Consider the following 120,805-nt stretch of genomic DNA (forward strand, 5'->3'; position numbering starts at 1 on the left):
ATATAGTCTGTAGTCAATCAGGAAGTAAGGGGGGGGGGGAAATGGGAACAGGAAATGCAGGTGTGGAATTGGAATTGTGTTTTGCTAACCAGGGGGGAATGGGACAGGGACAGAGTCAAGGCTCTGTGGCATTAGAGCTGGGAAGGGGGACGCTGAGGAAGAAAATTTGAATCATTGCTTGCTGGAAGTTCACGCCAATAAACATTTAATAGTTCACACCTTTAGTCTTCAGGTATTGTTGCTCTCTGTTCATGTGAGAATGAGGAGGGAAGTAAGTGGGTGAAGGAATAAGCACTAACAGTCTTATAGAAATGTGTTTTATTAAGATTTGATCTCATTTGCAATCAAATTCTGTCTGCATTTAGCTTCTTCCATTACATGTAAATGGATACATGGACATTTGTCTTCACAAGTTATTTCATGTGATGCAAGCACATTTGGAAATTCTCCATACATATTTCAGGCTAATACTTAAGCTACTATATTGGATTTGAACGTCTGTTTCTTAAAGAGCTCCTTCAGCTGTTGTTCAGTTGTTGCTTCTTTCTGCTGCATCAGCTCTGCAGCGCCTTTAGTCACTCCCCAGTTATCTGGTTTTGACATTGAAGGACAGTATGGCCTGCCTGAAGCAGGCAACAGATTCTCCCAGTACTCTTTTCTTGCCCTAAAGAAAGAAAAATGTTTAATATTTTTAATGAATGAGGCTGAGGAAATGTTACAACAGTCTAAAATATTTTAACAACTAGATCAAAATGGTCAGTGGATTTAATTCATTTGCATAAGTTTTAGCTCAATGTGAGGTCTGGATACAGGAAGAAATTTATGAAGATTGGCGGTGTTAAAAGAAGTGTTTTCTATTCTTTTAAAGCAACATTTTAAGCCACTTACCAAATAGGTATTAGCATGGTAGTCTATATTAATTCTATATCTTAGAAGTTGCTATGAATAACTTTCATGTTAATCCAAACCAAAACATTACAATTCTTTCATTTTAAGGGGCCTCTAGTTATATGTTCCCAAAACCAATACAGATGCACTGAATTGTATTAACCAACAACAAATGGGGGAGGGGAGGGTGGGCACAAATGTCAAGACCAATCTTCAAAGTAGTCTGAGAAGACCCATTGGGCAAACAAATTAAAGTGTAAGAATTTAATTGTTTTAACATGCTATAAGGCATTTGTGACATTTCACACCATATTCTTTATGAAAATATGCTTACGATATGACATAACTGAGATGTACTTTATGGAAGATGGGTCTTAAGATATAATTGGAAAGGTTATAATTTACTGAAATGACAGGTTTCAGAGTAGCAGCCATGTTAGTCTGTATCCGCAAAAAGAAAAGGAGTACTTGTGGCACCTTAGAAGCTAAACAAAGCTCATGAAAGCTTATGCTCAAATAAATTTGTTAGTCTAAGGTACTACAAGTACTCCTTTTCAATTTACTGAATGTGATTATCCAATGTGTATGCCTGTATTATTTCTGTATCTGAAGTTAGGAATATTGACTCTGTATCTGTATTTCAACTGTGCTACTATGGGGGGGGACTCCCACTACTAACATTTCAGGTACAACAATTGAAAAGCCAGACAAGGGGGATAGTCCATCAGCAAGGACAATGGACTGTGAAAAGACTTGGCCTTCCTGCAGACGCTCCATACTGCCACTGACTCATGGATGCTGTGATACTACTGAGTCAGGTGGTCTTGTCACCTGATACTAAACAGTATCTGGGACTTCTTGTAACTTTCCACTGGAAGGGAAAGGGGGTGGGTCACGTTTGGGAAACAAAGGATTCCCACCTTATGTAAATCCTATTTAAGGGTGGGAAGGAAGGCAAATGGGATTTCTCCTCTCCATGGCCAGTCTGCCCAAGAAGAAAGACTGCTAAAGCCACCTGAAGGGAGCATATTTAATGTGCCATTTAAGCGAAGTACTATAGTTATTATACATACCTTGCTCTGACCCAGGGTTTGGTATGCATGCTCAAGTTATTACCCCAGCTACCATGTTTCTCAGAAGCCGGTGGCAAAAATCCTCTTTCAGTGGCCAGCTCCTCAGCTATTGCTCTGATGTGATAAGGCTCAAATCCACAGCAGCCTCCAATGTATCGAATCCCTAAGTTATAGGCCTCTCTTGCATATTTTTGCACATCCCATCTCGTGAGAATTCTTGGCTCCAGAGCTACAATGATATGTGTTAGCTTTAACTGTAATACTTAGTTTTAGCAGATATTTAGTAAAATCGCTTTACATTTTCAGCTACAGTTAATTTCGCAAACGTGCAAAGTACAATGTCACAGGCATAATTGGGCTATTGCAGTAAAGATTTAAACACTGTTAATCAGTCTGGACGCTACTGATACAATATTTCATTACATTTCAGCTTTTAGGTGTTGGAATGCTCCTCTGTTGCATACTTGCCAGAAGTTTCCTTGTTCCAGAGGGATAAAGCCTGCCAAATTCTAATCTGACAAAGCCCTAAATCGAGTGCCAGCTACTAGGTGGGTATTTAAGTGTAAATCAGAGGTCACACTTAAAATACAGGCTTTATTCATATTTAATTTCTTATTGATCTTTACTGAAAAATGCCAGTACCTCTTAAAATAGTATGAGTGTTTAACTCTACTCAGCTTCTATGTATGTGGAGTAATAGCATCTCAGTGCTTTAAGAAACCCATTGTTAATGCCTGCACTTCAGAAAAAAAAAAAATATCCAATCACCCAACCACTTTGTGCCTGGGGAAACAGACTTCAATAATTTTAATCTGCTATATCAAAATGCTATCAACTCACCTGCAACTGGGTGAAACACACCAATAGCCCCTTGCACTTCTCACCTTCTTTTTGAGTGTGAGCTAGGGAACAGCAGATGTGGCCAGCTGCTGTCAGTCACATACCAGGCTCAATAGACATTCAATTCCACCTACCACGTGGCAGATGGCCTCTATCCTACCCTTTGTTCCCTCTGCTGCTGCCTGGAGTCGAAGAGAAGACAGCTATGCTTCCCTTCTCCCCAAACCGTAAGTTACTTGCATGGGATCAGAAGTGCTGCATTGAACCAATGTAGATCTAGCTACTGCCTCTTGGGGAGGTGGATTACCTATGCTGATGTGAGAACCCTACCCGTCGGTGTAAGTAGTGCCTACATTGAAGCATTAGTACATAAGATAAATTATGACTTGGTGGGATAAATCTCATGACTGGGATATTGGCATAGAGAGGCATAGCTTGTTCAGGAAGGACAGGCAGGATAAAAAGGGACGAGGTGTTGCATTATACATCAAGAATATATACACTTGTTCTGAGATCCAGGTGGAGGTGTGAGGCAGACCAGTTGAGAGACTCTGGGTAAATACAAAGGGGGTAAAAAAAAAAAAATAATAATTAGGGGGTGATATCATGATAAGGGTCAGCCATAGGCCACCAAATCAGGAAGAGAAGGTGGATGAGGCATTTCTAGAGCAAACATCAAATATCCAAAAAACACAAGACGTTGTAGTAATGGGGGAGGCAGGGGAGAAACTAACTATCCAGACATCTGTTGGGAAAGTAATACAGCAAAAAACACACAAAAATTTCCAATACATGATTGGAATGTACTGGGGACAACTTTTTGTTTCATGAAGTGGAGAAAGTAGCTGGGGCACAGCTATTTTTGACTTGATTCTGTCCAACAGGGAGGAATTGATAATGAATCTGAAGGTGGAGGCAAATTGGATGAAAATCATGAAAATGTTAGATTTAATGATTAAGAAAAAAGGAAGGAGTGAGAGCAGCAGAATAAGGACAACGAACAAAAAAAAAAAAAAAAAAAAAAAAAAGACTGTCAACTCAGAAGACAGGTAAGGCTCCATGGGAAGAATTCTAAGGGAAACAGGAGTTCAGGAGAGCTGGCAGTTTCTCAAGGAGACAATATTAAAACGGCACAACTGCAAACTATCGCTATACAAAGGGGAAAAAACCCGACTAGTTAAAAGCCATTAAGGAGCTTTTTAATGGTCTGAAAAAAAAAAAATCAAGAAGGAATCCTACAAAAAGTGGAAACATGCATAAATTAGTAATGAGGAATACAAAAGAATAGCACAAGCATGTAGATACAAAATCAGAAAGACTGAGGCACAAAAGGAGTTACACCTAGCAAGTGACATAAAAGAATCTCTTCATATTACCTTTTAATACTTTAGGAGCAGGAGAGACAGGAAAGTGCAGGTCCCTTTACTTAGCAGTGAAGGAGAGCTAATAGCTGAGGACATCAAGAAGGCTGAAGTGTTTAATGTCTATTCTGCTTCAGCCTTCACTAAAAAGGTGACCAGGTACTCAACACAATTAGTATTAATAAAGAGGAAGGAACGCAAGCCAAGATAAGGAAAGAATAGATTAAAGTCTACTTAGACGTGTTAGATGTATTCAAGTCAGAAGGGCCTAATGAAATTCATCCTAGGAACCTTCAGGAACTAGCTGAAGCAATCTGGAAACCATTAGTGATGGTCTTTGAGAATTCATGGAGGACAGGTGAGGTCCCAGAGGCCTGGAGAAGGGCAAACATAGTACCTATCTTTAAAAGGGGGAACAAAGAGGACCCAGGGCATTATATATCTATCTATCAGATAGTCTAACTTCAGTGCCTGGAAAGATACTGGAATAAATTATCAACAAACTTGTAATAACCTAGAAAATAAGAGGGTTAGGAAAAATAGCCAGCAAGATCTGGCATAATTTTTTTCTTGACACAACCTACCTAATTTCCTTCTTTGACAAAGTTACTGGTCTAATGGATGGAGTTAAGCAGTCAATGTGATATCTTGATTTTGGTAAGGGTTTTGACATAAGAAAACTAGGGAAATGTGGTCTAGATGAGATTATTGTAAGGTGAGTGCACAACAAGTTGAAAAACTGTCCCCAAAGACTTGTTACGAATGGTTTGCTGTCAAACTGGGAGGATGTATCTAATGGGTTCCAATTGCGTTAGTCCTCCGTCTGATACTATTCAATATTTTTGATAAATTGAGTGAGTATGTTTATAAAATTTGCAGATGACACTAAGCTGGGAGGGGTTGCAAGCACTTTGGAGGACAGGACTAGAATTCAAGATGACCTTGATAAATTGGAGAGACTGGTCTTAATTCAAGAAGATGAAATGTACTAAAGATAAATGCGAAGTATTTCTCTTCTTAGGAAGAAAAATATTAGATGTGCAGCTACAAATTGGGGAATAAGTGACTAGGTGGCAGTATTGTGAAAGAGGATCTGGGGGTTATAGTAGATCACAAATTGAATTTGAGTTAGTTTGATGCAGTGGCTAAAAAGGCTAATATTCTTGGGGGTATTAACAGAAATATTGTATGTAAGACACAGGAGGTAACTGTCCCGCTCTACTCAGTACTTGTGCGGCCTCAACTGGAGTAGTATGTCCAATTCTGGGCACCACAGATTAGGAAGGCTGTAGACAAATTGGAGAGAGTCCAGAGGAGAGCAGCAAAGTGAGAAAAGATTTTGAAAACCTTAAAAATGAAGATGGGCGGGGGAGGGGAGAGGAAAGAGACTTGATAGGTCAAATAAGTTAAGGGCTGTTATAAATAGAAAAAAAAAAAAAAAAAAAGAAGAGGACTCTGATCAATTGTTCTCCATGTCCACTAGAAGTAGGACAAAAAGTAGTGGGTTAGTCTGCAGCAAGGGAGATTTAGGTTAGACATTAGGAAAAACTTTAACTATAAAGGGCAGTTAAGCTCTAAAACAGGCTTCCAAAGGAGACTGAAATCTTCATCATTGGAGGTTAAGAACAGGTTGGACAAACGTCTGCCAGGGATGGTCTAGGATTACTTGGTCCTGCCTCAGTACAGGGCGCTGGATTTGAGGACTTTGAGATCCCTCCAGCCCAACAGTTCTATAATTCTAAAATTCATTTTGGTTAATATCAACTGCTCTGACTTTCCTTAATTTGAAATTCTGCACAATAGTGTATGGATTGATGCCACTGCATGCACGGATACCACTGCAGCTTTTTCTTTACTAAGCATCACTAATTTAAAAAAAAAATAAATAAAAAAAATGGACTAGGTCTTACCAAAAGGAAATTCTGGAAGATCAATAAAGCCCTGCTTCCCACAGTCAGGGGTATGGAAAGCAAGAGGCTGAGACATCAGATGTGCTTTCAGTTTAGCAGCCTCCAAGCCCTCTTTCATGAGCTTCACAGTTCTCAGGCAAGTCTCTGGATCAAAATGGCAGTTTACTCCAATAATAGAAGCACCTGTGAAGAAGACAACTTTCCAGTTACATGGCTTTCCAGGAACTGGGCAATGATGTAATAGCAATTAAAATTCGTAGCCAGAGTGCTTTGGAAGTAAAGCATTCAACCTCTACGCTACCAGTACGACCACAAGCCAATCAGAGCAAAATCAAGTGGCAGGACAGGAGATAGAGAATCTCTTAAGATCCTGCATGGTCCCCCCCACAGTAGAAGTACACACACACACACACACACACACACACCCTTACTTTTCCAGGGAAAAAATTTTCACCGGACAGAAGACTATATTTTTATTTTTATATCGCCTTTACACTAATTCTTATGGGGAAATTAGATTTGCTTAAAGTTGCATTTTTCAGGCACATAATTACAATGTTATGTTACTGTACTCCTAAAAAAAAATATTTTTTTTTTACAGATTATATGGAGGAGGAAATTTCTTACCAGCCTTTACCAGTTGGACAGCACATTCTCCAGGTGTTACACCATGCAAGTCTCCCTCTGGACCAATGCACAAGGTAGCTGCGACTGGCTTCCCAGATTCTTTTAAGGTTTCAACAGCCCATGCAGCTTCTTCAACATGTTCAAAATACTGAAAGAAAGTAAATCTAATCTATTTTCTTATGCATGAGGACCCAGCCTAAGTGTTACACACTCCTTAATCTCTACCCCTCCCACCCAGGTAGATTTCAGGGCCTGAGTCTCCTCATTTACATTGGTGTAACTATTGACTCCAATAGTTACTCCTGACTTACACTGCTGTAAAGATTAATAGAATCAGACCCTCCGCCTCCGTTACTGGGATTTAGATCATGTTTGTACAATTTGTTCTGTGTAAATGGCTGCACAAAGCACCCCAGAGAAGGATCACCCTCCCCTTTCATTTCTGCACAGACCAGAACAGAGATTTGGGGTTAGGGTCTCGGTTGCACTCTACACTGCAATGTCTGCCAGTATTGTATTTGGAAAAATATATCTGCTACTATTTGAATAAGAGCACAGTAGCAAATTTTAAAGGAGGCATCAACATATATGTGAATTCCCAAAAAACTGACTAGAGACTTCAATTCTAAGGAAATTTGATCAGCTGGTAAATTGCATCAACTGAAGGCACTTTGTTTCTTTACAGTTGGATTTACCTCTGCAATTAAGAAGTCCACATTTTTTTTGGCAAAGACATCCAGCTGCTGTCGAAAGATTGCTTTAACCTCAGCTTCATCTTTGCCACTCAGGTATGATGGTGTCTGACTGACTCCTCCAGCTACCAAAGCATCTCCTTCTTTAGCCACTTCCTTTGCAATGTCACAAGCAGCTTCATTCACTGTCTGGCCCTAAAATATGAGAACAGACTACATCAGTACTGATTTACTACAGAAATGCCTGCATTTCAGAAGAAAAATGAGTCTTAGGAACCATAATTAGTTTCATGTTTATTTCTAAAACTAATATAAAATTTTAGACTTTGTTTCATTAAAACATTTTAAAGTACCAACTAATGCAGGGCCATCCTTACCCATACACGAAGTATGCAGTGGCATAGGGCACCAGGAAATTTGGGGCACCTACGCAGCTGCATGCTGCTCCAGCCCCTGCTCCTCCCCCAGGCCCCTGAGCTCCGCAGAAGGGCCGGGGCTGCAGTCACCCATGGTGGGAAGTGCAGAGACCTGGCCGCAGCCGCACCGCAGGTGAGTGCTTGGGGGTGGTTCCCCCCTTCCGCCCAAGCCAGCCCCCCTACAAAGGCCTGGGGCCCCCCCACAGAGGAGCTGCTTAGGGCCCTGGAATAAAGAGTACCAAGTCTATCTGGTTTCTCACACCTCACAATGGATCATTAAGAAGTCTGTTGGTTAACCTGTTGTACTGAGTACCTGACTGGTACTCACCAGTCATCACAGTACGGATATTTAAAAGGTTGGTTGGGCTTTTTGGTAAGTTAACTATATCTAAAAAGACAACATATTTCCAAGAGATTTTCATCATACTAAGATGTTTTGGATCCCTCATAGTCAAGCCATAATTAAACGTAGTTAGTATGCAGACAACACCTCCATCAAGATATTTTATATAGCCACATATAAAAGAACCTCCTATGAATTTTCTGCTTCTAAAATAATGCTTATTATAAGCAACTGTTTGGTTTTAAACAGATTCATTTTTACAGTTCAAAAGACCACCTATAGAGCCTAATATGGATATGTTTATATATATTTTTATAAATTGAGAAGTGTTGCTTGTCTGTGGTTGGTATATTATAATTTGGAAACTCAAATTACTAAGCTGGACCTTGTACATACATCTGTGAGAATCAAAATAAATTTTAACTAGTGTAGCATTAATTATCCCATTGTAAAAATAATAAATCAACAAATTTAAATATATGGTGTGGCAGAGCTCTGACCTTGTCCTCGTGGGTCCTGCGCTTCTAGGTGGTTTATGCTAGCCTCAGAGGCTCACTGTGACCCTCTAGGTAGCCCATCTCTCTCTGGGGCCAGGTACAGTCTACTGAGCCCTTTTCATCATAAGCCAGCAAGGAGGTTGGTGAGATAACTTGCACAGTCTGTTGTCCCTATGGGCTTATTCCAGAACAGTTTAGCCTCCTGTCCTAACAGGGGCCTGTCTTCCCCTCCCAGGAGGCGTTTCTGTAGTGGCAGGTTGGGAGGAACCTGGGCCCACCCTCTACTCCGGGTTCCGGCTCAGGGACCTGAATAGCAACAGCTGTTGGGAGCAGACCTTCCACTGCCAGAGTTGCTACATTTCCCTAGGCCACTTCCCCACAGCTCTCCTGTTTCCCTCTCAATGCCTTCTTCACCTTTACCTTAGGGCTCCTGTTCCAATGGCTTGAGGATGTCTTCTTTACCCAGCCCTTCAACCACGCTTCCGCTCCCTGGCTCTCCTCAGCCAGACTGGAGTGAGCCCTTTTATAGTATCAGAGGGGGCCTTAGAGTCAGATGTTCACATTAGTTTAACAGCCTCACCTGACTCTTTGCAGGCTAATTGGAGTCATGTGTCCACCCTAGCCTGGAGCAGCCCCTGCTCCTGTCAGTCAGGGAACAGAAAACTGCTTATCCAGTGGCCATTGTATCTCCCTTCAACTACTCTGCTGTACGATCACAATAGGTGTATAAAAGAAAACAGATATCAGTACTTATGATTGATTAATCAATGTAGACTGAAAGCCAAGTACCCCATACACCCAAGTTAGCAGTGCAAAGAGAATTTGTGAAAACAGATTAAACTGGGCAGAAAAACAACAATTTGTTTAAAAAGTCATGATCTGGGATTGACTGAACAAACAGCAAGGTTCTCCTTATAGGTATGGAAGCATGTCCAACCAACAGAAACAGGGATTTAAGTTAAAAAAAAAAAAATAGACTAAAGCATTCATCCTCTTTATGCAAACTCAATCACTTCAATCTGAATGACTTAATAAAAACATAGGTAAATATGGGTCCAATGTTAATGGGGATAGAAGAATTTAAGAAAAAATGTTTATAGCAATGTTAGAAAAAGTCATTTGAAGGCATTCTAATCATAGAGTAATGTATAGCCACTCTGTTTTGAGAGGGAGTACTTGTGGCACCTTAGAGACTAACCAAATTTATTTGAGCATAAGCTGCTACTCTGAAATCTGTTTTGAGACACTCCCACATTGGGATCTTCTTGTCAAAACAATGCACAGTGCCACAACATGAGTAATGACTCAGGGCTCAATGCTCCCCCCCTTTTGGGATATAAGCAACTCTTTTACATCCCACTGGAAATTATTTGTATCTTCTGGGTAGAATCAGGCTCAGCATATTTATCATTAACTGGATGGAAGTATGAAGTCAGGCTGAATGTAAGTTATGACAGTCTAAGTGGGCAAGACCTGATGATGTGGTATAAGAGCAGAACTAAGTATCTCATTCTGATACATGCAGAGGCTTTAGGATAACCTTGATTTGTTAATTAGGCCCCAAATGCTGCCCCAGCACTTAACCTGTTGTTAACGTATTGTTCCTTGACTTTAGCAAAGCTCTTGACACAGTCTCCCACAGTATTCTTGCCAGCAAGTTAAAGAAGTATGGGCTGGATGAATGGACTATAAGGTGGATAGAAAGTTGGCTAGATTGTCAGGCTCAACAGGTAGTAATCAATGGCTCCATGTCTAGTTGGCAGCCGGTATCAAGCGGAGTGCCCCAAGGGTCAGTCCTTGGGCCGGTTTTGTTCAATATCTTCATAAATGATCTGGAGGATGGTGTGGATTGCACCCTCAGCAAGTTTGCAGAGGACGCTAAACTGGGAGGAGAGGTAGATACGCTGGAGGGTAGGGATAGGATACAGAGGGACCTAGACAAATTCGAGGATTGGGCCAAAAGAAATCTGATGAGGTTCAACAAGGACAAGTGCAGAGTCCTACACTTAGGACGGAAGAATCCCACGCACCGCTACAGACTAGGGACCAAATGGCTCGGCAGCAGTTCTGCAGAAAAGGACCTAGGGGTTATAGTGGACGAGAAGCTGGATAGGAGTCAACAGTGTGCTCTTGTTGCCAAGAAGGCTATTTTGGGATGTATAAGTAGGGGCATTGCCAGCAGATCGAGGGACGTGATCGTTCCCCTCTATTTGACATTGGTGAGGCCTCATCTGGAGTACTGTGTCCAGTTTTGGGCCCCACACTACAAGAAGGATATGGAAAAATTGGAAAACGTCCAGCGGAGGGCAACAAAAATGATTAGGAGACTGGAACACATGACTTATGAGGAGAGGCTGAGGGAACCGGATTGTTTAGAAGAGAAAAATGAGGGGGGATTTGATAGCTGCTTTCAACTACCTGAAAGGGGGTTCCAAAGAGGATGGATCTAGACTGTTCTCAGTGGTAGCTGATGATAGAACAAGGAGTAGTGGTCTCAAGTTGCAGTGGGGGAGGTTTAGGTTGGATATTAGGAAAAACTTTTTCACTAGGAGGGTGGTGAAACACTGGAATGTGTTACCTAGGCAGGTGGTGGAATCTCCTTCCTTAGATATTTTTAAGGTCAGGCTTGACCAAGCCCTAGCTGGGATGATTTAGTTGGGGATTGGTCCTGCTTTGAGCAGGGGGTTGGACTAGATGACCTCCTGAGGTCCCTTCCAACCCTGATATTCTATGATTCTAACCTGAGTAATTTCTCAGGGCATGGAGATCTCCACAGGGATGAGGGGAGGAATTTGTTCCCCTCATAGAATCCTTTCCACGTACCAAAGGCTTGAGCAGGCAATGTGACCCCCTTCACAGGGAGAAGAATGAGAGGCACCACACAGTGGCAAACTCTCCATTCCCAAAAGACTTGCTATACAGGGCTCTTGCAGAGCCCTGAGCTAGAGTCCACACCCACTCCTATACCCTGGGGGCTCACAATATCTTTCTCCTCCCCTGTGCAGCACAATCACAGTAGTTCTGCTGTCAGGGCCCCTCTTCACCTAAAGAGGGGGTAAGATTTACGACCAAAATCAATATTTTGGATCTACTGGTTATTGCTGTGTTGTAGAGGATATGCTCTTAGCACACATTCATTTGTTATCCACATATTTTCTCTGGGATTCGTCATAATTTCTAGGATTGGGTCCTTTCTCCAGATGCTGAAGGATCCCCTGTTACCACTTATCTTGCTGTTTGTGGATTCAGTCCTTAATGTACCCCCATGTAAGATAATTCCAGATAAACTAAGTTCTTTAAGTTGAATAAAAATATGACTCAGTATTCTTTCCCCCCTCTTCTCACTACTACCCATGTTTTGATTTTTTTCCCTTTGCCATTGTAAGCCGAAGGTCCTTCCTACCACTTCAGACTATGAAATCACAAGCCACACACCCCCCCATTTGATTTGAATTTTTATTTCCATGCCCTTGAATATCACTAAATTAACTCTGACAAGCTGTAAAAAGAAACCTGTGTTCAAACCAAAGAAGAGTATCCATTTTCCATAGATCACCATTAAAACCAGTGTTTTACTCACAGATATTTTCTCAGCTACGTAGTTGCCCCTATTCTCTAATTTATCTTCACTGGCATAAAAGGTGAATGTCTGTAAAACATTTGATCCAGCTCTGAGGAATTCCCGATGAAGTTGACGAACTGCAAGATATTAAAAAAGGCAAAATAAAGTTTGATATGGTTGCTATCATTTTAGCACCTGCTTGCACAGTTACATGTTTATTGGTTAGGTTATGTTAACTTAGGAAAGGTTCTGAATTAATGGTATTGTAAAAAGACATCTACTTAGTTTTGGAGCAAGTACAGCATCTGCAGCAAACACTGCCACCTTCTCTGTTGATTTACCTCTAAACCTGGAGGGACAATTTATAGGGGAAAGCAGATAATTCAGTCTCCTTAGCCAGTCAAACAGCCTCTGCTGAGACTGTCAGTGATCTGTCTAGTCAACCATTGAGGATCTTTTACCCTACAGTTACCCTGCCAGTAAGCTCACTCACTGAATCTTTGGCACCTTGCCTATCTTTTGCTGTACTGCAGACCTCCCAATCTGTAGCCCTCAAATTGACATTTCTGCATGTACCCCAGCACTTGACAGCACTGCAGTCAGCCATTTTGTATGTTCAACCACTGGCAGCTGAAACCCAAACATCACATAACTGGAAATAGTTTTAGGGCCCTGAGAGGCAAAGCCATGCAGCTGCACGTTTGCAGTTTTGCCATCAGAATGGGAGTTTGGGACAGGAAGTTAAGGTTCCCTGAAAACAGAAGGAATATTTGGACAGCTAACCTCAGTTTTAGGCACTTCTGACATGTAAGTTTTATTGTTTTTCTAATTAGAAATACTTTTCTGATAAGGAGAATAATGAATTGTTATTGGCTGTTTCTAGGGAAATTGTTAGCCTACCAGGGACTATTTTGAGATATAGGCTTTGTCTGGAGAAAATTTATAAAAAGTTTAATTAGAAAGTGTGCTTTGGAGCAGTCTGAGGAAGTTTTCTTTGGGCAAGGATCTGATAACTAAGTTCTCCAGCAGCTAAACAGAAGGAGGGGCCCCCCAGAAGCCTAGCTGTTGATTCCTCAAGGCCATCTTAACTTTTGTAAATATAAAGTTTAAAGATGCTCTGAACCTACTGTGACAATATTTGTGTGTGCTTAAGATCTAATAAAAAAAAAAAAGTACTTTTAGGTAAAAGCACTCCGGTTTGTATCATATCAGACAGAGGAACTGTGTCCCCATTGATTTATTCCTGACACCGCCTGGAGAGAAACAGTTACGTTACCGTTGCTTTGGGTTCTGAAAATCCTGGGTAACAAAGTGTCACTTAGCAGGATTGCTGTAAGGTAGTAAAGTGAATGGGAAAGGAAAGCAGATGTCAGCAAAAGGAAGAGGAAGTACGGAAAGAGATCAGACTAAGGGCATGTCTACACTTCTGGCTAAATCAGCACTGCTGTGATTGATGCAGTGGTGTCAATTTAGTAGGTCTGGTGAAGACACACCAAGTTGATGGCAGAGTGCTCTCCCATCGACTTATGTACTCCACCTCCTTGAGAAACATAAGATAAGTTGGCGGGAGAGTGTCTCCCATCAACACAGTGTTGTTTAGACACCACTGTAAGTCAACCTAAGTAAAGTAACTTAGATTGACTTACAGCTTTAGTGTAGACCAGCCCTTAGATCGGTGTGAGAAAGGGAACACAGCAACTGCCCAGGAAATTAGTCAATACTGAAGATAAGAGAACTGCTCTAGCCTGTGAAAAACAAAATAGTAGTTGTAGCACTGTGGCCACTTATTGCTGCCTGAGTGCCCCTTTTCCCTCTTTCACAGGGCTCCTTAAACTCCACACAGGCTAAAGAAAAATTAGAATATTCTCCACCTGTGGTCCAATTTACTCAGTCCCCAGGCACATATGGGCACTCCAGGTCCCAAGCCCAGTTTAGTGTCTCTTTCCTTAGTTGGGGGGTTCCTAGCCCTCTTTCCCAGAGCTGGGTCCAAGTTCAATGTCTCTGTAGGTACCAGTCTTGCTCCCTACAGAGGCGTCTTCAAGCCAACTATAGCTTCTCTGGTTTTTGTTTCCTGAGCATTTCTCAGCTTACCAACAGCCTTCCTGCGTAAAACAGCCTCTACCACTCTTTCTCTACAGCTCCCTGCCGGCTTTTATATCAGAATCACCTGATTCCTCTCAGGTGGGGCTCATCTTGTAATCAGGGCTGGCTTAGCCCCAAACTCTCCAGCACACAGGCAAGCCAGCCTGTCACAGGAATAACTATCAATCTTGGAAATTAAAAAGCACAAAAGCAATAAAAAAAAAAGCACAAAAGCAATATTTTATGTGAAAATGTTAGTGTACTGCCAAGCACCATCCTCTTACAGTCAGCAATTGCTATTCCCCCTTTTCTATCCAAACTTAATATTTATTATTTGTACAGTGGTAGCACTCCTGCCCTCAGGAGAGTAGAGTATCTATGTACATGGTCAAGTTTGATTCCACTCAGTAGAGGACAGTGCTGAGCACAAAAACCAGACCACTCTTATTAAAAACAAAATCCTTCACTCATACTCTGGAATAACCCAGGAGGCTGCTCTAACAGAACACCGCTTATACCAGCTATTACACAAGAACCAGTCAGGAACATAGCTTGTTGCTCAGCTTCAGAGTTCTAAAAGTTCTTCAAATCCTGCATCAACTAGCAGTATCAAGTTTCAATCTCACATCCTTTGAACAGAGGCAGTCAAAACACTCTGGTGTGAGCAGCATTTATTTTTAATTATAATTTTAAAAATAGGTCATTCATTCTTTCCAAACAAAGGGCTACTTGAGAAAACTTCTATGATCCACTAGTTTGTTTTTCTATCAGACGTTTTCCATAAAGGGTCAGAAAATTGAAAATGCTTTTTACAATTTTCACAATTTTTGTCTAATTTTAAACAATTTCTGGCTAGCTCTCCTTATGGATCCTGTTTCTGCTGTGTGACACTACAGCACACCCTCTTCTAGTGCAGTAATACCCATCATTGTAGTATAGTATGCTGGTGCCTGTGTTACAGGGTAAAATTAGTGCTGTTCCCCTGTGAGCCAGCGGAAATCGTACCCTACTCTAAAACAGTCAAAACATGTTCAAGACTCACCCCCTTCTGAGGGGTTTGTGTGTGTGAGCATGCGCACATATGTGTTAACTTTATTTAAAAAAAAAAAAAAAAATGTATCACAAGAATACAGCCAACCATTCTCTGGCCTTAAAAACTTTAGTTGCAGCTATCTTAGTACAGCTGAGCATTTTGGGATGTATAAGTAGGGCCACTGCCAGCAGATCGAGGGACGTGATCATTCCCCTCTATTCGACATTGGTGAGGCCTCAGCTGGAGTACTGTGTCCAGTTTTGGGCTCCACCCTACAAGAAGGATGTGGAAAAATTGGAGAGAGTCCAGCGGAGGGCAACAAAAATGATTAGGGGACTGGAACACATGACTTATGAGGAGAGGCTGAGGAAACCGGATTGTTTAGTCTACAGAAGAGAAGAATGAGGGGGGATTTGATAGCTGTTTTCAGCTACCTGAAAGAGGGTTCCAAAGAGGATGGATCTAGACTATTCTCAGTGCTAGCAGATGACAGGACAAGGAGTAATGGTCTCAAGTTGCAGTGGGGGAGATTTAGGTTGGATATTAGGAAAAACTTTTTCACTAGGAGGGTGGTGAAACACTGGAATGCGTTACCTAGGGAGGTGGTGGAATCTCCTTCCTTAGAAGTTTTTAAGGTCAGGCTTGACAAAGCCCTGGCTGGGATGATTTAACTGGGGATCGGTCCTGCTTTGAGCAGGGGGTTGGACTAGATGACCTCCTGAGGTCCCTTCCAACCCTGATATTCTAGGATTCTATGAGCTCCAGAACCTAGATTGTGCTAACCACAGGAGCCTTTCCCACATCTTTTGTATCCTCCATGGGTCAATGGACTGTCAGCAAGGCTGAAATAGAATCTCCCTGAAGGGTTCCAACTTCTGCTAAGAGTCTGGGTCAATAAGAGAGACCACACATTCTCTTAGAGCTCCTTAATAATGCTTGACTTGTTTTATCTACCTCTCCCCACAGGCTTCGAGTGCTCTTTGCTTATGATTGTGGCATCCCCAGCAGACTACAGTTCACAAAAAAAAAAAAAAAAAAAAAACCACACACCAAGGAATTGGTGATGCAGGTGAACTAAAAAAAAAAAATTCATAAACATGCAAATTAGATGACTATCCCAAACAACCAGGATCCAAGCAGGATCTTAAATTTGTCAATATTTAGAGAGGAAGGATGGCCTTATGGTTTAGACACTGGCCTGAAACCTCACAATAACTGGGTTTAATCAATCAATTTTAAGGCCAGAAAGGACCATCACGATCATTTAGTCTGACCTCCTGCATAACAAAGGCCAACAAATTTCACCCAATAATTCCCAGCTGGGCTACAGACTTCCTAGGTGACTTCTGGCATGTCACAATCTCACTGTACATTTTTAAATCTTTTTGTAAAAGTGGGATGTTACTTCCTTTGCCTGTCTTGTCTATTTAGATTGTAAATTCTTTAAAGGCAGTGATTGTTTCTTCCTCGGTGTACAGTGACTAGCACAATAGACCCCATCGTGGTTGGGGCCTCTAGCAACTACAGGAATTTTGACAATAATTTAAAAGTTCTTTGCAGTCATAGTTGAGATGTATTAGCTAAAGATGTGCTGTATTTTTAAAGTGTGTCATTATAGAACTCATTCAAATAATTTCTCATTTCAACCCACCAGGTGGACAAAATCTGACCTCACACATGTGACCAAGCAATAGTATTCGAGATCTTGCAAGGGTTTCAGTACCATGATAGCATTTTAAGTTGTTTACACATCTCATTTAGGCATTTAGGGCTCATTTCTGAACTCTCTAATCTCTGCTCAGGTAACATTTCTCGCCCCTACAAAAAATAAAATAAAATAAAACCTTGTCCTCCCTATCTCCTCCCTCCCATGTTCTCCTTTTCTTAGTCCTCATCTTCTCCTTCTCTTCCTAGGCTCCCACTTTCTTCCTCAGTTCTTTTTTCTTTCCTCCCCCCTGTCCAGGGCTTCCATCTTTTATGTGCTTTCCTTACAAGGTAGGAGGGATTTGATAGCTCTGTAGCAGTTCTCATACCAACCGGCCCAGCCAGCTGCTTCCTCCATTTTCCACACCTACTTTCTGTGTAACATGACCATTTAGGGTGGAGGAGCAAAAGTCAACAGTGCAGAGGAGGCACCACACTGCACAGAAGAGGAAATGTTCACACTTCATATCAAGAAAATATATTTATAGGTAGCATATAAAGTGTTAATAAATGTTATAAGCATCTTATAGACATGAGAAATAGGTTATCAGCACATTAGTAGCAAGTGTCAGATTGTTTTAAGCCCTGGTTAAAAGACATTGTGAGAAGGCTTCCATACAAAGAAAGAGACTCAAAGAAGACTGGAAGGATTAGAGTGAGGAAATAGGTCTATAAAATAACTAATGTTATAAAGAAGGCTATTCTGGCACTCCTATTTCCTGTATTCAATTTAAGGACACCACATTTTAAATGTCTCAAAGGAAATACTTTTCTACCCATTGTAAACTGGCTTGTGGAACATGCTGCCACAGGATGTTATAAGGACTATTAAGTTTTTAAGAAAAGATTGTGTACATAAATAGCATCTACATTACACTTGTTATGCTATAATTTTCAATCCTCATGCTTTGAGGCAGAAGACTGACCTGCTTCTGGGTGTTCTACTGTAGCTTCTGGGGTCCAAGGTCCAGCTTTTACATAACCTCTCTTTTCAAGAGCTATCACAAATCCTCCATCTCCAATCACAATTTCTCCAGCATCTAGACGTTCTAGAATACCCTGAATAATAAAGAAGGAAAGGTTGATGTACTGTAGTTTTGTAGGCTACACACTTTTCAAGATAGGGACTTGGTCATTCTTTGTTTTTTGGGAACAGCCGAGCATAATTTGGGGGCTACTGCAAACAGCAGCAGCGTCATGTTATTCTGTTTCTTTAAAGCATCTTTCAGGCTTAAACAATGGCAGAAAGCCAGTTGTCAAAAAAAGTAGGATTTTATTATAATAAGCATACATATAGTACCTAGGCTCCCGACTATTATCACAATTTTATTAAAAACTGAAAAATGCACTGTTCCCAAAAATCACAAGTGAAGGGCCCTGTCATGCTCCTGTGAAAGTAAATAGTTAAAATCCCACCCATTATAGGCCCTAAGTGCTCCCAAAAGATTTGTTAACTTTTGGAAGAGAAACACTAGTGCATCAGACTTTTTTAGTAACTCATTTACTCTTCAGCTGAGATAAAAGGTCACCTAGGAAATGCTACAACACAAGTCGCTTGTGATACAAAATGATACAATGAAGGTATCATGCCACAGTTAAAAAAGCATGCATGCAAGTAACATTTTACTGACACACATCTGGCATTTTAAAATGTAATCTTATTTTAGCTTTCTGTGCAAGCTGTTTTCACTTGGTTGGATTTGTTCACACACATTTGTAAAAATCAAAGAGAATCTTGCCCATTTTGCATAGCCCAGAAGTTTAAAAAAGATGCCAGGTTACAAAAAAATTCAGCTTTTGCATGTTTTGCCCTGCCTCTTGTCTTGAATTGTAAGCTAGTGCAAAGAAAATGTGTATAGTTTTCTTTTTATAATATGAACAATATTGGAGCAAGATAATGTTATATTGGTTGTATCTGAAAATATTAGATGTCTCATATTCCTCTCATTGGTTTATGTACCCAAAAACTTCTAATAAGTGTACCACAATTGCACAATACCCCTACATATTAGATTCTGCCTTTGGATCTCATATTTGTTTGTATTTTATTGAAAAAAAAAATAATCAGGTGTCCCCAGACATTTTCACAGTGACTACACAGTCATGGGCGTGTTAAGGCTAGCCACATTACCCTCCATATCTACCCTTTCCAGATGGCATAATACAGTTTGTTATTTTATGCAGTAGTATCTGAGCTCAGGAGGAAAATGAAAGCTTTGTGCAAGTACAGGTGTGTGTGGCTTGAAAGCCCTTGGTAGAAGACTTTTTCCACTTTTTAGTCTCCATCCTTTGATAGATTTTCTCTTTGAGAGGTGTAAAGTAAAACCTCTGTAATTAGCACTTCACTAATCCACACACCTCATAAACTGAGGTGTACAAAGAAGAGGACCAATTATTTCTCAGCACAGCTTTGACAGAGATCTGAGTAAGCTCTCACATTAACTTTGTTCTACAAATTATACTGTAAGAACATTGATTTACATACTATTAGCATAAATATTTCAGACTAAAATGACATTTTCCAAATAAATGAACAAAGTAAATTGAATAATCCAGCGTCCCTGCTATTTAAAAAAAAAAAAAAAAAAAAGAGAGATTTGCTTTTGCACTGTGAGCCCGATACTGCTCCAGCTAAAATCAGCAATGGAAGTTTTGACATTGATTTCAACGTGAGCAGGAACATGCCTCAACTTGCAAAATTCAGCAACTCAGAAGGTGTTTCCCAGTCATTAATGTGCATTAGTGAATTTCTGTTGTAACTATGAAAGTTCAGAGCCTTTATTAAGATTATTGTTTGCAAATGAATAACTGAGTGCCTAGAATGGGCCTGGCCAAGCAAAGAGTAAATCTGCCATGTAGAACAGGGGTGGGCAAACTTTTTGGACTGAAGGCCACACCTCGGTATGGAAATTGTATGAAGGGCCAGCTGGGGCAGGGGATTGGGGAGAATGGGGGCACACAGGGGGGAATGAGAGCTCCGGCTGGGGGTGCAGACTTTAGGTGGGGCTAGGGATGAGGGGTTTGGGGTGCAGGAGGGTGCTCTGGGCTGGGATGGAGGGGACTCTTGGCTGGGGAAGGGGTGCACAAGGGCAGGGGTCCGACTGGGAGTGCAGATTCTGGGGTAGGGCTGGGGATGAGGGGTTTGGCATGCAGGAGGGTGCACTGGGCTGGGATGAAAGATTTGGAGGGCAATCAGGGCTGGGGCACAGGGGGGGAGGTGGCTCAGGGGTGCAGGATCCAGGCAGAACTTACCTGAAGCAGCTCCTGGAAACAGTGGCCTCTTCCCACTCTGGAGGCAGGGCCATACTGCTCTGCCCTACCCACAGGCACCACCCTGCCCCGGCCAATGGGAGCTGCAGAGCTGGTGCTTGAGGCGGGGGCAGCATGCGGAACCCCCTGGCTGCTCCTGCTTCCGGGAGCCATGCGGAGCTGCTGCACTTGCGGAGTGGAGCAAGGCAAGCCCCTGACCCCGCTCCAATTCCGCTTCCCAGCGGGAGCTCAAGGGCCGGATTAAAAGGTCTGATGGGCAGGATGTGGCCCATTTTTTGCCCACCCCTGATGTAGAAGATCATAATCTGGGTCTCTGTTTCCATGGTCTGCCAAGGAAGCTTTCACCGGGGGAGTTCACTTCAAAAGTTTAAAGTTTCAGCCCGCTGCTTCTTCATTAAAGGGGAGGAAACAGTGAATGTACGTATCACCTCATGCATTAGTTACGAGCTACTACAAAGTACCATGTACATGTTAATACGAAATATGGACACTATGTTTTAATGTGATAAATTAAATCAAATCATACTCTTTAATGTGAACTTGTAAGCCATTATTCTGTTAAAAATGAATTCAAGGCAGTTTTTCCTGAGGCCAATTGCAGAGGTCCAAACCCCAGTCCCCCAAAACCCATATTTTTATTTAAAAAAATTTTTTTTTCCAATCTCTGTGTGGGGCTTTCAGCCAGCCAAATCATCATGGAAAACTAAGGCTTTTTAAATTTCCTACCCATGCTACTGTGAGTGGGGGGTCTGCAGACACTGCTAAGATTTCCAAAGGGGTGCAACCCACGTTTGAAATTTTTTAGAGGTCTCCAAATGAAAAAAAGTTGAAGAACACGGTCCTCGGAAAGAGAAGGCCTGCAAATTTTGTTACTAAAGGTGACAATGCCTGTTGAACCTGCCAACTACAGAAACTGCTTCTCAGCCTCAAATTCTGGGGCTCTCCTCCCATACCCCGGGAGGAAAGGGTCTGTGCCTAGAAGGAGGTGGCGGTGTCAGAGCGGTGACTCGTGCTGCTGCTCTCAGAGCAGGATTTAGCCCCACTCAGTTGCATGACGGTTCTATTTCCCACCCCCTCCCCCAGCCATGCACTAGCAGCAGCCCCGAGTGGGAGCAGGGGATGGTGCCCGCCCAGGGTAGATCAGCGAAGCGATCTTGTTTGTTCTAACACCGCTGCCTCTCCAGACTTTGCAAGTGAGGGGGCTCAAACCCTTAGCGGCAGCGTGAGCTTTGGCGGCCTCTTCTCCTTGGGGCATATCACAGGACAGCTAGAGGTGCCATACGCTGCTACCCCCAAGGGAGCTGCCGGGCCGACCGCTCCAGTCCCCGCAGCGCCTACAGGGCGCCTGCACGTGGCACAGACTGGGGACTTCCTGCGCTTTCAGCGGCTCCTAGGCCGGCGCGAGTCCCGGGGCCTTTACCTTGTTCTTGGCGTGCTGGGGGCTCTTTCCGCCAAGCGGCGCCTGCATCTTTCCGGGGCGTTAGGAGCGCTGCCTTTGCACCCAGCTACTGACTGCCGGCGGCGCTGCGAGACTCTCAGGGCGCCTCGTCCCGCCCGCCTCTTTATAGCCCCGGCAGAGAGGCGGAATGGGGGGTGGGTCCTGGGTGGCCGGGGCTGCGCCCAACACCCATTGCGGAATAGGCAACACCCTCCCACCCTAGCCCCACCGCGCGCTGCCAATGCCGTGTGAGCCCCGGGCGCGGCGCTTTGGCCCCTTTCTCCCTCCGACGTGATGTAACTTCACACTCGCTGACAGGGAAGGCAGCAGGGACATTCTTCGCTGGGGGTAGCTCTGTGCCGCCCCGCCGCAAGGCAGCTCTCACCCCCTCCCGCTCGGTGCGGGGCGGACCCGGCTCCCTCCACTAAGGAGACTGGCCACTGGGGAGGGAGACCGTTTCCATCCCTGCCGAGCGAGCCAGCCCAGCCCAGCGCCTGCGAGGGTCCGACACGCGCCATGCTGCGAGGAGCCCGGAGGCTGCTCCCACCCCAGCTGCGAGGTCGAGAGCTCGCCTTACCCCGCTGGGCGCACCCCCTTAGCAGCGGCTCCTGCACTGCGGGGCGGTGAGTCCTGCCTGCAGGCTACAGCCTGTGGTGGGGGTGGTTCGCGACGCGCGCTCTCCTCGGGTTTTTCTGGAGGGAAAATGTTAGTGTGGATGGAAGTACTTCGCGAGGCGAGGGCTTCCCTGTGCACAGGCGCTATTCCCCCCGCAGTTGTTGTATGACCCCGAGTGACAGAGGCGAGGGCGGGCGAGCTGACCGAATATAGGTCTTCCCTATCCCTAAACTCTGCCCGAGCCATTCCCTTCATGGTTTTAACAGCTGAACAGCAAGTTAAGTGCTGCAATTGTCAGAAAAGAGGCACCCTCGAATCACACTAGTCTGTGGGGTTTGACAGCGAGGAAGCCTTTAAAATACGAGTGAAAAGGCGTCGGACCGTTTTGGCTTCATTACAGGTGAAGAGGGGAATCCATATTAGCAGCTAGTGCTAAAATTAAACCTATTCCTAGCAGCGCTGCATAACTTACACCCCAGAGTCTTAAAGGAGCTAACCAAGGAGCTCTCTGAGCCACTTACTTTTAATTTTTAACAAATCTTAGAAACCTAGGGAAATTCCAAAGGATTGGTGGAATGCTAGGGCATTTCCAATGCTTTGAAAGGGAATAACAGACCATTTTAGCCTGAGATCAATCGTAGGCAAAATAATGGACTGGTTAATCTGGGACTCTAGAATTAGAGGCTAAAAATATAATTAATGCCAGTTTAGCATGTTTTTTATGGAAGGTAGGTCTTGTCAAGAGCTACCTTTTTTAAAAGAACAAGATTACAGCAACTATGTTGATTTACAAAAAGAAAAGGAGTACTTGTGGCACCTTAGAGACTAACCAATTTATTTGATCATAAGCTTTCGTGAGCTACAGCTCACTTCATCGGATGAATAAATAATAAATTGGTTAATCTCTAAGGTGCTACAAGTACTCCTTTTCTTTTTGCGAATGCAGACTAACACGGCTGTTACTCTGAAATATGTTGATTTAGTGTACCTGGATTTCTCTGTGGCATTTGGTTTAGTACCAAATGACATTCTGATTTTTAAAACTGCATTAAGTGGAACCATCAGGGTACACCTTAGATGGACAAAAACGATCTCACTAACAGCTCTCACCCCCTCCCGGTCCGTGCGGGGCGGACCCGGCTCCCTCCACTAAGGAGACAGGCCACTGGGGAGGGAGACCGGTGTTTAGTTAATGGAGAGATGTTTCTAGAGGGGTCCACCAGGAACTGATTCTTGATTCAACATTATTGAATATTTTTACCGATGATTTAGAGTAGACCATGATATATATATCTTTGCTGATACAGTTTGCAGATTGGTGGGGTAATAAATAACAAGGAGGACAGGCTACTGTTACAGAGTGCTTTGAATTACTTGGTTAGATGGTCACAATCCAACCAAATGGATTTAACAAAGCTGAATTAAAGGTAATACATCTGGGAACAAAGAATTCAGGTTATACCTACAGGGATACTTGGTTTTGGAAAGCAATGACTCAGAACAGGATTTAGGGGTCATCATAGGTAACCACCTCAACATGAGCTCTCATTTCAAAGCTGTGGTAAAAGGTCTAATGCAATCCTAGGATACATAAAAAGGTGACAGGTTTCAGAGTAGCAGCCGTGTTAGTCTGTATCTGCAAAAAGAAAAGTACTTGTGGCACCTTAGAGACTAAACAAATTTATTTGAGCATAAGCTTTCATGAGCTACAAAAGGTGAATATCAGGTAGAAGTAGGGAAGTGATTTTGCTTTTGTACACAGCTTTGGTAACGCTGTTACTAATACTGTGCCCAGTATTAATGTCTGCATTTCAAGAAAGATGTAGAAATACTAAAGAAAATTCAAAGGAGGGCCACAAAAATGATCCAGAAGCTGGGTTTTTTGTTTTGTTTTGTTTTTTGCCTTCCTCTGAAACATCAGAGGGTGGCCACTGTTGTAGATGGGGCACTGGACAGAGTGAACCAGTGTCATACAGACATAGAGTGTGAGGCCAGAAAGGACCACCAGATCATCTAGTGTTATGAGAGGGTAAAGAGCGGTGGTGGGCAACCTGTGGTCGCCCCACTGCCCATCAGGGTAATCCGCTGGTGGACCATGAGTCAGTTTGTTTACATTGACCATCCGCAGGCACGGCTGCCCGCAGCTCCCAGTGGCCACGGTTTGCCGTTCCAGGCCAATGGGAGCTGTTGGAAGCGGCGCAGGCCGCACAGACTTGCTGGTTGCTGTTTCCCACAGCTCCCATTGGCCGGGTATGGCAAATCGCAGCCACTGGGAGCTGCAGGCGGCCGTGCCTGAGGACGGTCATTGTAAACAAACTGTCTTGCAGCCTGCCAGCGGATTACCCAGTCTGGCCGCATGCGGGCTGCAGGTTGCCCACCACTGGTATAGAGGGTCCTCTGCCTTAGATGCCTAGCTGGTGGTCTTGCTCAAATGCTCGGGGTCTTACTGATCTCCAGATCTGGATTCAGGAAGAATTTTTCCCCCAGTTCAGATTGGCAGGGACCTTAGGGTTCTTTCACCTTTCTCTGCATCATAGAGCATGGATTACCAGCTGGTATCATCTGGCATATCGAACCTAATCAGTTACCTGCCATTGCAAGGGCACTGGGCATTGGTAACACCTCAGTCTCTTCTGTTCTCTGCCTGTGTCATACAACTGTTTAGTCTCCTGAGGACTGCAATGCTTAGTCTAAACCAATTTACTGGGCTCAATACAGGGGTGACTGGGTGAAATTTAATGGCATGTGAGATACAGGAGACGAGACTAGATAAAGGTCAATTTTTAAAGGTAACTTTTAACTACTAGCTTAGATGAGAAGATGAAAGATCAATTTTGTGTCCTGTTTGTGACTTTCTTTTTCCAGGGAAGAAAAGCCATCTTCTTTCTTGGGAACTAAATGGAAAGATACAGCAGAGACAGTGATTATTGGAGGTGGTTGCATTGGTGTAAGTCTTGCTTACCACCTGGCCAAGGCTGGCATGAAGGATGTCATTCTGCTCGAAAAATCTGAACTGACAGCTGGATCTACTTGGCATGCAGTAAGAAAAATCTTGTTAATCACTAAGATCTCAAATACGAAAAGAGATTTCAGATGACTTGTAAAACCTGACAGTAGAGCAAAGATTTTATTTCCCCCACCCCATGGCCTTCCAGAAAATCAGTTTCTCTATTATTTATCTAGATACAAAGGATAGCACTGGATTCTGTTCCTAGATCTATGGTAGACTCACTATCTGACCTTTGAAGAGCCACTTAGGGTATATCTAGACTGCAGTCACTTCTGTGATTGCAGTTTGAGCCAAGACACTTGAGCTACCTTTAATTAAGCTAGATGGGCAGTGCAACAGTGCAGCTCTGGTAGCGTGAGCTTCTGTGTGGGCTAGCCCAGCGAGAAATAACCGAGGGTTCTGGGAGGATTTTTACAGCCTGCGCTGAAGCTCGTACTGGCATGGCTTTACTGTTCTGGCTCCCAAGATAGCTAGATTAAAGCTTTCTTGAGTATGTTGACTGTGATTGCATCCTGTGATTGCAGTGTAGACGTACCCTTAAACTACCCATGCTCCCTATCTGTAAAGTAGGATAAGTGTCGGTAAAGTGTTTTAAATCCAGGATATGCCCACACCTTGAATACTGCATGCAGTTCTGGTTGCCCCATTTCAAAAACGATGTATTAGACTTGGAAAAAGTACAGAGAAGGAAAACAAAATATATTGGGGTATGGAGCAGCTTGCATATGCAGTCCCCGGATTAAAAAGACTGGGACTGTTCAGTTTAGAAAAAAGATGACTAAGTGGGGATATGATCAAAGTCTATTAAATCGTGAGTGGAGTGGTGAAAGTGACTAAGGAAGAGTTATTTACCACTTCACATAACACAAGAACCAATAAAAGATATTACCTCGCCCACCTTGTCTCACAAGAACCGGGAATCACCCAATGAAATTAATAGGCAGCAGATTTAAAACAAACATAAGAAAGTACTTCTTCACTCAGTGAACAGTCCACTTGTGGAACTCATTGACAAGGGATGTTATAGCCGAAAGTATAACTGGATTCAAAAAAGAATTAGATAAGTTCATGGAGGATAGGTCTATCAACAGCTATTAGTCAAGATGGTCATGGATGTTACTCCTTGCTCTCGGTGTCCCAAAGTCTCTTACTGCCAGAAGCTGGGACTGGACAGCAGGGGATGGATTGCTCCATAATTGCCCTATTCCATTTATTTGCTCTGAAGCATCCAGTACCGGTCACTGTCAGAAGACAGGATACTGGGCTAGATGGACCATTGGTTTGATCCAGCATATTCTTATGAGATTCTTGGAGGGATGATGCCACAGAAGTGAAAATAATTGTTAAAATTTATTATAGAAATGTGGCTATAGTTTGGGTTTTTAAACTTTAATTTTTACTTCTAAAGGAGATTTGTTATACTTAAAACAGCAATGCAAGAGAGCACTATAAATTAGAAGAACAGCTTTTTTCTTAAATTGAACAAAAATATTGTTGTCCTTCCTTCCAAACCTAATGTCCCATTCTGACACCAGCATTGGCCCTCTGTCAAGTGGTAATATAACACATATGCTTGTACTGTAGCAATACTTTATTATACATTTTTTTTTTTTTAGCCTAGGGAGGGGAGAGAAGCAGTGAGGAGGTGACATGGATTTCTTCTTGAATCCTCTGTCTCTGGCATCTGTATATGTGCAGGAACAAAGCAGGACACAGAGGCCTGGTCTGTATTAGAAAATTAAGTAGGCTTAACTGTGTCGCTCAGGAGGTGTGAAAAATCCCTGAGGGGCATAGTTAAGCCAACCTTACCCTCTGTGTAGACAGTGCTAAGCCGACAGAAGACTGCTTTCATCGACCTAGATACTGCCTCTCAGGGAGGGGCTGTAGCATTTCAAGTGTAGACAAGCCCTTAGAGAAGGGCCCAGAGGTATCTCAGGGTGGGATGTGTGGTAGTTACTGGGCATGCTCAGTAAGCGGTCTCTGAAGCTATGCAGAGGGTTTCCATTAAGGGCTAGAAGTCTAACAGATTCCATACAAATCAGTGTCTGAAAGCTGAGTCAGTCAGAGCTCACTGGGGAAAGGTTATAAATAAGAGGATTTGGAGACTGCTCTGTGGACTCAGTGGATGAACAGTACAGGACTAAGATGTGTCTATTGTGAGAGCTGGGTCCCAGAGCCTCTGCCACATTGGATCCAGACTCTCTATCTTGCTGAAAGCGGAGGAGATGACCAACTATGGACACCAGGACTGCAATTACTGCTGGCCATGGGGCTCTTCGGACTGTTGTTGCTGAATTGATTCTGAGTAAATGGTTGAAGAACTAGGTCTGAGGAGTCCAGCTGACACACATACACTTTTGGTGCCACAGTGCAAAACCTTAATTGTTAAATGAGTACCTGGCTTCATGGAAAGCTTATTTGATCTCAATGAGGGTTTTCCCAAGGAGGAGAATCAGTTGAGAATGGTGGTCTCCCTGCAGAGAGTAAAGGCTGTTCCTCTCAACCTAGCTCCAGGGAGGAGAACTGGGGAGTTTCTTTGTATAAGAATAATAGAAGACTAGTGAAAGCTGAGTACCAGCTTCAGGGAGGAGGGTGGGGTGGGGGTTCTTTGCATAATGCTGATGAAAAGACTGCTGTATCACAGCTCCTGGCAGAGAGCTGGGAGTTCCTCACTTTAAAGGAAGTTTCAGAGACTGTTTAGAATAAAGTGTCAACTCGGGAAACGAGAGTGGGACCAGAGCCCTAAGTGAAGGGGTTTCTTTTCTTGCTTGGTGGACTCTTTATTGAATAAAGGGGTGTTCTCTAATATGAAGCCTATGTTGAATTTATTGCTAGTCCCAGAAAGGGAGGGACTAAAATGGAGTGTCTACAATGCCATGACTGACCACTAGGGGCCAGCAGCAAGCAACATGTGAGTCTGTTACTAGGCCTCTCTCCGTGATTTAACTTTTTATAATATTTTTATAAAAAGAAATCATGAGAGGACTGAGCTCTGGCCTATACTTTAGCCTACTTCTCTGCTGAAGTGCAGGGAAAGGGGAGTACATTAATTACATATATTACCTCAGGACCTGCTACCCATTGCAGAATATTGGTGTAAGGCTCTGTGGCAGTAGAACCCTGGTCTGTGGAGCCTAGGTTGGCTGATATTCCCAAATTGCCACTGGGAGGGTGTGACGGTGCCCCCCATAATGTTTTATGGAAATAGGCTTATGAATATATATGACATAACTGGAATATGTTTTATGCTGCATCTGCCATGTCACATATCTCTGTAAAGGTTATGATCTACTGAATCTATTAATCCCATTTGTATGCATGTATCATTGTTGTATTCGAAGTTATGAATATTGGCTATGTACTGGCTTGATTTCTAAGTAGCCTTAGTAGAGCATTTGGTCAGCTTCTTGAGAAAGGAATGTGCAAATTAGGTGCCCAATCAAGAAACACTTAAAGGACAATGAATCTTGTAAGGCTCCAATCCACATAAGAAGTCTACCTGAGGACGTTTAAGGAAGCATGTGAACCATGGCTGCTACCTGTAAGTTCTGAGTCATGCATGGACATGTGACTTGCCCATGTGACTCCAAAACTCCATCTTGGAGCTGGACTTTGCATAGGAGAGAGGAGGGGGTCTCCATCCACAAGAGAGAGTCTATTTAAGCCTGTGGGAGACCCCTCCATTTGGTCTTCAGCTGACTCAAGAGATAGCCTCTCCACCCCCAGGGATACCTGAAAAAAACTGGAACAAAGGACAGTAACTACAGGGGGTGTGAGTGATTGCTGGACCCAGACTAGAAGGAGACTAGTCTGTAAAAGGAAGCTTACTGGGTGAGGTTTTTATCTGTATTCAGTTTTCTTAGACGTAGACTTGCGTGTTCTATTTTATTTTGCTTAGTAATTCACGTTGTTCTATCTGTTACTACTTGGAACCACTTAAATCCTACTTTCTGTATTTAATAAAATCACTTTTTACTTATTAATTACCCAAGAGGATGTATTAATACCTGGGGGGGGGGCAAACAGCTGTGCATATCTCTCTATCAGTGATATAGAGGGCGAATAATTTATGAGTTTACCCTGTATAAGCTTTATATGAGGTAAAACGGATTTATTTGGGGTTTGGACCCCATTGGGAGTTGGGCATCTGAGTGTTAAAGAGAGGAACACTTCTTAAGTTGCTTTCAGTTAAGTCTGCAGCTTTGGGGTATGTGGTTCAGACCCTGGGTCTGTGTTGGAGTAGACTGGCGTGTCTGGCTCCGCAAGACAGGGTGCTGGAGTCCCAAGCTGGCAGGGAAAGCAAGGGCAGAAGTAGTCTTGGCACATCAGTTGGCAGCCCCAAGGGGGTTTCTGTGATCCAACCCCAATGGGAGCTCTGAGGACAGTGCTGGGGGTGGGGGCAGCATGCAGAGCCGCCTCCCTCCCTGCCAGGGGCACGCAGAGACCTGTCAGCAGCCCACTGCTTCTGGGATCTGCGTGGGGCCAGCACAGGCAGGCAGCCTGCCTGAGCCCTCTGCACCGCCCTCCAGGAGTCACCTGTGGTAAGGACCTCCTGGCCAGAGCCTGCACCTTGTACCCCCTCCTGCACCCCAACCCCCTGACCCAGGTCAGAACCCCCTCCTGCACCCAAACTCCCTCCCAGACCCTGCATCCTCTCCTACACCCTAATCCCTTGCCCCAGCCCGGAGCTCCCTCCTGTTTATATTCAAATTCAAATGGCTCATTACCAAGGCAACTGTTGTCTACCAATAAAACTCCTGGAATTTCTTGTTAAAAGGAAGTGGATGTGGTCTGTCTTTACTAGTATGTTCCAACCTCCAACAGTTTGAAAAAGTCTAAAGTCAGAAATAAAACAGATCCGATAAATACCTTCAATCAATAAAATGACAACCACAAAGAGAAAGATAGAAGATGAACATTGAGAATTTAAAAATGATTGGACTGAGTGTTACGCTTTTATCGTGAGTTCAGCCGGACTCCCATTGTCCCTCATTTGCAATGAGAAATTATCCAACAATAAGAAATCAAACCTAGAAAGACATTTTGAAAAGAAACATTTTTAAACCTTTCAGAGTAGCAGCCGTGTTAGTCTGTATTCGCAAAAAGAAAAGGAGTACTTGTGGCACTTTAGAGGCTAACAAAATAACTTATCCAGCTGGTGATGTGAGGAAAAAAGCAGTAGAGGAGCTCCAACACAATGCAGAGCAAACAAGATTTACGTTTGCTAAATGGATGAAGGCGCCAGGTGGAACCACTACTGCTAGTTTCGTAGCAGCTCAAGAAATCGTCAAATGAGGGAAGCCATTCACAGATGGAGAATATGTGAAAGAATGTTTCATTAAAACATCTGAGGACCTCTTCGGCAATTTTAAAAACAAAGATGAAATAGTTAAGAAAATTAGAGAAATGCCATTATCTGCAAGACAGTTAAGGACAGAACTATTAAGATGGCCAGAAACGTAACCAGCCAGCAGGTTAGTGACATTAGATCAGCACCAGGTTTTTCTATTGTCTGCAATGAGACATGCATTGTGGATGACATTTCTCAGGTTGCCTTACTCGGCAGATACGTTAATGATCAAGGTTCTCAAGAAGAGTTGATTGCGTTGTTGCCACTCAAAGAACAAACTCGGGGTGAAGATATTGCATCTGCTGTCACTGAAAGTCTGAAACAAAAAGATATTGACATCAACAGAATAATTTCTGTTGCTTCAGATGGAGCACCGAGCATGAAGGGGGCACACAATGGTTTCTTTTCTTTTCTTTTCTTTTCTTTTCTTTTCTTTTCTTTTCTTTTCTTTGAAAAAGTATGGAGCACGATGTAATTTCATTTTGTTGCATAATCCACCAGGATTATGTGTGCACAATCGTTTCCAGAGGAAATCTCAAAAGTAATGGAAATGGTCATGGTCATGCAGCTTGTTAACAAAATAATGGCAAGCGCTCTCAATCATCGGCAGTTTTGTGAGCGTCCTCGAGAAGTCAACAGCCAATATTCTGATATTCTCTTCTATAACAAGGTAAAATGGCTTTCCAGAGGTGCAGTCCTGGTGAGGTTTGCATCATGTCTTGAGGGAATTAGGGTGTTCCTCCAAGAAAAGGGCATTAAATATGCAGCGCTAACGGATCCTCACTGGTTGCAGAAATTCAATTTCATGGTGGATTTAACTTCTCATTTAAACGTGTTGAGTCGGAAGCTAGAGGGAAAAGGAAATACTGCAATTTTGCTTTTGGAAGAAGTTCTTTCATTTGAACGAAAGCTGTCTTTGTTTGTTAGGGACATTGAGATGGGCATGTTAGTGCATGTCCCAACACTGAAGCAATACAAACAAACAAATGACTATCACATTAATGTTAGGTTCCTTGCGGAAACAGTCATCAAAATGCAAGCTGCATTTGCTGACCGATTTCACGAGTTCAGAAGGGAAAAGGCCACTTTGTCATTTCTGTTGAAACCGCTTGAAGCTGACACTTCTGCACTGAATTTTTCAGCATATGCAGGAATCGATAGAATGCAATTTGAACTTGAATTAGCAGACTTGCAAGACAGGGATTTATGGAATTCAAAATTGAAAGATCTTGTCACTGAACTTGAAAATCTGGAAAGGCAGAAATCCTCCCTGGGGCTACAACACAAATGGTCTGAAATGGGCGACCTTAAACAGCAAGACCAGATTATATTCAACGTTTGGAATTGTCTACCGGATACGTACAGTCAGCTGAAGGGCTTCTCTCAGTGTTCGGTTCAACGTACTTCTGTGAACAAGTGTTTTCCCACTTGAATTTTGTCAAAAACAAACTGAGGAGCCAACTGCAAGATGTTTGTCTTGAGTCCTGCTTGAAAATGAAAATCATGGCATATTCACAAAACATTGAGCAACTCTCTAAAGATGTGCAACAACAGAAGTTGCATTAAAAGTATTGGTGAGTAGTAATAACTTTAATATGTTCAATTATTATTAGTTGATAAATTCTAACTCTACAAGTAGCTTCACATGTGATGCAGCTCTCGAAATATTTTGATCAAAGACACACACAAAAAAAGGCTCTTCTTTGAAAGGTTGCCAACCCCTGCTCTAGCCAATTGAGCCACCGTTGTCAGGTCTCCTCCAAGTTTCTAAATATTTTACATACAATGTACCTGTGACTTATCTTTGTACAACCCTCCATTTGAATTGTTTGTCTCGTAGTCTGGGTCCAGAGTCTCAAACAAAACTTGGGTCAACGATTTGGCCTTGTGTTTCTCCTCCGCATTGTCCTTGTGATCACATTCAACAGCAGCAATCTCTGTTGCCCTGCTCCCAAGACACGTCTCAAATTCTTATGTGTCAACAGTATACTTGTTTCTTTAGTTCCCATAACCTCGCCTGTATGTCTCTTCATGAGCTGCTTGTTCTGGGGCTTTTAGGCACTTCCATCTTTAATCAACAGGTCTGTAACCGCTCATCCTTTTTTATGCTGCAACTGTGTGATACTCTTTTAGCCAATAGTTTAGGACTAATGTTTCAAAAGTCCATTGGTCTGTCTCCCTAAGCATGGAGGAATTTTTGTTTAAGGGCACAGGATGACACGGGCTATTGAACCCTGAGCTTTGTATTACTTTTATATTTTTCCTGAGGTAATTCTCTTACAAAATTTAAAACTCAAGTCAAAACAAGGGATATGATAAATAGGTAGTCTAATTTAAAATGGTTAATGTTTTTTCCTATGATTTAAGTGTGTGAAAATTGAAAAAAAAATTGTAATTAAATCCTAAAAAGCTATAGACTTACTTGGATTGTAATCTGCTTTGGGCTGAACAGGCTAAATCTGGCCTCTCTGGTATTCACTAGACAGCCATAAACAAGGCAAAAGACAACCCTCTGTATTTCCTTGCTAGCCATCGTGTAAATGCTGGGATGCAGCGCAGAATTAGTGACTGCCCAGGCAATGAACCAATCAGCCTTGCATAAAATGGCGCACTCTCCATCTATGAGCAACACTATAAACAACAAGGAGTCCTTGTGGCCATAAGCTTTCGTGGGCTAAAACCCATTTCATCAGATGCACTCCAACACGGCTACCCTTCAGAATAAACAATGGAGCCCATCAGACAATGAATACACTGACTACAATCACAAATGTCCGAAACAGTACTATCAATCTCTTTGAGTTGTTATGCTTAGTGACATTACGACTACTGGACTTTACCAGTGTCTAAATATGCACATAAAGGATGGTTGTCACCAAAACAGTAATAAAGATACTTATGCAAAATACAACCTGTTCCTTGGAATAAAGAGGAAATATTGTTGATCAGTCTGCTGAGTTATTGTTATTATTCCAGTGGAGGGTTGGCAAAGTACCCAAAGAAACCAAGATAAGCCAGCATGTTCTAATAAGTAGGAAAAACCCTGTACTTGCATCATAAGACCTCCTTTTAATCATACCTCTCGATGGCTATGGGTAACAAACTAAAAGTGGAAGCTCCTAGGGCTACAAACGTACTGCCTTCCCTAATAAACCACATCATGTGGAACAGGCTCAAAGTTTTCGTTCCAGACATAAGAATTTTTACTTTGTAAACTATTCCAGTTAACAAATCACAAATTACCAATAAAAAAGTACACCCAGTTGTGAAATTTGTTTTTCCAAGGGTGATCAATACCATCAAGTCCACCAGAACTATGAGATTACATATAATCAACAATGCAACTTTTTAAAGTCCATGCAATCCGTTTCCTTTTCTCGTAGAATAAGTTTTTGTGTATAATTATAAATTAGCAGTATCTGAAAATCAGCCTCTTCATTTCCTTGAGGGGTGAAAATGGGCACTTCCATCTTTAATCAACGGTTCTGTTCAAATGGCTCATCCTCTTTTATGTAATGGTTGTGCAATACTTTCTTAGCCAATAATCTAGGGTGATACTTCAAAATACCATTGGCCTCTCTTCTTAGGTGGAGGAGAAACTTCATAGTATATTGCGGTGAGGGGGTTGTGAAAAGGGAAGTAGGTTGCATCCTTAGTATTGAATTATACTGTTGTTAGTGTAAGCAGTGTCAGGATGAGCTCCACCCTGACATCTGGTGGTGAGGTGTGGCAAGTGTGGAAAAGAACTTCAGGGGCCGATCTCATTTGCATAGGCACACCCACCACGCCTAGAATGAGACCATAGCTGCCCAAATGGTCACTTTGGCTGCTGTGGGATCCCCAGTGTCTCTGTTATTGGGACAGGAAGAATAAATTGTTATTACCCTGATTATGGGAACTGTGCTTGGAACTGTACGTGGCCTTTTGTTATGATGGAGGGATTCACCATCAACTAAGTAGCACTCGCTAGGCAAGGGTCATGGGTTCCAAAACTGTGTGAATGGAGAGAGGCTGGGGACAAGTATTAATACTTGGTGGTATGGGCCCCTTGGTGAGGGCCTTACATGCTAATTGCACTTCCTCCTCTCTCCACTGTGGAATATCAGAGCTAATTTTGATTTCATTAGAAGTCTAGTTATAGGCTGCTGAGCTCACTTTGGGCTGACAGTGCACCAGCACTGGGGCTCCCCCTACTACAAGCTGAATTCACCTAAGAGCTGAAATCACTGAGTGTTGTGTTAAGTAGTGGGGGAGCCTGAAGATACATCGTGGAGCAGTTTGCGGGACGGCTGGTGAAGCAGTTCGACACGGAGCAGCGTGTGGATGGCAGGAGCTGCTTGTGGGCCGTGGAGCTGAGCGAAGGAGTTTGTGGGGTGGCTGGCGGAGTGGAGCGCAGCGGAGCGAAGGAGTTCGTGGGGCGGCTGGCGGGGCGGAGCGGAGCGGAGCGGAGCGAAGGAGTTTGTGGGGCGGCTGGCGGAGCGGAGCGCCGCTATGGAGCTATGGGGCGGTCAGCTTCAGATCATGTAAGGTGCCTCTTACCCCTGTCCCATTTCCACCCAGGTTGGGAGGTAAAGCTCCGCAGATAAACTTTCGAACTCTGGGGCTGCCCTGACCAGGGACAGAGACTTTTGGGGCATTGGACTTTTGGGACTTTGGGTGATTTGGGGTTGCTGGACTCAAGAACCAAAGGGAAAAGGGCATGCCCCAATTTGCCTGGGGTGGGGTTTTTTTTTGCTCATGGGTTGTGTTATGAATCCTGTTGGTGGTGTTTCCCCAACATAATGCCACATTGTTTCTCTCTGTTATTAAAAGGCTTTTGCTACACTCAGACTATGTGCTTGCGAGAGGGGAAGTAATGCCTCTTGGAGGCGCCCAGCGGGGGTGATATATATTTGTCCCAGGTCACCGGGTGGGGGCTCGAGCCGGTTTGCATTGTGTTATTGGAATGGATCCCCTAGATATTGAACCCGGCCCTTGTTGCTGCCAACTCTGACGGGCAGAAGGGTTACATTTTTGGGGGCTCGTCCGGGATCGCCTGGGTCAGTACCCCTCGCAAGCACCTGTTGAGTGATCCACTACATTGGGAAACAATTTATATTTTTTTTTGTTTGTGCTTATATTTTGAGGAAATTACTGTTTGTATAATGGCTAATATGTCAGGTTTGTTGGGCCCTGGCTCAGCAGCTTCTAGCTCAGAGGCTGCAGCCTCGGCTGATGATTGGACAAAAGCTCTGGGGTAAATATTGGAAAAGGTTGTGCTGTCCCATGCTGCATCAGACTCTTGTCGTAAGTTAAGATTATTTGCTGGGGAGGAGGAGTTTGAACCCTGGTTAGAGCATACCACTGAAATGCTGCAAGAGTGGGCCGTACCAGATGCACAAAAGCGAAGATGCCTTATAGAGAGCCTTGGCGGCCCAGCATTAGATGTGATTCGCACCCTGAAGCTCATTGACCCTGGGGTCAGTGTGAAGGACTGCCTAGAGGCCCTTGAACACAACTTTGGGAGCGTAGAGGGCCCTGAAGACAGCTACTGTAAGTTCCTTAATTCCCGACAACAAAAGGGCGAGAAGGCTTCAGCCTACATACAGAGACTGGAGAGACTGCTTCAGAGAGCTGTCATGAGGGGAGCAGTGACTGCTGAGCAGATGGATCAGACCAGACTGGCTCAAATTGTAAGAGGAACTCAGTACCAGAACCCGATTCTACTTCATCTCCAGCTAAGAGAACGACGGGAACATCCCCCAAGTTACTCCCAGCTGATAAAAGAGGTCTGAGAGGAGGAAGAAAGGCAGGCTGCCAGTGAGTTTTGGGAAGCCCAAACATCGGAGCCAGGCAGCACAATACCACTGCAAACGGCCAGTGTACTGATGGTGAGCACCAGAGAGGAACTTGCCCAACAACTGCAGGTCCTGACGGAACGGATAGCTGAGCTGCAAAGTACCATTGACCGAGTTAAGACTTCCAGGAATAAGAAGCCTCAAACTGTGGCGATTGAGAAGCCCGCACTTAGAGCCACCATCCCCCCCAGGCGAAGGGGGAAAGGTCAATTCTTCTGCTACCGATGTGGTCAGGATGGACACAGTGCTGCCAAGTGCCGTAATGAAGAAAACCCCTCCTTAGTGTATGGAAAGCTGAGGATCAGTTGGGAGAGATCCGGTAGCTGCCAGAGGGTCGGGGGACGGGGACCCCACAGGTCTGCAGGATTTGAAGATTCCCCCAGAAAAGACTGTCCAGCTGGGATCCCTGCAGGACTGATAGGGCCTCGAGCAGAGGTCACGGTGAGGATCGAAGGGGTGGAGTGTAAAGCAGTGCTTGACACTGGATCTCAAGTGACTATTATATTTCAGTCATTCTACCAACAGATGCTTAGGCACCTGCCTATACAGCCACTGACTGGCCTTGGCCTGTGTGGCCTCAGCATGGATGAATACCCCTACCAAGGGTATGTCATAGTGCACCTGGAATTCCCAGAGGAGGTTGCTGGGGTAAGAGAAGAGGTAGACACAGCTGCCTTAATATGCCCTGACCCTAAAGGGACTTCTGATGTGTCTGTGCTGATAGGGACCAACTCCAGTCTCTTCAAGGTACTCGCGGATTACTGCAGAAGGCGGGCTGGGGACCAGTACCTGAATACCCTGATGATCCATACGCTTTGTGCTGAAGCCTATAGGAAAATTGAAAGCGCTAAAAGGGACACATCTGAGCTACCGCTTGGGGCACTGAAGTACGTGGGCACAACCCCCTTAGTAGTGCCTGCAAGGACGGAGCAAGAAGTGCTTGTCATGAGTACCTGTCTGAAAGGCAGTAAAGGGACGTTAGCAATGATAGAGCAGCCGATGGGAGGAGAGCTCCCTGAAGGAGTGCTGGTCCCCAGTGGAGTCATAACTCTACCTGCTGAAGCCCAGGAAAGGGTGACTATACTGATTGCTAATGAAACGAGTCGTGATGTTGTTGTGAAGCAAGGACAAAAGATAGCAGACCTCTTTGAGCCTGAGTCGATTGTAAAACCCCAGTGTGAAACTCAAGTTCCGACAATAGACCCAGCAAAGTTTGACTTTGGAGATTCACCAGTGTCCGAGGACTGGAAAGATCGCCTGAGGAAGAAACTTTGTGAAAGATCCAAGGTGTTCTCACTGCATGAGTGGGATGTGGGATGTGCAAAAGGAGTAGAGCACAATATCAGACTACATGACTCTCGACCTTTCAGGGAGAGATCTAGGAAGATTGCTCTCTCTGAGATGGAAGATGTGCGACATCATCTTCAGGAGCTGGCTGCGAATGGCATCATTACAGAGTCCCGCAGCCCATACGCCTCACCCATTGTGGTAGTCCGCAAAAAGAATGGGAAAATCCGGATGTGTATTGACTACCGCACCCTAAACAGCCGTACTGTGGTCGACCAGTACACTATGCCTCGAGTGCAAGATGCCACTGTTTGCTGGGAAGCCAGTGGTTCTCTGTGTTGGATCTTCGAAGTGGATACTACCAGATCCCTCTGGGAGAAGAAGATAAGGAGAAGACAGCCTTCATCTGCCCATTAGGGTTTTATCAGTTCGAACGCATCCCCCAAGGGATTTCTGGAGCACCTGCCACCTTTCAACGTCTCATGGAGAAAGTTGTGGGAGACATGAATTTACTGCAAGTGTTAGTTTATTTGGATGACCTGATTGTGTTTGGAAGAACCTTAGAGGAGCATGAAGAAAGACTTCTTAAAGTGCTTGATAGGTTGGAGGATTATGGTCTGAAGCTTTCAATTGACAAATGCCAGTTCTGCAGAACCTCAGTGAAGTATGTGGGTCACATTGTGTCCCAAGAAGGTGTGAGTACTGATCCTGATAAAATAGAAGCACTCACTACATGGCCGTGTCCAAGTAACTACAGAGAACTCAAGTCCTTTCTTGGATTTAGTGGCTACTACCGCAGATTTGTGAAAAACTATGCTACGATTGTAAAGCCTCTGAATGATCTTACCAGGGGACATCAGTCCAGCAAGAATAAATCTAAGTCCAAGAATAAGGGGAGGTCCCCAAAGCCTCCTGTGCAGAGACACAATGGCCCCTTTGCACCATTTGGGCCACGGTGGGATGAGAGATGTGAAAGGGCTTTTCGAGAAATCATTACTTGCCTAACTCTTGCTCCAGTCCTAGTTTTTGCTGACCCAAGCAAACCATTTATCCTGCATACTGATGCCAGTTTGGAGGGTCTGGGAGCAGTCCTGTACCAGGAAGTGGAAGGCAAATGTAAACCTGTAGCCTTTGCCAGCCGAGGATTGTCTGATAGTGAAACTCGCTATCCCACCCACAAGCTGGAATTTTTGGCCTTGAAATGGGCCATCACTGAGAAATTTCGAGACTACTTGTATGGTGCTCAGTTCCAGGTGTGGACAGACAACAATCCACTGACTTATGTGTTAACAAGTGCTAAGCTGGATGCTACAGGGCAGAGATGGGTGGCCGCCTTGGCTAGCTATGAGTTCAGCATTCAGTACCGATCAGGGAGAAGCAATGTAGATGCAGATGCATTGTCCAGGCGTCCACAGGCTCCAGAAGTTGCTGTGATACCCACAGATGGAGTGAGAGCTATTTGCAGTGTGAGTCGCCGAGAGCCAGAGGCCCGTGAGGGCTTTCAGGGATGTGTTGCAGAAGCTTTGGGCCTGCCCCCTGAATGCATGCCTTCTGCTTCAGTGAACTATATTGCATTAGACCAATCTCCTTTACCCATGCTCAATGCAGCTGACTGGCAAGAAGCCCAGCGGCAAAATATTGACATTCGTGATACACTACTTGCCAAAAGGGAGGGGCGAAGCCCAGCTGCGGTTGTCCCACCTAACCCGGAGGGTAAACTACTATTGAGAGAATGGACCAAACTAAAACTGATTCAGGGAGTGCTACACCGAATGACCACTGACCCTTTACAAAAACAACGAGCACAACTAGTACTGCCAAAAAAGTACAGAGCCCTGGCCATGAGGGCCCTGCATGATGACTTTGGGCATTTAGGGATGGAGAGGACCCTGGAACTTATTCGTAGTAGGTTCTATTGGCCCCGAATGGCTGAAGATGTTTGCAGGAAATGTGAGACTTGCGCTCGATGTGTTCAAAGGAAAACTCTGCCCACGAGGGCTGCATATCTCAAGAACATCACCAGCAACAAACCTTTGGAGTTGGTATGCATTGATTTCTTGTCTGTAGAGGTAGAAAAGAGGAATGTTGGAAACATTCTAGTAGTGACTGACCATTTTACACGGTATGCACAAGCATATCCCACACGTGATCAGAGGGCCACCACCGTTGCTCGAGTATTGTGGGACAAATATTTCTCAGTCTATGGATTCCCGGCTCGGATACACTCTGATCAGGGGCGGGATTTTGAGAGTCACCTTCTGAAGGAGGTGCTGAAGATAGCAGGAATTAAAAAGTCTAGGACAACGCCTTATCACCCCCAAGGTGATCCTCAGCCAGAGAGGTTCAATCGAACCCTATTAGATATGTTGGGAACTTTGCGACCAGAGCAGAAGGCAACCTGGAGCCAGCATGTCGCATTTCTGGTGCATGCCTACAATGCCACAAAGAACGATGCTACGGGAGTCACCCCATATCTCTTGATGTTTGGGCGAGAACCAAGATTACCCATAGACTTGTGCTTTGGTGTATCAGAGGATGGAGATAGCTATGAAACTCATCAGCAATATGTATCCCGACTAAGAGAAAAGCTGCGGGATGCTTATCGCTTAGCTACCGCTGCGGCTCGGAAGAACGCAGACCGCAACAAACATCGATATGATGCTAGAGTGCGTTCGCAGGAGCTCCAGCCGGGGGACAGAGTCCTGCTGCGAAATTTGGGTATTGCTGGCAAACACAAGATAGCTGACAGATGGAAGGCAATACCTTACCTGGTGATGGAAAAGCTGGGAGATCTGCCGGTCTACAAGATCAAACCTGAAGACGGTCCAGGGCAAATAAAGACGGTGCATAGAAACCTTTTGCTCCCTGTGGGGGAATTGATAAGCACCCCTTATGAGATGGGCCACGGCAGGGCCGCCGGGCAGAACAGAGGTGCTAGACCAAAGCCGCCATCCAACACAGACAGTGGGCCCCCTGCAGCTAACTTACCCCTATTCTGCACATCTGAGAGTGAGTCTGAGGAGGAAGACACAACCCTGGTGTATCCTGGGATGGAGACAAGATTTCAGTCTCGATCAGCTGAACCAAACAAGAGTTTTCCCTCTTCCGCCCTAAACCCAATGGCGGAACTATTTAGGCCCCTTTCTGATACCCCGGTGCTGCTGATGAGACCCCCCTGTGATGACACACACAGGTTACTGGACAATGGGGACAGACAGGTAGAGGATGTCCTGGGCACCTTGGACCCTCCTGCTTTAGAACTAGGAGTGCAGGGGCCTACGCCAGTAGCCGAGGGACCCTCCAGGGAAGCCTCTCCATCCGTCACTCAAGAGGATGTTCCCCCTACCTCGGCAACAGAGATTCTCAATAGACGAGACAGGGTGATAAGACCAGTGAAACGGTTAACTTATGATGCACCTGGGGTGACTAGTGAGGAGCCAATACATTTAGCACACAGGCTTGTGGAAGCTAAAGTGGGCTTCCTGAGGCCCTTTGGAGGAAACCAATGAGTTGGTATAAAGGGAGTGTGATTTGTCGGGACGACAAAGTCTCGGCTGTGGGGAGGATGTAAGCAGTGTCAGGATGAGCTCCACCCTGACATCTGGTGGTGAGGTGTGGCAAGTGTGGAAAAGAACTTCAGGGGCCTATCTCATTTGCATAGGCACACCCACCATGCCTAGAATGAGACCATAGCTGCCCAAATGGTCACTTTGGCTGCTGTGGGATCCCCAGTGTCTCTGTTATTGGGACAGGAAGAATAAATTGTTATTACCCTGATTATGGGAACTGTGCTTGGAACTGTACGTGGCCTTTTGTTATGATGGAGGGATTCACCATCAACTAAGTAGCACTCGCTAGGCAAGGGTCATGGGTTCCAAAACTGTGTGACTGGAGAGAGGCTGGGGACAAGTATTAATACTTGGTGGCATGGGCTCCTTGGTGAGGGCCTTACATGCTAATTGCACTTCCTCCTCTCTCCACTGTGGAATATCAGAGCTAATTTTGATTTCATTAGAAGTCTAGTTATAGGCTGCTGAGCTCACTTTGGGCTGACAGTGCACCAGCACTGGGGCTCCCCCTACTACAAGCTGAATTCACCTAAGAGCTGAAATCACTGAGTGTTGTGTTAAGTAGTGGGGGAGCCTGAAAATATATTGTGGAGCAGTTTGTGGGACGGCTGGTGAAGCAGTTCGACACGGAGCAGCGTGTGGATGGCAGGAGCTGCTTGTGGGCCGTGGAGCTGAGCGAAGGAGTTCGTGGGGCGGCTGGCGGAGCAGAGCGGAGCGAAGGAGTTTGTGGGGCGGCTGGCGGAGCGGAGCGCCGCTATGGAGCTATGGGGCGGTCGGCTTCAGATCATGTAAGGTGCCTCTTACCCCTGTCCCATTTCCACCCAGGTTGGGAGGTAAAGCTCCGCAGATAAACTTTCGAACTCTGGGGCTGCCCTGACCAGGGACAGAGACTTTTGGGGCATTGGACTTTTGGGACTTTGGGTGATTTGGGGTTGCTGGACTCAAGAACCAAAGGGAAAAGGGCATGCCCCAATTTGCCTGGGGTGGGGGTTTTTTTTTGCTCATGGGTTGTGTTATGAATCCTGTTGGTGGTGTTTCCCCAACATAATGCCACATTGTTTCTCTCTGTTATTAAAAGGCTTTTGCTACACTCAGACTATGTGCTTGCGAGAGGGGAAGTATTGCCTCTTGGAGGCGCCCAGCGGGGGTGATATATATTTGTCCCAGGTCACTGGGTGGGGGCTCGAGCCGGTTTGCATTGTGTTATTGGAATGGATCCCCTAGATATTGAACCCGGCCCTTGTTGCTGCCAACTCTGACGGGCAGAAGGGTTACATTGGGTTACAGTTTGTCAACAAGAAAAGGCATATGGATGTCCTGTTCCCCTTGTGTTTGTGCATGTGTGTTTAGGAATATAGGCAGTAGCTCATGTGGGCCATCGCAAAGTAGCCCCTGCACCCTTCTTAAATTGTGGCCTCTGCCACTTTGGCTGTGCCTTTTAATTTCCCCCAGGCACTCTGCAATAGGGCTTTAGTTGTCATAACACCTCTATTTTCTCACTATTTAATGCTGTAAAACATCTAGGGTTACAGCTTATATAAAAGTAAAATGTAAAGTGTTATCTGAAAACATAAAAATAATTCTTTACGGCCCTTTGAATGTAATGATAAACAAAAACGAAAAAAATGTAATTGTTGCTTTGATGGTGCTGCTACAAAATATCTCCATGCCTGTAGCCCCTCAAAATGTTTTTGTTAATTTTATTTTATTTATTGTTTCTGATAGTCCATTGTATGGGGGGAAATAATGCCTCATAAAGTTTCTGTATGACAAATGCTTGCTGATGCCAAAGCATGATAGCCAACAAAGAATGGCTACCTACAAAACCATTTCACAAAAAAGGTGTCTGTTATCACTATTCCCTTGAAATCCAGAACAGCTCTCTTATCCTTCTGGTCTGTAGTTCATGGTAAACTTTTAAAAGTTTATTTGATAAGATTAAAAACTGTGTGTTTAGCAAAAGAACGTGACAGTTTTAAATCAAGGTGGGAAAAGTCAGGAAAGGACGAGGAAGTGGGCTTGGAGCTGTTTCTTCAGATTACCATGTTAGAGGCTATGGCCTTATCTGTGAACTTCATGCAATGACAAAGCTATGGCTGTTGTCTTTTAAAAAAATTTTTTTTTAATTGTAAAACCCATACAAATTTTAAAGCTTTCTTTACAGTTTACAAGTAGAACAAGTTTTGTTTGTTTCTTTGTCCTGCACTTTTAAAATTATTTCTGTTCTTTTCCTTTTTCTGCAATTTTAAAACTTTCTTTCTGTCGGCCTTTCTCTCTCAAATCTGCTTTATTTTGTAAATTATTTTAAAAGGGCTTATTCTCTGTCTACTGAACTTTACTTAAAATGTGTAAAAAAACCTGTTTTCTTCTGAATATCTTCCAACTGTAACACATGAAAAAACTCACAAATCGTTCAAATGCACCCAATAAAGAAAAATATTAAAAAATTTCAAAATTGCTACTGGGCCAAAAGTGTACATGTCCAAAAATGGGACAGGAGGGCAGGACATAAATGAAAAAAGGATCATGGAAACTTGTCAAAATGTATATGATGAATAAAGGTGCAACAGTTACACTACTTGCCAGCACTTTGGTCTTAATGGGTTGTAGCAGAGTTTCAAGGTGAAGAATTCTGTAGTAAGGGGGCAGACAAAATGGAAGAAAAAGCTCCCACAACAGGATGATTGTCATATTGTGAAGATTGTGATTGTCATATAGTCAACAGTTCTTGTCATATTGTGAAGATTGTGATTGTCATATAGTCAAAAGTTCTTGCTGCTACAGAATTTGGTGGTATTACAGTAGGACAATAAAATAGTCTGCTTCAGAACATCGTGTTGTGATATAGGTTCAAAAGGGAATGCCCATTATGTAAAACTTCAAAGTGACATAGTTGAAAAAGAGAGGGATCAAAGTTATTGTCAGTAGTTATGGCTCATGTCATCTAGATACTGGCTCATATAACAACTGTTTTGCCTGTAGTAATGCCACACTAGGCAGCACTTAAAATATATTTTTATTTATTTATTTTATTTAGCGTGGTACATGTTCATAACAGTTTTACAGACAATATAGCAATATATGGAGCTATGTAAGCCCAAGGAGCTTACATTTTAATTCAGACAATATACTGCTTCAGATTTTCTCTTTCATAGTCCAGCCAGCATTGCTAGAACTAAGGGTCACAGTTTAAATCCATTGTATTTCTGTTGTTTCTCAGTGCTGAAACTTAGCTTGCAAGTTCTCAGCTCTGGAACAGTGTTACAAAATTTCATATAAATTGTGTTAGCTGTTTTACGCACAGTACTGTGAAAAAGTTGCTTGACTTTCATTTTATTTAAATAAAGACAATACAGAAAGCATGGATTTTACTCTAACGTTAATAGGAGACACAACTATCAGGCCAAATTCTGCTCATATTTACACCCATCTAACCACCTTTGAAACAAGTGGTGGTTGCCTGGGTAGAAATGGGAGCAAAATTGAGCCTTTGACAGGTTCATAGATCTCTTCAAGCCCTATTCTGCCCTGAATCACTGCAATCCCACCGAAGTCATTAGGGCTGCACAAGGAGTAAGTCAGTCTAGACAGAATCTGACCCTTTGTTTTTAATTTGAACAGTTGTTTGCTAAAGCAGTGCTTACCATGTATCATCCCAAAAAACCCTTTATGTAATATTCTTACCATGCAAAATTCAAAGTAGTATGCTGTTTAATTATTACAGAATACCTAATAGATCACAGCACAAAGAAAATAAAGTCATAGTAAGGAGTTCTGGTCAAATCTGTAAGGGGACAGATTGTGTGAATATGTGATGAAAGAAATAATGCCAGTTTCCATCAGAATGCTGCTGTAATAATGGGTGCAGTATAAAATCCAGAATAGAACAGAACTAAAATACAAGAAACTAAACATATAATAGGATTCTTCTGTAATTTTTATAAGGATGGATTTTGACAATATCTGTTTTGATTTTTATATGCAAATGGTCACCACATCTAGATCTGCAAGACAGTTACCTTCTCAAATCAGACATATATAAAGGAACAATCTCCATCTGGCAAAGATAGAGCAAACTCTTCTCGGAATTGTAATCCTAAAGCAGGTTGGTCAGGTTATAATTGGCTCTAAATAGCACTCTTGAAACCAATAACATTCTTTATCTACAGCCAAATAGCACTCCAAAAAGTGTGAAATTCCTTCCTACATTTAAAAAGGTCAAAGATATTACTTCCAACTTGATCCTTGTAACTAAATGCCCATGGGTATGGGTATTATTGTGTGGTGAACACATCAGAGCCACTAGCAAATGGTTTTGGAAAGTAATTTGTGGCCCATATAACTAAATTATTATTACCAACAGTGATCACTACAACTGAATTTTACTGTATATAGAAGATTATTAAATACATCCAGGGGAGGAACAAAAGACTGATCAGGCAATGTTTGTACAAATAAAGGAAGACAGTACAAAGATTATGATATGAATTGAGAGCAAGCGAAATACATGTAAATAGCTAGAGAAAAATGAGTGTTTTAAGAGTTAAGATATAATTTATTTATTTCTTCATTTTATTGAGCAAAACAGTAGATTAGACCTTGAGGACTTAATTTTTAAGAAGTGATCAAGACATAAATTCATTGCAAAAACTGCAATAAAATTGCACTAGGTTCCGGCTCAAAACAATTAAAACAAAGACTTTCAGATTGTGAACAATATGGAAGATACTTATGGATCCAAGCCTTAGTAACAAAAATAATTCACAGTAACCACAACTGTAATATTTATGTTTAGGTGGATGGTTTTCATAGGTTAGATTGTTTTCCACGGGTCTCTTTTTGGGGATAAGGGTTTATACTGTTGTATAAGTTTTAAAATACCAAAAAAGAGAAAATCCTCATAATGAAAATTGGGAAACTACCGTTCCTTCAAAGTCATTGAATCTATCCCTCTGCAAGGGCAGAATAAAGTCCCTGGACAGACCATTTCTAAGATATTGTTGAACTATTACCACTTTTGATCTTAGTGATGCTATATATGCTTCTTATGGCAAAGTATAAATTGTTATAGGAATAACATTAAAATTAAATTCAATACAAACAGAAAGATGTTTTTAAATAAAACCAAACCTGCTAGCCTTATTCATTTGAGTTCCATTGATTTGAAAACTTAAAGGCTTAAGAAAAATATACAATGCAAAGTAACTAGAGATGGCAAACTGAAAAATGTCAAAACTAAAAGTAGTTTTACGTATGTGCTTATTTGGAAAGTGTAAAGTGAAACTGTCCGCATTCTTGAAAAAATTATAAGAGGACTTTTAGGGAGACAGGATGTAATCACTTGTATTAGGATTCAGCCAGGATACCAGTGTTTATATCCCTCCTCTTGAAAACTCCATGATCTTTTTTATTATTTGTTTATATTTTATTGATTTTTTTCCTTCCAAAAATAAGAGAACAGACAAAAGAACAAAAAAGTGAAGGAAGGGAAGCAAGAAAAAGGACAAAAAGTGGTAGGGATAGGAAAGAAGAGCAACATCTCAGTTTCCAGCTAGCAGACATTAATCAAAGGTTTCTAAAAAGTTAGATCAAATCTTATCAAATGTGTCTGACGTCCCTCTTCTCTTAAACATTAGCTGTTTTTTAGCTGCTAGGTCAGCTAGCTTCTTGTGCCAAGCTTCTGTTCCTGGAGGCAGTCTGCTCTTCCACGTAAGCAGTGTAAGTCATTTGGCTGCAAGCTCTGCTCTACAGAACCAAGCTTTCTGTGAGTTGGAAAGTTTCTAAGATGATGGAATATATCCCAAAACACAGTTCTGAGAAGTAATTTTTCAGGAGGGATCCATTATTATATTAATCCTCTTGCCTTATTCTAACCAAAAGGATTTGGGATTGTCCCAAAATATGAGCCAGTGTGGCTCCGGGGGACCCACATCTCCAGCAGCAGTATATTTTGGCAAGGCCCATGTACTGTAGCCTATATGAAAGAACTATAGGAGTTTTAGAAACCACAGCTAGTTGGGAACTCAGTTTTATGTCTCATCCAAAAGATTTATGTAGAAAAATGAATAGTTTAAGCAAGGAATGAAACTATAGTAGAGAACAAGTACCACGGAAATATTGTGACTTGACTGATGAGAGAAGACAGTTGGAAAAACATCTGTGCATGGAAGGAGAGTGCGGGTAAACTATGAAACAATTTTTTTATAAATAAATTAATTAAATAAAAAGAACTGTTGGCTCCAGCCATGTGTTGCTTTTCTTTGTACAGCCATGTGTTGCTTTTCCTGACAGTTCCTTTTGAATAACATCTGGAAAAAAAGCTGCCTAGAAGGGGGAGAGAAAACAATGCATTTCCAGAAATACTCATATGTTGTTTTTTGTTTCTTATTCAAGGCTGGGTTAACAACTTACTTTCATCCTGGAATAAATCTGAAGAAAATCCATTACTACAGCATCAAACTCTATGAAAAATTGGAGGAGGAGACTGGGCAGGTGAATTAAACACTTTAAAAATGTTAATTCAAATCAATATTAGTCATGCTAAAAAAAAACTATGGGAAGATTTAGAATGGATACATTGTGTGCGTGTGTGTGTGCGTGTGTGTGTGTGTGCGCACATGCATATAAAGGGAGCTCTCATACCACAAGGGCTCACTTTATCTGAATGTAGTTTACTATTTGTATGTCTGTCCTACATTCATTTTCTAGCATTTAACTCCAGAGTACTGTAGATGCTCCCCCACAATCCTTCTAACTCTTAAATAGAAAACAGAATTCAAAATTAAAACACTTATAACTGAGAAACCAAGCAGGCAAAGAGACTGCAGTATCATCTTTCTATTTGAGTTAAAACAGCATTCAGGAATGAGCAATCTGACAATTAGGCATTCCTGGTTTTAATTTAAATGATTTAATGCTGTCTGTAATTGAGAAGATTGCTGTAGTTCATCGTATCCATTTCAGAGCTGTGCTTCGCTTTGGTGACTATATCATTTTCTCCAGCCAACATTTTCCCTCCTTCATGTTTGACACTGCAACAAACACAGTGATTCTCTCTCACTTTGCTAATCTGCCAATTTGATAATTCTCACAAAAAACCCTGTGGCCTTACCCTACTTTTCAGCAAGATTAAAGATGTTATCAGAATGCCAGAGTGAATTCTGCTATTACTAGATCTAATGTAGTACGTGCACTCATATACCGGGAGGTATTAAAGCACAAATAGTTTAAACTAAGGCTGTCAGTTAATCATACTTAACTCACGCCATTAACTAAAAAAAATTAATTGTGATTAAAAAATTAATGGTGATGAATCACAGTTTTAATCCACTATTAAACAATAATAGAATACCAATTGACATTTATTAAATATTTTTGGATGTTTTTCTACATTTTCCAATATATTGATTTCAATTACAACACAGAATACAAAGTGTACAGTTCTCACTTTATATTATTATTTTTATTACAAATATTTGCACTGTAAAAATGATAAATAAAAGAAATAGTATTTTTCAATTCACCTCATACAAGTACTGTAGTGCAATAGCTTTATAATGACAGTGAAACTTAGAAATGTAGAATTTTTTTTGTTCTATAACTGCATTCAAAAATAAAACAATTTAATACTTTAGAATCTATGAGTCCACTCATTTCTTCTTCTTGTTTAGCCAATTGCTCAGACAAACAAGTTTTTTTATATTTATAGGAGGTAATGCTGTCTGCTTCTTGTTTACAATGTCACCTGAAAGTGAGGACAGGCCCTTTTGTAGCTGGTGTTGCAAGATATTTATGTGCCGAATATGCTAAACATTTGTATACCCCTTCATGCTTCGATCACTATCACCAGAGGACATGCTTCCTGTTGATGACACTCCTTAAAAACATAATGCGTTAATTAAATTTGTGACTGAACTCCTCAGGGAAGAATTGTATGTCTTCTGCTCTGTTTTACCCACATTCTGCCATATAGCTCACGTTATAGCAGTCTCGGACACAGCAAATGTTCTTCATTTTAAGAACACTTTCACTGCAGATTTAACAAAACACAAAGAAGGTACCAATGTGAGATTTCTAAAGAGAGCTACAGCACTTGACCCAAGGTTTAAGAATTTGAAGTGCCTTCCAAAATCTGAGCGGGATGAGGTGTGGAGCATGCTTTCAGAAGTCTTAAAAGAGCCACACTCCGATACGGAAGCTAAAGAACCCGAACACCCGAAAAAGGAAATCAACCTTGTGCTGGTGGCATCTGAATCAGATGATGAAAATGCACATGCATTGATCCTCACTGCTTTGGATCGTTATTGAGCAAAACCCGTCATCATCCTATGGAATGGTGGTTAAAGCATGAAGGGACCTCTGAATCTTTAGCGCATCTGGCACGTAAATATCTTGCGACGCCAGCTACAACAGTGCCATGCGAATGCCTGTTGTCACTCTCTGGTGACATTGTAAACAAGAAGCGGGCAGCATTATCTCCTGCAAATGTAAACAAACGTGTTTGTCTGAGCGTTTGGCTGAACAAGAAGTAGGACAGAGTAGACTTGTAGACTCTAAAGTTTTACATTGTTTTTTTTTTGGAGTGCAGTTATTTTTTTGTACATAATTCTACATTTGTAAGTTCAACTTTCATGATAAAGAGATTGCATTACAGTACTTGTATTAGGTGAATTGAAAAAAACAATTTATTTTCTTTTTTACAGTGCAAATATTTGTAATAAAAATAATATAAAGTGAGCACTGTACACTTTGTATTCTGTGTTGCAATTGAAATCAATATATTTTAAAATATAGAAATAAAAATAGAAATTTAAAATAGAAAACATCCAAAATATTTAAATACACAGTATTCTATTATTAACAGTGCGATTAATTATTTTAATCATTGACAGCCCTAGTTTAAACTACACTTGACAAAATAAATGACAAAAGCATGTTCCGTCGTATAATAGACTTCCTTTTTATTTCTGTTTCGTTGGTTATTCTCTAATTTTGCAGAAATTGGTAAATGACAGTGAGTCCTTTACACTTACGAGGCCCTATCATGCATCCATAACCTGTGCAAAGTGAGGGTCCTTCACACATGAATCACACCTCTCATGCACAGAAAGAAGGGTCAATCACCTCTGCAACAGCACCCAACCACCTTGCCCTGTATTCTGTGGAAGGCACTCAGTTGATACAGGAGTCATCTATATATGGAGGAGCTGGGCAGTGGGCAGGTTGAGTGTGGGGCAGGAGAGACATGCATTGTGCCTCCACTGGTCCCTCAGAGATTCTTCATGAAAGCTAATATCACTCCAAGTTTTATTAACTTTCTGCAGCCCCTTCTATGCAGTGGAGATACCCCTTAGAGTGGGAGGATTCCTCAGTTAGTCACCAGCTCAGTAATCTTTAGTGGTGCAGCTCCAATGGAGCCTTGCTGCAACAGAATGGAGAGGATAACTATTGCAGGGTCACAGAGTCGCCATGTGGATTGCCATGGCATCCCAGTAGTCGCTCAGCCTGTTTGCAAGGGGGTTAGCTCCATTTCCTAACAGAACAATTAGAAGAAGAAATCTTTGTGATGTGGGGTGGGGGTGATCGGGCCACAGTCAGTAATGTGAACAGGCACTTTCTAACTGGATTTAATTAATTATACTTCATTAAAATATCTTTATTTTTTCAGTAAAGATGTGTGGTCAGTTAACTTTTTATTGTTTATTTTGTAATATTGTCAATGTTTAAAATGCTGATTCTTATCCCTTTTGACTCAACTAGTTAGCCAAATTTAGGGCCCTGTGGGTTGGTTCTGTTAGGAGGAGAAATTGATGATGGAGTCAGGTATCTTTGTACACTGTTAGCAAATAAACAGGACTGCATCAAAGTCCTGTTTCTTTGAAGACTGTAGGAATCAGCCGCAGGAGACAGTTTCTCTGCTCACAGCTCTAGCCAAGCTCTCTTCAGCCAGCACACAGTGCAAAAACTCTTTCTGGGCTTTTCACAATGCCATGTTCCCATTGCTTATTCAAGCAGTCTCTGGTTCTTCCTTGCTGCCTTTTCTCTCATTTTCTCTAATTTTTCTAGTTTCTCTCTGAGACATGCAAACCTTCACAAAACAGAAGCCAGTGAAACCCCTTTGCCCACATTTGCCTTGCACATGCCTTTAATTTGGCTGGTGACATGTGAATTGTTTGATGTGAATTGTTTCATAAAGGAGATTAATGGTTTTCTTACAACTATCTTAAATGAAGGACAGTGGTTACATCCTCTGGTTTCAGAAAAGTTTACCCAGCTCATAATACTGATACTGAGATTATATTCGTATAAGATACTAAACATTTACTTTTAAATTTATCTGATCTATTTTTGAAAATGTATAAATAGGTGGAATAAAGCCCACAAAGTTGGCTCATTAATCCAATCTTAGAGGTTCAAAATTAACAGAGAATAATAAAATACGATACAGAGAATCTTTTTTTTTTCTTTTTTTTTTTTTACAGCTTATTTTGAAGGTAGTGTACATTTAAGTAATATGCTCGCTCAGCTTAGTTAGGCTTTTATGTGGCTACAAATTGTTCCTTACTCCCCCCAGTTCTACATTTGGGGCCTGATCCTTCAAGGGGTTTTAGGGCTTGTGGTCACCAAAGTCAATGGCAAAACTCCCATTGACTTCACTGGTGTAGGATCAGGCATTTAGACAGGGATGAGACAAAGTCCTAATGATAACTCATTCATTTATTTTTGCTATCCGTGTTTTAGGCTGTGGGGTTTCATCAGCCAGGCAGCATCAGAATTGCTTCCACCCCTACTAGAGTGGATGAATTCAAGTACCAAATGACGCGAGCTGGTTGGCATCCAACAGAGCAGTATCTTATTGGGCCTGAGAGAATACAAGAGCTGTTTCCCATATTGAACATGGAGAAGGTAAAGAATAACATTTTTTGAAAACAACTCTCCTTGCAGTTAAATGTTGGACTTTCAAAGACATACTGTAAATCCAGGGCCTGATTCTCTTGTGCACTAAGGCCCTTAGTATAAAGGCTTTCGGCTCAAGCAGTGTAAAGGGGCTTAGTGAAAACGAGAATGAGCCACCTCCCCATATGATTCTATTAAGGCAACATTAACAGGATCCTCTGGGGGAGTTTCTATTGCGTGGGAGAGTAAATTCGGGAAGAAAGAAAAACACAGAGCCTGTTCAGGACACAGAGCCGAGACTCAGATCCAGGTATTCTAGGAGAAAGCTCAGCAAAGGCAAATATGAAGGTTAAGGTTGGCATATTGTTTCTATTCTAAACCCCCTTGTTTAGTAGCTCAGAATTAGGCTTGGCAGAATTTGATTTTTACTTTTTTATAATTTTGCTGGGTAATATAAATGTTTATTTTTAAACAATTTTTATTTTTATCAATTTAAATTTTCACAGTTGCAGGAAATTGGGACGCATCAGACAGTTGGGGGCATCTGACCGTTAGGGGTAGCTGCAACAGACACTGAGATTTAAAAAGTGACAGCTTTATAACTGAAAACACAAATTGTCAACATCACATGTCAAGATATACAAAGTAAATATCCTTAAATCAAATTTTAATAAGTTCTCAAGCAGCACTTTTCTTTCTTTGCCATCTGTACGTTTCTGTTATCATAAGTGGAAATATTTTTTCATTGGTTTGTATGTGTATGGTGAAATCCGTGTTTACTAACATTTACTGATAAAAAATCTAATCCTCCCAAGCCTACTCATAATGAAGCAGTGCTGTCATGGAGTAGGATATGAGATTGATACTGGAGACCAAGAGCCAGAGTGGAGGCATAGGGCTTCTGTGTGGATGGCTCCCTCCAGGTACCTTGGGATTTGCATAGATCCTAGGAATTCACTGGACTTGTGAGCAAGAACTGCAGCCCATTCTGTAGAAGCAAAATCATTTTTCTAGTGGAACAATTCAAGGGAACTCCATGAGGTGAAATCTGAGAAGATTTCCTCCCATTAACTCCCTCCTCGCTGGTTTTCCCATGAGAGGGGGTTATCAGGGCCATTATTTTAATTTTTAAAATGTGGTAAATGTTTTAACAGCTATCATAGATTTTCATAGGATGAGAAATGATCATACTCATTTTAAAATGTGCAAATGATCTAAACCTTCTGAATGTTACTACTTATGTTGAATTGTCTGAAACCCTTTATGAGATTTTTGGAAGACATTTGACACATTCTGTTCATTTGGGTTTCTTTCTGAAATCTTCAGCCTTGGCCTCTATCTCTATGATCACAGATAGATTCTGATGCTGGAGAATCACACTTCCATAGGACAATTAAGTTAGCCCGTTGAAGTCTTGATAATATAATATGCTTTTAAAATTTTTTTCAGTTGACTCAAGAAATTCAGTTTAATATGAGATGCAATGAAAGCAGCAAATTTAATTTGAATTAATCTTGTGTGGTCCACTTAGGTTTTAGCTGGCCTGTATAACCCCGGAGATGGTCATATTGATCCCTATTCTCTCACTATGGCCTTGGCTGCAGGAGCAAGGAAATATGGTGCCCTGTTAAATTACCCAGTCCAAGTGACAAATCTGAGCCCTAGATCAGACGGGACCTGGGAAGTTGAAACGCCAAATGGAATAATTAGAACAAACAGAATTGTGAATACAGCAGGTAAGAATTAAAAAATACTTTGATACCTTTTAAAGTTTAAAAACTAACTGGTATAAGATCAAGAAACTCAGACTAAGCAGTAGTACTCTACTATTTGTCTTGTAGTAACATGTGCAATATGTTTTCTAGTAACTCTCTAGTTCCTGGTGAACCCATAAAACCCATGATTTGGTATCAGGCTGTCCTGATTTTTTTTAATGGGCTCTTGCTTCTCAATAACATTGTGGAAACTGAGTGCTTAGCGGAAGAAATACCTTTCAATTATCCCTGACTAGACATTATTATTATTTATTATTTGTATGGAACAAAAACATTAATAACATTTCTTCTCTCTCTCTTTCTCCTGTGTGTCTCCAACAAAATACTACGGGTCAGACTTTCCCATTAGCTTTTACAAGACAATCTGGTGGTCTGGGTTGGGGTGGGTGGAAGGGATAAAATGCTACCTCTGCAGTATTGTCCCCTCTCCTTAAAATTATGGAACCCCACATGGGTGCTCCTTGGGAAACAAGCTGGAATGATCAGATGGGGGTGTGGCAGGGAGTGAAGGGCTGGCTGCTCTCCATTATATCTTTCCTCAGAGACCTATAGGGGTGCAGCAAATAAGATAATACTGATCCTTTGAGTTTTATCTTACTCTGTGTTGCCCTCAGATGTGAAATTGCACTCCCATATCTTGGAAGGGGAGGATTTTTACTGTTTATTTGACTGGTAGGTTAAATGTCCCCTTTTTAACAATATATTTTTATGCTCCAGAAATATTAAGTTAAAATGATTTGTATTTATTTTCCTCTGTATGTAACTTCTAACCTTCACTGTATTAAGTATTACTTATTCAATATTAAGCAGTATGTAAAAAACTCTCCTTATTATATGTGGGTAGTAACACTGCATTTTTTAGTATGATTGCCCTATACTTGCCATTATAAGAGCCTGTGTTCGGTTGCTTCTAACTTTGCCAAACGTTAATCTTTGGGCTGAAATTTTCCATGCCTGGTGGCTGTTTCAGGTTGATTTTTTTTTTTTTTTAAATTTCTGCCAAAACTGTTCAGCCATTTCAAAGAACGAGGCTAGGAAAAAATAAATTGTTTTGACCATGTTAAATTCTTGAGACCTTTTCTTTGAACAGTTCTAGTGCCCCCATGCTTTGGAGAAGAAACTTTAAATTTGGCAGGGAGTGGCCTCTGTGTCAGGGATGTGCCTTTTGCCTGTGAAAATCCACCCAAATTTGGCCAAGTTATAAGCCTTTGAAAAAGAGACGTAGCAGAGTTTAACAGGTAAAATCTCCAAAGATTTCATCCTCAGAGTGTGCCTGAACCTCTCACAGATCCTAGTGTTGACCAGACTGCATATGCATCAGCCTAAGGCTATGGGGACTCAGAAGGACTGCTTCCAGCTGCTCCAGGCTAGGGTGACCATATGCCCGTTTTGGCCTGGACAGTCCCCTTTTTAAGCCCTGACCCGACCGTCCCAACTCTTTTGGCAAAAGTGGGTATTCGTCCTGTTTGCTCTTGCCCACGTGATCAGTTGACAAGAGCAAACAGACAAATACCCACTTTTGCCAAAAAAGGGGGGTGTGGTTTGGAGGAGGTGAGCAGGGATGCCAGCCTCTTGCAGGGAGGGGAGGCAGGGCTCCAGCACGGGGCAGGTAGGGTTTTAGCAACTAGCAATCCCAGCCCATCGGGGGATGGGCCTCAAGCAAGTGCTCAGTCCGGCAGTGTGCAGGGGGGGAGGGCTTATGCCAGCCCCGTGGGGGGGGCGGGGGGCAGGGATTGGGCCAGCCCTGTGCGGTGACATATGGTCATCCTAGGCCAGGCATCAGCACTGGGAGAAGGGAGTGAGTCCCCACAACCCCCCAGGCCACGTGAAGGAGGAAGCTCTCTGATTCACATACAGAAGGGGACAAAAGCTGAACCAAGAGGGAGGGAGAGAAGTAAATGGGAATAAGGACTCTGGTGAGATTGGGACTGCAGTGAGGGAGAAACTGAGGAGGAGCTAAACAGGAGAGACTGGTACTGGTTGGGCAAGGAGATGGAGACTGGGAGCTGAAGGTGAGGAAGAAGGGAGGCTGCAACTGGGAGTCAGAGGGTGGGAAGGGGAGGCTGGGGCTTTTTGGGCAAAGAGACTGGGCCTGGGTGCTATGTAGTCAGCTGACTGGGTGTGTAAGCCAGTGAGTTGGCTGTGGGGAGCACCGATATTGCAGGAGCAAGTGGCACGGGGCAGGCGGGAGGGGGAGAAGACTGGGACTGTCTGGACAGGAAAACGGACTAGGGGCAATGGGGGGCAAAGGGGCTGGGGGAAGGAGAGAGAGATCTGACATGGAGATGGAGTGTGGATGAAGAACTGGGACTGGCTTGGCAAAGGCACTGGGACAAGGAGAAGGTGGAGTTGGAGACTGAGATTGTATGAGAAACTTGGGATGGAAGACTGGAAGTCAGTGGAGGTCGGGGGAGAGGCAGATAGGATGAGGAGCCAGGAACAGGGGAGTTGGCATTGACTAGGTAAGGAGACTGTGAACAAGGTGTTGGGGCAGGAGGGAGGAAGAGGGACAGGGTGTGGAGAGAGATTGGGAGTGGCAGGGAGATTGAGGCTCAGACAATGAGCCCAGAGGGGAAAAGTAGGACTGGCTGTGCAAGGAGACTGTGACTGAGATGAGAAGCCTGAGGAGTGAAGATTGGGATTGAATGAGCAAGGAGAATGGAACTGGGAGAAGGAGCCAAGGGTGAGAAAGAGACAAGGAACAAGTTAGAGGGGATGGGGCAGGAGGGGTCAAGCTTGATGAAAATAGGCAGCAGTGTCTGTGTCCGCTACAGAGCTTGGAATGGAATTCAAGATTCCTGAGTCCGCTGTCAGCAAATTCCTCTGCTGTCAGCAAATATCTGTGAAGACCAGTGGTAAAGTGTATGTTTCATCCCCCTCTAGTGCTTGTCCGCACAGAGGATGACAAATGATATTGCTATCAATTACTCCCTTTGCTTAAGCAGCAGAGGTTTGTGTGGTGGATCTAAAAGGTTCCATCCCCGCTGATGGCTGAGGTGGATGTCATATGATGCCACATGATGGAATTTCTGTTTTTTCTATTTTTAAAAAATCCTATGCAAGTATATACAAGAAAACTGCATTAAAAGAACATTATTAAGGTTGCAAAGTCAAGCACTCAAAAGTTTGGATATGCCAGAATTAAGGTGGTTCTTCCAGCTGCTGTTAGGCCCCCTTGTGCACATGCACTGTAATAATCTTTAATTCCATTACTGCCTGCTATACTGTAGAGGACTGTGGACCTGCTCTGGGGGTGAATCAGAGTTGTATAGTAAATGGGACTGTTTTTGGTAGGACTACAGCCTCATTTGTTGCAGAAGTTGAAAACTGAAATGAATGAAGCAGGGGATTGCAGGAAAAGAAAGGATAGTCGCATAAATAAGAACACTTAGTGCTGTCCTGGGGAACTGGATTCTATCCCTGCCTCTGCCATAGAATTCCTGTGTGATGCTGAGCAAGTCACTTAAGCCAAACTTCTTAGACCTGGTCACTATTTCTATGTTCCTCATTTTCTGGTAGCCCAGCTTGAGAACCTGGGGCTTGATTTGCAGAAGTGCTGAGCTCCCACATCTGCACTGAAGTAAATGGGAGCTGTGCTTGAATATATGAAGTTCTATACAATGCCAAGTATTCTGCAAAATCAGGTCCTAGATAGCTCAGATTGGACACAAAATTGTTAATTTTTTTGCCTTAGTCAGACTGTGCATCAGATCTCCATCTGTAAAAGGGAGATAATACCATACCTCCTCTTCACAGTGGTGTTGGGAAGATAGGTTAACTAATGTGTGTGAAGCACTCAGATACTATAATGATGACCACAACAGAAAAACCAATGAGGTAATTAATTCTGTATTTAGAGCAGGGTTTGAATTCATGTAGTAAAGAAAGCCAATGGCCACACTTTGAACAATGAGAAAAAATATTGAAGCTGCTCATTAATAGAGCTCCATCCATCTTGTGTGTAGTATCTCACTGATGTGCACACCAGTGCCAAGGCAAACGCTATATTATGAACAGGACTACGCACAGCAAGGAGGTAACAAATTTCCTACTGATCTGCATAGCTGCAGCCTATGACTCTCCTGTCCTGGGAGGCTTTGTTTCTGCCCCAGCAGGAGGTGTGACATAGGAAACCAAAGACTGCATCTACAGCGTACAGGAATTGTGGTATCTCTACACTTCCTGGAGGACTTAGTCTATGCACACTGTGTGCTGAATAAGATGGGACCAGTAAAAAAAAAAGTTTCTGATCATTTAATTAGAGACTGTATCATATTTAAGGTTCCACAGACAACATTGATACTGGTATTTTCTATTTTTTGAGCACTTGACTTTGCAACCGTAATAACGTTCTTTTAACATAGTTTTCAGTGTAATTGTGTATGGAGTGATGGGACTGCCTACAACAGCATGTGGCCCATCAGCAATTGCTAGCAGCAAAAATCCCCAATGGCCGGAGATGGAAACACTAAGTCAGGAGAGCTCTGAGTGTCAGTGAATTTTTTCCCAGGTATCTGCCTGGTGGGTCTAACTCAGTGGTTCTCAGCTCTTCCAGACTACTGTACAGGAGTTGGATTTGCCTTGCATACCCCCAAGTTTCACCTCACTTAAAAACTACTTGCTTACAAAATCAGACATAAAAATACAAAAGTGTCACAGCACACTATTACTGAAAAATTGCTTACTTTCTCATTTTGTCTGTATGAAATTTTAGTTTGCACTAACTTCACTAATGTTTTTTATGTAGCCTGTTGTAAAACTAGGCACATTTTAAAAAAAAGTTGATGTACCCCCTGGAAGACCTCTATGTACCCCCAGGGGTACACGTACCCCTGGTTGAGAACAAGTGGTCTAACTGATCACCATATTTGGGGTCGGGAAGAAATTTTCACCCAAGTCAGATTGGCAGAGACCTTGAGGGTTTTTTTCCTTGCTATGCAGCATGGGGCATGGATCACTTGCAGGTTTAAACTAGTTGTCAAGGTTCCTCCCCCACTCTGAACTCTAGGGTACAGATGTGGGGACCTGCATGAAAAACCTCCTAAGCTTATCTTTACCAGCTTAGGTCAAAACTTCCCCAAGGTACAAAGTATTCCACCCGTGGTCCTTGGAATGGCCGCTACCACCACCAAACTAATACTGGTTACTGGGGAAGAGCTGTTTGGACGCGTCTTTCCCCCCAAAATACTTCCCAAAACCCTGCACCCCACTTCCTGGACAAGGTTTGGTAAAAAGCCTCACCAATTTGCCTAGGTGACTACAGACCCAGACCCTTGGATCTTAAGAACAATGAACAATCCTCCCAACACTTGCACCCCCCCCTTTCCTGGGAAATGTTGGATAAAAAGCCTCACCAATTGGCATAGGTGACCACAGACCCAAACCCTTGGATCTGAGAACAATGAAAAAACATTCAGTTTTTTACAAGAAGACTTTTAATAGAAAATAGAAGTAAATAGAAATGAAGAAATCCCCCCTGTAAAATCAGGATGGTAGATATCTTACAGGGTAATTAGATTCAAAAACATAGAGAACCCCTCTAGGCAAAACCTTAAGTTACAAAAAAGATACACAGACAGAAATAGTTATTCTATTCAGCACAATTCTTTTCTCAGCCATTTAAAGAAATCATAATCTAACACATACCTAGCTAGATTACTTACTAAAAGTTCTAAGACTCCATTCCTGTTCTGTCCCTGGCAAAAGCAGCATACAGACAGACACAGACCCTTTGTTTCTCTCCCTCCTCCCAGCTTTTGAAAGTATCTTGTCTCCTCATTGGTCATTTTGGTCAGGTGCCAGCGAGGTTACCTTTAGCTTCTTAACCCTTTACAGGTGAGAGGAGCTTTCCCCTGGCCAGGAGGAATTTCAAAGGGGTTTACCCTTCCCCTTATTTTTATGACACTAGTATAAATGGTGAATTCTCTGTAACTTGAAGTCTTTAAACCATGATTTGAGGACTTCAGTAACTCAGCCAGAGGTTAGGGGTCTATTTCAGGAGTGGGTGGGTGAGGTTCTGTGGCATGCAGTGTGCAGGAGGTCAGACTAGATGATCACAATGGTCCCTTCTGACCTTAAAGTCGTCTATGAGTAAGTAAACACACATAACTTTATAACCTTGTGCATGTTTTATCTTATGTCAAGTATCAAGAACACTGGGAATGAAGGGTCTTTCAGGCCTCTGTCCCTCCCTGTCATCCTGTTCTTCCTCCCTTTATCTCTCACTGTCTTCCTTAGAGGATACCATGTTTTCTTCCCTTCCATTCTGTGCTTTTCCAGCTCATCCAGTTCTGCTTCAAAATGGTTTTACTCTTTCTTAATCAAACACATGCAGCCTGGCACTAGAACTGGATGAAACATGGGATTTCCAGTTTATGGGAAATACTGCTATTTCAAAATTTGAATATGGTCTGAATTGGGCTAAAACCAAATTTATCAAAATTTCCTGCTAACTGGAACTTCCCCAAAAAATTCATTTCAGAAACACTGACATAGTATTGTATTTCCGAAACTAAATATGCTCCCCTGACCCCAACAGCTGCTGAGCGAGACTGTCATTCTTGGGAAATTGTCATTATTGCCCAGGCAAGTGGCAGGAAACCCTTCTGCTGGAATCCTGCCTTTGATTTGCCAAAAGTTCGCTGGACCCGAGATGTTTCCATGAAACCTGTTGGGTGTTCTACAAATCGTTATTTTCCAGTAGAACTCTGTTTTATCGGAAAACTTCTGACCAGCTCTTCCTGGCACCTTTGGATCTCTGATATGCTCCAGAATCTTTTCCCCTGGCTCTCAAGTTCCAGACTTCCCTTGTCATCATTCTCAGAAGTTTTGAAGGCAGTGGGAGCTGCTGGGTGCTCAGCATTTTGGCAATCAGACCACTTACATGTCAAACTTGAGGCACCCATTTTCTGAAAACTTGGCATTAGAGCATATTGATGAAGTTTGCACATTTAATTACTTTCCTTATATTTTACAGTGTGATTGGCATCCTTTTGGTTGTGTTGTCAATTGTCATTATATACAGCTTTCCTCACAACTGCTTTCCAGAGGTTATCATTATTTGTAAAGCCAATCTGCAGCCTTGTGAAATCTCTTAGGCTTTTTCATTTGCTTTGATAACTTATTAATCCAAAGATATGCTTGGCTAAGCCTAATTCTAATGTACAGCTAAGTGTTCAGCCAAACGCTGAACATTTAAAGTTGATATTGCTTAACATTCTACGTCAGAGTATGCAACCACTACTATGACCGGTATATGCTATTAACTTTCTTTCAGCCACCATTCACTCTTCATTTCAACCCCAGCCCTTCAAATCATTACTGTTAATTTTGATGCCGGCCATGGCTAGACTCATGTTGTTAACTCAAAGCACAGCAGGGTTAATCACAGAGCTATCTGCTCTTTTTTTGGGCACAGTCAACATTTGCTGTGGAACTGGAATGAACAAGTTTAAACCAACTTGAAGCTGTTCCACTTGTGAGTTTTCTATTTTTAAATAAGCAGGCCCCTAATGAATAATCCCTGACATAAACTAACTGGTGTTGAACTTGCTGAGGAGGCTAGCAGTGTATTTATAATAGAGTTATTAATAAAACCTGAAGAAATGGTGATTTTATTTTAGATATGCATACTGCATATACAGATATTTGACCTCACAGCAGTTGTTCCATTTTACAACAGTTTGGGAATGTACTTAGAAATGGAACATTTAGTTTTTTTTAATTGAGTTATTTTTTCTTTTACAATATCTTACCAGACTACCTGCTTGTAAATTTGCCAAACAATACTAACGCTAAATATTTCGCTCTGAGATGTTTTTAATCACTTTGATGTAGAAAAATTCTAAAGGTATAAATTATGCTTTTGCTTTAGCTATCTCTCCCATGAGAGGGGGAGTTTAACATCTGCTTCCAGTTAGAATTTTTTTTCGGAGAGCACACTCTTTCTTTAAGACTTTTTTTTTTTTTTTTTGCACACGGTTGAGAATTTTTAGGCACAGAACCAGTGATGGATCCCAGCTGTTGCCCTGGGCTAATTAAGTAAGCAACAATTCAATACTGCAGTACTGAATCCTGTAGTCAACATAAAAAATAGTTAAGTACAATACCTGGATAAGTGGATTTAAAAAGTGGTGTTGAATAACACTGGAGGTTCTACTTACGATTAACTCCATATCAGTTGTCGTCAAAAATCTAACATGAGATCATATACAGACAGCTGCACTATAGTAATATATTTTTAGGAAATATCTTCAATTTTAAGAAGCTGTTTATGGTGTCTTATAGTGCACATTTTGAAAGGAACACAGTTAAGACTAGTAAACCTAAAATTAAATCTACCAGTTTTGTTTGTTTGCAGAGGAGGATATACATGTTGTGCCATCCATTCGCCCTTCTTATTCTGTTTTTTTGTGAGCAAGTAAAATAATAAAAATTATTATAGTCCTGTTCTTGGAACATCAGTATGTCTTATTCCAGGGTGAGGCCAGACCAATGAGAGGCTATGTCACCACTTTCCCCATAAGCTTGGGTGTTTCACAATGCTATGCTATTGTAGCTCCCAAACTAGGCTGCTCACAAACAGCCGAACAGCAGGCAGATCACACCCTGAGTGTCTTTGTATAGCAGCAGCCCTGGTTCAGCAGCTCTGATCCCCAGCAGCCTTCCAGCAACACACCAGCCACACTCTGGCTTCCACCAGCCTTGGTTACTGTGTGCAGGGTGCCCTAAAACACTCTCAGGCCTGAATTTTCCCAAAACATGTTCTGCACTTACCAACCCTCTCCTGGACAGTTCAGATATTAAGGTTTGTTGCTCCTGTACAGAGTCAATATTCAACAGTTTGCTACCTTACATGGAGTTACCAAACAGTTCAGTTTAAACGCAGCACTGGGTTGGTTTAGATTAAAAAATAAAAAAAGTTTATTAACAAAAGGAGATAGTATTTTAAGTGAATTCAAGTATAGGAGATAAAGTTAGAAATGGTTACAAGCAAATAAAAGTGAAAACGCATCTAAAAGTCTAAAACTTAATTTAGCAAGTGTTGGTTCAAGGCTTTGTTTAAGACAGTCTTTCTGACCTACAGTCTTCCAGGAAGATGACGACTGACTTTTTCCTTCGTCAGGATCACTCCCAGAGTCCCAAAGATGCTGGTGCCTTTGTCTTCTTAGGTGAAAGAGAGAGAAAGCATGGAGTTTTCTGCCCCTTCGATTTATAGTCCAGTGTACCCTTGAAATAGATTCTTCTGAAGATTATCCCTCAAAGCAAAGTTTATTCAATCAGTAAAGAAAGTGACATGGAGTCTGGTGGTAAATGGGGCTCCATGCTCTTTCTTACCACCTGTGTTTGCTAAAATGCAAATTTGCTTGGTCTCCTGCCGTCTCCTCCCTCTGCTGTCTTGAGTACCCTGTTTACTACTTATATTTAAATTGAGGTAAAACACATTTCTTTATTTAGGATAGATATGTTTAACAACCTTTTCCTAGGCTGGGTTGTGTGGTTTTGTATATGTGATAACATCATACAGGGGGATTTCATAACTTTATATGTAATGCTGCTACGTACATATCACCATGGTATTATTGACCAGCACATTATTAGTTTTTAAATGATACATCATAAGGCATATTTTGTACAAAGATTATCACAGTAGTGTAGGGTGACCAGACAGCAAGTGTGAAAAATCAGGACAGTTATATCTCATATAACTGTGTATGTTTTCATTACCCATATAAATGTCTAACCCTCTTTTGGTTCCTATTAAGGTCGGGGCTCAATTATATCTTGTGGCAATGAATTGCAGAGGTCTATTATGTATTCTGTAAAGAAAATATTTCCATTCATGAATTTTAAATTTGTTGCCTTGTTCTTGTATTATAAAGAGGATATAAGTAGGCACAACTGATTTATCTCTTGTACCATTCCTTATTCTGAATATCTTTTTTGTTTCCTCTCTTATTTATGACTTCTCTAAACAGTGGTAGTCTTTTCGAGCTTTTCTCCACAAAAGTATTCTATGCCTCTAACCACTTTTGCTACTTGTCTTTGGATGCCTTTTCTTCCCCCTTTACATTTTTAAAAAAGAGAAGGTGAGTGGAATTGAACAAATTATTCCAAGTGAGGATGTACCGCTGGTCTATATAAAGGCAGTATAATATCCTCTTTATTAATTTCTATCACATCCTTGTGCATACTAACATTACTTTCTCTTTTGACTTTCTGTGTGCACTGTTCAAAGATTTTCATTCCGCTGTCCTCACAAGTGCCCAGGCCTTTTTCTGAAGTGGTTACAGTTAATTTAGAACACTGTATGAATAGTACAGATTATTCTTTCCAATGTGCATTATCTTGCATTTGTCAGCAATGAATTACATCTGTCAATCTGCTGCTCATCCACATACCATGTAGCTTCTCCAGCCCACTGGGAAGATCTGCATGGTCTTCTGTATTAACAAACATAAAAAATGTTGAACTCCAATGATCCCTAACCATCAGAAGGGAAAGGAGTCTTGTGGCTGCTTTAAGTTGTACCAAGGGCCCTAGAAACCCTAAGAATCAAGGGAGTATAAAGATGGCATAGCCACCTTTGATGAATCCCTTGGGTTGTAGGCATATTTGCAGTATTTTGGGGTGCACATTGTTGGGATTCCCTCCAAGACCTTTTCCACTAGGCTTATCCAGAACATCTTGTCCGGTTCTGGGAGAACACTTCATCCAGCCCTCTAGGATCCAAAGCACTCAGTTCGACTCCCCATTTTGTCACTCAGGTTCCTTTATTTGGCATACAGCAATGTAATGCTGAGTTGATCAGACTCAAATGCAGGGGATGGATGAAGGGTACATCACAGCTCCAAAGTTACACAGAAACCCTCTCTCTTTACATACATTTACACATCTCATTGAATTTACTGTACATTACATCACACATTTTTGGATTGCAGGAACCAAATCCCAGCACAGCATGGTTCCTTTGCAGGAACCAATCCCAGCACAGCATGCTCTGTCCGTGCATTGTCCATGTTCGACCTATTCTTTATCTCATGTCTACTGTCATGCTGCCCGGAGTGGCTCATGACTGTGAGGGCCCATCTCAGGGTGGACTGTCAAAAACAGGGCAGACACCCCAAACTAGTGGTATGTTCTATAATTAGATTTCACCAAGCCAGTAACAAATGTGAACTGGATCCCTAATATCAGCCTTACCATGGAGTCACAGACCGTCCCCTTAGACTCTTCAGTCTATCTTGCCACCCAGGCAAGCTGGATTTAGTGATAAATGGTCACCTACACCAAAAACCACAAAATATTCAGGTTGCTTCCAATCCCAAGAGACCAGTCACTTACTCCACATCGGTACCCTAGATCTTACACCATAGACAATGCCTGTAGCCAATCCCTGTAATAAAATATCTAAAGGTTTATTAACAAGGAAAAAGAAATGAGAGTTATTTATAGATTAAAGTAAGCAAACACATCCACATAGATCTAAATCCCAAGAGTGACAGAGTTGTAGTAATCTGTCAATTCAAAATGGCTTTCAGGGCATATGCAGGATTAACCTTTATTTTGAGTCTGATCAGCTCAGCATAGCATTGCTATATGGCAAATAAAGGTTACCCGAGTGACAAAATCCATTCACTGAAATTGTTTGCATATTAGCATAGTTGTTTATTGTGTTTCTTAGGCTTCTGGGCTCGTGAAATAGGCAGAATGATTGGACTGCACCATCCCCTCATACCTGTTCACCATCAGTATGTTGTCACATCAACTATTCCTGAAGTGAAAGTCCTGAAAACGGAATTGCCTGTGCTCCGTGACTTAGAAGGATCATATTATCTAAGACAGGAAAGGGACGGGCTTTTATTTGGTCCATATGAAAGTCAGGAGAAAATGAAACTACAGGAGTCTTGGGTAACAAATGGAGTTCCACCAGGTAATTTAAAAAAATTACATATATCTTCAAAGCTTGATAAACTATAGAAAATAGTTTAATAATATAAAGCACAGCAGCATATTTCCCTTTATAACACTTCCTTGTATGATGAGAAGTGGAAGCTATTGAAAATTTAGTTGCAACATATACTTTTTTTGCGTATCTTTCAAAATATGACTACAGCCTCTGTGAGAGACTGAACAGAAATAACACTCTGAACACGAAGGCAGACTATTGTATATATGAATGAAATAGATCCATAAAAACAAAGGGCTTTGACCAGCATTAGAGAAGTCTCCTGTGCCTGTCCATCTCTTTCCTGCTTCAGTGTTGAGACTTTGTGTCGTTAATGATAATAATCATACCTAGCTCTTACATAGTGCTTCTCATCAGTAGATCTCAAAATGCTTTACCACTGCAGGTAATATCATTATCCCCATTTCACAGATGGGGAAACTGAAACTCAGATAAGTAAATGACTTGCCCAAGGTCATCCAAAAGGTCAGTGACAGAGCCAAGAATAGAGTCCAAGGCCAAGTCTACACTACAGACCTATATTGGTATGTCTGCATCGCTCAGGGGTATGAAAAATCCACACCCTTGAGAGACATACTTATACCGACCTAACCCCTGGGGCGGACAGAGCTATGTCAACAGGAGAAGCTCTGACAGAGGTAGATTAACTACGCCAACAGGAGAAGCTCTCCTGTCAGCATAGTAGTGTCTTTGCTACAGCAGCGCAGCTGCAAGCTGCCCTGTTATAGCGCTGTACTTGAAGACAAGCCCCAAGTCTCCTGAGTCCTAGTGCAGTGCCTGAGCTGCTAGGCCGCACTGCTTCCGCTTAGATTAAGAGAAATAAAATGAAAGCTGACTCAAATCCAGTTGCCTCAGTTTGTGCTCTTCTTATAGGGAAATGGGGTTTTGTGAGGTAAAGATAGAAAAGGTGTGGATATACAGACTGATGAATTACATACTGCTATTGCTTATATATATATATAGTATGCATATATTTAAAACAAATATTTACAGTTTATTACAAATATATAATATGTATCAAATATTTGTGCAGGTTTTGGAAAGGAACTTTTTGAGTCTGATTTAGACAGAATAATGGATCATATTGAGGCTGCAATGACAATGGTCCCAGTCCTGAAACAAGCAGACATCATTAACACAGTTGCTGGTCCAATCACATATTCTCCAGACATTCTTCCTATGGTGGGACCGCATCAAGGTGTCAGGAATTACTGGGTAGCAATTGGCTTTGGGTGAGTAAATTCATCACACCATTAACTTTTGTCCGTCATGTATTAAAGTAAAGCTAATTACAATTGCATTCAATTTCAGCATCACTGACCTTGTTTTTTTAAAGTATACTGCACACTACCCTGTGCCTGCAAGTGGCCTCAACCATCTGATCATATGCATCTCCTTATATTCAGCCATATATTTGTCACTACTCCCACCCATCCTGTGGCTCTTTCTCACCAGCTCTTTTTCTGTTCTTGCTCCTCTTCTTCAGCAGCATGGAACAGTTAACCTCAAGGCCACTATCATGAAATCAGTAGTATTTAAAATTTTGTGTGTACCAAGATAGAATCTTGTCAGCACTGTTTCTTAGAGTACATCTTTCAGTTTATTTGTGCAAATAACTTTGGAACATATTGGGCCACACAGTTAAACACCCACAGCTGACTCGGGTCAACTGATTCGGCCTCCTGGTGCTTGTGCTGTGGGGCTGTAAAATTGTCATGTAGACATTCAGGCTTGGGCTGGAGCCTGAGCTCTGGGACCCCATGAGGGGGGAGTGTCCCAGAGCCAGCTCTAGCCTGATCCCAAACATCTACACAGCAATTTTTAGCCCTGCAGCCCAAGCCCCATAAGCCCAAATCAGCTGACCCAAGCCAGCTGCAGCCATGCCACAGCTCTTTTATTCCAGTGTAGATGTATCCATTGTCTTCTCCATGGGCTATTTTGCAGCTGCAAAGGATTGTGCAATTCCAGTTGTGGCAAGGATGAGTAGAACAAAGGAAGCTTAACATTTGAGGTGCTAAATGGAATGTTGTATGTTTTGTGGAGGGGGGTGAAGAAGTACGAAGCAGAGGGTACTAAAAGGGTATTGAGAGTATTGGCTGTTGTGGAAGGGGTGTGCCAGATGAGAGTACTGGGGGTGCCAGAGGTTGAGAAGATGGATACTGTAGGTGAGTGTTGTTGGATGTTAGAGGTAGGTGGTAAATACTGGGGAAGGTACTGTTTGAGGAGATCAAGTGCTGCTCATTCTGTCTCATTGTGATATTCTTATATTACCATTTTCGTTAATCATGGTCTACAACGTATTCACCCTAAATTCCTTGCCACATTCCGTTACCTCAGCTGATCATTGCTCCAAGATGAATGGATAATTGCCTAATCATCAGATCAGAATCCAGTAAGGCCTTATCCACTTTTTCTTCACTTTACAAACCCTCATATATAAAAGATTAAGATGCTTTCCCAGGCTCCCAAAATAAAATAGTTTGATCATTTTGAATTGAATGATTAAGTACACTTGCTATTTGAATTCAAGAGGTTTTAAAAATTTCACCTTTTAACTACACACTTAATATTCTTATCTAAAGCACTGGGTTCCAGAAAAGACTGCTTTATTACATTAATTGCACTGCCTGTGGGCCCTTTTCTCCTCCCACTGAAGTGACTTCAGTGGGAATAGGATTAAGGTCCATATCGAACTGACTGAAGACAGCAGAGAGGGTTTTATTCCTATTATAAACTTAATTTTTTTAAACAAGTATACATTTGTTTAGCTTCTGAATGTTGGGACCCAAGGTTTAATGGGGATATTGGAGAGACGGGGTATCTGTATTTCAGGGGTCATTTACACTCAGAACTCTATAAAAGCAGATGTTTCCATGTATGTTGTAATTTTGTGTGTACACTGGTAGTCTTTATCTTAGAGTTCCCAGTCAGAACGTTGTGTTTGAAGTCTAAGTGAGAGTGTGTGGTTTTTTTGTAATAATTTATTATTTGTGTGACGCCAACAGCTTGCTGCGCACTTTAGTGTGTAGACAGGTTAATAATTATTATGGGTGGGACTGGTATTGCTACATATTATTAAGGTTGCCAGACACTTCCCATTATAAGACCTAGTTTTCAGTTGTTTATAATTTTGCCAAACTTTAACCAGATAGCCTTGAAATTTTCTGTGATGGGTGTCTGCCTTAGGCCGAATAAGTTTCAGCTAAAACATTTCATCTGTTTCTGAGAATAAGGCTCAGGAAAAATATATTGTTTGGCCCATGTTAAAAAACTTCTGGTGCTCTTTTGTTTGAAAAGATCTAGAGTCTCCATGCTTTGGAATAGGGACTTGAAATATGGTAGAGGGGTGGCCTTTGTGTCAGGGATGGGCCTTTTGTCATCTCTGTGAAAATCCATCTAAACTTGTCCAAGTTATTAGCCTGAGAAAAATCACTGATCGCATATGCTTAGTAGAGAATTGTCGGACCTTCATTACAGAAATCTCTGAAGACTCCATCCATATAGGCATGCTCCTGCCTTAGGCTGAGGTGGACTCTCTCTGCAATTGCAGTTTTGGGAGGCTGCGGGCAGGGTTGAGTCCAGGCGCTGGAAGTGAGAGCAGGGAGCTTGTCTCTCCTGTGTTTTCAACTGTTATCCAGGCAGTGTGATGAGGAAGCTGCCTGATTCAAGTTCAAAGGTGACAAGAGCTGGATGGGGGAGTGGGTTGGGACAAGAGTCTGTGGAAGAGAGGTTAGGGGTATGTGGACTGAGACTGGAGGCTGGGAGGGAAGAGGGAAATTAGAACTGGGAGTTGAGGGAAGAAATGGGACAAGCTGGGCAAGGAAACTGAGACTGGGAACCACCAGACAGAGGAGACTGGAGCTGGTTGGGGAAGCAGACTAAGACTGGAAACCAGTGGGGTGGGAGAAGGGGAACGGAGAGGAGACACCTCTGATAAGGAGCAGAGATTTCAGGGGAGAACTGACACTGGCCGTGCAAAAACACTGGGATAAGGGGACAGGGTGATGGTTTTTCTCTGTCTCTGGGGAGGGCAATAAAACTATCAGAATAGAACTGCTGCCTGTAACCTCAGAGTGCCATCTATTAGAGGCAGCTAACTTGGTTGCTGAAAATGGAAATAACAGTGGCTTTGAGTAATTCCTAGACAAAACATTATCAAACAGTGCAAAGAGAATTTGTAATAATTGATGCCTTGTTGAAAAATTATTTCAAATGACTCAATATTGGAGGATTTGTTTCTGTTTTAAAGATATGGCATTATCCATGCTGGAGGTGTAGGAAAGTATCTCAGTGATTGGATCCTAGGTGGGGAGCCTCCTTTTGACCTAATAGAATTAGATCCCAATCGCTATGGAAAATGGATCACCACCCAATATACAGCAACAAAAGCAAGAGAGTCTTATGGATTTAACAACATTGGTAAGAAGATAATTTATAAAGCATTTTTCATATCCTAAAATATAGGACTTTGCACTTGTGTAAAACATCTCCTTTCTTTTGTTGTGGATTAACAGAAAGATGAAGCCTGATGCCTCACTGCCTTGCAACTAGTGTAGTCACTTAGGCCTAGATGCGCAAAAGGAATTAAGTGCCTAAGTCCTATGGGAACCACTCCAATGCACAAAACTGCAGCCAAACCTGGTAGGCGCCTAAATTTTCCAGGTAAAAGTTTCCTGGGTGCCTAAGTGTCTACCTCTGGGCATGCTCACTGCTGCCTCACTCCAGGCATCTCTCCTGCCTGGGCCTCAGAATGCATCACAAAACAGGGGAAGATAGGCATTTGGCTGGCTAAGTCATATCTGGGGCCCAATCCAGTAGGAGCCTTGTGAGCACATCTACCAAACCCTCCCATCTTACAGGTCATATAGCCTAGGCTCCAGCCCAAGCCAGAACGTTTACATCACAATGAAACAGCCCCTTAGCTCATGTCCTGTGAGCCTGAGTCAGCTGGCATAGGACAGCTGTGGGTTTTTAATTGCAGTGTAGACATACCCTAAGCTGTCTCTCTGTCCCCATTCATTATACAGGGAGGCTAGGCACCTAACTCAGGTGCCTAAAAGTTAGGCACTGTAACATTCAGCATCGCAACGCCTGACTCCCTTTGTTCATGCAGACTTTGCAGTTGTGCAAAGTGAATGGAAAATGAATAGAAAACATTACCCTTCTGATTTGGTAGCATGATACCAAATACCTCTACAGAGGTTCTCAAACTGTGGTCCAGGGACCACCAGCAGTCCACGAGCTCCATTCAGGTGGTCCACAGATAGTTCTCTCTAAGTTGCACACCTGGACAGCCACACACAAGAGAATGAAGGGCCACCCACCTAATTACTGGAGCTGCGCAGGCATGGCTCCACTAATTAGGTGCCTGGACCCTGGAGAAGACGCACATGTAAGGTGAGGTGGTGACCTTGGGGGGAATATAGGGTAGGTGCGAGGGGGCAGTGGGGTGAGAAGAGGGGGTGGGGGGAATTTGGGATGTGCAGGGCTGTGGCAGCCAGAGAAAGAGGTGACTTTCCCCAGCTCCAGGGCTGCGGCTGCCAGGGAGAGATGGCCCTCCTTCCCAGCTCCAGCTTGGGGGCTGCTGCGGCAGGGGAGAGAGGGCATATCCATCACATTAGAAAGGTAAGACTACTGATATTAAAATATGAGTTGTGTGCTTTTATTTGTAGAACAAAAAATGTTAACTATTATTAAGATTTTTTGTATATAGTGGTTTTATCCAAAGCGCTTTACAGTAGTTAGCTAATGGTACACACAACATTTGGAAAGGTCATTAAGTGGTCTGCCGAGACCTTCAGCAATTTTCAAGTGGTCCGCGAAAAAAAAGTTTGAGAACCACTGCTCTAGAAATTTGCTTTGTAGCTATATTAGAAATATTTATTTTAGATATGCAGTTGCTGACTTTTTTTTACCATGTTTTGCTTTCTTGGTGTACGATATCTAGTGTCCCTCTTTTCTTTTTTCCGTTCTAGTTGGTTATCCTAAAGAAGAAAGGTTTGCTGGGAGACCTACAGAGAGAGTCAGTGGACTTTATGAAGTGCTTAAATCTAAATGCTCAATGGGTTTCCATGCAGGATGGGAGCAACCTCATTGGTTCTACAAGCCTGGAGATGAGATTGGATACAAGTAAATGAACGATTACCAATTTTGTATTGGTCTATTGTCCTGAAGGCAAGAGTTGATTGAATTAGGATTGAATTAGGATTTTCAGTCAGTTTAGCCAAAGAAGGTCTCAGAAGCAACTCTTCTGTTATTTTTTTGGTTGGTCTGATTTTGTTATCTATATTTTAAAATCTATTTAATTCTCAAGATACATAAATTCTAAAGCACAGATATAGAATTACACTGTAACCTTACTAACCGCAGCATGCAGCTGCACTGGCCGGGAGCAGACTAGAGAGCAAACTGTAACTATAAAGTCACATTTCCTCCCTTACTCCCCACTTGTTCTGCAGGGAGTAAATTATTTCACCTCTTTTCATGGAACTAACTTACTCCCTCTGTGCAACCGGTGAGTAAAGGTGGCGGGGCCCAGGATCCTCCCCACCTTTTTCTGCTTTCCGCTCCCTGCCTGTTTGCTTCCAGTGGGAGGTATCAGGCAAGAAGCTCTGTTTTCCCATCCTCAGCTGTAGTCACAATTTGTGCAAGGCTCAGCAGGGGAGTAAGGGGAGCCCTACTCTTCCCTGTGCAGCTAGGTGGGTGAAGCCTTCAACAATCTAACCCATAATAAAGGACTCAGCAAATTCAGCAGTAAATTTACCCAGGGTTAATTAATGAAGAAGTAGAAATTTTTTCTTACACTTTAACAATTCAAACTGTTACATAGTTTATTGTTGCCAATTTTGTTTTTGACTCTCATGTTAAATGAATTAATATTTAACCCATTGTTACACTGAGAAAAATAATGGATAAACTACCTAAAATAAGAGAGACTAGGTTCTAATGCTTTTGAATGACTTGCAAAACAAAGAATTTTGGGAATATATTTTGCTGAATAGATCACAAAATGGCTAGACTGTAATAACCAGATGTGTATTCTGTTTTTTATGTGCGTAAATACTCTGTTTCAGACCCAGTTTTTGGCGCACGAACTGGTTTGAACCTGTGGGTCGTGAATATAAGCAGGTTATGGAAAAAGTTGGTGTGATTGACCTGACACCATTTGGCAAGTTTATTGTCAAAGGGAATGATTCGGTTAAACTGTTGGATCACCTGTTTGCAAATGTCATTCCAAAGGTAAACAGAACTATGATAATGTTACTAATTTAGGTCACGCTGGAAGAGTTTCAGAAATGGGAGACAGGGAAGCAGAGGCATAATAATGTGATCATCTCTATATTTCATCTCACAGAAAAAACACTAAAGAGGAATCCTCTGGAAATCCTTTTGTGTCAAATGAGACTTTTTGCTAGATCAAGACTATACACAGCAGAGATTGTATTGGATTAACTCAGAGTTGTAAACACCTCTTAGACACCTTTGGCAGGCTTGTGGAATGCTCATCCTTTTGGTACCAATTCCTGCATGCCTTATTCACATGACTCAAGGGGAACAATTGTGTGAATAAGGCAAGCACAATTTTTGGCTTTGATGAACAGCAAACTTAAGAAAAAAAATTGGGATGTTAGATGGAGTGGGATCTGACTTACTACAGAGAATTCTTTCCTGGGTATCTGGCTGGTGAATCTTGCCCATATGCTCAGGGTTCAGCTGATCGCCATATTTGGCGTCGGGAAGGAATTTTCCTCCAGGGCACATTGGAAGAGGCCCTGGAGGTTTTTCGCCTTCCTCTGTAGCTTGGGTCACTTGCTGGAGGATTCTCTGCACCTTGAAGTCTCTAAACCATGATCTGAGGACTTCAATAGCTCAGACATAGGTGAGAGGTTTATCTCAGGAGTGGGTGGGTGAGATTCTGTGACCTGCGTTGTGCAGGAGGTCAGACTAGATGATCATAATGGTCCCTTCTGACCTTAATATCTATGAATCTATGACTGAATTTGCATTGGAAATCTATTCTTCAATCAGTTTTGGCTTGAGAAATTCTTCTGTAACATACACATAACAAATATTTATAAAGACCTTGACCAAACCTTTATTTCAAGCAATGGATGTTTAATTTCTTTCATATGAAAAATGTGAAATTTCCATTATAAATCATAATCCTGAGCAATAGGACATTAATCTTCTACTAACGAGGTTAAAAACAGAAGAAAGAGAGAGAGAGTCATACTTTCTAATATAAGTGATATGGTTAAAGATTTTTGTATAACTAATGTACACAAGCATTTTGTTTTCACATTTTGCACCAAGGACCTGCAAGAGCTCAAAGGATTTATTTTGCAAATGAAATTATTATATGTTCTACTATGTAGATGGGTGCTACAAATATAAGTCACATGTTAACACCGAGAGGCCAAGTCTATGCTGAGCTAACCGTGTCTCACCTGTCTCCAGGGGAGTTTTTGCTGGTGACTGGTTCTGGGTCAGAGCTCCATGATCTGAGGTAAGCGTGTATATAGGTAAATACAGTACACAGATAGATACATCTGTGAGTGATGCCTTATTCTGTGATTTGTTCCATTGGAATCAATGGGAATACTTGCATATTTAAGTACTAAACTTGAATAAGAGTGGCAGAACTGGCTCAATGTATTTATTTGTAAAGAACTTCAACAGTTTTGTTTGGTCCCCCAAATATGCCTTGGGATTTCTTAAGAAAACTTATCAGACTATATACTATAAGATTTTGAATACTACCTTCTTTATTTATTTTGTGAACTTTATGAGAGACTTGGTTGTTAAGAGTTAAAGCTGAACTTTTCACTAACAATTTAAATAGTCTGAGGAATCTACAGTGTATGATTATGTCAGGAATGTGTATCTGTTTTAAGAGATTTCTTATGCTCACTGTGTTTACTGCTTGCTCTTCTTTGTTGCCTTTGTGGTTATACATATTTTGGATCTAAAGGCATATCCATTTTAAGTCCTATGATCCTTTCGACCCTCTACTCTAGGACTGCTGTTTCCCCTTTTAAAACCTCTCCTCTAACTCTGTACTAAACTGCCTCAATTATTGCACTTATCTATTGCACTTATCCTACATCTAAAAAAACTTATTTTACACCAGTTATTAACCTGCCTTTGTGATGAAGTATACACTGCAGTTGGGTCTCAAGAGGGTTCAGAGGTCCTGGAAAGAAACATACTCATAAATCCCTCCCTTTCCCATGCTCTTCTGCAGACTCAGGGATCAGGGAGGAAAGGGTAGAGGGCCTGCCAGGTCCAGCTGCTTCATATACCAAGGAAGGAAGGGAAGAAGGGGGAAGTACACTGGGGAAGAGACTGCCCTGAAAACAGTAGAATGTGGGTTGTGCTGTTCAAAGCAAATAGGCTTTCTGATTATTTTGGGACTGTTTGTGCCCCAGAAGTGAAGAACTGGGTCTGGAAGAGAGAATCTGGTGAAATGTGGTTCAAGAAGTAGGATCCAGAATCCCCTTTTAGTTGTTGAAGCTGGGGAGTAATAGCAGCACTTGCAAGCCTTACTGCTCCAGCTATTATCATAGCAGTGGAAGCAACAGGAGCAAGAGCAGAAGGCTCTTGTCTGCAAATCAACAGCAGCGGCAGTAGCAGTTTCAGAAGCTCCGCATTTGCATGAACACTTTATTCTTTTTCGGGCCTCCACAGGTCATGATGGTGGTGTGGCTTATCACTATGCCCTCTTTCACACTGCCCTGACTATCCTCAGGCTCAGTCAGGTTGGTGTGGAGCTCCCCTCCCTTGGAATAGGCCTTAGGATTTGGCCCATCATGATTAATAATAAATAAATATTAGTAATTGCCAGATTAATGGGTTAAAGCAGGTAGTTTGGTCAATATGTCTGGCGGCTGCCTCATACCCATGATTTCCATATTGTTTTGTCTTTTCAAGCACTGCTGAATACTTATATGGCAATCTGTTTGAACTCTTCATTATTTGTGTGTGTGTACATCGCCTAGCACAGTAGAGCTCTGATCTTTGGTTGGGGCCTCTAGGCTCTACCACAAATGCACAAGTTTTAATTATCATCATCATACAGAACACTTACTTTGAATGTTACAATAAATCTATGGACTATGGCCCCAGGAACAAATGCTAAAATTGTTACCTTGACTGAGAATGTTAATAAAACTCTTGTCTTTCACATGCAGATGGATAGAAGAGGAGGCACTGAAGGGTGGATACAATGTTGAGATTAAAAATGTTACAGATGAGATGGGAGTACTTGGCATAGCAGGTCCATTTGCCCGAAAGGTTCTCCAGAAACTGACCACTGAGGAGCTTAGTGATTCTGCATTTAAATTTCTTCAGTCCAGACATATTAAACTTTCTGATATTGCTGCTACTGCTATTAGGATATCCTATACAGGTAAGAGGTAGGGAAAACAGACTATCAAAATAATTGGGCAGCCAGGAAAATAACTGGTATGACTAAAATTATGTTGAGAAATGAAACTGATGATGTGTTCGAAAGCATTAGATTAATCAAATTATAAATAGACATAAATGAGAGAGAAACGGTACGTTGGTTGTCAAACATTTTCTGGTTAGGAACTAAGAAGGATTTCCAAGATCTTTCAAACAAAAAAATACACCAAAGTGTATATATATATAATTTTTTTTTTACAGAACTAAAGGTCAGTTTTGAAAACTGTAATCTTTGGTGGGAAATCAGTGTTAAGGAATGATTTTGGATTACTACTAAATTAGTATCTGTAAAGTGTCTTGAAAACAGAAAGCATAAGTGCTAAATTTTTATTATTTCCCCTTTTTTCTGTGCCAGTCACTTTTTATTTTCATTTGTCTCTATGTCCATCTCTACCATACTGAGCCAAATTCAGAGCTCAGTCTGAGGCAGTCCATGTTGGTGTAACTGGCATCTTCCAGTATATATATTATACCAGTGTAGACTTAGACTTGAGTAATTTACCAATTGATAATTTATATGTCCCTTAAACATCATCTCTGACTTTGGCCTTCTTTCCTGTCCTCTTCTTACTGAATTGTTTATTTCCCAGGTTTGGGTCATCAGTTTAAATTATAGGTTTCAGAGTAACAGCCATGTTAGTGTGTATTCGCAAAAAGAAAAGGAGTACTTGTGGCAATTAGAGACTAACCAATTTATTTGAGCATGAGCTTTCGTGAGCTACAGCTCACCTATAGTGCCATTATTTATGTACTGAGGCACAATTCTTTCAGGAGCTCCTGTGGGGAAGGGAAATTTCTGCACTCCCTTACTAATGAGTTCTGTGTAATAGGGAAATTTGGCCCTAATTTTCATAACATTTATCTCTGCAGTAATAATGCTAGCACTAAATATATTGGGATTATTTAATTCTAGATTTGATTAGTCTGTTAACTTTTGTTTTAACAGGTGAACTGGGTTGGGAACTCTACCATAGAAAAGAAGATTCTGCAGCTCTATACAGTGCCATCATGGAAGCAGGTCAGGAAGAAGGAATCGATGACTTTGGAACTTATGCTCTGAATGCCTTAAGGCTGGAAAAAGCTTTCCGGGCCTGGGGGGCAGAGGTTTGAAAACACAGTTATTTTTACAATTCAATTTTTTTTAAATATGGGTTTTAGTCACAACTAGATAGAAAGAGCTACATATTTTTCTGGGTTTCTCAATCTGCAATGGAGAGAAATCAGACGGATTTTATTTTAGTCAGGGGAAACTACTATTATGATGAACTGTGCCTTTCCCACGTAAAAATAACTACTATACTCATTAAATTTCTGGCAGAGAAATATCTATTTTGGATGCACCTCAGTTGTTCATGGTTGTGTTGATTTCATTTTATTTTGACAAGATGTCTCATTTCTTATTGAGTTATAGTTTTATTGTGTATGTTAAAACATGCTTCATTTTGTATTATGGATAGCATTAGGTACTCTGCTTAAAATTACACACGTGCAGCTCTCGGTGAATTGCACCTGGCTAACAGAAGAATTTAACCCACTATACATAAAAAATAAAAAGGATTAAATGGAAAACTAGAAACAAAAGAAGTGAAAACAATGGGGGAACCTGCGGGGCAATCACTTATGGATTAAATATTTATTTTTCTAACAGATGAACTGTGACACTAATCCTCTGGAAGCTGGACTGGACTATTTTATCAAGTTAAACAAGGTATGTCTGTATTATTTTAAAAGTTATGTTATCTGGAAGGTTCTTTCCATAAGTGTTTTAAAAGAAAAAGCAATTTTCTATGCATTGCAAATACAGATATTTGTAAATGGGTGAAGCAAAGTCTTAGTGTTACACTAAAGTAATGCCTTTATTATAAGTAGCTTTTTTGCAAAAAAGGTTTAACATTTTTCTCCACGTTTGTTTTTGCCAAAATTATATATTAGATCAGACAGTTTTAAATGTACCATCAATGTACATATGTACAAATACGAGTATGTACATCTTTTTAACATATTAAAATAATAGCATTTTCAGTAGATTGGATATTTAAAGACCCTCAAGGCAAGTATCATTTTTAAAGCAGACTAATGTACTAATGTACTAATTGCACTGCTACATTTGTTCTATAGCGAACCGGAAATGTTTCAATCTGCCTTCTATTATTTTATGAGTTATTCAATGCAGCAGTATTTTCTCTGATCTCATGTGATATTTATTCTGGTATAGTAAATATTGGCCTGAGCAATAAATATTTCAAAAGAATTGCTCAATGCGAATTTGATGAATTAGACACAATAAGCTAAATCAGTGTTAGCGTAAAACTTAGTTATAAAGCCACTGAAGAGATGGCATCAGCAAAATGGATTGCTGCATAATTCGAAACGTAGGGAGTGGGACTGGGCTCAGGGCATAATATTGGTTGTATTTAAATATAAACTACAGGAATTAACACAAGTTATACTTCTCTTTACTGACATAATTGTTTGGGGATAATTCAGTGGCAAATTTTATACTGCATCAAACTTTATGTTCAAAATAATAGACGTAGTTATTGCTTTTAATGGGCCTTTCAAACTATCTAACAATTAAAATAGTATAGGTTAGACTCTGCTTTGAATTATATCATGTGAGTCACTCCAGCTTTAAATTGGTGCAAATGAAATCAGAATTTGGCACAACTTGCCCATTGTATCTACCCTAGTTATATAGATAATAGATCAATTTTTTTCTTGGGGTTACCCTTTGCAATCTGATTGAAGTCTACAGAATTTCTCCAGATGTACACTGATCCAAATGATCATCCAAGAGCCTGAAATATATATGCAAAGATGTTTAATAATTATTAGAGTCTATTTCTGAAGTAATAGTTAATTTTCTTTTAAGCAGTAACACAGAATTGGCAGTGCATTAAAAGAGCACCACGGTCAAATGTTGCTATCCAAAGGAAAGGTTCAGTGATAGCCATAAAATTATAAAGTCCAGTTTGTACAGAAAAATAAATGTGACAGAACATTGTCTTTATTTAGCAGTGCATATAATGGGCATGACAGTGACATCTGAAGGTTCCAGTTGTATCCAGAGTTTTAAAGCCATTTTATGACAAAGTATATCTCAAGTTTCACAGGGTGTAATATTCAAGTTCACAGATGGTATCAAGAATAACCTAATACTCAGCACCAGGGTTAAAGCCCCTGCCTTACTTTCAGCTGTAAATGTCTTGTCGGTGCTGTCTCCCCTCGGTGCAAACATGATGGGTTCGTGTCAAAGCCCCCCTGGGGACGCGCGTCCTCTGATGTCGGCAGGCATGTCTGCTGTACTTTGTGACAATGCATCCAATTGTATCTGTGATCTCTGACAGTCCACCAAAATTAGGTTGGATATTAGGAAAAACCTTTTCACTAGGAGGGTGGTGAAACACTGGAATGCGTTGCCTAGGGAAGTGGTGGAATCTACTTCCTTAGAAGTTTTTAAGGTCAGGCTTGACAAAGCCCTGGCTGGGATGATTTAATTGGGGATTGGTCCTGCTTTTGAGCAGGGGGTTGGACTAGATGACCTCCTGAGGTCCCTTCCAACCCTGATATTCTATGATTCTATGAATTGCAACTTGGATTGTTGCAACTCTTCACAGGCGTGGTCATCATGTTGCTATCTCACGCGACTGTCTTGGTACATCAATCGCAGGACTAACAGAAGCAAGGCCGATAGATCATGGACATCATGAGGTGGAAGATTCTTTACTTCTGTATTCTGGTGGCCCCAACATTTATATGGGGTAGCACTTCTACTGCAAAGTGAGGCCAAATCCTCCCTGACAACCTGGATACCCATGTCTCCTCGTTTACTTACTGCATGTCTTAAACATTGGCACGGTTACCTCACTGTCATAGCAGTCTACACGCTGACAGAGGAATCTGTTGACTCAGTTAAAGATCATTTCTATGATCAATTGGAACAGCTAGTATGCACAGTCGCTCCACATGATAATCTCATGATCCTGGGTGACATAAATGTAGTTACAGGCTCCCTGCGAACTGGGTTTGAACAGGTCATTATGGTTCAGGCACACTCAGTGATAACTCTCGTCACTTGCTTACATTCTGTGCCTCCCAGAATTTTTCCATTCTTGGGTCATAGTTCAAGCAGTGACACATACACCAGATGTCATGGATCTCTCATGATGGCGTCACTCAGAAGGAATTGGACCACATCATTACATGCGATAGGCGTCTCTTCACCTCCTGTAGAGTATATCGTGGTGCAGAATTCGCGGCGAACGCAGATCACCATCTAGTGGTCACCCGTATGGTGTTGATGCTCCAACGAGCAGGTAAGCCCTCTGCGATGATGAAGAAGTTTGACATCGACACACTGTGTGTGCCAGGTTTAGCCAACAGGTTTTGTATTGATGTCAGCAACAGATTCTCAGGTCTAGCTAATCTGCCAGATGATGTGGAGGTTGCCTGGTCCCTGTTCACTTCTACCCTCAACCAATCTGCTGAGCAGATGATTGGCTACAGGCATTCAGCATGCCAACCATGGCTATCGGAGGAGGCCTTCCAGATCATTAAATTGAAAGCCGCATGGTGATAAGCGCACTCGTAATCCGCTGAAGCAAAAATTTAACACCCTGACACTCCGATATCACAAGGCATATTATAACAAAGTTGCGGATGATGTCAAATTTGGCTTAGCCAGGCCCAACTTGAAGCCAGCATTCCACACCATTCGCAACCTCAGCGGTCAAGAGGTAGTTACTACAAACGGCATCCTGAACGACAGCCAAGGCCATCCATATAAATCGGATAATGATATTCTCTCACGCTGGGTGGAATATTATCAGTGTCCTGAACCATCCTCCAGCTGCTGCTTGTTCAGAGCTGGATGATGTGGCAGTCACTGCAGTTCCGGATCCAGACATTTGTACTAATGAACCAACGTTGAACTGTGCCATCTCTAAACTGAAAAACGTACATGCAGCCGGTGCTGATGGCACCCTCTCAGTGCTGCTAAAATGTGCTGTTGATCTTGTAGCAGAATCACTTCTGGCCATCTTTCGTCTGGTGTGGAACTCTGCCAACCTCCTAGAAAGACGATATTGTGATCTTACTCTATAGGGCAAAGGGACCGTGCAGCAAATGTAAGAGCTACAGGCCCATCACCTTGCTCTCCATTCCACGGAAGGTGTTTGTGCATGTTTTGCTGGCACGCCTGGAGCCTTTGCTACACTGGAAGCACTGTCCCCAACAGTCAGGCTTTACGAGGAACATGTCTACAATAGATGCAATTTTGGCCCTTCGCTTGTTGTCGGAGATACAGCGCGAGTTCAGGAAGCCCCTGCATGTAGCGTAGGTTAATCTTAAGGCTGCATTTGATTCAGTAGACCATGTTGTGTTATGGAAGGCCTTAAAGGGTGTAGGTGTCCCTACCACTCTGCTGAACTTGATTAGAGAGCTGCATAATGGAACCACTGCCCGTGTTCATCAGGGGAGCTGGATGTCAGTGCCTTTTAAATCAATATCTGGTGTTAGGCAGGGTTGCGTTCTGGCCCCTGCACACTTTTGTCAGGCAATGGATTTAATAATGCAGCATTCCGTCAGGTCCATAGGCTTTGAGATTGACCTCTCTCACTCACAGACCTTGACTACGCTGGTGACATTGTTCTTTTAGTACAGAGCCCTGACAAGTTTCATGAGGCACTCCAGCATATGGAAGAGGAGTCAGCTAAGATTGGTCTCCACATTTCATGGTCAAAGATGAAACTGCAAAATCTAGGACCAAGTCCACCTGCGACTCCAATCTCTTTGAACAGCGAAACTGTTGAATCAGTTTCCAGCTTTTGCTGTCTGGGTTCTATACTTACCAGCTCCTCCAATTCTCACACGGAGGTTCTCCATCGGATTGGCACTGCAGCATCTGCCATGGGCCGTTTACAAGGGATATGGAATCAACATCATCTTAGTATGACAACCAAGTTCAGGATTTATTCAAGCTGTATCCTTCCCATACTGTTGTACGGCTGCAAAACATGGACACTATACTGCGAGACTGGACAAAGCTGGAGGCTTTCCGCACAAAAGGTCAACGTCGTATACTGGGCATAAAGTGGAATGACTTCATCTGTAATGCAGATGTTTATGGTCGCTCGGGTCTACAGGCTACTGGATCTATTGTCCACAGGCAGCGCCTTACGCTTTTCAGACATGTCACAAGGATGCCTCAAGACGTTCCACCGAGCGTCGTTCTCCAGGTGGCTTGTAACATCCAGGATAAAATTCCACCAACCGAAGGATGGAGGCCGTCCAGAGGCAGACTCCCTATTATGTGGGTTCATCAAGTCTGTTCCGATGTTGGACTCTCAGGCCATCAAACCTTTGTGGTTGTGCAGGAACAAACCAAATGGCGAATGATCACTACGGCCAACTGTCTGGCTAAGCGTTGAAGAAGAAGAGAAGGAAGCTGGAGGTTTTGGCAGCTGGGTGAGGACCATTGGATTTTTTGAGATTTTACAGTAAGCACATTAGCTGGGTGTTTCTCCTAAACTGATCTGTTGTGAAATAGTTAACAATGTTGTTATTTGTATTGTCATCTTTAGATTTTAGAATTAACACCCCATTCCCATGAATTGGGCAACTACCATCTCTCAAAGGTATTGTTTAAGGCAGTCTGTAGGCCCAGGAAGACACCACTACTTCAGTTTATACTTGGTTCACATTTTCATGGTTATCTTTGGAACATTAAGGGCTAGAAACATTTTTTTTAAACAAAAGCTAAGATTGTGAAGCATAATTCTTTGGCAAGGGGGGGAATTCTAAGGCAAATTTCAGGACTTAGAATTACAGAATACATTGGGCCTTATATATGCAGAGGCATAAAATTTCTATATTCCTGTTGAATATTGTACTTGTATATTATAAATGTGAAGGCATTATACAGGACTGTAAAGCATTCATTCATATGAAATGGTTGATTACGACAAAATAATACAACATTCTCAACGATAATTTATGGTTGTAATGAGCCGATATTCAGTAACCATTTTTGAGCATTTATGGACATTACATTTGCCATGATTAAGAGAAGATACGTTGGGAGGAGGTGGCAGGAGGACCAGTGCTTATTGGTAAAATTTCTAAAAGGGATGAGGCCCCACAAAAGGTCTCAAGGGCAAAGAGCAAAGTACATAGTGTGTTGTAATTAGCAAAAATGCGGTGTACAAAAAAAATAGAAGAATGAAAAATTCATTCCCTGGCTGGGAAGTTATTGGACTTTTAGAATCGGGGGAAAGATCATTTTGAAAGGGAAACTTTCTCTGGCTGCTGCTTCTTCCCCTTTATATAAATCACAGAGACGTCTTCCTAATGGGATAATTATTGAGAAGCTTTGCAAAGTGTTTTCAGTTAAACACTCAAAGATTAAAATGATACTATATCTGTGAAACACTAAGCAAAATCACAGGTCATTTTTACCATTAGGAACACTCAACCAGCCTCACATTATAGTGAAAAACTTCCACATTACTTCAAATAGCTTTCAGAAATGAACTTTCTTCAGAAAGATTTTCCATGTTTCCCAATGGCAAGATGAATGCAATATTGCCACTAGTCAAAAGAATACAACGATACAAAATTACTTACAGAACTGAATTTTCAGTTTTTCTTTTAAGCTACACACAACAGTGCCATCATCTGGACACGAGTTGCAATAACTGGGTAAAAAGAAAAGGAGTACTTGTGGCACCTTAGAGACTAACCAATTTATTTGAGCATAAGCTTTCGTGAGCTACAGCTCACTTCATCAGATAACTGGGTAGTTTAGTTTGTGGGAAGATAATTCTAGATAATGAGACACTTTGTGCTTCTACTGTCAACCTTTTTGACCCGTGTTGTTAGCCAATATTTGAAGTGTTGCAGGTTATTTCTGTTAGTAGGAGAAATTGATGAAGGTGTTAGGTATTTCTTTGATGCAATCCTGTTTATTTACAAAGAATGTATATGTTCCCTGAACATAAACACAGACATAGTATTATTTATGAATAAATATTATTGTTTATTAATATAGCATCTTAGCCTTAGGCCATAGTGTACAAAAATAAATACATATTTAAAAATTAACACATTACAGTAAAACACGCATGTTTAAAATACAAAAACTAAAACCACAAAATCAACCCTTCTCCTAAGTTCAAGTAAACTTTTAAAATCACTCCCCATAAAAACAATATGCAAAAATAAAATAATAAAGGTTAGAAATACATTATTTCATGTACGTCACAAAGAGCCTTTCTTTCACATACTTTTTTCTTGGTTTTGCAGCTGACCAGGCAACTAGGGCAACCACCGTATTAATTGAACTTTTTCATTACATAGCAAGTATTCTAGTTGTCGATCCCATGCAATAACAGGCATTTGAGCCAAGAATGGGGTTAACCATTTGTTTCTCAGGTAACAATTTAAGCTGCAAGAAAGTAAATAATTCAACCTGGCCAGACCAGTATGGACAAAAACAATTTGCTGTCTGTGCCAGCATAACTCCCATCCAGATAGGCTGACAGTGTGGCTTGAAAGCAGAGAGCCATGAAGGCCCTCCCTAACACACTATTGTTAAAAATATTGTATTTCTTGTAACCCTGGATACTCTTTAGATGAGAAAGTCAAGGATATGTATTTATTGCATAGACAACTGCTATATCCAATTGGTTGCGAATATTTTCCAATCTAAACATAAGGATTTCACATTCTTGACTCTAGTTCTAGCCCGAGCCCATGCCCCCAGCCGGAGCCCCCTCCTGCACCCAAATTCCTTCCTGGAGCCCACACCCTGAACCCCCTCCCGCATCCCAAACCCCTGCCCCATTCCTGAGCCCCCTTCTGCACCTAAACTCCCTCTCAGAGCCTGCACCCCCTCCTGCACTCTGAATCCCTTGGCCCCAGCCCAGTGAAAAGGAGCAACTGAGCAAGGGTGTGGGAGAGCAAGCAATGGAGGGAGTCCTACTGCACCATCTGCTGCGAAGGCAAGGAGCTGCTGATGTGTAGCAATGCATTACCACGTCTGCCAGCAGCATCCAGGAGACGTACAGTGATGGTGAGCTGAGCGGCCTCCATGCTTGCCGTGGTATGGCGTTTGCATGGGTAACCCAGGAAAAAAGGCACAAAACGATTGTCTGCCGTTGCCTGATGACATGTACCCAAAACCACCCGCGACAATGTTTTTGCCCCATCAGGCATTGGGAGCTTAACCCAGAATTCCAGTGGGCAGTGGAGACTGCGGGAACTGTGGGATAGCTACCCACAGTGCACCACTTTGTAAGTCGATGCTAGCCACGGTGGTGAGGATGCACTCTGCCGACTTAATGCGCTTAGTGTGGACATACAGAATCGACTGTATAAAATCAGTTTCTAAAAATCGACTTCTATAAAATCAACCTAATTTCGTAGCATAGAAGGCTACACACACTACTCATTGCAAGGTGCCGAAGGTAATGAAATGTGGCAGGAAAGAAAACAAACATAGGATCTGATTCTCTAGTGCCTTACATCATATGTAGTCATTTACAGCTGTGCAAAGTGGGTGTAAAATTCTACTGTTCTGATGTGGTATATTTTACACTCACTCTGCATTTACTTTTGACAGGTATAAGTGGCTACACAAGCGCTACAGCAGTGAAGAGTCAAGCCCATAGAGTGGTTGAGCAGCAATGTTCCCTTTAATTTTTAACAGACCGTGTGCGCAAAAAAAGTCTTCTGTGCCGCTGCTGAAGCAAAAAAAGAAAGAAAGCTGCTGCCGAAGTCGGAGTGCGCGCGGTGTTTCGCCGTGTGTGCGGGGTTTAAGATCTGTGTGCGCGTGCACACACGCACAGCTTAGAGGGAACAGGGTTGAGCAGTAGCTTCACAGCATGCTGCTCCTTGAACCAAAGACACATTGAGAGAGCCTTTTTTACTGGGAAAGGCTCAATAGTTTCACAGACATGGGGTCAGGGTGGGGTGAGAAGAAGCTGCAGAACAACCTGTCTGCAAAAGTAGCTGTGGCCCTTTGTTTACATTTTTCAGTACTTAGATGACTTAGTTTAGTGAGACGAAACATGACCTCATAGTAGAGGAGGTGTTTGCCTAACAATAGCAAATGATTAATGTCCACCTTCCTACCACCAATGTCAACACAGGGGGCAGACCTAAAGGGTGGCATCGTTGGCATTTGCTAATCAGGTCCCCAGGCCCCCTGAGCAGTTCCAGCAGCTCCTTTTCCCCATCTTAGACCCCCTTCTTCACCTTGCTGGCCCCTTCAGAAGGAAGATGGCAGTGCTCACCCTACCTGCCCCCGACCTAGAGTAGGGTGGACAGATTCCTTGTGACACCTCCTTCCTAGCAAGAGCGATAGAATGAAAATCTGGAGGGAGGGCATGAGGCAGCACTAGAGAAGAGCTGATGTAGTTGTGTGGTGTGCAGGTGAGTGAGATAGGGCGAGGAAGAAAGCCGAGGGTCTTGGGTCAGAGGACTGTGAGAGTGATTCTGAATTGGTGGGGGTGTAGCTTTTTGTTTTGTTGGTATTCAAATTAACCTCTGGGTCTTACACCCCTTCGCACCCTGCTCCCAAAGTTGGCACTACCATTGGCACCCCTACCATTTATTTGCCCACTGGGTCTTTTCCCATAATTCACCCATGCTTCAGGCCAGCTTAAAATCTAGGGGCCAAATTCTCCATTGATGTAACTATTAAAGGCAATTGAGTTGTGCTGGCAGAAAATTTGTCTCTAGATACAGACTGCTTGCAAATCACCTGAGAAAACCCAGGATGACTCCAAAACGCTATTGTCTGCCTAGAATTTATGCATGAGTCACATTGACGTTAGGCTGAACTAAAACTACCCATTTGGCTGGGCATTCTGAGCTTCAGTGGGGTAACTGGTCACGACAGTTTTTATCATATGCATATCGTTAGTCTGACTGCTTGTTCCTAGGAGTGGAGTTGGCAGGCAGAACAAAGGAACAGGGCAGTCTGTCCAAATCACAGCTAAGTAGGTCTTGTTTTACACTGACTGGCCTTGACTGTGTCCTCTTTAGATAACTGTCTTATCCAGTGTAACTATAACTTCAGTTTGGTGCAGGAAAGGAAATCTGTCAAATATTCTGCCTAGAGGGAGATATGATCTTCAGTCATCCTGTTGGCAAGAGGGGTATAATTTGGAGGGTAGCCCTGAAATTATTCAAGAGTATCCAACTAAGAATAATTAATGTCAAAATATTGCATGGACTCTGTCTCCAGTGTGCTGTAATGCAATGGTTATAGCAGATTGCAGCAGATGTTGGTGCTGCCTTGCTCAGTTGGGCAGCTATGTATACAAAATTTGGCCTTGTGCCAAATTCCTAAGTAGTCTACCAAATCAATTACAGCATTTCATTATTAAAAGGTATTTGCATATTTCTGCTACCAACTATTTATCTTTGCTGAATGAGGTATACCATTTTTGGTTTTTAGAAGTCCAAACTTTCTCATTAGACTAAGTTACTGATTCTTCTTCTTACTACAGAACTGTAAGAAGACATACGAACTTTGAAAAGTTCAGTTTATGATTTGTTCCCTTTTTCCTTCCTTTAAAGAAGAAAGCATACTTAGAAAAGGTTGGGATTAGGAACTGCCCAAAGAAAGTGTAAGAAACAAATGGCACTGTCCACAAAAACCAAATGTATTCTTGGCAGATACACTGTGAATTAGACTCTGCAAGGCACCCATCCATGCTATACCATGACAATGGTCCATGAATATTCATAGTAATTACATAGAAGAATGATTAAAAAAAAAGTTTGTGCATCTTTCAGTTACTAAAAAATTCAGCCCATTATAAACTCTCTTAGAATCTTAAGCTCATTGAATAGTAAGTAGCTCAGTTGGCAGAACATTTGGACACATTACTTAGAATGGTGATGTCTCATGCAAATCCTTTGGTTTCTTCAAATTGCTCACCCAAGTATTCTAAAACCTGAAAAAACAGCAGCAGAAGTTTGTATTAATAGATAATGATGATAATAAAAATTAATAATAATAATAATAAACTTTGTGCTTACACTATATGTACTGCTTTCCATCCCTAAAGGTTCGTAAAGACCTTGTCTATACTAGAAAAAAGCACCATATTGAAAAACCTGTTAAGACGTTTTAACTAGTATGGTGTTAATCATGATTTTGCCCTTATTGTTAATAAGGACAGTCATGTTTAACAAGATAGCTATTATGTTTAACCCTGGGGTTTTTCTATTTGTCAAAATCACAACTTGGTTATTTTAAGTTAAATTTACCCCTAGTGTGATAAGGACAGTTGTACTGAACAATGTGTTAGCTGGTTGTGGTTAACCCTCAGGGGTAATCTAGGGTTAATTACAACCTGCTAACACATAATTAAGTATGACTCTTTGTGTACATGTGTTTAATACTGTCTTATTTAAAACTTGCTATTTAACAAGCTTTCTGACATGATGCTTTGCCCAGTGCAGACATGGCCAATATGCTTTACAAACTTAAGTTAATTTAGCCACATTTCTCCTCAGAAGCTTTATGTTCCTATTTTACAGTTTAGGAAACTGAGGCAAAGAGCAGGTAAGTGGCTTGCCTTTGCAGAGGAGGCTCCTAGAGCTGGCTCTGAGCCTATTAGAGAAGCCTATGCTACTAAGGATTTTAGATTGGTCGTTACCTTAAAGTCAGGATGTTTGGTTAGCATTATGCCTACCTCACATGCAATGCCTATGGAAGCTCCTGCTGGGGCAGCATATCTTCTACTTTAGATCTAACCAAACTACAATACTCCTGTGATTATAGGTACAGACTGTCATTATCCCATCTTACTAATGGAGACATTGAGAAAGAGAGGTTACGTATGTTGCTCAAGGTCACAGAGGGAATAAGCATCAGAGCTAAACAGCTCCTGTGTCCTCAGCTAAGCTTACCAGGTCACACTTTACTCTGCACAGCTAAAACCTTCATGCTGGCTAAATAGTTAAGCTCCCTAGAAAATAATCTTTTCCAATTCCAACGCCAATTACCTGAAAAGCTTAGAGTGAATATTCTTTTAAAACTGAGAAAAGATAGAACCAGGTTTAAATTTACCATGACCTTAGAATTGTTTATCACCATTCCCCCACATATAATTCAACTTTATTCCATTTTTCCTGTTTTTGTTCTTATTCACTTATATTGAGTTATAATGTACCTTTTAAGTGGAATTTTATGTTACATTATACATTTAGAGTGACAAACTAAATGGAATAGTTGCAATATACTGACTAATTTTCCTAATAAGAATAGGAAGCAGTTACCAAGTATAGCCAGACATGGTTAGACTGAATCAGTTTCCTAAATCTTAATTTTATTTCAGTGGACAATCTAAAACCAAACCAAAGGTTCATAAATGCTGGAAGTTTTTTACCATACAAATCAGGGGCCATTTTAATCCAGCCCTGCAGTTCCCATTGGCCAATGGGAGCTGCAGGGTCGGCGCAGCAGAGCCGCCTAGCTGAACCTCCGGGTAGGAGCTGGAGCGGGGGAACATGCTGCTGCTTCCAGGAGCCACTTAAGGTAAGCGCCGCGCAGAGCCTGCACCCCTGAGCCAGTCCCCCATGCCCCAACCCCCTGCCCCAGCCCTGATCCCCCTCCCACCCTCTGAACCCCTTGGTCCCAGCCCAGAGCCCCCTCCTACACCCCAAACCCCTCATCCCCAGCCCCACCCCGGAGCCTTCACCCCACCCCGCACCCTGCCCCAGCCTGGAACACCCACATCCTGAACTCCTCATTTCTGGCCCCATCCCCGAGCCCACACCCCCTGCTGGTGTTCATACCCCAACCCCAATTTCGTAAGCATTCATGGCCCGCCATACAATTTCTATACCCAGGTGTGGCCCTTAGGCCAAAAAGTTTGCCCACCCCTGATACAAGTGATTTGCATACCCAATTATTTTAGAAATCACAAGTCTGGATTCGTTTTGGTGAGAATTTCTTAAGATATAGTTTGTTGTTTGTTTGTTTTTAAAAAGCATCACAGTGTATTCTTTCAGCAGAGTACAGGAATCCTAGAGTGGATCATTCCTTGTCCACTCTTCCAGTCAAGAACATACAGTATAGCAAGAAGCAGGAATCGTCAGACTGTTATTTCCAGAGGAGTTGCATAGGATATGTCAGTGCAGAATGTCGCTATTGTATGAAAATGCCAAAACCAGGTCCTCCTTGGTACTTGGAATTGGAAGTGTACCTTTTTTAAGCAGGTCTAAGCTTGACCTCATTAAAATTAATGGGAGAAGGATTTAGCCTTATATGTGCAATGAAAATAACAGTGAATGTGCTAGAAACATCTAGAATTTATATCTTGCAAACTGCCTGCTCTAATTGTTTTCGTACATTTCTCAAACTGATTAATTAAAAGGTGGAAGTCAAAAAAATTTAGCAGTCATCCTTAGTGTGCCAGTGATTTGTATACTCAGTAGAGTTAACTGTCATCTATACAGTTAATCTGGAAGTGACCCGTTAAAACAATGCACATCTGTTATCAGGTCATACTCAAGGCTCTGATTAATGCTTACTGCATTAACCTTCATGCAAACTGTTTTTCCATTTATAAATGATTAATTTTTGGGAGTGTAGATTCCTCTGTAATTTTGAGTAGAAAGCACTGTGGAAATGAGAAATATTTAAATGAGTGGGTTTCTTCTTTCTTCATCCCTATTCCACCTACAAGTAACTGAAGGGGAGTAATAGAAGCACCATGATAAATACTCCAGAAAAGAGAAGGGTGAAATGACGTGAGTTGAGTTCACCACAATAGGTACCATTTCAGTGCTATGTGATACTGTATTCCTCTCTGATGGACTGCAACCTTGTCATGGTGGAGAGGCTTGTGTGGGCTAAAGACCCTCAGAGCTACATCATCTGGAGCTTTCATACTCCTGGTAGGGTTCCCCTTGGCAAGCAGATCTGTGGCAGGGCTCCTGACTAACCGCAGTCCAAACTTCACAAGACCCGAACAGTGGATGAGGCGCATACAGAGGACCTTTTAGTACTCTGTGGCTGTGAAGGCGGATGAGGGCTTCAGCAGGAGGCAGGCCCCTGGTTGTCTTGGATCTCCTTACTACTGGATCAGGGTTTTCCTCTTGTCAACTGCCTGTGCACCAGTTTCCCTATGTTAAAAGATTTCACGCGCAGGTCTCTGCCAAAGGGCTTGCACCTGCCCACACAAAGCCCTGTGGCGACGGATGAGTGCGGTGAAGACAGGAGCAGTGATTTCTGGGAATCTTTAGTCTCTGACTGAGCAGGCCTTTTTAGGATCCCCTCTGCTCACCCCTAATGGGGAGGGGGCTAGAAAAGGTGCCTGACACAGGCTGTCCACACTCTTCTGACTGGATGGCCGCATCCAGTGGGATCACTCAATTCCGTGGCCGAAACAAGAGATATAAGGCAATGAATTTCACCACCTGGAATATCCACACCCTTATGGACTCTCAGCACAGTGAATGCCCAGAAAGAAGAACTGCCATAATTGCCAGAGAACTGGCAAGACTCAACATTGACATTGCAGCTGTTAGTGAGACCCTCTGGGCCAATTAAAAGAGGATGGAGGTGGCTACACCTTCTTTTGGAAAGGAAAGTCACCTGAAGAGACATGCAGATTCACGGGATTGGCTTTGCCATAAAAAATAAGATTGTCAGTCAGATTTTGGAGCTTCCCATGGTGATCAGTGAGTATCTCATGACTCTTTGGCTCAAGCTCAGCAACAACCAATCTGCCACAGTCATCAGTGCATACACCCAATACTTGATGATGAGGAAGACGACAAGGAGCAGTTTTATAGCACTCTTGATGCAGTCCTCGCAGACAAACCCATCCTCCTGGGAGATTTCAATGCCAGAGTCGGACCGGACTTCCAACTTTGGAGCAGCACATTAGGCAAAGAAGGGGTGGGAAATGTAAAGCCCAATGGCATTCTCCTCATCAACAAATGTGTGGAGCATGATCTGCTCATCATAAATACCATCTTTAGGCAGAGTAACAAATTTGACATCACCTGGAAACATCTTCAGTCCAAACACTGGCACCTTCTTGACTATGTTATAGTCAGTGCCTGAGATTACGCTGATGTCTGTATAACATAAGCCATGAGAGGTACAGATCACTGTTGGACAGGCCATCGATTAATAAGGTCACTCTTGTATCTGCAGCTTGCTCCACCACACCACAAACACCCAAAGACTAAGCGAAAGCAGTACAACATGAAAGCACTTCAAGACCAAGCCAGCTGCGAGATGTTACAGCAACATCTATCAGAGAAACTCTCTGACTTGCCTGATAACATCATTGACATTCAAGAACACTGGGATCAACTTAAAAATACCATTCACAGTGTATGTGCTTAAACTATAGGATATTCCACTCATTAGCACCAAGACTCGTATGAAAACAACAAGGAAATCCTAGCATTAATTCAACAGAAAAGAACTACATTCTGTAACTGGCAAAATGATTCCTCTAACCAATGAAAACATGAGGCTTATCATCTGCTCAAAGGTGAAGTCCAAAGGAGGCTATGTGACATCAAAAATAAGTGGTGGCAAGAGAAGGTCTCTGAGATCCAGGGTTTCATAGACCAGGATGACATGAGAAGCTTCTTCCAAGCAACAAAAGCTATATATGGGCGAAGCTCCAAAGGTCCAACCCTCTTATGTTCCCAGGATGGTTCCACCCACCTCAAAGACAGCGAGGCCATTAAGCAACACTGGAAGGAGCACTTTGAGAGCCTCTGAAGATACCATTCAGTCTATTTCACAACGCTCAGCGATGGAACGCTTTGCTGATCCCCCATCTTCTGAGGAAGTCCGGTATGCCATCACCTAGACAAAAAATCACAAGGCTCCAGGCCCAGACGGCATCCCAGCTGAGGTTTTTAAAGCTGGTGGAACAATGCTCCACTACAAACTTTGGCAACTCCTCGACAAAATCTGAACCTGCGAAGAAATTCCACCTGACTTTAAGAACACCCACATTGTTACAATATTCAAGAAAGGGGACAAATCTTTGTGTGGGAACTACAAAGGCATTGCCCTTCTTTCCGTCGGAGGAAACCACCTTCTGCCCCTTGCCGAGGAACTCCTCCCCAAATCACAGTGTGGCTTCAGGCCATCCCAAGACACAACTGACATGATCTTTGTGGCATGACAGATTCAGAAGTGCAGAGAGTACTCCTGAGGGCATTCTGCACCAAAAAATTAAAAATTCTGCGCACATTTTAAAATTCTGCAAATTTTTTTATCAAATAAATGTGGAGGCTCCAGCATGGCACTGGGGAGCACAGGCCACTGGCTGCGCAGAGGTGGGAGATCACTGTCCAGCTCCCCGCTCCGGGACACGGACTCAGTGGTTTGGCTGCACCCAACCCTGAGGACCAAGTCAGCCCCAGAAACACCCTGGGGTCCTGCCGCTCTGAACCAGGTGCACCAGGAGTGGGCAGGCAGACTCAGCAAGGCAGGATCCAAGTGTAGAGGGGGTTAGTGTGAGGGGATACAGGTGTGGGGTGAGAGGGTTCTGTGTGGGGTAGTCTGGGTGTAGTGGCTCAGTGGGGGATCCAGGTGCAGGGAGGGTTTTGTTATAGGGTTCTAGATGTAATGGTAATGGGACTCTGCAGGGGGGTCCAAGTGAAGGTGGTTGGGGCTCAGGGGGGAGGGGGTCTGGATGTCAGGGGGGATAGAGCTCAGCAGGGGTGTGTGGGTGGGGAGGCTCAGTGTGGGGTCCAGATGCTGAGGGAGCGGGGCTCAGTGAGGTGGGGATCAGGTGCAGGTGGCTTATCAAGTTGATCTAGGTACAGAGGGAGTGGGGCTCATCAGGGGGTTCTGAGTGCGGAGGGGTGAGGCTCAGTGAGAGGGTCTGGGCATGAGGGGTTCTAGATGCATGGGGTTGGGCAGATGGGGGAGCAGATCCCTGTACTGGGATCCCGCCCCCGGCAGCTGAGGAGCAATGAGAGCAGGAAGCAGTGGGGAGGGAGTTTGCAGAGCTTCCTGCAGCCAGGGGAGAAATTCGGGGGTGGGTCTGACCCAGCCCCGGATGCCATGCAGAGGAAGAGGAAGCCCCGTCCTCCCCAGCCCAGCCAGGACTAGCAGCTGAGCCCAGCGCAGGGTAGGAACCACCATTCAGGTCTTCCCCAGTCCCATTCCCTTCCCCACAGTGATTTACCTCTCTGCCAGCTGCCCTGGGCACCCGAAACATACTGCTGGGGAAGGTTGCATGACCACTCTTGTGGCTTCCCTTTGCTTCCCTGTCAGAAAGTCATTTTTCTGTAGGAAAGCAAAGAAATCTGCAGGGGGACATTAATTCTGTATATGCGCAGAATTCCCCCAGGAGTAGGAGAGCAACACCAGGAACTGTTCATGGCATTCATTGATCTAACCAAGGCCTTTGACTCTATCAATCATGATGCCCTATGGAAGGTGCTGTGTAGGTTTGGCTGTCCACAGAAATTCATTTCCATCATCAGACTACTCCATGATGGGATGACTGCCACCATTCTGTGCACCGGCTCAGAGACCAAACCATTCATCATTCGCACTGGTGTCAAGAAGGGCTGTGTCATTGCTCCAACACTCTTCTACATTTACCTTGCCCTGATCCTGATTCTCATCTGTGACTGCCTTTCTGATGGAATTGGGATTGAGTATCATATGGATGGTCAACTCCTGAATCTCCGATGTTTCCAAACAAAATCTAAGATCATGAGAATTGGCATCACTGATCCTTCAGTATGAAGATGACTGTGTCATTCTTGCACACACAGATGCCAACCTGGAAAGTACCCTAAATCTTTTTGCCGATGCCTATCACAGCCTGGGTCTCTCTCTCAACATTGGGAAAACCAAGGTACTCTATCAGCCCTCACATGCACAAATTATTCTTCATACTCCACACATCACCATCAGCGGAGAACCCCTGGAAAATGTGGACCATTTGCCATACCTCAGCATCCACCTCTACCGAACACCCAGCATTGACACAGAAATTGAATACAGAATCCACTGTGCCAGCGCATCCTTTGGAAGACTACTCAAAGAGGTCTTCCATGATAGGGACCTGCAAACAGGCACCAAGATCTTGGTTTACAAGGCAGTTGTCATCCCCACCCTTCTATATGGGTGTGAGACCTATAGATGACATCTCAAGCAGCTGGAGTGGTTTCAACAAGCTACCTCAGGAGGATTCTCAGGATCATCTGTGAAGACTGACGCACTGACATCAGCCTTCTCTCTGCAGCCAACATCAGCAGTATAGAAGCACAAGTCATGAAACACTAATTCCACTGGTCTGGCCACTGTGTACGTATGCCTGATACTTGCCTCCTGAAGAAGTACTCGTCTCTCTGTTAAGTCAGGGAAGAAGGGCTCTCGGAGGGCAGTGGAAGAGCTTCACACATGTACGGAAAGTACACGTTAAAAAGGGAGGCATTAACCCAACAAACTGGGAGGACGCAGCACAGAACAGAACACAGTGGGACCACACCATACAGCTCACTTTGAGGAGAACAGTTGTGCTCATGAGACAGAAGTGACAAAGGAGGAAAGAAAGGGAACAACAGTCCAGCCAACAACTATGTCTCCTCCAAGATTACGCCTGTCACTTCTGTGGGAAAATCTGCAGGACACGAATTGGGCTCCTCAGCCACTTAAAAACCCACCAATGAGCCCCCTTAACAGACATCATCCCCACATTGAGGGATAGCCAAAGATACTGTATTCCCCCAAACTGTGGGTCACAGTTCTCTCATGGGAAATTTAAAGGTGATTCAGCAAAGAAGATGGTCGCAGTGGGGGTGATTTGGTGTTCACATAGTTTAGTGCTGGCAGATTCCCATCTTTGTGTCATTATTTTATAACATGGAGATCTAAAGATATGAATTTTTGATCTATTTTAATAGAACAGGTGGAACTTTTCTTTGTCAGTTTTCAGTCTGAACATCCAATAATACATCAGCATGGGCAGGAAAGGCTTGATTCTGTAAAGTTATGTTTATTTATTCAGCCACTACATATTTCTGTGTGGTGTATAGGATTTTGGTCAGAGTGTGGCCCCAGCTAACAAGGGAGACAAAGTTGGCACTGAAACTAGTTGGTTTGTGTTAGCTACGGAGCTGTAGCCATTTTCTTTAATAACTGTGTCCCATGTAATTGGGACTGTGATTCCATATAGCATGACATCTTTTATCTACAATAACTTATATAAAACACAAACCCCACCATATTATCCAACCTCTTTCATTATAAAAACATTGTGAACATGTAAATGAAATATGTTGCAGTCTGAATGGAAAGGAGGGGTAGGTTGAATATACAGGCACTTGTTTGAGGAGTTGCGCAGAAATTATTGCAATACTACTGAAACAGTCATTTACTCTGATTTGTCCTCTTGTTTCCTTATTTCCCTGGGAAGGACTCTCCTCTCTACAGAGGTCTTCGAAGCTGGGATTCAATCTGAATCTCTTTTGTTAACATCTCTAACGGCTCCAATTTACCCAGTAACATGGGAAAGTCCCCCCAGTCATATTCAAGGCTCAGTTGTGTGTCTGTGCACCAGCTTACCTGCACCTTCTCTTTCTCACATTGACCCTTCCATTCTCTTCCTAGCTTCAATCACACATGTATTGCCAGAGTGGGACTGCTGGTCTGTCACTCAAGCAGAAAACTGCCTCCTCCAGGAAGCTGCCAGAAGGGCTCCTCCATTCCCACAGGATATTTTCCCTGATCTACTTGTGAGAATCAGGGGAGCTGCTGTTCCTCTTTAGCAAGGCTGAGGAAGAGGGCTTCAGATGATACTGGGTAGGATGTGGCAGTGGAGGTGCTACAGTATCCCATGAAGTATTAGATCCTGTGGGGAGGAGAACACACCCTGACACAGAACACCTTAGTGGGTAGGGAGGAAAATGCCACCTCCACATCTTGGAGCAGAGGGACCAAAGAGGAATGTGGTGAACTACTGTCACTCTTGCAGATGGCTTTTGTGTCCAAGCGGGATACAGGATCCCAGTGAGAGGCAGGGCCACAGAGGTCTGTATAATGATGTGCCAATGGTCTAGATTATTTCATTGCATCCTGAGAGAAATAATGGCATTCTGGCTCAGACTACTGATGGGGCCAGTTTAAACAGCCACTTCTGCAGTATACTGGATTTTATTGCACATGTAATTCTCCTGTCATTGGAATACTGGGTCTTATAGGTCTCAGATCTAGACAAAAAAAGAGGAAAAAATATCTGATTGTTTCATGTTTGTGGACAAGAAATAATATTTGCCAAAAGGTTTGATTTAATCTGTATTTTTATATAATGTTTAATTGACAAGAAAACAAGTGAAGACACATTTAAATACTTGCATCTATAACCTTGTCGCAGAGCTTGTATAATCATTCATCATCATTATCTTTCACTTTTTCAGCCAGCAGACTTCATAGGAAAGCAAGCACTGAAGCAGATTAAAGAAAAGGGGCTTAAACGGCGACTGGTGTATCTCACCTTGGAAACAGCTGATGTTGATCCAGAGGGAAATGAAAGTGTGTGGCATAATGGCAGAGTAAGTACTATACATCACTTAACAAGAAACTAAAATTCATTCTCTAGGACTGGAATCCCACTTTGTGTTTCAGGTTACTTTTACTGGAACAGGACAGTTTGGTACAATAATATAATTTTTGAATTTCCGTGTACCATGGCAGGTTCTAATTATACACAAGATTTTGAAATATAGAATCTCTAAATTAGAAATGGAAAAACCTCCAGTATTAGGTCACCTATTCTGTCCTCTTGCAAGTACAGGATTCTACTTACAGTATATTTCAAAATGATTTGCATAAAAGAAAAGAACAAAACCACAAACCAAAGTTTAGGCCACCAGGCCATCTAAGTACAGAGCAGATGATGAAACAGCCATTAACAGTTAATAAAAATACTCAGCATGAATATAAAATGTAAATAGCATTTGTTTCAGGTGAGATCTTAATCAAATATAATAGGAATTTAGCATCCTGCTGGTAATTTTTCCAGTGGTTCTTTGGGAGTAAGAAATTCCTAACTTACCTGACAGCACCAAAAATGGAGAATGCTATGAACTGTATGACATAAATGAGACTGTGTATATTTGACTGTTGATGTTAGGGACACAAAAATATTTAAAGTATTCAAAATAGTGTAAGGTGTATTTTTAAAAGTAGAAGTTAGTATGGTACAAAACCCATTGAGTGTTGGAAATAAGGATAATTTTTTTTTCTAGGTTGTTGGCAACACCACATCTGGAAATTACAGCTACAGTACCCAGCAGAGTCTGGCTTTTGCATATGTCCCCACAGAACTCAGCAAAGTTGGACAGAAGCTGGAAGTTGAACTGCTAGGAAAAAATTATTCAGCAACTATTGTAGAGGAACCACTGGTTCTGACTGAACAAACAAGAACACGTCTTCAGAAAAAGGGTGGGAGTGTCAAGGTGTAAACCCAGAGGGCAGTTACAGTAAATTCTCCAATATCAATTGGTTTGACTTACAACCATGAAATACAAAGGAGTCAAACTACTCTGGTTCCCAATCATTAAGGGTGAGATTCTCATTTGCCCTATACATCCATGCAGGGGATTAAGGGGATTTAAGATGGCCCCTTGATTCATTGAGTGGACTGCCCACATCACTGCTCTGAGCACAGGGGGAGGAGAGCAGGCTCCTGTGGACACATGCTCCCCCATCCTCCCAATGCTTGTGGACAGGAAGAGGGTAAAGAATCAACGGTCATTACTCAGCTTCTCCACACTCTCGCAAGCAGAACTGAGCTGGTGCAAGGGGGAAGTAGTCTGCAGTTAGTATGAGCCAACAGCAAATTATTTCCCTTCTTTCAGGGTCACTTTTCTTTCCCTGGTATGCTCCTGGGGCAGTGCAGCTACACATTGCCCTTTCCCTGTAGTCTTGGCAAAGTCACAGCCTTGTCCCCAAAGGAATAGTTACTTAGTTCCACATGGACACATTCTGAACAAAACTGAAGTTGCTCTTGAACATTGGCTTTAGAAATTATTTTTTTAAAATTCAAACTGAGTAGATAATATTTTTTCTCCAGCTGTGTTATTCTGGAAGAACTTTTGATGGAAGATAGAAATTCAGTCCTTCCTAATCAAGAAATTCTAGAAAGGACACTCTTCCTATTGATTGAGTATTTTGTCATGGATCAGCTAGTAGACCATATTCAACATTATTCAACATACACAATATTACTGCTCAATTTCTGGACACAATCAAAATGTACAAACTCTTGCACCATTTTTTGTTTAGTTCTTCCTTTCTCGGTTAAAAATTAAGCGATGGTGACAATGTGTTGTCATATACAAATAATAAGTGAACATATGTATTTAATCTGCAGTATTTCATTCAGTGTTGTTTTTGATCATCCCAATAAGCAAGATTTTGGATACTGTAGGAGAATATAAACATTGGAAATGTATTAAATTATTATAATAAACTTGTTAATTCCATAAAATATTCAGCATCTACTGAGACACAACACGACCATAATAATGCCATCCTAAAAAACCTTTTTAAAGGCTAGAATATTTGTTCAGATAGCACTCAACATTAGTCTGTTGATAGTCCTTTTCAAAGATCATTGACACAGAAAAAGGGCCCAAAAGTGCATAGCCTTCCAAAGGAATTGGAACCTTCTAAACCTTCATCAAAGAAGCAGAGGATAAATAGAATATGCCAGTGGAAACACTGTTTGAATAATGAGCACCTACATTTGTCAAAGATTTAATGCAAGTTGACATTACATTTTGCAGTTCAGAATATCCTTTTACAAAGCAGATCAAACTAAAGTATAAGAGCTGACAGGCTTGCACATAGAGCTATCTTGAGTGAAAAATCCATTTGGAAATTATTCTCTGTTATATATTCATAAGTGATTTAGGGTCATTTTGCTGAACGAATCAGAGATTTTTTTTTCCTAAAGGTGACATTATTTGTAACTGAACACTTTGTGTATGTTACTTTGCAACTTTTCCCCCCTCTGGTCTTTAAAGAAAACTAGAATACAAAACAAAGCACTGTGATTTTATTTAGAGCAAAGGAAAAACCCCTAGGAACACAGGGTATTTCTCAAGAACATCCAAATTCACTATTCACTGATATGCTGGAATGCAGAGTACAGTAATTACTTTAAAAAGAAAAGGAGGACTTTGAGGCACCTTAGAGACTAACAAATTTATTTGAGCATAAGCTTTCGTGAGCTACAGCTCACTTCATCGGATGCATTCAGTGGAAAATACAGACTGAATGCATCCGATGAAGTGAACTGTAGCTCACGAAAGCTTATGCTCAAATAAATTTGTTAGTCTCTAAGGTGCCATAAGTCCTCCTTTTCTTTTTGCGGATACAGACTAACACAGCTGCTACTCTGAAACCAGTAATTACTTTGAGGCTCACACTTTTATCTTCCTTATAGGCTACAGTACACAGAAACATTTATCAAACAATTGTGGAAGTCACCTCTGCTTCAGCAGTGACTTCCTCATTTACATGTTGAAGCTACATGCAGGGTTGCAGTTTCCTGGCTGGCTTGGGAAAAGGTGCTCTGAACAATGTGTGGACCAGCCAGTTGGAATGCAGGAGCTGGAGAATGCCACTAGCTTCTTTCACTACCTTGTAAGGCCTGGGCAAGAGCTAACCAATTGCAATCCATGTGCTCAAAGGAGTTCAGAGACTGTTCACTGCATGCATGTCTGGGGATGCATAGTATTCCAACTGGGGTGAGGAGATGAGGCAGGTCTGTAGACCAGCTGCACTGCAGGGATCCATCCTATGATGCAACATTCATGTTCTGCCTTCTGCACTGAGTATTCAACTACACATCTGCACTATTCTGTACTTGGATAAATGGCTAAAAAGCCCCAACTCGGTAAACACTTAAATGTGAGCTTAAGTTTAAGCATGTACTTAAGTCCATCCCTGTTCAGCAAAGAACTTAAATATACACTAAGTGCTTTGCTGAATTGGGAGCCAAGACCCAAAATTTGCCCTTCAGGATCCTGGAGCACAGAAAGATCCAGCAAGCTCTAAAGACTGTGAGGATTTACACTCTAAAGAGGGAACTAGCCCAATACTGCAGAAAGTAAATACTGATCACTTCCCCTTCCTGGATGCTTCCCATTGTCAGCCAACAGGTCTTAAGTTTTGTCTGGATTGTTTCTCAGCCAGTTAACTCTCATCTATTTTTAAGTCTGAGGCAAAGGATGGGGGAACAGAACAACTGTGGGAAAAGATATAAAGTAGAGTATTATCTCAGCATACTGGTGATAGGCCAAAACATCTCAATGTCCCTTATTGGCCTTAACTGTGACAAATGGGATACCGTAGGGAGCTCGCTGCAAGGATAAGTAGCTTACAACACCACTCCTTGGCATCTTCCAGAGGAAAGAGTGGAACTACCATGTTGCGTCCATACTGTAACTCCCACTTGTAAGTCAATGACTCATAATCAATTATGTGAAAGGCTGTTGATAGTAGTGTTTAACATGGAACAAAACAAAAGAGGAACTCACTCATTTTGGTGGCTGTCATCACTTGTCTAGATATGTAGAGTTGTATCATCTTGTGGTCACAGGATGCAGCAAGAGGACGTGAATGGGAACAAAACTGTATCTGAAACACATTTTTGTTCCAAGCAGATTAATTAAACAAGTGTATAGAGATGGAAAGATTGTAATGGCTTTCTGCACCCCTATTTCTAGCAATGCCACCATTTAAACTTAAGTGGGGTAGAAAATTTGTAATAATGTAAAAAGAGACAAGACTTGGAGGGCCAGAGATTCTTTAGAAATACCCAATTAAATATCCTGCATATGAAAAGATTAAAGTGTTTTTGAGAGACAGACTTTGTAATAATATAGTATGTGTTATTTACCTTTTTTTATACCAGTATTAATATCCAGAGAAACTTTTGGACATTACTCGTATACCTGAATTACTGTACTCAGCTCTTATATACCAGGATGAGATGTGCCTTAGAAATACTTTATACAGAATTAGAAAAAATATGGATTCCATAATTTTGTCCATCTCTATAATGATTTCATTACCATGGATCTCAGTGTAGTATTTATTATATGGTATCTATGTCTGAAACCAGCTTGACCAGAAGGACACAGAAAATATATGTTGGCCCAGAGTTGTCTTCAGCACTGCCTTTTCCAGTCCCTGTTGATGTCTGCGGGCTTGTAGAAAATTCTCTGATCTTGATAATATTTTCTCCGGATCTTTCAAGTGGAAATAGAACTAGCAGGTTACTGACAGAAGCACTATCCAGCCCTTGACTGTGCAGAATAAACTGTTTGCTATGTACGTTTGAGTCAATTTAATTTGGTGTTTGAACTTCTGTGTTATCAGAAGATTCAGACAAGAGAGCAGAGACTTTTGGAGGAGTGGGATAAATCATTAACAACTTAAGAAACTCTCCTAATGGAGGATGTTTACTCAGCTACATCTGAGGGAAGGGAAGAGAGTGGTGACCTTTTGAAAAGAGACAGAGGTATTATGAATTCTTTATATCTAAGCTATGTTTTCAACAAAACCACACACAGGTTCAAAATAATTAATTGTAATGAACAAGAGTTCTTTGCAATAGGTAAATCTTGCAAATAATGACATTCAACCCGTTAGTAAAAAGATAGCTAACTCAGCAATGCAATGGTAGTTGCTGCCAAGGTCTGAACTAAAGATGAAGGCAGGCGAAAGTCAAAAGTTCCCAAACTTTTTTTATAATGTGGACTACATGTTAACAAAGAGAAAGTCTTGTGGGTTCCTCCACTCCCATTCATGGTCAAATAACGCTGTGTCAACTACAACATTACAAGGAAAAGGAATATTAAGAAAGTATTGTTGCCCATTTTTCCAACTGTGGTGGTGTAGTCTGACACTAGCATCTCCTTTCTGCTGAGCACTAGTAGATATCCAAGGCTTTGCAGGTCAACTTTCCAGTGGAGGAGAAATCAGCGACATAAAGTCAGGGTAGAGTCTAAGTGTGACTTTTTTATTTTCACATCATACCTGAAACAAAGATGGCCAAACAGCATGCAGTCAATCCCTTCTTCCCAGAATCTCAGCCCAACACCAATGTCTGGTTCCCAGAGAGCACTGCTACCTCAAGAATTGACTCTAACCTGTGACCAAGGCAGAAAACAAACACCCCAGCTGCTTGCCCAGAACCCTCTCCAGCAGCCACTGCTTCCAACAAAACCTGCATAACAAAAACTAATGCAGCACATCTTCCCAAGACCGAACATTTGCTGACATGAGAAGAAAAACCTGTGACTATGTAAAACAGTGCCAACTGCTGCAACAGCATTTATGTATTCTTAATTGTCTTTAATGTCAAACAAGTTTAATCACACTGTCTGATTTTGCTTTTAAATTCATCTCCTCCTCCCTTCTGTTCCATTCCTCTCTCCTCTGAACATTGCTTTTTTGTCTGGACCTCCTCTGCCCCAAACATGATCTGCCAGCCAGCTAGTCCTCTTCTCCCCCTGTCCTGGCCTGGCTAGCTGATTTTCTTTTCTTCTGGACACTTCTCTCCTATGCCTCTTGTTAGCTTGTTTAAAGTTGCTTATACAGGGCTCCAGTTTCTACCAGCTGTATAAGCAGCTAGAAGCAATAAGGACAGTCAGCACCAGGTGCCTAGCTACACATCACAGTCCACCCCTAGTCCACAGACCACGCTTTGAGAACCAGAGAGATAAGTCTGAACATGCTAATAAAGATATATTATTGCCTTATGATGACTTCTTCAAATGACTATAAATCATGGATCTCTCAATTACACAGAAAGATGCTAGCCATGGAAAGAGACTGACAAGGTATTTGACCCTAACAGAGACATCTTTTCCTACAACTTCATGATAACATTTCATTGAACTTTTTGTCTTTCAGTGTCACTGTATTTTTATGCTACTGGGGCTCTACACACACTGCTTATTATCATATATAAATTAATTTAAAATGTGGTGTCAGAAGGCACTATTATAATCTTCAAACCAGAAGGAAATCCCTTGGGATTTGTCTATATACATTCTGGAAACTTTGTGCACCTGGCCAATGGGACCTTATTCACAGGAACAGCAATTTGCCTTTTACAGAGGGTTTCTGGTCAGGGAGGGGGGGAAAAAATCAGGTTAGAGGCTGTCAAACTCAATTTTCTTCTTAGTTTTACTGATTAATTTTATTTTTCAATATGGATTTTCCTCTTTTACCCACTGGCTGTACTGGCTTGGGAGTTTACACGTGCACAGTTTCAGCTAATTGTCGAACACATGACTGTTTGATCCTCAAATGGAAACTGAAATTCTTGAACAAATGATAAATTAAGCAGAGGTTGTAGCTATTTCTGCTCTTTCACAGAACCCACAATGTTGGCTTTTACATCAAGATGATAATTTGGTAAATAAAGTCAGCAGTAGTTTATTATATTTACTCAGGTTGCCTGAGAAGATTTTCCTGCCTGAAAAAATAACTCTGTTGACATAGCTGTTATTTCTGCTGCTGGGTTGCTTCACTTACCACATATTAACAGTCACAAGTAATACGTTATAGCAATGAAACTGGCTGAGCGTCCTTCATTGTGCATGTGGACACAGCATTAAATAATGGCCCAGATACCCCTACCCAGGGATTACATCATGCCATCCATTTAAAGGAGAATTCTGCCATTTACTTGCATGGAGATAAAAAAAGCTCTTTGAAAGGGAACCTTGAAAACAGTTTGTGGGGAATGTAGCTTAAAATAGATGGTATGATTTGGCCCACAATTTTTAATTTTTACTATTGTGTTAAATAAACATTCAAATTGTTAAGTAAAAAGAGATAGTCCACACAAATCAGTAACTTCTTTAAACCTTCCACTGAAAAAATAAAAGGTAAAGAACATATCAAACCAAATATACTTCTCTTTCTTATCCTAATAGCATCATGAGCTTTGTCTGTATATATATCTATCTGCATTGCTAATGTGCCCACCTCTGTAGTGCCAAGGTGTTATCTACACAAATAAAAACATCCCTACAACCAGTTAGATTAAATTCATACAGTTTTAGAATATTAAAACTTGGGGAAAGCGACAAACAACACTGTTACAGTTCCCAGCAAAGAACAGTTGTGAACCCAATGTGGCAGAGGAGAGATTGACATGGAGAGACTCATTCTATGCCAGTGATGAAAATATGAAGTAATCCAAGAAATATATTTCTTTAAATTGTTAGAAATGCTGAAAGGCTTTCCATTAAAGAGTGAAGAAGCAAAATCGTTTGTATATGTTGATTAAAAAGAAAACTTGTGCATAACCCTGTGGGCGAGGAAAGAGTGGTAGAAATAACAGGCTTCAGCCTATAGCAACCTGCTCCCAGATCAGGAATAAACAGCAATAACAAATAGGGGATGAATTTGGACAAATGCATTCTGAAGCACTATTCAAAGCAGATGCTTAATATAGTTTATCTACCTCTGGCAGAGACCTGAGATTTCTATCCAAAATATTTCTGTAGTTCCGAAACTGTGGTCAATGGAGTACTTTCTGGTGGTCCACAGAAAGCAGTTTAGGCCCAGATCCTCCAAAGTATTTAGGCACCTAACTCCTAATTAAATCAACCTTTGAGGATCTGGGTCATAGTGATGGCTCTCTTCCTTGTTTCCAACTTTTGTATCACATTTAAAGAAGCTGAAGTTACCTTAAGTACATTCTTAATATTTTTTTCCATTAGAAGCCACAGGGATGTTATTAGATTGCAAATGGGAGGAGAGGTAGTCCACCCACCCAGTCATGAACGCGAGGGGAAATGATGCTGAGATAATCTCTCTATCAAGATGTAGTAGTCTGCACTATGAAAATGTTTGAGAACCCATGCTTTATTTGTATCATGAGTGTTGTCAAAGTATAACAGGGAACAAAATGCCTCATATATCTCTGTCATATCTCCTTGAAGGGTTATGCACTGTCTCCTCATCACTTTTTAATGGAAAATCTTTTATCATTTCTGGAAATTTGACAAAATACTTGTCTCACACTTTGGGACATTGGAGTAGAAAGTGTCTCTCCATCTCAATCTCTTTTCTGTCACATTGGTTGCACATTGGTTACTCTCTGAGTTTGCACTGTACTCTGTGTCTCTCAATTTCTAACAGTTTATAATCACCCACTTTGTATTTGAAGCGAGACTGCTAACGTGATGGCTCTGTATAGAAATCTGTAGCCATTTGTCTTTTTATTTTTGATTTGTTCTTCCCAGAGATTAGCACATTTGGGGTTTTTTTTAAGTTTTTGAGCTAATTATTTTGCCATCGCTCAGTTTCAAGTGGGATTGTCTGTTGATCTGGAGGGATAGCGTGTTAAGGCCTGGGAATGATATAGTTGAGTGGATTATTGTGAGGGGGTAGTCTACCCTTAAAGGCAGTAGTGCCTAGTGGTTAGCCCACCCTGACACTTGGTATGGCCTTTTAAGAATTTGAAATGTCCAATAGAAATATATGAAGACCTAAAGGGGGATACACATAGAGAGGAAGAGGTCCTAGGAAGGAGTAGAAGAAGTTAGAAGAAATACAGCAACCAGGAGCCTGGCAGAGCAGGTGAGGCTAGGCTCACCTCTTCCCCCAACTAATTGGGTATAACTGTGGGAAGAGGAGCAGCATAAAGGCTGCCTCCTGCCTCAGAATAGGGTAGGGCTAGGGGATTGGCTGGGCTGGGCTGGGGCTGGATGGCGAGGCTGTGCTAGCTGAGCTATACTTTGAGGGGAGATGGAAGATATAATGGAGAATACTGAAACCAGCCTAGAAAATTATGCAGGAAATCGTGGAGAGGAAGACAGGTCACAGGTTAGGAAAAAGAAAAGGGTGGACATGCCAGAGCTAGAAGAAGCAACAGCAGGCAGAAAGACAGAAAAGAAAAAAGAGAAAAATCTGTTACAATAATTAAATCACTAGTCAAGGATGTGAAGATAGGGGATATAAACCCTCTGAAAGTGGCAGAGTGGATTTAAAAAGTGCTGGAGACATAGACAGAGCTAGAAAACTGCCAAGAGGAGGCCTATTAATCAAATGCAAAAACAAGGAACAAGTGGGAAAGATTAAAATGCTAGGGAAACTGAAAGTGAGCTGCCAACTGCCTAAGTATCTGACAGAGACAAGAGAAGTTGTATATCTATCAAAATGACTGAAGAGGAAGTAAAACAAAGCATAGGGGATGATAAGATACTATGTGTTGAGGGGCTAGGAGGGGAAAGAAAGCCATCCACAGCTGTGCTAGTTGCATTTAAAGGAGAAACCCTCCTGGATAGGATATCAGATTTTTTGGACAAATCCATATATCCCACTCCCAGTCAGATGCTACAGATGCCAAAGGTTTGGACATATGGCAAATGTTTGTAAAGGGAAAATTAGATGCAGTAAATGTGGAGGGGTGCACTCCTACAACAATTGTGTGGAAAAGTCAGAATTAAAGCTTAACAACTTGTTGTAGCAACCAGACAAGGTACTAACAAACTTAAACAGCACTTTATTTTTAAAGTGGAAACCTCTTTACCAAGCAGCTGCTGCACCCTCAGTAGCTCTCATTCCGCTTCCTCAACTTCCCCCCGCTTCCTGTTTCCTGTCCTTTCAGACTCCCAACAGCCAGTGCTCCCAGTTCTGATAATTACAAGCAGCATCTAAACACCACATTCCCTCCTCTCTTAAGAAACTCTCCCAATTAAAATAAACATTTTTGTTCTAACCACAGGAACAAATATGAAACAAGACGCTATACTGTTGGCAAAAATATTACACTGAAAACACTGTAGATACTACATAACATAGTCTCTAGTCCAGACAGGTGGTCATCTGGGTCTGACAGGCTGTCTCTCAAGCCCTGGTTCCAGTGTAATGTCTTGTTGTGTTGATACTACGGTGAAGTCATCCAGTGCAGACTGGGTGTTGGCATAATCTCCTCTTGGTGCATAGGCAGGTAGAAGATAAGAAGCATTCCATACCCACTTCTTATCTTGCACCTGCCTATGCACCAAGATAGGTGTAAGGTCCCTTCTTCTCTATGATTTTAGGAGGAGCTGTGAATTTATGGTCCCCTTTGCGTAAAATTCCAGGTTTTCGTATTCTAACGAAGGAACCACAATCAAACTTTGGTTCCTTAGCACCCTTCCGCTTGTCTGTGAAAGCCTTATACTTTGCTTGGTTCTGTTCAACTGTTATTCTCATATCATCCTCAGTTGGGGCATCAGGTCGTACCTTTAACAATCCAGCAATGTTCAGTTTAGTATTCTTCTGTTTCCCATGCAGTAACTCTGCGGGTGATCTTTGCGTTGTGGCATGTCATGTAGCCCGGTATGCTTGCAAGAAATCGGTAGTGAAGGTTATCCACAATCGCCCTTCCAGTTTAGCCGTTTGCAAGCTCTCTTTCAAACGTCTGTTAAGTCGTTTGATTTCCCCATTGGCTTGAGGGTAATATAGGGATGACCTTCTGTGTAAAATGTTCCTCTCTGCTTGAAAAGTTTCAAACTCCAGGGAAGTAAATTGACAACCATTATCTGAAACCAGTTCTTTGGGGTTACCTTCCCTGCTAAAAACTGGAGAGGAACTTAATTACTGTAGCAGAAGAGATTTGTGATGTAAACGCCACCTCAGGCCATTTACTGAAATAGTCTATTAAAGTGATGGTATAACAGCAGTCAATTGGAGCAGTATCAAAGGGTCTTACAATGTCAATTGCCACTTTTTCCCATGCAGATTCAGGAAGAGGAACTGGCTGTAATGGAGGGGTACATGTCACTGCTGTCTTATCATGCATTTGGCAAGTGACACAGGATTTTATGAGTGCTTCAGTTTGAGAGTCCATCCCTGGCCACCAATACAGATCCCATAGTCGTTGTTTGGTTCTGACAATTCCTTGATGAGTATCATGTGCCAAGTGTATGAGTTTTGACTGTAATTCTTCTGGCACAAGTAGCCAGTGTGTACCTCATAGCACACAGCCATCAAGCAAAGTAAGTTAATCCCAAACTCTAAAATAAGGCAGCAAAACTGGGTCAAGGCTTTTAGGGTTACTGGGCCATCTATGTCAGAAATTCCCATAGTTTTTGTTGAATTGGACACTCGAAACAAGCAGCTTGAAATTGTTCATTTGTAACTGCAGTTAGAGAGTGCTTGTAATAAGCGCAACTACTACATCCTCATCCTCTAGTGGACCATCTGGTGAAGGCAAAGGCAGGAGAGAAAGGCAATCAGCTACCACATTTTGGTTTCCAGGCTCATATTCCAGTTCATAATTGAAAGAGTAGTCTTGCAGACCATCTAGCAATACAATATCCTACTCTTCCCAGTCCTTTCATGGTGAGCAATGTCATCAAAGAGCTGTGGTCTGTGTGCAACTTGAACGTGCGGCCCCACAGGTAAGTTCTCCATTTTTCAGTAGCCCAGACGCAAGCAAATGCTTCTTTTTCTACTGTAGAATATTTCCTTTCAGCATTACTTAGTGTCCTTGAAGCAAATGCAACAGTCCTCTCTGTGTTGTCCTCATGAAGTTGTGTGAGGACAGCCCCAAGTCCATAATCAGAAGCATCAGTAGTTACAATTGTGAGCAATGCAGGAGTGAATAGTGCAAGTACTGGACTATGTACAATCAAGTCTTTCACCGTTTCGAAACTAGCTTGTGCATCTGTTGTCCACACTAAGGTTGAACTTCTCTGTAGTAATCCGCATAACGGTTCAATGACAGAAGCATAATTGGGAATGAATTTTGCATACCAGGAGGTAAGACCCAAGACAGAACGTAAGGTTTGCATATCTGTTGGAGGCGGAGCATTTGAAATTGCCAGGATATGATCTGGATCAGGTTTTAGTCCAGCCTGTGAAGCTGTATGCCCCAGAAAGGAGAGTTCAGTTTGTCTAAATTTGCATTTGGACCTATTGAGCTGGAGGCCTGCTGTGCTGATGCAGTTTAGTACAGACTGCAGGTTATTGTCATGCTCCTCAGAAGTATTTCCAAACATGATAATATCATCCAGATAGCACTGAACTCCATGTTGATTCTTCAGAATTAATGACATCATTTTTTGGAAGGCACTTGGGGCAGATGCGAGACTGTATGGAACACGGTTAAAACGAAATAGTCCCTCATGTGTAATAAATGCTGTGAGGTCTCTGCTATCTTCATGCAACATAACCTGGGTAGTATGCGGTCTGCAAATCAAGAGTAGAAAATATCTTTGCTCCACGGAGTTCTGCAAATACTTCTATGCGAGGAAGAGGATGGCTGTCAATCACAATAGCTTTATTTGGCTCCCTTCAGTCCACACAAAGGCAAATGGCTCCACCCTTCTTCTGCATCACTACTATAGGTGACACCCATTCCGAGGAGTCAATCTCTTCAATAATGTCCTTTTGAACAAGTTTTCTAAGTTCCTCTGAAACAGCTTCCCTGACTGAATATGGTAAGCGCCGTAACTTCTGTCATACAGGCATCACATTATTCCACATTTTAACTTCATGCAAAAACCCAAAAGCACAGCCGAGTTTCTCCTCAACCTGATGTTGGGTCCCAGCTGAAACTAGTGTGCGTACCGCAAAAGTACTTTGCTGAGGAAGATAAATTCGTCCATTAACTACCCTGAGATGTAAAGCAGCCCATAAATCTCTGCCAAGGATAGGAGTGCCTTTGTGGACAATGTAGAACTCTGCAGTTACACAGCAATCACCAAAAGTAACTATTGCTGGCAGGCAGCCACATATTGGAATATGTTTTTTCAAATAGCACACCAAGTGAAGTTTGGGTTCAGTAAGAGGCACATGGATAAAGTAATGCAAATAGATGGAATCAGGTAGTATAGATACTGCTGAGCCAGTGTCCAACATTAGGTGAATAGAGTGTGATTTGCCTGAGGGTATGGCAGAAATGTTTACAGTGCACTTTATTTGTTCTGGAATATGTGCAGTAGTGATTTTGTCCACGCTCAGCACATTAAAATCTGGTATTGTAACTGCATGCACGTGTTGATTGAACTGGCTGATGCGACATACTTTAGCAAAATGCCCAGTCTTTTTTGCAGTGATTGCATTGAGCTTCTTTTGCCGGACATCCTGTGTAGCTTGCAAGGTATTGTGGGGATCCACAGGGAAAGCATGCTTTTACTGTATTTTGAATTTGCTGATTTGGTGCTTTTCCATTAGTTTTCCTCTTGTAATCATTTGTCTGCAGCGATAGTGAACTTTTCTGCAAAGAAGTCACAGCCTGGACTGTGCCTCCTGTATCCATGCTCATTATTTTGGCTTCAGCTGTAGCTGACTCAATCTGAGTAGCAATGGTTATTGCTTTTTTTAAGTGTAAGTTGTGGTTCTAGAAGTAAGTGTTCTCTTACACGAAGCATGGTTGTTTTCTCAATGAGCTGGTCTCTAATCATCTCATCTGCCATATTCCCAAAGTCACAAGTCACAGTCAGACTCCTTAGGGAAGCAATATACTGTATTATAGTCTCCCCTGTTTTCTGCTCCCGCTGGCAAAATCTGTAGCAATTAGCTACTACATTCACTTTTGGCACAAAAAAGTTCTTTAATGCAGTGAGTGCAGTCTCATATTTATCATCTGCAAGGGGAAAAGTGTAAAATATATGCTGCCCTTTTGCTCCAAGGCAATGGATTAGCAGAGCACGCTTTCTTACTTCAGAAATCTGTATAGCAGTGATTGCAAGCAGATAAGTCTCAAACATATGAATCCAGGCAGTAAAAGCAATTAGAGGCTCACCTGGGCTTTGCAGAAAGGGTGCAGGTGGATTCAGAGGCAGAAGATCCATCCTCGTTGCCAAAATGTTGTAGCAACCAGGCAAGGTACTAACAAACTTAAACAGCACTTTATTTTTAAAGTGGAAACCTCTTTACCAAGCTGCTGCTGCACCCTCAGTAGCTCTCACTCTGCCTCCTCAACTTCCCCCCTTCCTGTTTCCTGTCCTTTCAGACCCCAACAGCCAGTGCTCCCAGTTCTAATAATTACAAACAGCATCTAAACACCACACAACTGTGAAGGAAAGTGCAGTGCACCATACAGAGGCTGCACAACTTCCCAGCAAACAAGAGAAATATAAAAAAAAAGTTAAAATGGCATATCATATGCAGAAGTTACTGGAAGACAATCTAAGACTGTAAGAGGAAAGGAAACTCAGTAAGATGAAAGAGAGAAACACACAACAGAATAAATCAAACAATATAGTGAGTGATACAGGGAAAATAGAAGATGTATTATGTATAGCCAAAGATCGAAGTAATAAATTGCACATCACAGACAGGGGAAAAACAGAGCAAATTAAAATTATAGTTAAGTCCCTACATGTTAGCAACTTATCAGTATAATGATCTATGGTCCAAGTGAAGGAAGTACTGAAGGATAAATAGAATGGTATGGTACAATTTACTGTTGAAATGCTCAGAGCCTAATAGCACATGGACAGGAACTAAAGAAAATTATCCTTGATAAGGCTACTAAAGCTGGTATCATTTGCATACAAGAAACAGGGTTAATAGGAAAACTAAATTTCAGAATCCTGGGATATGGCATCTAAAGGCAAAACAGAGAAGTGGGAAGGTGATGAGGAGTATATACATTCATTAAGGAAAACCTAAATTATCTTGAAATTAAGGTTAAGAAACTAAATATAAAGTATAATACTATTGAGATCCCAATGCAAAATAAATCTGCACCTTTGAGAAAACCAGAGATTAAGGATTTGACAGAGATAGTTGAAGATGCAACAGACTCATATACTATATGTGGAGAGAGAAACTGCCATAACACATTGTGGAGATGTGGAAAAATGATAAGAACAGCAAATGTCTAGAACAATTCATTGATGAAAATAATGAATTCACTGAATGATGGTACACTCATTAAGTTTAATGCAGCCAATGGAAATCTCTCCCATTTAGACCTGGGAATTGTGTCCCCATTGCAGCTGGAAAGTCAACAAAGAGGAGGGAATGGGAAGTGATCACTTCCCTGTACTTATAGTATATCACAGTAAAGGCAATGTTGAGGATGGAGGAATATTTAATACTTGGAATACTAAAAAAAAGCAAACTGGGACCTGTTTAAAAACAAAGTAGTGAAAATATTAATGAACAATGTATAAGTGATGACACTGCAGAGTCTGGTAGCCATAAGGGAATCATGATGGCCGCAAAGTTACCTATACCTAAGACTTCAAGTCACCCTAAAGGTAGAAACAATGTACCATAAGATAATGAGGAGTGTAAAAAGCAACTAAAGAAAGGAACAAGGCATATAAGAAAGTGAAACATACAAGGAATTGTGTGGACTTAATGAAATATAAAAGAAACAAGGCAAGTGCACAAAGGATTATTAAAAAGGAGGGGGGGGAAGAAAGCTGGAAAGAGTTCTGTGAGAAAAATGCCACTCACCTGCCTCAGCAGTTGGGGGAACTTGATGGGGCCAGTGGTGAAAGGGAGACAGTCACAAAAGACAATAGGTAACTCCTCCCCCCAGGAGTCTCTGGGACCTATTGGCTAGCTGAGGGAGAAGGGTGCTGATTGGCCAGCATTCCCCAGCTCCGAGGATTTAATCTTGTGCAGGGGCCATGTGAAGCCTCTTTCAGCTCCATTCCAGCAGCCCCACCTGATCTAGGAATGGGAATCCAGCCAGAAAGATGCTGCAGGTCTAGCCAATCACCTGTTTTGGGGGTCAGGAAGCATTTTTTTCTCCCATGGGCCTATTGGCAGAAGACCAGGGAGTTTTTTGCTTTCCTTATAGCACCTTACCCCACAGTAAGTTAAGTAGGAATGTGCTTAGTACCTAATTGAGGTACTGGGGTTGAGCTGTTTATTCATCGCAACTTGTAGCCAGTTTCCTGTGTGGTTAAAAGAATACAATGAATGTTCCCAGAGGTAAAAGGGGGAGGGGCAGGGTGCTAGGATTCACAGAAAGCTGAGTTCTGAGGGGGTAGGCTGGGGAAAGCCTATCCCCGAGTTATGGATTATATGGTAAGGAATTGGGGAGGGATAGCTCAGTGGTTTGAGCATTGGCCTACTAAGCCTAGGGTTGTGTGCTCAATCCTTGAGGGGGCCACTTAGGGATCTGGGCCAAAAATTCGGGATTGGTCCTGCTTTGAGCAGGTGGTTGGACTAGGTGATCTCCTGAGATCCCTTCAAAGCCTGATATTCTATGAGTCCTGTAACCCCTGCATTTGAACAAATGAAATGCTATAGGAGAGTATGGGCAGGTAGTGCCTCTCCCCTGTGTTAAAGTTTAACAAAAGCTGCAGCCTGCCGCTTAATTCTATGCATGTGTCTGTCATCATTTTGCCACTGTGTTCACATCAATAAAAAACAATTCTACAACTTCAAAGGTATATAGGCAGATTAAGACAATGAATGGAATACCAAGTAAGAGCAATTCTATAACAGGCCTCATTATAGAAGGCTAAGGGATAAAAAGCTCTAATGAAGAAAAAGCGGAAGTCCTAGGCAGAAATATTCCACAACAATAGTTGCGGTGAAAATCATGTTATACAAATCCATTTGAGAGGAAAAAAAATCATTAAAGAGACTCATGAGCACTCGAGGAGGTGTCAGGAAGATGAGGACACAATATTAAATGAGGGAACTTCAAAGAGCTATAACTAAAAGCAAAAATTCTGTACCAGGCAAGGATGGCATATTCAAAGAAATGCTAAAACATCTGGATGAAGTGAATTTGAAAATACTGCTAAAACTGTACAACAGTATATGGGGGAAAGGGTGAGCTACCAATGGAGTGGAAACTTGTTTGTAGTTGCAGTGTGGAAACCAGATAAACTGCGAACAAGACCTGATGCATAAGGCCAATTGCCCTTACATCATGTATGGATAAAGCCATGGAGAAAATGGTGTCTGAAAGATTAACAACATATCTAGAGAGAAATGGATTTATAGGCAATGTGCAAAGTGGTTTCAGGAGGGGAATGAGTACAGTTGATCATATAGTAAGATTAGAAACAGAAGCACAAAAATGTTTGAGAAATAAAGAATACAAGATGGTAGCTTTCCTGGATATGAAAGTAGCATATAATACATTATGGAGAGGGCTTATTGCATCAATAGCACTCTTGGGCATAAACAAAAGAATATGTAAGTGGATAAAGGATTTCTTAAGTAAAAGAAGTATGCAGGTTAGAGTGAAGCAAGCTTCTCTGGCAAATATACAATCACAAATGGCAATCCACAAGGGAGTGTCATCATCCCTACCCTATTCAACATAATGATAAACAATCTCCCCAACAGGATGAGTGCAGGAATTAGCATTCCCTTGTTTGTAGATTTCTGCACCATATGGGTAAAAACAGAAATAGTTGAGAAGCAAATCAATGAAATACTTGGGAAAAGTGTGGAACAGAGCAATGTGGGGCTTTAAATGTTCAATTCTCAAAACTAAAGGAATTATATTCACTAAAAAGGAATATTAAAAAAGATTGTAAGCTGTCTCTATAAGGACAGCAAATAGGTGTAGTTAAAACTATGAATGTCTGGATGTGCCATCTGATAGCAAGCTAACATGGAAATATTGTTGATAAATGTGCAGGTAAAATCAGACAGGTCTAGAACCCAGATCTGTACAGCTACTTGGCACCTGACAGCACCAGGCTGCCATTCAGCAGCTGTAAGTACAGTCTCTTCCATTTCCCATGATCCACTCTGGACACAGACCATGGGACATTCTACCTCAAAAGTTTGACAGACGGCAGACTTATGGCACCTGGTTGGCTCCCCACACTATATAAACCCAATAGGCATTCTAGGAAGTGTCCAGGTAATAGTGCGGATCTTCTGTAGCTGCCATGATCATTGCTGCTTCTTGCTCTTGAATTCTTGGCTTGATTTGGACTTTGCCTTCCGACTCAGACCCTGGAACCTCAGTTGGACTGTGATCCATGGTATTGACCCTGGCCTGAACCTAGGGTTACCAATGCGCTGATTGCAGAAAATGGAGCACCCTTGCCCTGTCTTGAGGCCCCGCCCCTTCTCCAAGGCCTTGCCCCTGCTCACTCCATTCCCCCCTTCCTCCCTTGCTCTCCCCCTCACTCTCTCATTTTAACCAGGCTGGGGCAAGGGGGTTGGAGTGTGGAAGAGGGTGCAGGCTCTGGGACGGGGCTGGGGATGAGAGTTATGGAGTGCAGGAGGGGGCTGTGGGCTGGGATGGGGGTTAGGGTGCAGGGGTGGGTGCAGGCTCTGGGAGGGAGTTTCAGTATGGGAGGGGGCTGAGGCAGGGGGCTGGGGTGCGGATGGTGGTGGTGAAGGCTCCAGCTGGGGGTATGGGTTCTGGGATGGGGCCAGAGATGAGGAGTTTGGGGTGCAGGAAAGGGTTCTGGACTGGGGTAGGGGGTTGGGATATGGGAGGTGGTGTGGGGCACAGGCTCTAGGAGGGAATTTGGGTGCAGGAGGGGACTCAGGGCTGGGACATGGATTGGGTGCAGGAGGGGGTAAGGGCTCTGGATGGGGGTATGGGATATAGGGTGGATCAAGGGATGCGGGGTTTGGGGTGTAGGAGGGGGCTCCGGGCTGGGGGATGGGGATGAGGGGCTTGGAATACAGGAGGGGGTGTGGGGTGTGGACTCTGGGAGGGAGTTAGGGTACAGGAGAGGGTGTCAGCGCTGGAGCAGGAGATTGGGGTGCGGGAGGGAGTTGGGGATGCGGGCTCCAGGCAGCACATACCTTAGGCGGCTCCTGGAAGCAGCCGGCATGTCCCTGCAGCCCCTAGGCACAGGTATGGCCAGGCAGCTCTACACGCTGCCCGCACTTGCAGGCCCCAACTCTACAGCTCCTATTGGCCGCAGTTCCCAGCCAATTGGAGCTGTGGAGCCGGCGCTCAGGGCGGGGACAGTGCATGGAGCCTCCCTGGCCACCCCTACATCTAGGGGCCGCAGGGACATGCCGGCCACTTCTGGGAGCCACGCAGAGCCAGGGCACGCAGGGAGCCTGCCTGCCTTAGCCCTGCTGCACTGCAGACTGGAATTTTAATGGCCCAGTCAGCAGTGCTGACTGGAGCTGCCAGGGTCCCTTTTCAACCAGACATTCCGGTCGAAAACCTGACGCCTGGCACCCCTACCTGAACCTATGAATGTCTCTGCTACTCCTAGCCTTAGGCTTCCCCTGCTTTGATCCTTGGTGCTTTTTGCCCTTGTTGGGACCCTGATAAATCAATCTACTTAAAAGGATTTCTGGAATCACCTTGGGTGTTGATAAGAAAGCAATGCTAATACTTTATAATGAATTAATAAGACCAATCATTGAGGATGGATGCCAAGCATTTGGTTCAGCATGAAAAACAAACCTAAAGAAGCTAGACTCCACCCAAGCTGAGGCATTATGCATTGCTTGTGGTGCCTTCCTCATGACCTCTTTGTGTGTAATGCAGATAGCTGCTGGTGAAGTGGCTGGAGACTGTTAAAATGAAATGATTGGACTTAACTTTTTTGGCAAAAGTCATAGGAAACAGGGAAGCTAGAAACATTAATAAATATATGAAGAATGCTGGTAATTCAGTGAACAATATGGGGCGGGGAAACCAAAAATGCTTCATGTTAATAGGCTTAAAGTGTGGACAAAGAAACTAAGAGAAAAGAAATACCTAAAAGAAATGAGCCTTGGGGAAAATGGATTATAGGTGGAAAATCACCTCCTCCCCCATATAAAAGTGGAACTACATAATGAAATTGAAAGGGGGAAAGGAGAGGTAAATGTATTAAACACTGAAAATTGATATATATGTGATAAAGAGGCTACCATATCTAAATATTTATGGATGGGTCTAAAGAAGAGAAAGCATTCTATGTTCCAATACTTGAAATAAAGAAATCCATCAGACTATCAATTTTTGTAGTCACTATGATGACCATGCTAGCAGGGATACTGTTGCTGTTATATTGGATACTGGATGTGTGACCTACCTCCAGGGATTTGGAGCAATCAAATTTTTGGATTGCTCCACTCCAGCTCCGCTCCGGCACCAATAGTGACTGCTCCAGCTCCGCTCCGACTCCGCTCCGCGCTCCAACTCAAATTAATTTTTAACTAAATAAAAAAGTACATACTGTAATTTTGAAAAAACATTATTTTTATTCAGACTTTTAAGACAATTTAAATGTCATCAACAATGATACAAACTAGAATCATTCATAATTCATTCTGTAAAAAATTATTGCAGCAATCAAGTCATCTTTCATAGCCTGCCGCAAATCATTTAAAATGAACTTTAAAGCAGAAAACAGTTGCTCTACGCTAGTTTGAGTTGTTGGCATGCTCAAAGCAATTCTACAGGCAGCCTGAATGTGGTGTGGGTAGCTGTGAATGGCCTCAAAAACAGACTTAACTTTTAGCCTACCAATAGACTCCATCACCTCACAATCTTCCCGAAAGTTTCTCTCGAATAATGCTTCATTACAATTATGAATCACAGAAGCTCGCAGACGTCTTTCTTGTTTTTCCAATTCCTTTTCAAAGGCATCATCTTTTGAATAATTGGTGCTTGAATTATCTCCATTTCCCTGTGATGGTTGACGACGTCTCGGGGATGGAGGCTCGAACAAGTTCCGAGTGGAGATGGAAGTTTGAGAACAGCCTGCTATTTCTGAAGGATGTGAACTTTCCAAAACCGCAAATTCGATTGTTGATGACTTCTTTTGTTGTGTTTTGTTTTCTTCAACTTGTTTTGCTGAGTTCAAATGTAGCAATAGATTTTGTTTTTCGAGTCGTCGAGCAATATCAAGGAGCCCTTCCTTTGCCATTGGTATTTCCTTTGAGGTAAGAAGAATCCGATACCATGGGTCAACGTAAACTCCAGCAAGGAAATGAATATTGTCAAAAAGCTTCTCTTCGCATTTCTGCATGGAGGATAGAATTCCTTCTGCAATTTGTCCACCATTTTCTTGCAAGAATTTTGACAGTTTTCACCATTCCTTCATTAAAACTCCTGGGGTTACATCGACAGCTTGAAGATTCATGGTTGTTTGCTTTGCCTTTGCCAAGAGGTCTCACAGGTTCTTCATTTCATCCCATTCAGCTTTTGTTAACTTGAGTTCTCTTGTTCCAGCAGCAGCCACTTGTTCACAGTAAGATTGAAAAATGAGAAGCCGATCAATCATAGCAAATGTTGAACCCCAGCGAGTCACAGTATCCAATGATTGAGTTACCCCATGTAGATCAAGCAGAACACTTCGAATACTTGGGGTTCGTAGTTTTACAATGACTTGTCAAATTTTTGCCAGAAATTTCTTCGCATGTTCTTGTTGAGTCCATCCCAGATTGCCAACTGAAGGGTGTGAATACCACACCTCATCAGCTGGACTTTTGAGTCGTCCTCATGAAGCCATGTTTGAAGTATGAGGCTAGGGTCATTAACACATTGAGCAGTGGCATCCATGTTGAGTTCAATTTCATCCATTCCTTTAGTTCCTTCATCAGGCAAAATAGCTTCAGTTCTGTCCACATCCCCGTTCTCAGAGGTAGAAATGGTTTCATTGTCCTCGCTGAAATTTTTGACGGCACACATCATGTTTGCTGGATTGTCAATGCAAATGCTCAGCACTTACATTTTGCTGATCCCAAATTTTTCTAAAATAGCTTTTACTTGACTTTTCACATACGAAGAATTGTGACGCCCTTCAGTGTCGATTATGTCCAAGGTTTTTACCACAGCTTTATCTTTTCCTTCTTCGTAGTACTGAGCACTGATTGCAAGGAAATTCCTGTTTCCACAGGTTGCCGCATCCATTTTCGGGTAGCACAATTTTTGCTCCAAAGCTTTCTTGAGCTCTTCGCAACCAGACTCAACTGTCCTGACAACTAAATGACGAACCGCATCATGCCCTGTCGAAACGCCAAGCTGCCGACCCATTTCACCTGCAATTTTTTGAAATCCTTTGTTCTTTAGCCTGAAGATAGTGAGCAGTGTTGAACTCAAGCAAACCATTTCCATCAGCCCTTCACAGAAAGTATTGGCATCCATGGTGACTGTAACCTTTGAGGACTTCAAATATGAGTCAAGTTTTGTTTGCTCAATTTTGGGTTTCTTTTCAGATGAAGCTCCACAAAAAATCTTTTCTTCGGGAGTTTTCAAAGAGCCAGATGAACATCATTTAGCTGCATCAGCTTTCTGTTTTGCCTCATCTTCCTGGTCCTTTTTTGTAGCCAGAGCCGCATAGTTTTCAGGATGGTTATGTTTTACATGCCGCCAAAGGTTGAAACATTTCACGGCACTTGCTTCACTT

At 42.2% G+C, this 120,805-nt stretch overlaps 2 protein-coding genes and 1 pseudogene across 3 annotated transcripts; 1 reads left to right on the forward strand and 2 right to left on the reverse strand.

Moving 5' to 3' along the window:
- Nucleotides 1-303: 303 nt before the first annotated feature.
- On the reverse strand, nucleotides 304-21,914 carry LOC144264957 (betaine--homocysteine S-methyltransferase 1). 2 transcript variants are annotated; one of them, XM_077816989.1, is made up of 8 exons: nucleotides 21,719-21,914; nucleotides 17,955-18,087; nucleotides 12,228-12,346; nucleotides 7,395-7,586; nucleotides 6,700-6,847; nucleotides 6,073-6,255; nucleotides 1,962-2,190; nucleotides 304-664 (listed from the first exon to the last, which is right to left on the reverse strand). In XM_077816989.1, exons 1-8 carry the CDS (start codon nucleotides 21,764-21,766, stop codon nucleotides 472-474), a joined length of 1,245 nt encoding a protein of 414 aa, XP_077673115.1. In that variant the 5' UTR covers nucleotides 21,767-21,914; the 3' UTR covers nucleotides 304-471. The 2 variants fall into 2 exon arrangements, with proteins under 2 accessions (XP_077673115.1, XP_077673114.1); XM_077816988.1 differs by lacking the exon at nucleotides 21,719-21,914 and adding an exon at nucleotides 20,281-20,466.
- Nucleotides 21,915-22,070: 156 nt separating this feature from the next.
- DMGDH (dimethylglycine dehydrogenase) lies at nucleotides 22,071-100,081 on the forward strand. Its single transcript, XM_077816990.1, has 16 exons — nucleotides 22,071-22,359; nucleotides 25,217-25,391; nucleotides 47,798-47,896; nucleotides 52,145-52,309; nucleotides 53,832-54,036; nucleotides 65,759-66,007; nucleotides 67,077-67,275; nucleotides 70,293-70,462; nucleotides 72,019-72,172; nucleotides 73,117-73,282; nucleotides 74,419-74,549; nucleotides 76,234-76,451; nucleotides 77,457-77,614; nucleotides 78,159-78,218; nucleotides 97,943-98,077; nucleotides 98,774-100,081. Exons 1-16 carry the CDS (start codon nucleotides 22,253-22,255, stop codon nucleotides 98,987-98,989), a joined length of 2,607 nt encoding a protein of 868 aa, XP_077673116.1. The 5' UTR covers nucleotides 22,071-22,252; the 3' UTR covers nucleotides 98,990-100,081.
- Nucleotides 32,867-39,432, reverse strand: LOC144264925 (sphingosine 1-phosphate receptor 3-like; annotated as a pseudogene).
- Nucleotides 100,082-120,805: the final 20,724 nt, after the last annotated feature.

The sequence above is a fragment of the Eretmochelys imbricata genome, chromosome 5 (genome assembly GCF_965152235.1).
Source record: "Eretmochelys imbricata isolate rEreImb1 chromosome 5, rEreImb1.hap1, whole genome shotgun sequence".
Lineage (NCBI taxonomy): Eukaryota > Metazoa > Chordata > Testudines > Cheloniidae > Eretmochelys > Eretmochelys imbricata.

What these genes read in the sequence shown, in the direction of transcription:
- LOC144264957 (XM_077816988.1), bottom strand. Translation starts at nt 20,451, where the DNA reads ATGGCTCCCGGAAGCAGGAGCAGCCAGGGGGTTCCGCATGCTGCCCCC. An exon ending in AGTAGAACACCCAGAAGCAG is followed by an intron (nt 12,347 to 17,954) that starts GTCAGTCTTCTG and finishes AATATCTTGCAG; the next exon opens with TTCGTCAACTTCATCGGGAA. An exon ending in TCTTCCAGAATTTCCTTTTG is followed by an intron (nt 2,191 to 6,072) that starts GTAAGACCTAGT and finishes ATATCATTGTAG; the next exon opens with CTCTGGAGCCAAGAATTCTC.
- DMGDH (XM_077816990.1), top strand. Translation starts at nt 22,253, where the DNA reads ATGCTGCGAGGAGCCCGGAGGCTGCTCCCACCCCAGCTGCGAGGTCGA. An exon ending in GGCTCCTGCACTGCGGGGCG is followed by an intron (nt 22,360 to 25,216) that starts GTGAGTCCTGCC and finishes TTCTTTTTCCAG; the next exon opens with GGAAGAAAAGCCATCTTCTT. An exon ending in CCATATTGAACATGGAGAAG is followed by an intron (nt 52,310 to 53,831) that starts GTAAAGAATAAC and finishes TGGTCCACTTAG; the next exon opens with GTTTTAGCTGGCCTGTATAA.